This window comes from Lolium perenne, chromosome 2 (assembly GCF_019359855.2).
Source record: "Lolium perenne isolate Kyuss_39 chromosome 2, Kyuss_2.0, whole genome shotgun sequence".
NCBI classification, from domain to species: Eukaryota; Viridiplantae; Streptophyta; class Magnoliopsida; order Poales; family Poaceae; genus Lolium; species Lolium perenne.
In genome coordinates, this window is record NC_067245.2 from 309,470,117 (window position 1) to 309,614,295 (window position 144,179).

General features: G+C 44.1%; 3 protein-coding genes and 2 long non-coding RNA genes across 10 annotated transcripts; 2 read left to right on the forward strand and 3 right to left on the reverse strand.

The window, feature by feature from the left end:
• Positions 1–22,866: 22,866 nt before the first annotated feature.
• On the forward strand, positions 22,867–25,780 carry LOC127336881 (D-3-phosphoglycerate dehydrogenase 1, chloroplastic). The gene is made up of 5 exons (XM_051363743.2): positions 22,867–23,480; positions 24,011–24,387; positions 24,501–24,611; positions 24,703–24,798; positions 24,877–25,780. The coding sequence occupies exons 1-5, from the start codon at positions 22,898–22,900 to the stop codon at positions 25,546–25,548; spliced, it is 1,839 nt and encodes a 612-aa protein (XP_051219703.1). The 5' UTR covers positions 22,867–22,897; the 3' UTR covers positions 25,549–25,780.
• Positions 25,781–25,951: 171 nt separating this feature from the next.
• On the reverse strand, positions 25,952–35,560 carry LOC127336880 (alpha-N-acetylglucosaminidase). Its single transcript, XM_071826789.1, has 19 exons — positions 35,127–35,560; positions 34,426–34,502; positions 33,622–33,833; positions 32,874–32,995; positions 32,254–32,339; positions 31,603–31,697; positions 31,438–31,519; positions 30,688–30,794; positions 30,235–30,265; positions 30,030–30,147; positions 29,739–29,786; positions 28,956–29,066; positions 28,767–28,868; positions 28,575–28,673; positions 28,141–28,251; positions 27,608–27,837; positions 26,864–27,101; positions 26,535–26,613; positions 25,952–26,465 (listed from the first exon to the last, which is right to left on the reverse strand). The coding sequence occupies exons 1-19, from the start codon at positions 35,355–35,357 to the stop codon at positions 26,182–26,184; spliced, it is 2,463 nt and encodes an 820-aa protein (XP_071682890.1). The 5' UTR covers positions 35,358–35,560; the 3' UTR covers positions 25,952–26,181.
• Positions 35,561–57,531: 21,971 nt separating this feature from the next.
• Positions 57,532–58,921, reverse strand: LOC127330807 (peroxidase 2). Its single transcript, XM_051356893.1, has 3 exons — positions 58,621–58,921; positions 58,350–58,532; positions 57,532–58,258 (listed from the first exon to the last, which is right to left on the reverse strand). Exons 1-3 carry the CDS (start codon positions 58,837–58,839, stop codon positions 57,695–57,697), a joined length of 966 nt encoding a protein of 321 aa, XP_051212853.1. The 5' UTR covers positions 58,840–58,921; the 3' UTR covers positions 57,532–57,694.
• Positions 58,922–74,158: 15,237 nt separating this feature from the next.
• On the forward strand, positions 74,159–75,222 carry LOC127330806 (uncharacterized). Its single transcript, XR_011751155.1, has 2 exons — positions 74,159–74,657; positions 74,764–75,222. It is a non-coding gene; the product is annotated as an uncharacterized lncRNA (long non-coding RNA).
• Positions 75,223–82,280: 7,058 nt separating this feature from the next.
• Positions 82,281–85,716, reverse strand: LOC127336879 (uncharacterized). Of its 6 annotated transcripts, XR_007873565.2 has the most exons (5): positions 85,187–85,715; positions 84,838–85,033; positions 84,124–84,304; positions 83,897–83,971; positions 82,281–82,567 (listed from the first exon to the last, which is right to left on the reverse strand). It is a non-coding gene; the product is annotated as an uncharacterized lncRNA (long non-coding RNA). The 6 variants fall into 6 exon arrangements; XR_011752809.1 differs by having other exon boundaries at positions 82,281–83,971; positions 84,124–84,307; positions 85,187–85,716; XR_011752807.1 differs by having other exon boundaries at positions 82,281–83,971; positions 84,838–85,045; positions 85,187–85,716.
• Between the last annotated feature and the right edge of the window lie 58,463 nt (positions 85,717–144,179).

Genomic DNA, 144,179 nt, shown 5'->3' on the forward strand with positions numbered 1-144,179 from the left:
TAAGGGATTCTTTTGAAACAAGCATGTTTATAAGGCCATATTATGTTTATAAGTTCATAATCACATGTTATAATTTTTAACGAGTTTCATTTTGGGTGGTCGCGTTGGGTGCACCGCGCGATCCAAATGGACACGAGGACTCTGGACTATCCACGGCCGTCTAAAGGATGTACACGAAGGGGTGGCCATCCAAACGGACCAAATCAAACCTAAAAGGTGTCCACTACTCGTGCATGATTTGGATCCTCACCCAACCATGCCTAGCCGGGCAAGAACTTCTAGCTAGTTCAGTAGCTATAACCAGCTATAACCTGGAAAAGCTAGGCTATTTGTTTGGTTCCTTCAGCTTGGTACCCGTATAGGAATGTGAGGTAGGGCATCTCCAGCAATCTGACACATTTTAAACATGAAAAGTGTCCATTTTGATCTGTTTGGATCGAACCGTGGATAGCAAATTGGCCTCGTTACGTGCAATGTCCGTTTGGGTTTGGGATTTCCCCAGCGGCCCGACACGAATGTTGTGGTTTTCCATATATTTCAAATTGAGGCAAGCAGGCCAATATATTGAGAAGACAGCATAATTTACATAGATATAAAAATGAAAATGAAAATGAAAACACACGATACTCGATTACTTAAAACCCAAGCCCACTACTCTTCGTCGTAAGGAGGCTGGGATAGATCGACATGCACCGACAGCTCCCATGGCTAGTTGGGTGTCGGCACGTCCATGGTGATCACTGTCGCGGGAGGAGCGTTTGCGAACAGTGTGGGCATGGGTGGTGGGGTTGATGCCTCAATTGCCATCATGGTTGTCTCGTCCTCATAGACGTTTGCCGGCATGACCCCACTTGCATAGCTGGAATGTGGCCGTGGCGGCTCCGTTTGTTGTGACACGGGATTGCGAGACTCGTCGCCTCCTCATCGTTGATGTCTTCCGGCTAGACTGGGAGTTGGTCCACATTTCCCTCCTCCTTGGCCACCTCGGCAATGTAGCCCATGTAGCCGTCTGTGTCATCCTGGGTTTCCTCGCCCGGGATTTCCTTGCCAGAGAAGAGCTCCCTCTCGGGCTTTGGTGGCTCGTCTACGGCTACAGGAATGCGGCTCGACACATGGTTGTGTGGTTTCTTCGACTTCGATGAGCCCCGGCCTTGTCATTGTTCTTCGGCTTCCTCCATGGAAATGCCCTTTTTCCTATGGTGCCTTGTGGAAGTTGCCGGTGGACTGGGAGGGCTTGGTTGAATGTGGCAATGAGGCGTTGCCGATGATCCACGCTTAAAAAGTAAGGCCGAGGGGTGGCTGTCTAGTTTTTGATGCCTGTCTCCATTCGCCGGCAATTAATGGTGCGCCCTTAATGGCGACGTTGAAGTCATCCGGTAGTGAACTTGAAGCGCGCTCCAGTTGGCCATCGAGTGTAGAAGAGAACGGTTCAGTCCATGTTCCACTGCCAGGTGGACCGGGCGTGATAGTGAGTGGACAGGTGAAGGGCGTCCATGGAGTGTACGCGGCGACGCAATTGGGACCCAAATTACTGCGAACGAGTCAGTTACGTTGTGTCGGACCGCTGGCCTAGGCCAGATCTATTTTTTTTGTCCGCAGTGGCAAACGGTCACTTTTAATCCGTTTATATCGGGCCGCTGGAGATGTCCTTATCATCACAAAAGTAGTTATTTGCATTTTTTCAGTTCCTTGCCAATGGAAATGAGCCAAATCGGCTCGCCCAACTGAGCAAAGTTTCCTACCCCAATGAGGCTGGTTTGCAACTAGTACTCCCTCCATCAATAAAAAAGATGTTGAAGATTTATCTATGTTCGAATGTATCAATGCAATCTTTAGTGTATAGGTACTTCTATAAATTTAGACGAATTTGCAGCTTCCTTTCATGGACAGGGTAGTATTTTATCTCGGACGAAGCACATACCCTTGCTTGGCTAGGCTATAACTACCTTTGCTTAGAATCCAAACGAGTCCCAACTACATGGTTAAACAGGGTAGGGCGAGGGGCGAAAGCCGAGAAGCACCTCCGCACGTGATTTCCTTTGTACGTATCTCGTAGCTTTAGGCATAAGCGTGTTTGAATGTTTTATTTGATTGGGCTTACTCCTTATAAGTAGAGAAAATCACTGCAAAAGCCCAACTAAAGATAGCCTAAGCTTCGCGGATCTGGCTTCGCAGAGTTGAGCTTTTTGGCCCAGCTCTGTACATGGAATTAGAGAAGCTAGAAGCTGGTAAACTACCGAATATTACTCTGCTATTGTCTGTGTTGTGCATAACGACAGTTTAAATACAACCTAAAACTTCCGGGCACAAAATTTTAATATGAACTCAAATGTTACACCTTTTGCAGTTACTTGCGGCTGGTCTTGCCTCTACAGCTCGTGGTGAGCACCGCTCATCTAGCTAGTCTACGACGGCATGCTCATCTTCCAGGATGTGCCTCCACATCCTCTCACCGAGTGGTTGCCACCCTTAACGTGGTGGACTAGGTTCGTTTCGAAACTATTCAACACATTGTCATTATATTGATCAAGGATGTCTTGGAGCACGGCGTAGCATGGTGTGACCGCCTACCTCCACGTACATGTGGATGGTACAAGGTGGCCAGTGTTCTCACACTGTTTGGTTGGGTGGGCGGATCCGGTGCATTGGCAAGGGGGGGGGGGGGGGGGGCCGCCCCCCAACCCCCCACCCGCAAGTTTTGGCAATCAGTGGGAGCCGAAAAAAAGAGGAGCTACCGTCAACCTCTGTAATGTTGTGTACAAGCTCCTCTCGAAGGTCCTTGCTAACCAACACAGTCTGCGTTTGTCCCTGGCCGAATGATTACGGACAATGTCCTTTTGGCCTATGAGAGAGAGTTACACAAGTATTTTTGGCGTTGCATATCAACAAGCAACTTTTCTGCTTTCTTTCTTTTATTCAGTTATTACAGGGTAAACGGACACCAACAGCCTGAGTAAAACGCGATCCACGATCTAGAATAATCGTGCCATCCCACGATCAAACCGTGAAGTGCGTATACTACTTCTAGCTCGCTTATCAGCTGACTGTTTCTGCCATGCCATCCCATCGCTAGTCATGCCAAAACAAGCGCTAAGTCTAACACTGCTAACTGATGAAAAATGCTAACTGAAACTAAGCTAGCAACAGGAAACTGAATCCTAAACGAAACAGTGAATTGCACAAGGCTTTATTCAACATCCGCCGCTGCGGTATTTTCTCGCCAGTCCCCGGTCGCTAACGGGCCGCGAGCGATGCCTCTTCGTGCCTCTTCGTTACGACGTACCTCTTCGTGCTCTGATCCACAGGATGGGTGCGATGATGAGGACGACGATGGCTGCAGCAGCGACCGACACGAGCAGAGTGATGCGGCGCTGGCTCCTTTTTCCTGGGCCTCCACCTTAGTTCAAAGCCTCCTCTGACCACCGCCATCACACCGTCGACAGGCCCACTCCAGTTCTCCATCGATCTCCTCAACACCGGCATCCCGACCACGCCCTCGCAGAGCCTCCTGTAGGAGAAGGGCATGGAAAAATCCGACTCCGTGAAGATGTACGAATGGCGCCGGCCGTCCTTGGCCTCCAAGCATGGCACCAGCTGCGAAGGTATGCCTCAGAACGAACAGTTGTTGTACAGCGTCAGGTTCGCGTTCCGATGGGTCAGCGAGAGCGGCGCCGGCGACCCGGGCGGCAATGTCAAATTGCGCCCGGCGACGAGGGGGCTGGAGAAGTTGGCCGAAGCGCGGACGTCCACCAGTGAGACTGTGTGGTCTCCCGATGGGTTGTCGCCGTACCTTATTCTTGTCACCGCGCGCGTAATCCCCGACGAAAGTAGTAGGAGCGGTGTGCCGCCGCGACACTCTAGCCGCAGGGCAGGGTAGCCACATTGCGGCGTGCTGGAGCCAACTGTTCGTTCCGAGAGATTTCCAGATTTCCGTAACTAACCAATAATAGATTTTTTTTGAAAGCAAAACATATATTAGGTCCGTAAACCGCCTCATTAAAAACCTTCTAGCCCCCTTAGATACCTAGGGATCATCATAAGATTACATCGGAGAGGAGTTTATCTAGAATGAAACTAGGGGGTTCATCGACCCAATTACACAAATTATGACTAGTATAAGAATCCTGAGCTAAAACATGAGCAACTTGGTTGGCCTCACGGTGGATATGTCTAACCGAGACCCACCCAATAGTCGTCATCTTATCAATGCACTCAGTGAAAATTGCTGTTTGGGCACTCCACCATTGTTCGAACGCTTCCACCACCTCCGAGCAGTCAGACTCGATCATCAATCTATTACATCCCATTCTGATAGCCAAATCCAAGCCATTGCTCAGAGCCAAAGCCTCAGCCATCACCGTTATATCGATCCCCTGCAAGTAAGAGGTTGATGCCGCAATAAGATCACCCCTAGCATCGCGGAGCACAGCTCTCGTAGCTCCCGCCCTTCGATCATCATGGAAAGAGGCGTCAACATTTAGTTTCATGTGTGAAGCCTCTGATCTAGTCCATCTAGCCACCTCATTTTGACTTTGCTTGCCATAGACTTTTAGAGAATTTGCCACTATAGATAGAATAAAAAATCTACACTTAACCATGGGCGGGGTAGACTGACCATGTGTCCGTTGGCGCCGCAACCACCAAAGGTACCAGCACGTCGTGATGACGACCTCCTTGAGATTCACCGTGGTAAATCATTGAATATCATTATCAGGAGTGCACATTATATGTTCCAAAATGGCAGATCCGGACCTGTCCACAACCAACGCCTCCATTATCACATGCTGCAGGTCCATTGTTTCCCAAAGTTGTTTAACCGCCGTGCAAAGGAATAACAGGTGACGAACATCTTCAGCATCAAGTTGGCAGATAGGACATTCGCTGCTCACTCCAATATGTCTATTTGCAAGGACACACATTAGAGGAATAATGCCATGCATGGCTCTCCAGGCGAAAAATTTAATCTTGGCTGGAAGTTTTAATTTCCAAATAGAACTCCACATAGGGTTTTGGGCCGAAGAACCAGGCCGAGCCAACTATTGCGCCCAATGACCAAACTGATGTTTCCATTGTAAATAGTATGCAGACTTTGCCGTATATCTCCCATGAGAAGTGGCGCCTCATGCGATGAAGTCATCAAAACCAGAATTGAGAGGGATCCGAGAGATATGCTCTACATCAGCAGAATTAAACAGATTCGTTAGTAATTGTAAATCCCAATTCCCAGTCATCGGGCAGATCAACTCACTAACTCTTGTAAAAACCGCCCCTGCCCTTGGCGAGGTGACCTTCCTGTGAGGGCTCGATGGAATCCAGGGATCATTCCATATGCTGATAGAGTCTCCAGTTCCAAGCCGCCAGATGTACCCTCTTTTGAATGTGGGTATCGCAGCCATGATACTTCTCCAGGTGAATGGGGCACCTGCCTTTGGACCCGCCTTAAGGATATCACCACTAGGGTAATACTTTGCTCTCAACACCCGAGCACATAGGGAGTCCGGAGTCGAGATCAGCCTCCAAATTTGTTTGGCTAGCATTGCAAGGTTAAAAGACTGGAAGTCCCTAAACCCCATGCCACCCTCCTTCTTTGGATAACAAAGCTTCCACCAAGCGAACCAATGCATATGTTTTCCATTTTCATCATCACCCCACAAGAATTGGGCAATAGAATCCATCATCCGTTTACACACCCCTTTTGGTATTTGAAGCACAGACATAGCATAAACCGGAATAGCCTGTGCCACTGCCTTTAACAAAATCTCCTTTCCCCCAATTGAAAGCATCTTCTCTTTCCAGCCATTAATCCTTTGGATAATTCTTTCCACGAAATGCAGGAAGCACTCACTCTTCTCAGCCCCAACAAGCGCAAGGAGGCCAAGATATTTGTCAGAAATAGCTTATGTATTGATATGAAGGGTTTCACAGATTTCCGCCCGAACCAACTATTGGAGATATGCCCGAGAGGCAATAATAAAATAGATATTGTTATATCTTAGTGTTCATGATAAATGTTTACACTCCATGCTATAATTGTATTAATTGGAAACATTGATACATGTGTGTTGTGTAAACAACCAGAGTCTCTAGTAAGCCTCTCATTTAACTAGCTTGTTGATTAATAGATGATCATGAACATAGGATGTTATTAATAACAAGATCATATCATTAGATGAATGATATGCTGGACACACCCATACTAGCTTAACAAGATCATATCATTATGTGAATGATGAGCGCCAAGTAGAAAACGATTCTCTATCTTATCACTAACCAATACTAGCTTAACATGCCCTTGCTCAGTATTTCTTCTAATATCCCACATCTCGCTTATACACGATCGACACCAGCCCTAACTAATCTGTCTATCATTTCGATCGAAATCAAGGCCCAGCTGATTTGAGAACCTCTCAGTACCGTGTGCCCTTTATATGTCCCCAATAGCCCCCTGTTCACCCAACGCTTGAATCTACTTGCAAACGTTACTTCAATGAAGTCACACGGGACAAATGGCTATGGATGAGTAGGTTGGCCACTCGATCAACATGAAATTGGTCACACGGTTGGGCTTTCTTCTGCTCTCGAAATGCGTGTATGGTAATCCTCAATCTAGCATGGGACCCCTAACTTAAGCTGGTTACAGCAAGTAGTATTATATAATAGGATGACACGTATGAGTTAGTGTACGATACTATTCCTATAATGTATGATATCATATGCTCCCTTCGTTTTTTATTACCCTTGGTTTTTGGTTTTGATCAAAATCAATTTTTGTTAAGTTTCACCATATCCATTTGAGAAAATGTCAACTTTTATAAAATAAAATAGATATGATATTAAGGTATACTAAACCCAAACCGTAGGATAATTGTGAACGAAGGTGGAGTAGTATCATAGACTAACTATATTTATTTATTTGTATAATCTCAATACAAATTTATTTACAAGATCTATTTAGCACTATTTTTCTAATTTTTCATGCTACGATATGGTATCTACTAATGATAACACTATGATCTCTCTAATCATCATTAAATAAAGCAACAAATCAGCTATTTGCAAGCTTCAAATGCATGATACTAGCTATGATACCTTAGTATGGATAGTCTTAAACCGATTAATCTATGATCATGAAGAGGTCTTATACACACAAACATAGCGGGGCTCTATGGGAGCGCGGACTATTTGGCAAGGCCCATTTATTTTACTAGGATAGCGTGAATTAACTTGTTTGTTGGTTTTCTATCTGGTTTTTAGGTTTTCTGTTTGTATTTCGGTTTTGGAATATTTTTCTAAATCGAAGCAATTGAAAAATCTGAACATTTTCCAATTTGGAATTGTAAAAAATTAAAATATTTTCATCTAGCGTTTATTTTAAATCTAAAAACTCTGAAAATCTTGACAACTTTCAAATGTTTTTAAAGCTGAAATTATAGAAATCCGAACTGAAAAATTGAAAATCGACAGAAACTTCTTTGACCTATCTAAAGTCTCATGCGTGATCTGCGATGGCGCCGCCGCTTAACTGGAAGTGTGTCAGGCGGTTCCATTCCAACACAGTTGGTCAGATTGCTCTCCGCGAAAAACAACAGCAGTTGGGAAGGCTCGACTGCTTGACTAGGGTTGGGTTGTTGCCATGGACAACCTGCTTTCTGTTCGTGGCACGTGTGAGCTGATATGTTCTGAAGCATATGCTAGCTTTGGGCCGTGAGGGTGGCAGCGTACAGGCTCGATCTGTGCGTGTGTGCTTGACAAGGGTCGACATGCTGATTGTCGGGACCGCAAGATCTCGTCGTTGTGGCGCACTCGCCGTGCTGCGCTGTCCTTAGCGCATGCGTTGTTGTTTGTGCTTGTACACCTGGGTGCATTTGTTTACCTAAGCTCGTGTAGCCAGTTCCAAAACAACGCACGTTCTTGACCCAATAGAGTTTAGCCCGTTCGAGTATAGGATAAAGCAGAAGCATCTTAACTCTTTGTTAGTCTGGATAGACAGCTTGCAGTAAATCTATAAGGTTTTTTTGTTAGTTTATACAAGTAGGATTTTTCTTTTGTTTCTGTTTGTACATATGTGTTGAGGTTTGTAATAAATTGCTGTGGAGTTTTTTGCCTCACAGTCTGCATTTTCAAAAAAAAAAAAACGCTACATAAGGCGTAGTTGACACTTTGTTTGGTTGACTGGGCGGTAATTTCTGGGCTCTAAAGAGATTTTGGGCTGGTTACTTGGTTGTGGCTTCGTCCCTACATGTATGTGAAGCTACCGTATGAGGGTTAACAGCTCGAAACTGAAATCAAGGGCAATCTTCACACGCTTTCTTCTCCAATGAGCATGTCCCCGGAGAAACGCCCGATTCGAGCATAATTGTGGAGCCTGACTCCAGACCCTTTTTAAGTGCTTTGAGGTCTGTGTTGTGCAGATTGTTTTGGATCCATGTTGTTTGGTTGCCCACGAAAAAAAATATTTCTTAATCCATGCACTCTACCGGCAATCAATATATCGTCAGTGGATACAATTTACAGACAAGACCTTTAAATAAAAGTGAAATTAAACCACACTCCATCAAATTTGCACTAAGGACCCTAGAAGAAAGAAAGAGAAAACGAAATCAAGTTTAGGATCCTCTCTACTAAATGTAAGCCTCCTTTTTATTTATGAAGAAAAAGGCAGTCGCCCCCTTTTCTATTTAGCTCTGCTTGCTTCCTATTATCAAGTAAAGCCCACAGGCCGTTGTCGGATGCATTGAATCAAATTTAACCCAGTACTCTTTATCTAGGCCTTAAAGAGCGTCATATGTCTAGTAGGCCACTAGCCTTTACAAGCCCAAATTTGGACCAGTAAACACTCGAATCCTTGTTTGGGTCTCATTGTATGTTCGCATGATGTTGTAATGGGCCCAACAAAAAGAATAAGAATATGCCTTTCTTGGCGGCCCGTAAACGGCCCAATGGTGACCGACAACATGATGGGTCGCTCGTTATGGGCTGCCTTAACCTATCGCAGTTAAGGCCGTAATATGGGCCTTGGAAATCATAGCCAAATTGGGCCGATGGGCCATAAATGGCCCTTTTGAGATGTGCCGCGTGCCTACTACCCCATGGGCTATGTGTCACATTGCGGAACGTCCACGACGGTACACGTGTCAAAAGCCGGATGGACAGCACGTACGATAGCAGGTTGAAGCTTTGGATTTTTTATTGGTCCACGTGGAAACTCCTAGAAACAACACGTTCTTCTCTTTCATTGGGCCACGTATCTGCAGTTTACTAGTCCACGTGCAGAAAGCTTGGTCATGAGCTTCTCGCAAGACGGCAAAAACGGCAGTCACCCGACCGAACTGACATGTTAATCATTGGCCTGATAGCCTGACACAATGGTCACTGGCAGAGGGGACCGGTGCTATGACGGATATGATATGGTCGTCACGACGGACCGGGCCGGGTGGGCTTCGGGTTTGGGCACTGTTGTCATAGATCTGTGATGCACTTCCCTAACCGTCATCCGAGCCAGTATGAGGTCTACATGACGGTTTTTGGCCACTCGCCCATGAACTAAAATCGTTATGAACTTGCGAGTTGTTTGTAGTGCTATATGCGGCAACCACATGGGTACGAGGATTCTACTCGTTCAGGGTATATTTGCAAGTTTGACAAAGCTCAGGTCCCTCGTGCTTGGTATTCTCACTTGAGTTCTAAGCTTCAGGGTCTTTGTTTTTCGTCATCTAAGACTGACACCTCATTGTTTTTCTACAACAAAGGGGAGTATCTATCTTCATATTGATTTATGTTGATGATTTTTTTTTGTAGTCAGCTATTCTGGATCAAGCTGTTGATGCCTTGCTTCATGATCTTGGTTTGTCTTTTACCTTGAAAGATCTCGGTGAGTTGCACTATTTCTTGGGCATAGAAGTGAGAAAGGTTTCAGATGATATTATTTTCTCTCAAGAAAAATATGCACATGATTTTCTTGCTCAAGTTAATATGAAGATGTTGTAATCTGTTGGCACTTCTTAAATTTTCCATGAGCTGTGGTGATGCTCTGAGTAGCGATGACTCTACTCGTAGAAGTATTGTGGGTGCACTTCAGTATATTACTTTAGCAAGACCGGAGATAGTCTTCTGTCAGTTTTTACATGCTCCAACAACAGTTCATTGGACGGTAGTCAAGAGAATCTTAAGGTATTTGAGAGGAACTATTTCAGTTGGTTTGCGCTTAAGTAAGTCTAACTCTATTCTTGTCAGTGCTTTCTGATGTTGATTGGGCAGGATGTCCAGATGATAGAAAATCTACTAGCTTGATGTATTTTTGGGGTCAAATTTGAACTCATGGAGTGCGAAAAAGTATGCTACGGTATCTCGATCTAGTACAGAAGCTGAAATAAGGGTTTGGCAAATGATAATGCTAAGGTGATTTGGATATAATCTTTGTTAAAAGAATTAGGAGTGGCACAGGTGAGAGCTACGTGTTTATAGTGTGATAATATTGGAGTTACATATCTTTCTATCAATGTTGTGTCTCATGCAAGGATTAAACATATTAAAGTGTATTATCATTTTGTTTGAGAGAGAATTGCTCAGAAGTTTTTAGACAGATGGTTTATACTTTAGGATATCAATTCGCGGATGGATTTACTAAATCCCTTTCTACTAGACAACTAGAGATTTTTAGACGCAATCTTAACTTAGATAAGTTATGATTGAGGGGAAGTGTTAAATGAGTTGTAATCTAGCTGTAGTCTCGCTGTACTTCGTGTATGTATCATACACGTAATCTGTCCGTGTCCATGTAATCTTTTAATGTTTGCCTAATATAGATACAATGCACTCCGGCTCTAGAAGGGTACAAGCGTTTCCATAATTGCCGACTGATTGGGTGGCGATGTGGTGCCCCCACTGGGCGCACTATCCTTGCCGGCCGGACCGCGAGAAGCATTCTGTGCAGGGCGGACCAAAACGGATATAAACGGATCGTTTAGATCGCCGATTTGGATCGGGCTGCTGGACATACCCTAAGTGACGTAAAGTGGGTAGGATATGGCATGGTACGTGCACGTACGGACTTGCACTCGCTCGTGCAAGATGTGCGATCCCCATGCAACGGAGTTTTTATTTAGGCTCAACTGATCACAGGAGATACCACCACGCACCAGCCGATGATATCTCCTAGTCTGTCCGTCGCAACCCCTTTACAAACGTAGACATTCCCAGCTTTGGACCAGACTTTTGTCTTTTGTTTTATTTCACCCCACCGTCATTAGGGCTAACGTCATACTAAGCTAGCTGACTTTCCCATGCTCTCTCTCATCTCTCTCCTCGAAAGATTTCTTCAGCAAAAATGCAAAGTTTATGTGTGTGTGTGGGGGGGGGGGGGGGGGGGTGGCCAAGAGTCCACCTCCCGTCCTTGCATAGTTCTCCACATTAGATTTTGCTGCATGAATATAGCAATAATTTTATCTTGGTGATAATACAAGATCTTTAGGGAGTGATGGTAACATCAGATCTGAAAATTCTTCGCGTATTCAGACCTTGGAAGGAGATCTAACTAATCCTAGAACAGGCTTTGAACTGACTAGGGAAGACGAGACCTAGAACATGGCACAAATGCAAAAGCGTGTGGGTAATTTTTTGAAAATGTGTTGTGTATTAATCAGATAACAAAGTTTTGGTTACAAAGTGTGGCTAACTGGGTGCATGTGAAAGACAAGTGACGATGGGGAGGAAAAATACTACGTTAGCAGATCAGGATGTATTCCTTAGCTCAGATTCATATAGATTCATATGACATACTCCCTCAGTCCAACCAAAAGTGTCTCAACTTTACCAAGATTTAGATGTATCTACCTAATAAATAGTATCTAGGTACATCCAATTTTTAACAAAGTTGAGACATTTTTAGTGGAACGAAGGGAATATAAATTCTGCCTATGACACTTCGATCACTGTGAACTCGTGTTTTCCTTCTTTCACCGCATTTAGCTTCCTCGTTGGCCCTTTTTACATGATTTTCTCCATGGTTTTTTCTTTAATTTTGCACGCATGGGTACCGAAAGATAATATTTTTTATTTTCATATAGAAGTTTAACAAGGTTGACTAATACATATGTGAATAACTTTTCAGAACTCATTAACATGATTTTTTGTTGAGTTTACCAAAAGCGAGATCCCAATATACATATATCAAGATCACGATTTTATTTGTTTGTGTAGGCCATTGTTATGTCGCTCTCGACTATGTGCTAGGGTTGATTCTAACGACATCCACATCACTTCGGGACGGCTGGTCTGGATGTAATGTTTACCCTCCGACGATATTGGATTAACTCAACCATCCCTAGAACCGCTAATGAGGGACTTATTAACCGGAATTGCATTGTCTAGCGGTTTTACCATTGGTGCCCTTACTATCCTACTAATAAGCCCAAGGCCACCATATATTCTCATGCTTCAACTAGGGTCGCCAACCATAACATGGAGCCGAGGGCGGTGGCTTTTTTAGCGTGTGTCGTCTCTTCAACACCACTGAGCATCACATGTATCTTAGTCGCGCTAGTGCGACTGGTCACTCGATCGTTGTCATCTCTAGCTTGATGGGCGACTCACTCTCTTGTCTTTGGGTCGATCTCCATCTCTCTCTCCTATGTGGGCGCGGATGCGCAACAATGAGGGGAAAAGAGGAGAGGGTGCAAAGAGGCAAAATAAGTGAACATACAAGAGATGCGATGAGAGGAAGAGGGGCCCACATTGGTTTCCACCGCGATTCTTCAACCGAGCTAGACCCCTTTGTCTCCTCCCCAATGATTTTCCATTCGATATAGATCCGACAAAATTGATTGCCACTCATTTCATAAACCGTTTTCTCTCGAAACAAGAAAGTGCAAGTCGCTCATGAGGGAGTACAGACCAAAGATCTCAAAATTGGAGTGGAATATATTGAAGAAGCAGATATATTTCTGAAAACTTGAAAAACAGATTATACTACTATATCTTTTCAAATAAAACCAGTACATTGGCAACATAGGTCCAGTACTGAAATCATATCACTCAGGCCCTAGCAACAAGTATTAAACATAGTAAATGTGTATCAACACTCATACTTGTATATCCTCAAGACAGACACCTCAAATCTCGATACTTATGGATGATTACATGATCAATCTCATCCAAAACCCATCTACCTCTTATACCTACAGGGGACTACTCACTCATGGTGAAGGAGAGTGAGCCTATGGGTGTTGGCGATGATGTTGGCGGTGGTGATGATGAAGAAGCCCTCGAAATCCCTCTCTCCGGGGTGAAGAGCAGGATCAATCTAACCCCTGAAACAAAGATCGTGGTCCTGGCGGCGCTCTGTTTCACGAAATGTCCCCTCCCCCTGGGGGCGTAGGTTTTCGGGGTATATAAGGAGGTGTGCAAAAGGGGGAGGACAAATGACGCACGAGGGCCAAACGGGCATGTGTGATGCACCCTATATTGGTGGGCGTGCCACCTGGCTCCGTTTGAGCCTCGTGGCCCCACTTTCGTCATCCAAAACTCCAGGCCTCCAATTTTGGTGAAAAACTTCCGTAGTATTTTCTCCGAATTTAATTCCTGCGGAAAAAGACATAGAAAAGACTTTTGCTAAAAACAACGTCAGATTCAACAGCTTTTATGCAAGTATGGTGAGATTCCGAAGCAAATCAAAGAGCAAAGTGTTTGGAAAAGTAGATACATTTGAGTTGTATCAGCAGGCAGTTGGCCTCGAGGTTGTGGGCACGGCCGAACTTCTCCTACCTGGTGTGCAGGTACATCTTTCCCTTCCCGTTGAATAAGACCTCGATAGGCCACCGGAAAAATCCGCAACTATCCTCCCGTAGTTGCAACTCTGCCGGCTCGACTGTGTCGACGAACTTGGCGAACTTGCCTGAGATCCTCTTGATGACGAGGGGGCCTTGTCGAAACGGAGGAGGAACTCGAAGCACCTCGCCTCCTGCAAAGACAATGACGGCACAACCAACGGCGAGCGTGGGGGCGTTGCTTCTCCAGCACAACGGCGGAGGCGACCGCACCCTGACCTCGACCACCTTGCTGGCCACCTGGACCCGCCATGGATTCCCTCACGGGGGTTGTGAAGAGAGGAGGGGCGGCGCTATGGTGGAGGTTGTGCGGAGGCTATGATTGTGAGGAGGGGAGGAAGCAGCCCAGCGCACGCCCCTATTTATACGACGGAGGCAGCCGAGGGGGCGACACGCTTTGCAATGGTTTTAATTTCATTGATATAGGTAGGCAACAGACGCTTGGTATGCAAGACATCGCCATTAACGTGACGTAGACTACCGAAACGATGCCGTCTCGCCAGTACGCGCCGTTGCGAAAACGCATCGAGTACAGACACATATTTCAACCATCCGATCGCAAATAGTCGCAACACGTTCATTTACATCAGGCCGTTGAAGACGCGCTAAGTCCATCGTGAGCGACACAATATATATAGGGAGCAGCGTGCATGTGCACGGTGCACCTGCCCTACACCAAGACCTTCCGGAGGGCTGATTCCATTCAAACCTTGGCTTGAGGCGCAAGTAGTGCCTCCAAATCCAGTTGGCAGCTGGCTCTATCTCGTACTCCTAGTAGACTCTCGGAGGAAGATGTTTCATCGACGAGCCGCGTCACCCGGCCAAAGGCTCCTATTCTATTCTAATGAGGTGCCCAGTTCAGGGTTGAGCACTGCACGTTGGCTGCTTGGGAAGTGCCAACTTTACAAAAGCTGCTAGCTAGATACGAGTAGATGCAATTGAAGCTTCTCTTCGCAAGCCAACGAGATCCCCTCGAGGCGATGTTTCTGACGCTAATTCGTATACTAATGCAACTTGAGTAAGCTGTAAAATGGACCCTTCCTGATCGTTTGATTCCGTTCAAACGACGAACCTTTGAAGTGTGCGTGCGGTGCAAGACAGTGTGCTGGGCCGTCGGATCTCTGCACCTGCAACGACTGGCAAACAATCCGAGGGCCCCGAGCTAGTTCTGACGGCCTAAACAAATGCGGTTGACGCAACTTGACAATGCAATTTGGGCGAGTGTGAGTCATCACTGCCGTCAGTCACGCCACCAACCACACACTCGTGACCTGTTCAATCAATCACGGGTAATTTTGGTCACAAGTCCTGTCCACCGCCGCTCTCCCATGGACCTACGCACGCCCACGCGCTGACACATGGGACCACACTGCCTCGCATCTCCTTGTAACATATAGCAAGAAAACTCCTAAATTCATTGATTAAATATGGTCACCTAGATCACCGCACGATAAACGCATCTACCATAGCCGCATCGCAATATCACTGGTCGCCGCCCGCCGTTGCCGCTTAGCCGCGCAGCAATATCATCGGTCGCTGGCCACCCCTGCCGTGCCGCAACATCGCTGGTTACCAGCCATTATCGTGCAAGCAATGAGTCCCTCTGGACGGATGCATCTCCAAAAACTATGCCCTCGGGATGGAACGCACGACACCACACATAGTTGCAAGCACCGCCATCGCCCGTTCCGGAAGACCGGATCTAGGGTTTTCCCTGAAGCATGCCGAGAAGGAGGATGAGAGCTGCTTCATCACCGTCTCCAACAAGAGAACGCCAAGTTTGGCTATCAGTGGCGAACGTATGGGTGCGCCACTGCTATATGGTCGAGGTGTGCTACTGCGCAAAAAAGAGGTGCGTCACTCATAAAAATTTGAAGTTTGGATCTGGATCTAGATCTAGATTTTTTTCGTTTTTTTTGCGTTTATTTTATTTTATTTTCATTCTAGTATACATCTTGTTACGTTCTCTGTGATGTGGAGATCCAGTTGCAGCTAAAGAAGAGGAAGGAAGGAGAGGATGAGGAGGAGGAGGAGGAGAGGAGGAGGAGTGGATGAGGATGAGGAGGAGGAGGAGACCAGAGTTGGAGGAGTGGAGGAGGACGAGGTGGCCGGAGTTGAACAAGGAGTGGAGGAGGAGGAGGTAACCGGAGTTGGAGGAGTGGAGGTGGAGGAGGAAGAGGAGGAGGGGGCGGAGTTGGAGGAGGAGGGAGTGGAAGAGGAAGCACTGGTAAGTCTGGGGAGGGGTGGCTTTAGCAAATCCTTAGTGGTGGCACACTGTCACCAGATGTGCCACTGCTAACAAGCCTATCAGTAGATCACCACTTTTTGGTGCGCCATTTCTACGCACCAGTAAAGTGGTGCGCCACTGCTAGCATTCTACGGCTAGGCCTTTTTCTAGTAGTGACCAAGCAACCCCCGCCGTGGTGCGCCAGCACTCCCACCCCCACCCCACCCCCGCTCACCTTCGACGGGCCTGACATCGCCACCGCCGCCATCATCTACGGTGGCAGCGGTTAGAGGAGGATGAATCAACATGTGTTTTTGTGATAGGATTCACGAGGCCTTCGGAGCCGCTCGAGCATGGCTCGGGAGGCTATCCAACGTCAAGTGCCTGGAAGAGAAGGGTGTGACTATTTCTAAGTCGACTGAGAACTAATTTCGTTCTTAGTCACATGATGTTATTAAATGTTTGTTGCAAAATCATGAAGCAAATCTAACGGTATGTAATTTTTTTATTAATTGCATCTTCACTTGCAACTGAAAAATCTCAGTTAAAACTCCACTTACAACTGAAAAGGAAAAAATTCAATTGCAACCTAACTTACATTTCATATACGCGAATCGGAGTGCAATCAAAGGATGCAAAAGTTAACTAAGCACGAACAGCTAACTGAGAACTATAGATCCCATATATAAAGCCGTTTTTAAGCACACGGAGCCCAACACGGCACCACCTCCGCAAGTAGGCGCGGCTGCACCCATATTTTCTAGTCATTCTTTTCCTTTTTACTTTGCTACCCTACGTGCGGCGCTTCACGTACCACATAAACGTACCTGAGTGCGAGTGATAGTCACTGTCAGCCATACATACTCACTGCTCACGCGTAGGCATTGCACACGTCACACGATCAATCAACCTGGGACTTCTAATCCTTTTTGTGAGTGTGTTGCTGCTCCAACCTAATTAATGGCTTTCGTTTGGACTCAAGTGTGTGAGGCCAAGTTTTAGGACTTCGTGCATTCGAATCCATTTTTTAAAATTTAATAAAAATTGCATTTGTTTAAAAATATATACCGAGCAGAGACTTGTCCATGCAAAATTTTATAATTTATGACCAATTTGCAATGTGACCGAAAAACCGGTTTTCTCGGTTCAGCGGTATCCGCTGCGGTTCATCGACCGAGCTAGAAGGTCCCCCCTCGCGATCGTCGCCGCACCTTCTCTGTTAGCTCAGCGTACCGGGCCCTATTTAGAGGACCCATCCTACCTTGGTCAGCTCCGTTATAGAAATCCTCTTTACCCGTGTGAAGATCAAGATCTTCGTTCTGCAGCTTCTTCGAGATCGCCTACCTTCAGGGGTTGAGGTGGCTAAACAACATGTGTCGACGGACGGGTTATGTCCACTATGCGGGATCCCCGAGCCGGGAACCCATATAATGTTCACATGTCCCGCAACCAGGTTCCTATGGAACTTTGTAATAAGGTTAATTTTAGGCCCGGACTGGCAGGCCCAAGTCCTCGGTGCGACTGGCTCTATCTTCAAACTCCTGATCTTCTTGCAGCAGTGGTACCCGCTGTGTAGGCAACGGGACCGGGAACAAATGGATGCCATGATTCGACACCCGCTAGAGGCGGCACGCAATTTTTCTTCTCCGTACAGTCACTGACCGGTGCCCATCCTTCGTGGGGCCTTGCGCATGTGTTTTTTTTTTGGGTTTTACCTTGGGCATGTTTGTGATGTGTCCTCGTAGTCGCTTGCTTTTCCTCTTGTGCTTGAGACTTGGTCTTTTACATTGTATTGTTTTGGTTGGTTTATTTATGAAGCGGGGCGAAAGCATGTTTCTAGAAGCTCTCTCGAAACAACGTAAAGTGAGAGTTGCTAATTAGGGAGTACAAATCAAAGGTCTAAAAATAGGAGTGGAAGATTCGTATAGAGAAGAAGCAGACATGTTTGCAAATATAAAACCAGTACATTGGCAATTGCGGTTCAACCCCGGAGCCTAGAGGGAGGAGATGAAGTTGAAGCTATCGATTCTTTCCGAGTCACTGTCCAGATCGAAATTCGTGAATGACCCGTAAGACATCCCGCCGAGCAGATTGGCGGGATCTCCGCCGGCGGCGGTCTTGACGTAGCTTGCCGACGAAGATTCCTCGTTGCTTGACTTGATTGACGATGATGACCCCGAAAAATCGGAACCAACCGCTAACGGTCCCGAACAAATCGGTGCCGCTAGGCGATGTGATCCTTCTCTCCCGACGCAGAAGTGGAAACTTCCAAACATCATCTCCATTGACTCCTCCAGATCGGCATATGCATCCAAACGGGCGGGAGGGTGAGGAACAAAATCAACGAGACCAGTTTCGATCTGTTTACCTCCGTCCATCGCGTTGCTTGCCACCGATGATGTCGACGATGTTGAACGTGCCATCGGGATCAGCTCCTTGTCGCCTCTAATTCCCACAGACGGCGCCAATTGACAAGGTATCGACTTGTCAATGCCTACAGATGGTAGACTAGGGTTTAGCGGAAAGTAGAGGGCAAGTAGATCTCGAAGGTTTCAGCCGAAAAGGTGCTCGACTACTAAAAACTAGGGTTGTGTTGACAATGAAATCGATCCTTTCTTTCTCCCTCGACTCCCCCTTATATAGGAGGCGGAGCCGAGGATTTCGTGATATACAAGTTACAAAATAACGGGAGACTCTTTGAGTCCGTCCCGTATAATTACAAGTCTATTCCATATATATCTCCAGCTTCCATATCGACGCTTTATTGGGCTTCCGAGCTTCGCAATCTTCGGGTCGTGGGCCTTTAGTAAACCCCGGGTACCTTCTTCGGCAGGCTCATTGGGGATGTCTATGTCACCGATGGCGGCGGTTAGAGGAGGATGAATCAACATGTGTTTTTGTGATAGGATTCATGAGGTCTTCAAAGCCACTCGATCGGGAGGCTATCCAACGGCAAGTGCGTCGAAGAGAAGGAATATATGAGGGTGTGACTATTTTTGAGTCGACTGAGAACGATCGTTCTCAATCACATGATGTCATTAAATCTCAGTTGCAACTGATGACTAACATGAATCATGAAGGAAATCTAACGGTGTGGAAATTTTTTATTAGTTACATCTTCACTTGTAACTGAAAAATTGACTCCACTTGCAACTGAAAAAAACTCAATTACAACCTAACTTATATTTATATACACGAATCACGGTGCAATCAAACAGTGTAAAAGTTAACTAAGAAGGAACACCTAACTGAGAACTACATCCCATATATAAAGCCGTTTTTAAGCAGGAAAGCGCTGAGCGTCCCCCGGGGATCAAATCTCCCGATCCCCCGGGTTGAGAACCGTCCGATAAAAATGGATCCAACCGTCTGATTCGGGTTAGTGGGCTCACGAAAAAAAATGAATAACACGCTCATCGTCGTCCTCCTCCCGACCCCTAAGGTACAGAGGGGATTAGGCGCTGCCAACGACTTCTAATTGGAGCAACGCCGGCGACGACGAGACCGGTGACGTCGAGGCCGGCTTGCAGCACCCCCACTCTGTCCGCAGCACCGCCGCCCCCAGTCGCCTCCACTCACGCAGAGAAGCTCTCGTCGCCGCAACTTGTCACCGTTTGCAGCAACATCCTCGTCAGTCGTAGCACCGCCGTTACCGGTCCGGATCAACGAGCGACGGTGATGGACGGCTTGCAGCAGCGGCTGCAGCTGTATGTAGCAGAGACATCGATGGGTTGTAGCAGAGCCGGCGTCGAGATGTAGCAATGGTGGTGGCCGGCGGCAGCAGCGCCGGCGGCAGGTTGTAGCAGAGACGACGATTGGTTGTAGCAGAGCTGGCGGCAGGTTGTAGCAGCGGCGGCGGCCGGCTTGCAGCAGAGACGACGGCCGGTTGTAGCAGAACCGGCGGCGGCCGGCTTGCAGCAGAGACGGCGGCCGGTTGTAGCAGAACCGACGGCGGGTCGTAGCAGAACTGGCGGCGGCTTGCAGCGGGGGCGGCGGCCGGCTTGCAGCAGTGCCGGGATGTAGTAGACACGCCGGACGATTGTAGCAACTGGGACGCGCCGCTAGTAGCAGGGGTCGTGGAGGACTCCGAGGGGACAGGAGCAGCGGCCCTCTGGGATGGGCTTGCCGGCGTAGATCCAGACCTCGAGGAGGCGGATCTCGCCGTCGTCCTGACTACGGCCATGCTTGGCCACGAGGCGGCGCTGCGGGCAGCGCATGGCTCTGGCTGGGAGCATCGGCGATCTCTCGCATGGAGGAGGGCGCCGAGCAGCGGGGTGGCTAAGTAGCGACGCCGCCGGCGGAAGCTACGCGAGCAGAGAGGGAGGTTGGGCAAAAAGGACGAAGCCGGGGAGCAGTTTGATGGACACGAAGAGACTAATCTCTTTTTTTTTTTTAACATACGAAGAGACTAATCTCGATTCTGGACAGAACGATAAGGTGCGCCCCTTGTCTTTTCTCTCCACGTGGGTGGACACGCGGCGGGCAAAGAAAGCGGGGGATCGCACGGCCTCATCCCCCGGGTGATACTAAGCATTTTCCTTTTAAGCACCGCAAGTAGGCGCGGCTGCACCCATGTTTTCTAGTCATTCTTTTCTTATTTACTGTGCTACCCTAACTGCGGCGCTTCACATACCACATAAACGTACCTGACTGCGAGTGATAGGCATTGCACACGTCACACGATCAATCAACCTGGGACTTCTAATCCTTTTTGTGAGTGTGTTGCTGCCCCAACCTAGGCTAGTCATAGTGCTAGTATCATAGCTAGTATCATACACATTGGTCCCACAAAAATACTGATGTGGCAGCTAATTAAGGAGGAGAGAGGAGATTAGAGTGGAGTAACATAGGTGGATACTGTATCATAGCGCATGTCACGAGAAAAGTTAATGTCAAACAAATCTTGTGCACACATTTGCATTGAGATTCTAAAAAGTAATAAATATAACATAACTATGATACTACTCCCTCCGTCCTAGTTTGTAAGTCACAATTTTTGAATATCTTGGCCCAAGGTACTAGCTGATTGGGTCTCATTTTCTCTCTCTCATTGGTGCATGCATCCCCTTTCTCTCTCTCATTGGTGCATGCATTCTCTTTCTCTCCCTCATTGGTGCATGCAACCGCTTATTCTCCCTCATTAAATAAAATTATGCCTTAGAGGTGGGGGTTATGGGACAAATAGCTTTTAGGAATATGACTCACACTCTAGGACGGAGGGAGTACTTCATGATACTAATCACTATATAGATAGTACCATACATAAGTATCATATGCATGATACTACAACATGATACTTACCACTATTGCCAGCCTAAGAGCATGTACAATGGTGATATCTTAGTAGTGATACGTAGGATAAACGCTGAGGTGAAGGAAAGAGAGAGATAAAAAAAGACTTTGCTTTCTCTTAGTTAAGAGATCATCTCTTAGCACAATCTCTCTCACCACAAATTTAGGATGTCTCGTTACAAAAGATAAGACTAAAAAATAACCCATTGTACATCATGTTTTATTGTTATATCTAGATTACGTGGCAGGATTAAGATAAGACAGTCTTATCAACCATTGTACATGCCCTAATGGCTTTCGTTTGGACTCTAGTGTATGAGGCCAAGTTTTAGGACTTCGTGCATTCGAATCCAGTTTTTAAAATTTAATAAAAATTGCATTTGTTTAAAAATATATACCGAGCAGAGACTTGTCCATGCAAAATTTTATAATTTATGACCAATTTGCAATGTGACCGAAAAACCGGTTTTCTCGGTTCAGCGGTATCCGCTGCGGTTCATCGACCGAGCTAGAAGGTCCCCCCTCGCGATCGTCGCCGCACCTTCTCTGTTAGCTCAGCGTACCGGGCCCTACTCAGAGGACCCATCCTACCTTGGTTAGCTCCGTTATAGAAACCCTCTTTACCCGCGTGAAGATCAAGATATTCGTTCTGCAGCTTCTTCGAGATCGCCTACCTTCAGGGGTTGAGGCGGCTAAACAACATGTGTCGACGGACGGGTTATGTCCACTATGCGGGATCCCCGAGCCGGGAACCCATATAATGTTCACATGTCCCGCAACCAGGTTCCTATGAACGTTTTGTAATAAGGTTAATTTTAGGCCCGGGCTGGCAGGCCCAAGTCCTCGGTGCGACTGGCTCTATCTTCAAACTCCCGATCTTCTTGCAGCAGTGGTACCCGCTGTGTAGGCAACGGGAACGGGAACGGATGGATGCCATGATTCGACACCTGCTAGAGGCGGCACACGGTTTTTCTTCTCCGTACAGTCACTGACCGGTGTCCATCCTTCGTGGGGCCTTGCGCATGTGTTTTTTTTTTTTGGGTTTTACCTTGGGCATGTTTGTGATGTGTCCTCGTAGTCGCTTGCTTTTCCTCTTGTGCTTGAGACTTGGTCTTTTACATTGTATTGTTTTGGTTGGTTTATTTATGAAGCGGGGCCAAAGCCTGCTTCTATAAGTTCTCTCGAAACAATGCAAAGTGTGAGTTGCTAATTAGGGAGTACAAATCAAAGGTCTAAAAATTGGAGTGGAAGATTTGTACAGAGAAGAAGCAGGCATGTTTCTGAAAACTTGAAAAACAGATTCTATATCCTTTTGCAAATATAAAACCAGTACATTGGCAATTGCGGTTCAACCCCGGAGCCTAGAGGGAGGAGATGAAGTTTGCCACTTTGCCTCTCCAACCTAGGTAGGGTAGGTAGGTGGCTTCCCGTGCCAGCACCAATTCCCACCTCGCTATAAAGCAGCAGCAGAGCGCCGCACACCAACTCCACCAAACCACCAGCGTCACGACAGCCCCTCCTCCTCCCCTCTCCCCCAAAACCCCAAACCCCCACCATGGCGGCGCCCTCCCCAACCACCACCCACCACCGCCTCCTCCTCCCCGCCTCCACCCACCGCCGCGCCGCCGCCGCCCTCGCGCCCTCCGCGCTCCGCCTCCCCATCCGCGCCCGCACCACCACCCGCATCTGCGCCGCCGCCGCCGCCCCCGCCGCGGCCGCCACCGCGGCCCCGCCCGCCTCCGCCGCGGTCGCCGTCGAGGGCAAGCCCACGGTGCTCGTCGCCGAGAAGCTGGGCGCCGCGGGTCTCGCCCTTCTGCGGGAGTTCGCCAACGTCGACTGCTCCTACGGCCTCTCGCCCGAGGAGCTCCGCGCCAAGATCTCGCTCTGCGACGCCCTCATCGTGCGCTCCGGGACCAAGGTCGGCCGCGACGTCTTCGAGGCCTCGGGCGGCCGGCTCCGCGTCGTCGGCCGCGCGGGCGTCGGGATCGACAACGTCGATCTCGCCGCCGCCACCGAGCACGGATGCCTCGTCGTCAACGCGCCCACCGCCAACACCGTCGCCGCCGCCGAGCACGGGATCGCGCTGCTCTGCGGCATGGCCAGGAACGTCGCGCAGGCCGATGCGTCGCTCAAGGCTGGTGAGCGCACCCTGCCTACGATCTGAATCGTGACTTGCTCTGTTTCGTGCAGACGTGCGGTCATGTCTGTTAATAACTTTTTTCTTCTCGTAGATGCGCAAGCTTTCCATGAGACTTTCTTTCAACTTGCACAAGAAAATAAATCCATCATCTACTCTTTCTGCATCTGAAATTAAGACTATCTGCTTTGTGCGACTATAATTATTAGAAATAATAATGCCCAGGCTAGATCCTCATCTGAAATTGCGCATATAGGGAGCTAGCTGTTGACATTATATCTACATCTGTTTTTCAAACACTAGTTTGACCACTATTCGCAAATAGGAACAGTGCGTACTACATTCAGTCTGCTGAATGCCAACTTGGTGAACACGTTGTAGCAGTAATGATTCTCTTTTGGCCACTCTTAGTCTTCGTAATGCATTTTGTTTCGGGGCAAATAGTCCCATTTTGTTTGAAATTGCTCACTGGTGTTCATCTAGCAATACTATATTCCGTGCCTGGGATTTGCTGACTTGACTCTTGTACAGGTAAATGGGCACGCAACAAGTACGTTGGTGTATCCCTTGTTGGCAAAACTCTGGCCATCCTTGGGTTTGGAAAGGTCGGCTCAGAGGTTGCACGCCGTGCTAAAGGTCTAGGAATGCATGTGATCGCCCACGATCCATATGCTTCTGCTGACCGTGCTCGTGCAATTGGAGTTGAACTAGTGAGCATGGAGGAGGCCATGACAACTGCTGACTTCATCTCATTGCATATGCCCCTTACCCCTGCAACAGACAAGATGCTCAACGATGAAGCCTTTGCTAAGATGAAGAAGGGTGTTCGGATTATCAATGTTGCACGTGGTGGTGTTATCGATGAAGATGCTCTAGTCAGGGCTCTTGATGCAGGAATAGTCGCACAGGTCTGTTTGGTTCTCTTCCCTTCGCTATTCATGCTTTACTAAATTAAAAGTGATTTTGAACAGTTCTCTTTTTTCTAGAGTCCTACTTAATACTTTGTTTACCTATATGCTAGGCTGCTCTTGATGTGTTCACGAAAGAGCCCCCAGCAGCAGACAGCAAGCTGGTGCTCCATGAGAATGTTACCGTGACACCACATCTTGGTGCCAGCACAGTGGAAGCGCAGGTATGCTTAATTGGTTCAGAAATACTGTCATGATTGCATCTAGTTGCTATTATCCAAGCTCCCAAAACGCTAAACATCTTGGATTCCTTAGGAAGGAGTGGCCATTGAAATTGCTGAAGCTGTCACTGGAGCTTTGAAAGGCGAGCTTGCAGCTTCTGCTGTCAATGCACCAATGGTTCCTGCTGAGGTATTGTTGATCTCTTGTTGACTCCAAATTTCTCCTTGTGACACTTGAATCTATCTTATACCATTGTGTTTCATGCAGGTGCTGTCAGAGCTTGCACCCTTCGTTGTGCTTGCTGAGAAACTTGGGCGCCTCGCTGTCCAACTAGTTGCTGGTGGTGGCGGTATCAAGTCTGTGAAGGTTACCTATGCATCTGCAAGGGCGCCTGATGATCTTGACACAAGACTTCTCCGTGCAATGATCACCAAGGGTGTGATCGAACCAATCTCTGATGCCTTTGTCAACCTGGTCAATGCTGACTTCACCGCAAAGCAGAGGGGCATTCGCATTAGCGAGGAGAGAATCTTGATGGATGGCTCACCTGAGACACCTCTTGATTACATTCAGGTTCAGATAGCCCATGTAGAATCCAAGTTCCCCAGTGCGATATCTGAGTCTGGAGAGATCACAGTAGAGGGGAAGGTGAAGGATGGTGTGCCTCACCTAACAAAGGTGGGAGCATTCGAGGTGGATGTGAGCATGGAAGGCAGCCTGATCCTCTGCAGGCAGGTCGACCAGCCTGGTATGATCGGTTCAGTTGGAAGCGTCTTGGGTGAGGAGAATGTCAATGTTAGCTTCATGAGCGTTGGGAGGATCGCTCCTCGCAAGCGTGCTGTCATGGCGATTGGTGTTGATGAGGAGCCCAGCAAGGCCACGCTGACCAAGATTGGGGAAATCCCCGCAATCGAAGAGTTTGTCTTCCTCAAGCTCTAGGCGCGTATGTGTATGTTTGGAGTTGCAAACATGGTTGTGCAATTTTGATGTAGCTAGGCGTTTAATCAGGGTTCTAGAGGACAGGTCCGTGTTGTTGGAATAAGGTTTCTTTCGTGCATGTTTTGTTGGTGGTACTCTTCTGTTGGGTTTGGTTCAGCATTTCTGCCCATCCATCTTCTGGCTGAACATGATGCTATTAATAATAGTTTGGTGTCAATGCTTCTCTGCTTAATTCTTAATGTGAACGTGATGATAGTATATGCCTGTGCTGTTCTAGATCTGTTGTTTGCTGCCTGCTAGGTGCCATGTGGCACTGAGGATCGAGGGTTAGCAATGTCTGATGAATGTGCCCAAAGGGCAAAGGCCATGCCACCTGTACTGCTGCACATCAGGATTGTCGATCTGTTCCAATTTCTACAAGAACCAAATTCATTCAACAGAAATATAGGACTGAGCTCTCTTACAACAGGGATGGTAATTTATCCCTAGCTTCTATGATTACAGATCAGCCAAACCAAGCACAATCAGGAACTAGCGGTATGTTTTAGCCTGCAATTATATTACTAACCGAACAAGCTAGTCTTTAAAGGGTACTCCAACTAGTTTTTTTTGCATATTCTTCTCACACAGAGCTTAGCTTGCGGACATCCGGAAAGAGCCATCCGTCTGAAGTGAATCAGCATTGCTCAAGTACTTAATGACCAGCGACCTAGAGATGCTTAGGGCATCTCCAGTGGCTGTGGTCGGGAAGACCTTCCTATCGCTCTGCCAGTTGTTGGTGAGCCTAATCCACTCCCTCCTCCATTCTTCCAATGCAAAAGGTTTGTTCTTCTCCAGGCTCAATATCAGGTACTTGAAGTAGATGGCAGCTCTTGGTCCATAGTAGTCTTGCAGCAAGCCACTCCAGTACTTGTTTGCTGCAACAGAACTTGTTATAAATAAATACGGCGAAACTGTAAGAAGCGAATGGATGTTATGTGCCTCACCGTAATCACGTAGCAAACTTGCTTTTGTTTCGGTGTTGTCAAACCACATTGTAATTTGTGTTCTAGCATTCCATTCATACTGCACCCGTTTGAAAGCAGTAATGTGTCAGCAATGAGCAATAATACATGAGCTTTTGAAAAGTTAAGGTTTGTATATGCGAATAAGATAACACAGCATTACAAGATCAAAGCTTATACTTAGTGGCCTAGTGCTCATAATGATCTAGATCAGGACAGGTTTACCATTTTAACTCTTTGTTTCGGTTACCATCAAAGCAGGTAAGAATGAAACCATCCAGTACTAAAAATGTTGAAGAAAAAAGTATTACCTGTATCTCTTGTTCTTGGTCTCGTGCAAGGCCCTTGGCACTTTCCAACCAAGGCCCAAGCAGAAATCCCTCATGAGAGGCTAGCAGCATGTCAAGATCATTAACAAGATCTAGGAATAACTCGCACATGGTGGTCACTTGGCTTATGTTGTTTGATTTGTAGCCTTGGATGATCCTTAGAAATATTTGGTTGGCATATTTGGCCAGAGCCTGACGAGTTAAATCCACGAGGTCATACCTGTTAAATCCATGTAAGATTGAATTAACTTATCTAACATCACCATTTTCTGCTCCAAACATGTATATGCATGACTCGTCAATTACGAAAAAATAGCTTGGTGCAATAAATTGCATTTCAGAATCACAAGCAGATCATGTTTTAGTGCCAATTCAAATTAGTTAAGCTGAATAGAAAGCAATAAGTTGATATCAAGAGTTCAGGCAAAGTCAATTCTATAAAGGAGTACACCATCAAAGATTGTGAAACGCCAGATGAAAATAGAGTTGGAAAAAGTTCTTGAGGTTTTTAACTACAGCCATTCAGATTAGTTAGCATTAGCAGTTTGGCATAAAGCCCATGGAAGATGACAAAAGTTTTTCGAGCTTGGAAATGACATTACTTATCTTGCACTCTCATAATAATAATTAAATAAACTAGACTGTAATATCATAATACTCAAACACTAACCAAAATAATACTATCCTATGCCATAAATTCAGCAATATGAGCACTTGTGTCCTCACCTGAAGGTGCTGCTGTCAGATACCTCATCTCCATATTGAAGGAAAAGCTCTAGGGCATGTATAACGGCCTTGGTATCATACCATATATGTGGTTGTTCATATGCATCATTGGATGCATCCTTTACTACAAAATTCTTTGATGACAGTGCAAAAGAAATACTGGCAGTGCTTGTTTGAATAACAAAAGGTTCAACATCTGGAAATGCCACTATCACATCCCGGTTTTTGTCCTGTTACAATAACAAAATTTATGAGAAAAATAACAGTAGAAAATGCAGCCAAAGCTTTACAAAATCACAAAAGTAAAATGATGTTTACTAGTATTAGCAAAAGGTAGAAAAAATGCCAAGAACATCTGTACAACACGGAACAGTGTAAAAGGATGCAAAGGGTCGAGTTTGTTAACAGTAGTATAGCTATCAGAAATGTATATTTTTGTACTTCACACAATCTTCCATTCCTAGTATATACTTACACTGGATGAAAATGGATAGATGGTACAATGGCTACATATGGCACATATAATAACTTACATTTTTGCCGTCTGTACAGTTATATAGAGTTCGGTGCAAAATTCGCCAAGCATCTTGCAACCCCACAACGGATTTCCCATATCTTCTTGTTGGATATGTCTCAACCCACACCTGGAAACAGTGGAAATCTGATCAAGCTAGAAAGTGATTACACCCATTAGGTACCTCTGAAGGCAAAAATTAGATTACTGCACAACAAATAGCATGCCACATTGTTACAAAGTGAAGTAGTAAACACACCAAGGGCTAATCTGAAGAACTGGCTAATTTCGAAGCATACATCAAACAGAAAACGTATTGAAAAAACTGGACTCAAAATATGCAATCTATCTAAGAAACCAAATGATGTTTTGCATTGCAACCGCCATGTTAAAAAGAAGACAAATACATTTATTGCATATAAAGCTCTTCTTGAATGGTTTATGAAATTTCACCTGAAGATCCAGTTGTCTGTGATGAAAAGCCATTTCTGACATTAGGTCATAAACAATAGGATTTTGCTCGATACCTTCCATAGACATGCCAACTCCAACCTAAAACAAATGGTGTTTGAAGTAAAATATTCAGAAGATGGAATATTTGCTAGTTCAGTAGCAGTAACAATTGATTAAGCTAATGATGTATACCATTGTGGAGTTTTCACTTAGTCGAGCATCAATAGGCCCAGAAGCAACAGCATCCAAGACACCATACATTTCGAAATCCGCAGCAAAATTATGAAGCATGCACCTGAAGAAAGGATATCACCAATTCCCTTGTCACAAATAGAAAAAGGAAACAAGATGGTTCCTTGACGAGAATGGATAGATGACTTTCCAGATGTAGGGGACACCATAGAACTGATCAGAATTGATCCATACTGGTTTAACTTCAGCATACAGATCAAGAACGATCATTCGGCCAACTGGAACAGAATGCAGTAGTGCCTACCCACACAGAAAACGATATTATAAAAATAAAGAGAGATCTGATAACATAGAAACAGTGCACGCTGAAAAGAAAGAAAAAGACCCCAACTTGGTGATGAGTACCCAGTAGCCGTATTTTCTTTGCAAGATTTCAGAAAATAATGGATAGAGTTAATGAGTAGAAACACATGGTTTGTGCTCTCAGCAACTGTTGTTAAGTATCCCAGTTGTGGAATTAAGTATATATCAACTGTGCTTCCAGGTTCAAACTTCTATGTCTAACCTTAACACCCTTTTCTACCAACAACAGTAATATATCACTGCAGACACTGACTTCTTAATTATCATAAACTGAATAGTATCAAGCCGGAGACCTTACACATAAAATCACTTTTAATTTCCTTTCATTTGTGTTATAATATGTGTGTGGAAGACAAAAGGCATGTGCGGTATCAAATAAACGGGGTCACCCAACATCGTCGCAGTATACATTTGTAACATTTTAGCTATATCACATCCAAAGTCCTAAGTTTTAGAGGGGCTGTTCTACTTACAGAAATCATAATGTAAAATACTTATGTCATTAAATACAGATTTCATACTGTGTCAAAGTTGCCATATCAGTTACTGCAACGAGTAAAAGGTTAATAAAACTATTGAACATATTATCAAGCTTTCATGAGATTGCACCTTCATTTGTGGGGGTTCCCAGAAAGGATCATAAGTAAACAACCAACCCTGAAGAGAATAATACGCGTTAGCGAGAGTTTCATATTTGAATATTCAAGTGTGTTTTCATAGAGCAAGATAAAATTGCCAATTGGTAGAACTAAGCATCTGAAGAGGGAGTGAGGGACTATAAGAAAAAAAAGTAAGCGTATCAACAAAAGCATCCATAACCTACTACCCTGGCAACTGCATTTTACAAACCAATCCAGTGCAAGTGTTGAAAAAAAAAAAAACAATTCAACAGAAACTCACTTGCATTAACCAAATAGCCTCATCATCACCACTTTGCATTCCCCTGAATGTTGCAGCACCCAAGGAAGATATATAGTTTGGATCGCTCAGTGGAGGGGTATTCTCATCAAAAGTATCACTAGGTGAACAGAAGATAGCACCAAATTAGGCACTGAGTTCATCCAAACGGAACTTCTAATTATTTGAATGATAGATGGGAACATACCAGTTGTATACATGACTTGTCCTACCATATTCTGTGCAGAGAATATGAAAACTCATCAGATGTGTTAACTGTTAAGGATTGATTTTTTATTCTGATAAACGATGTAAATAGTACTTAGAAGGAGAAACTAGCAACTAAGTAAGAGTCTTTTGGAAATAACATACATATAAAGTATAAACTATGTAAAAGGTCCAACGATAGGTCCTCTTCTACTTTCATGATAAAATTGACAAATTTACACGTCCAATATACATGGATGATCTGCTGGTATTCTTAAGCAAATTACAAATACAACCACAGGGGAGGGAGTGAGATTAAGGAACTTAGATTTATCACTTTATCACTCAGTTTTTACAATCATGATACTAATTCTCAAAGACTATATAGGGTAGGTCAGTATCAAAATACCATGAATCATAATATTGGAGTTCAGTTTTGAGTAAGACATCCTACCTTTGATTTGTTCTTCTATAAATGACTTTCCAATTTCTACAAATAAGGGATCAGATGCATCAAGAAGATATGTGCAACACCACCGTGGGTTGCTGTCAACTGTAAACCTTAACATCACAGAAGAGAATAAAATAAGTGAAATAGCTTAAATATAAACTATAAAGAATTATATCAACAGAAAGATCTGCAGAATATCTGATAATTTACTTTGCATTAGTTGATTACTTGATTCGCAAAGAAAGTTCTTGACAATAGTTGAGCTGTGTTAACAAATAAAGTCGGTGCAATAGTTGGCAACGTTAAGAATTTAGTATCCAATTTTGACTGTGAATAACTTTTTTGACAGACGATTTTTAATAATATTAATGTGAAGAAACACCCAATGTGAGCAAGAGTGCAAGACATAAGACTATAGGAGCACAAGAGCAGAAGCTTGCTATGAATCTTAAGTGATCACTAGTGACATGAAAAACACAATGTGTCGACTGATTCAAGATTGGTTCAGTGGACAGCCTAAGGGCCAAAACGCTCAGAGTCTCAGATGTGCCGAGACATTCAGAAAACTGAATAGAAGATATAAGGTTCATTGTGACAACATCATCGAAAGACAATGGTCGTGAAGAACATGAATATATAAAGTTGCCAGAAATTAAGCAGTATCCAGAGCTGCAACATGGCTCAATATGTTATATTTAAGTATTTCATCAGGCAACAACATTCAGCAGGTTTTGTTTAGAATATTATTCTTACCAGTCTCCAAGGTGGGTGACTCTAGCTGAGGGAAATTTTGATTTCAGCGCAGCAGGGATGTTACCAGAAAAGGCTGGAAGGACTGCAAGAGAGGTGGATAGACTAAATAAGTGTAAATGTAAAATAAATAAACTCAGAAATAGTAAAACTGTGGTATAACGTCACCTGGGGACATGCCAAAAGCATACATCCTAGAAAGGATTTTCTTCTGAAGGGTTAATTGATCATCAAGCCAAGTCTGAGGAAGAGGCCCACCCCATCTGAAAAATCATGCTATCAGACACAATATCTTGTCTAGATCTCTAGTCTCACAAAAGAAGGTGTTAAAAGATGAACTGAGAGCAGACCACCAATGTATATCATGCTATCAGACACAATATCTTGTCTAGATCTCTAGTCTTACGAAAGAAGGGGTTACAATATGAGTCCTGTCACGATTAGTCTATGAGTCAGTACCCCAACGACCAATGAATATCGCTTCCATTGACTACAGCTAGTGGACTACCCACCCTGAATAAATAATGTATTCATGATATGTTCTTTGAATTACGAAAAAACTGCATAAATTATCTGTCATTTATCCATTTGTGGCAAGTACTAAAGAGAAAACAATCTCGGATTGAAAGTTAAGACAGCAAAAGTCATAATTTGCTTCAGAAGACTTGGGATCAGACTTAAGTTGAAGATTAAAATAATTAAAAAACTAACAGCATGGGTTGCTTATAAGAAAAAGAGTATGTGATCAACTAAGAGCATTGTAATGTAGAATGAATTAGATGGAAGGTCCAAGGGAAAATAAAGCACCACTTAACTTACCCATGCATATTGGCCATCCGAGACCACGAAAGAAAGGCAGGCCCACCAAAGAAATCATCCAGATCAGATTTACTAATGTTGTACCTCTGCAAATGTGTAGAGGAAGATGAAATTTAAATTACATGCAAACCATTTACCATAATAAAGTGTGAGTTAACAGAATTACTAATGGACACAGGACATTATTGCCACATCGGTATTTTACAAAATCAGTCAACTTTTGTTTTAAACAACAGAGTACCAACATAGAGCATCTATTCTATCAGTTCCAATAAAAAACATTTATTCTATCAGGGATCCCAGAAGCTCCTCCGCACTTCACAAAAAGACAATGTTAAAAATCATGAACCTGGCCTAAATCATCTATGCGAACATTGCAACATGGCTCTATACATGGAAATGCGTTGAGGCACTTCTATGCTCTCTTACCTTGTTTCAATAGTCTACCTCTTGATTAGTATTCATGCTAGCATTTGCTGTTCTACATCAACCATCAGCTTATATTTCTACTAAGATCATGAGCTGTTCTTTGATATGATTTAATATTTAAGAAAAAGCAAGATGCGTAGTTTAAATTGTTCAATAAACAGCATGTTTCAAAAAAATAAACGCACACAAACCTGAAAAACCTTCTGCCATATAGCCTCTTGCCCAGTGAAAGCTAGAGGCAAATTGACTCCTTGAAGAGCCATCCAGTCAATCTCCTTCTCCCAACGCTCCCAATCATACCAAGCAAAAGAATCTTCAAAGCAAGAAAACAATCTTTAAACAAATCATTACAAATACAAAATAAATAACTAAGATACATTGTTTTAAGTCAGCATGGAAAAGGTCTATAACATGACCAGATTCAACAACCAAAAGCTCAACATCACGGTCACCCAAAAATGATGCCAGCCAGTACCAACAAGAACTCAAAAGTAAAAAAAAAAACAAAAACGAAAAAGAGGTAATGAAATCTGGTAAGTACTTTTTTTGCAGGGAAAATCTGGTAGAACTTGAGCAAAACACAGGTATACAAGTATACAAAAAGACAAATGCCAGAATGAGCTCTTGGGAGAAAGAATGGCATCACTATCATTGCCAAAATATTCACAGAGCACCTGAAAACGTCCATAGTATATGACAGAGGGAAATAATACAACATATAATAGAAGCTGAGCATATGCATCGTATATCTCTGTTAACATAGCAGTAAGACATGCATTAGCAGGATACCACGTCATGGGGTTCAAAAAGCTCTATCAGTTACACAGCTTCAAAAATATAATTCCATAAGTGTTCTAATGCTTGTAACTAGAAAACTTGCTTAGTGGATGGCAGATGAGGAAGTATCGCAGTTGTACACGAAATAAGAAATCAGCTTACAGCTGGAAGTAACTGCATTCTGGTAGTAGTTCCAGTCAACAGGTCTTCGAATTAAAACCCCACCAGCAGGAACATGAGGTAGTGAGCCAGGATATGGCACAGATGATAATTGTGCACCACCAGTTTTAGCCCATGATATATGTGCCGCACAATAGTGCTTCAGATACCAGTGAAGACCAGCAGAAATTTCTACCCCACTTACTCCAAGTATCCTGATCAAAAGACAAGAACAAATGTAGATGACTTTCGTCTGATTTTACTACCAAGAAGACCAAATAGAAATGTTGCACCATGTCTAAGTAACCCTTAATATGGAGGACTGATATTTAAAATGTAAACTAGCACTCACATAAGCAAGTAGAACCAGTACATAATTCTAGCAGGACTTGTTGTGTCCAAAAATATATGTAAAAGTAACATCAGTACAGACATATATAATATAACATCCAAAAATCATGACAGTGCTGATAACTAAACACATTTAAATACTGGAAGGTTTTGTTCAATGAATTCCGTATCTATTAGCAACGCCCCATATATTCATGCGGAGTAAATGTAACTTTTAGGGAACTAAATAACAGGGTTTGTGAAATTCGTTGTTTGCAGAGTAGGAGGCATGCTTAGGTCAACCACAAGTGGATCAGCTAACATGTAACTTTGGCAAGATACAACATTTGGATAAAAGTATATGCACAATGCCGTTTACATGAAAAGACTAATTAGGCTAAAGGTAACGATCCTACAATTGCAGGAAAATTTTCACCTAGTTCACAATGAATAATAGAACAAAGGGAAGAAACGTACAATATTTCTGGAGTTCCTTCTCCATCAAACGATGGATGGTTGTCGATGATGAAGCATGCCTTTCCACCACATTGCTCCTGTCAGAGTATTCATGCAAAGAAAGAGACTGTGACTCCTTGTCGACCGATGCTAGAGAGTAACTAAAAAGACCTATTATGAAGTCAATGACCAATACATGGTCGGCATCACCCATGTCTGCAGCTTAAAATTTTAACAACTAGAGTACTTGAAATCTCTAAATACCAACTGCAAAATTTACTAGAAAAAAAAATTGTTTACTCCATGCGTCCACGAATAATTGTACTTCTAAGTTTTGTCCTAAGTCAAACTTTTTTTTTCTGAATTTGACCAACTTTATGAAAAGAGTCATAACATATATGACGTCAAATTGGTATATTATGGAGCTACTTTTCAAGACCGATCTACTGAAGGTGTTACCTTTCCACAAATGTTGTTACTTTTCCATATGAAGTTGGTCAAATTTAAGTTTGGCTTATCAGTATAAAAGATAGAAGAACACTTATTCGCAGAAAACGACCAAGTAGGTTTCTGGTAATTGAAGAGACACCTACACCAATCAGATAGTCCACTTGGAATTTGTTTCTGAACCAAGCGAATTGCTCACACGGTTAATCTCTCGGCTACCCCGATTCCAGCAATCGCTAGAACCCTAGAGTTCCGCTGGAACGAAGCACGCGTACCGTTGAGATGACCCTGAACTCGAAGCTGGCGGAGTGGGATGGGAGGAGGCGCGCGAGGAGCCCGGCCACCGCGTCCACCTGCTCGGCGGGAGGCCGGCGCTCGCTCTGCTGGAGCTCGCGGACGCGGTCGAGGTGCGCGAACCGCAGGCCCGAGCTGCTGACCCGCGACGCGGCGCAGGCCAGCACGAGGGCGAGCAGGAGGAAGCGGGGAGCGGGAGAGGACGGCAGCATCGCGCCGGCGGGGGCGGGGAGGGGAAGGAGGCGAAGTGGGGAGCAGAGGCAGGTGGGAGTGGCGACGACGGCATTAGGAAGGAGGTGGTTGGGGGATTAGGAAATGGGGGGCGAAAGCGAAAGGGGCGGCAGATTCCGGCGACCGGCCGAGTTCCGGGCGGCAACGGAGAGGTGGCGAGCGAAGACGACAGGAGCGGCAGGCCGCGCGCGGATGACGCGACGAACAAGCACCATGACGTCAGTCAAATTATTTTATTTATGTAAACAAATTGGACAAAGCTACGGAGCATAATTTGGGTCGTGTTTGGTTGCCGGCAACCTCTTCAAACAACCGCGAAAAGGCTTGTCTGGTTGCTCCGGCCTGGGACAGGATTTTTTTGCGTCGGACTTTGGTTGGCCCGGCCCTAGACCCGATCCGACCCGAGAAATGCACACGTATATGCGGAACCATCGGCGACACCCGATGCCTTTTGTGCTTTGCCGTGCAACAAATCTTTGCCGTGGGCTATGCTGGTCCATTGCCGTGCAACTTTCTTTGCCGTGCACTCTCTTCCATCGTTGTCGTGAATCGTAGCTTTGTCGTGCGCTCGTGTCTGTCGTTGCCGTGGCCAAGATCTTTGCCGTGCGTTTTCCTCCGTACGCACTGCAAAGAAATCTTGGCCACGGCAACGACAAAGATAGGTTGCATGCCAGCGCCTATTTTTCCGGTAGTGACCATCTCACTTTTTTTTCTTTACATTTCTGCGAGATGAGATGAGGAGGTGACTTTGAGTCAACATTTGTAAATGTTTTCTCATAATACTATGGTTTATAAAAGTATGACGGTTTAACATAGTTTTATGTGTGTTTGGATTTGAGAAATATTGTAGAATTGAAAACCATGGTATCCTCAAAATGTCTTCTTAAACAATGGAAAAAGTGGTCCCCCGTTTTTATTAAAACGAGAAAGCAAAAAAAAACTATAGTATTGCTTAGCCGGGCACCAAAAAATTGTGGTACCCAAATAGTTAAGTTTTCAAAAACTAGGGCTTCCAAACAAAGGTACTTACGTTTTATCATACACCTGATGTTCTTTTAGTAATAAATTGCCTACAAATGCCCTTTATTAAATTAACTTTAAATTATTTTGCGCTTCTCATAGCTGGATATGTAACTGAATTAGTGAATGAAAAATACTCAAGTTATTTATACATACATTTTATTTCTTCTAAACTTGTTTTTTGCTATTAGATATCGAAACGTGCAAAGCACGTGCAATTTACTAGTTTAAGCTAATGCACAAAATTCACATATAGGTGATAGCACTCACATTTCACGAGGCCCCAATGCTAGTTTACTAAATTACAAAAAATTCAATCAATACTGACAGGTATTCTCTTATGTCAGTGAGTAGCATGAAAAAGATTACCGGCCGGAGAGAGAGAGATATCGCTGGATGTAACTCAGATGGTTGGCCCGGTTCGTCACGGACACGCCGGCAGTGTCGAGGCTATCCGACGTTTTTATGCAGCAACAAACATGCAGGAACGAACATATGCTCTGACAACATTTGCACGCACACGCACTATATACGCAAAATCGGCCGCTCCAAGCAGCCACCTGTGGAAGGGAGTTACGTGTCCCCTCCGTTCCACCTCTCTAGTCTGTAGCTAGCTAATCTAGGACGACGACGAGCACCTGAGCTGATGCGCGGTGACGCCCTGAGCAGTGAGCACGGACGAGCCGATGAGAGCTGTGGCGTGCGACCTCTCTGATGCACCAGCTCGATTGATCTTCTGAACACAAGCAAAGCAATACTATCACTGGTTTCTTTTGCTCATTCTAAGCTTGCATCTGTCTTTAACTTGTAGCTTGAGATGTTGCTGTTTCTCCATTTTTCAGTAACCGGAACAAACAAACTGATAATGGGATTGCCTGAGCTGTGGGAAGCATGGGAGGTCAAGTGCCTGCTACTATCAAGCCTAGTGATGCAGCTGCTCATGCTCATCCTGACCGAGCTGCTTCGTCACGTATCCGGCTGGCCGCTGCTCTCCGCGGCGCTGAGCGCCATCCTGTGGCTGCTCTACCAGACGGCCGACGACGTCGCCATCTACGTTCTCGGCCACATGTCCCTGAGCAGCAGGCCGCGCGAGGAACAGCAGCTCATGGCGTTCTGGGCGTCGCTGCTGCTGGTGCACCTCGGCGGGCAGGACACCGTCACCGCCTACGCCATGGAGGACAACGACCAAGCTGGCTACAAGGAGCTGCGAGGTTTAAATGGTTCCATCCGACATGGGTGTATCTTCGCAGGGGTGCCAAGGTAGCACAAAGATGCAGGAAGTGGTCGAGCTCCATCGGGCAGCACGACTTGTCACGATCCCACCGGCACAACAAGGCAGGTGGATGCTACTGGATAGCGTCTCGCATCGGGCTCGGGCAGCAGTGGAACAGGCTGCGTTCCTGCGACTCCATCGTGATCTCACATGATGTGGAGGACCTGCTGCTGAATGAGGTACAACGCATGGTGGAAGCATGTGGGGGGAATGATGAGGAGCACATCATGCGAAGCCCCGACCAGCTCGCGCTCGGCGCATGGGGCACCGGTGGTTCAGGCGCAAGATTCTACGATGGTGTCGTCGGAGTGGAGGAGGCCGGTTTCAACGGCAGCATACTCGCCTGGCACTATGCCACCGACGCGTTCCTCGGACTGTTTGATCGTCGATGCATACTGCCTGCTGGCGGAGATAAGAAGGACGCCTTACAAGAGACTGAACGCCAGGAAAGGAAGGAGCCGCAACAGCGCCTGGCTGAGGCGATCCTGGTTTTGTCAAGATACATGATGTTCCTCCTCGTGGAGCGGCCTCGATTACTGCCCGGCCCTTTCCGCCACAGCCAGTACGACAACTTCTGCTCGGAGTTTCAAGAGTTCTCACGTTTTGAGGTTGAAGATGATGATTTCATTCCTGACGCCCTGCAGCCGGCAGTACGTCTTGCCAAAAACATGCTGGCCAGGTCCGAGGTTGAGGGGGTGGAGGAGGTGTTGCGAGCGATCTCCATGGTGTGGGTGGAGAAGCTGTGCTACGCGGCCAGCCACTGCATCAACAACTCCCATGCCAGGCAGCTCAGTAGCGGCACTGAGTTCATCACCGTCGCCTGGATCCTAACCACTGCCTTGTTTAATCGGTTCTACCGTGACCACCCTGTGTTCAAAGAACAAGCAGACCACTTCCTACGAAGACACTAGCCATATAGGCATGCAAACTAAGAATGTCATATATGGAATTTGAATTATGTTTATATTTTTAAGTGTTGACATGGAATGATTTTGGATTGGAATGAATATGACATGGTTTCAGATAGTCGTAGGAATATTTGAATTCAAGTTTGACTTGGTCAAACCTCAATTTTGAATTCAAAATTTAGAAACGTGCTCAAGTGGTTTCAAGTGATAATCACACATTGTTAACACTAGTTATATCCAACTTTCGGTTTTCAAGTTTTAAATTTACCCCACATTGTGAATTACTCAAAGTCATCTTGAAATTAAAATTTCAAATCCCAGTGTTTGACTTATGCCAAGTTTGATACTAGAGTTCAAATTCGATCAATTTGGTTTGCAAAGAGAAAAGATGAAATTTTTACCGTATTTTAGAGATGCATGCAATGCAAATGCACATATTTGTACATCTACCCTTACGAGGTCCTATTATTTGGGGTGTTACATCCCCCTCCGTAGTCTTTAGCTGTAATTATTTTCTTCTCAACTGAGTGACATATTTGTTGGAAATAGACCTAGGTGATTTTACTTGAGTTATTGTTACATGCCCGTACTAGCTTATACATCCATGTGTTGATTTAAGAAATTCACTTGCGTGCCCATCTCTAGAAAAGTATAGAACAAAGCACACACTTGTTTATTTATATGTATTTATACTCACTGTGAAAGTTTAGCAGATATGTTGTGATGAATTCAAATCTCCATGTTTTGATAGAGTAACATGTCTCAAATGTTAATTGACCTATTTGCTAATGTCATATAAGAATGCTAGTATCTAGCATGCTAGAATATTTCACTATGCCATCCCAACTAAAAAATGTTTGTCCTATGAATACTTTATTACATATCACATATGGTTTATACTTTGGATCTTCACGTGGTTGTGCAGCGACCATTGGATCCTAATATATAGTCCTTGTGCCGCAGGATCGAACGATGTTTCACATGAATTTCATGAGACTCAAGTCGAAGTTTAAACACAAAACTATATTCGATGTTCTCAGTGACGCCCTCTCTAAATTTGCACAAAGGGAGGAAATCTGCCAAGTCAAGATAAGCGTCATAAAATGGAAAAGTTCAAATACATCAATGATATTTCTTGCGTAGAGAAGTCTTCAGATCTCCCGGTAGGCTACATCCTGTGCTGCCACCTAGCCCATTTAGTATGAATTTAGAATAAATTGATCACAACTGAAGAACACGAAAGACCTGTTTACACATCAAGCAATCTAAATTTGACTCCACGGAGGAGCTTACACCCATCCATGGATTCTTTGCGAGAGTCATCAACCAGGAGGTCACACCGGAGGATAACAACTCTAGTAGGAGACAAGTGCAGGCGCAATCCGCACGATGCGATATCTTCAAGGACGGTACAACACAATTACGAAATGTTGCTCCCCTTTGGCTGCCTGCTTGGAACAAGTGAAGAATAATCCTCCAAGTGATGCAACAGTTGATGATTTTACGTGTTATTTATTTGCAGAGCATAGTTCTGTTTCCATCAAAATACTTGAATAAAATGTTAGCTCTTTGTTTCTATTTCAATTTTCTATGGAGGACCGTGGTGCAGAAAAATGTACAAAGATACGAAAGCAAGCAAGAATAGGTTCTTCACACTTCACCGTTGTTAGAAAATTCTAGAGAATAGTGGAAAGTGGAAGTTGTTGAGGGGCCAAGAGGCTCTCGTCCATGCCATGGGGCTCTAATCCCTTTGTATGATGAGATGCACCGAGAAGAGGGAGAAACAAAGGATGGCCCGATGATAGAAGACATGTGAAGCTAGATGTGAAGAGAAAGACCGAGCAAGAGAGGTTCACCTCCAAGACTGGGGAGATGATGAACGTGAAGCAAAGAATTGCACAAGAGCAATTACAAACTCGGAAGGAGTTAGCCGAGAAGAAACATAGTGAAAAGATTAGGAACTGCAAAGAAATAAGAGAAGACGAGAAGATGAAGGCCGTGTTTAAAGATAGAAGGATCCAACTTGAGGAGGAAAAAGAGGAGAAACATGTGATGATGATGAATCCAACTACTATAGATTCTCTCACCAAAGAATGGTGAAATATAAGGAGGGCCAAGATCTTGAAAGCAAAGAAGGCAAGAAGAGAGGCTGCAACTTCTGTTGCTACTGCTGTTGCTCCTGCCGCTAATGTTGCTGTCGATTGGTGTTGATGATTGTGCTGCAACGACAAACAATGGTGGTGTTGGTGAATACGATGGTGACGGTGGCAATGGCCCTCCTTATTTGGTTTGATCCACCATGGTTGAGTAAACTTTCGTGCATCGTATGCTGCCTTGCCGGGACTATGCTTTTATTTCAAATATTTTTGCCATTTCCAACTATGTGGGTTTTAATTTCTGATGAGTACAGAGCACACCGTTGAGGAATCCTAAGAGGAAGGTATGATGAGCCAGTAGCAAGTTTTTTCCTCAGTAAGAAACCAAGGTTTAATCGACCAGTAGGAGAAATGAGTGACTTCTGAAGGTGTTGCTAGCTGACTTGTGGCAGGGCGCACTACCGGTGTCAGCAACAATGTGGAACCTGCACACAACACAACCAAAATACTTTGCTCCAACTTCACCGGTTTTGCTGAAAACAAATGATTAACCGTATAGTGTGGAAAGATATGTTTGTTTGTAGTGAAATTAAAGAGAACAATGTTTACAGTAAGTGAACAGAACATGATGATTTTATCAGTGTAAAATAAAGGACCGGGGTCCACAGTTCACTAGAGATGTCTCTCCATAAAGATAAATAATATGCTGGGTGAATAAATTACAGCTGGGCAATTGACAAAATAAATGCCATACATGACAAGATGATTAGTATGAGATTCGTTTGGGTATTACAACATAATACATAATACATAAACCGTAATCCAACTGCGTCTATGACTAATAATCCACCTTCCGGTTATCATCCAAACCCCTTCTAGTATTAAGTTGCAAGCAACATATTATCACATTAAGCAATGTGTGTAAAGTAAACAATAAATTATCCTTAGACAAACCATTGTTGTTTTCTCCCTAGTAGCAACAACACATCTACAACCTTAGAAGTTATTGTCACTCTTTCAGATTACTAGAGGCATGAACCCACTGTAGAGCATAAATACTCCATCTTAGAGTTATAAGCATATACTTGGCCAAATCATCTACTAGCAACGGAGAACATGCAAGATCACAAATAAGACATGACAAGTATATAATCGATCTCAACCATAGTATTCAATATTCATTGGATCCCAGCAAACACAACATGTAGCATTACATAAAGATGATCTTGATCATGATAGACAGCTCATAAGATCTAAACATGAAGCATTAATTGGAGAAGACAACCATCTAGCTACTGCTATAGACCCGTAGTCCAGAGATGAACTACTCATGCATCACTTCGAAGGCAGGCATGGCGATGTAGAACCCTCAGGTGATGATCTCCCTCTCCGGCAGGGTGCCGGAAAGAGCATCAGAACCCTCCCGAGCTAGGGTCAGCGATGGCGGCCGCGACGGAATTTTTCGTGGATGGAGGCTCAGGTATTTAGGTTTTTCCCGAACATGTGAATAAATAGGCAGAAGGGTGAAGTCGGTGGGTGCCCGAGGGTCCTACACCACCTCACGGCGCGGCCAGGGCCTGTGCCGCACCAAGGGCAGGTGAGGACACCTCGTGGCGCTTCTTCGTCTCCCCTCCAGACTCCGTCTTTGTTATAGTAAAATAGAAACTTCGGCTTTTGTTTCATCAAATTCCGAGAATATTTCCTGTACAACTTTTTTGAAATACAAAACAGCAGAAAATAGGGAACTAGCACGGTGGCATCTTTTCAATAGGTTAGTTACGGAAAATGTATAAAAGTGCAACGAAATGTAAACAAAACATATAGAAACTGGTGTAAAACAAGCATGGAGCATCAAAAATTATAGATACGTTTGCAACGCATCAGCATCCCCAAGCTTAACTCCTGCTCATCCTCGAGTAGGTAAGTGATAACAAAAATAATTTTTGAGGTGACATGAGGCCAACACAATCTTGATCAAGTTATTGTAAAAGCATTGTGAGCTGAGATCAAAGTACTCTAAATATAGGCATGATAGATATAATTCTAACAATAGAACTTAGCAACTATATATGTTATAACATGAGAAGTAACTCAAACAAATGATCATGAATAATAGTGCAGTGAAAGAAACTGTTTGTTTTTTAGCATAGAGAAAACATAGCAAAGTGGTACTCAACTTGTCCTTTATGAAGTAGCAAAACATAAATGCAAGGACATCTTTAAAGTTCAAAGGGTGACTAGATACAAATAATTTGAGAACAAGCAATAGCATAATCATGAATAAATCAATAATAAATTTTGGAACTATGCATATTATAATCAGAATGACAACTATGCTCTCTTAATTGCTGCATAAAGGTAGAAGATGAAGACTCAACATAAAAGTAAAAGAAAGGCCCTGACCAGAGGGAAGCAAGATTACTCATGTGTGCTAGAGCTTTTTATTTTGAATGCAATAGAGACGTTGAAAATATATTTTGAGAGGTATGCATATATATGTCAACGAATGGCATCAAATGATCTATCATCTTTTCATGTTTAATGCTTCAAGAGCGGCTCCCATAGAGAGAATAATAAAGCCCCTCTTCTCCTTTGTTTAAACAAGCTAAGTTCTTGATTTCTCAAGTATATGGTGTTAAGAGATTTAGATTATTGGTTCAATTCTATTTAGTGGATGGGCACCCACGTCTGCTCTTTGAAAAATTAAGGACTTTGGAGAAGAGGAAGAGGAGGAGGGGATAATGTGGAGAAGGGGTAGATGAGGTGGACAAAATTTGAAACTAGAGAATTTTTTTTTGGAATTTTTCAGATTTGAATTTTTTTGCGCCACAATCTAAACCTCGAAAAATTCAGTTTTGCTTTTCGATTTTTGGGAATCTAAAAATTCTCTAAACTCCCGGAGGATTTTGAAATTGGATGTAAAATTTTGCGTTCATATAAAAGATATTTTTATAGGAGGTCGTATGCAACCAGAAAAGTCGTTAATTTTCCTTAAAACTAGATAACATAACATATGACTATCTCGAAGGGTTTTAATTTTTGAACTTTCTAGCATTTTCTATGATTTTTTCCAAAATTGGAAAGGAGATGTCGATGGGGGGGAGGGCACGGTACTGCTAAGAAGACTAGGATTAGTCTGCCCAAAATAGGGCACGCGACTAGTATTTTGCCCGATTCACGTCCATTAGCCCAATATATTGGAAGCGGGCGGGCAAAGGCACACGCGATTGGTATGCCGATAACAGTCGCGTGCCCCACTGGCGCGCTACGGGTATTTTCTGGACCCGAGTACAACCGGGCCCCACCTAGTAGTCACGTGTGTTTCTGTCCGCTCCGCTACCAGTACGAGCACACCAGTCGTATGTGCCTTTTTGGCCTGCGACTACTAATATCAGCCGGGTGCATTCAGATGGGCGCACTACCAATAAGTGTGCTCCTATAGCGTTTTTCCTACTAGTTACTCGGGCGTTAATTTCTGGCTGGAGCCTTGGCGGCGGCGCGATGAGCTGCGGGTGGCTGGCTGCTGAGAGTAGGTGGGTATAGGGTATGAGTTGCATGTCTGAGAGGTCGGAGCATCGCGAGCATGAGTTGGAGGTGGCGCGCCAGGAAGATCCTAGCCGGAGAAGGGAAGGCACGAGGTGCACACACGGCGGCGGAGAGAACGGAGCTGCGGGCAACGGCGGATGGAGATGTGCATGATGATTCTCTTCTGTTTTTCTAAATTGTTTTTTCTAATGCGACGTGGATATTTTCTCCAAGAAAAATTCTTTTAGTACTACTCGGTTGCAAAAGAAGAAATTTGAACCCATCTACCATAAGCCTCCCTCCCCGTCCTGACAGTTACCACAATACCACATCAGACTGATAGTGGGACCTACACGTCAGTTTGGTGATTAAATCAGTGTCAGGTACGCATCAGTGTTTTCTACTACATGTTAGGGCTGTAAGTGGTGGTTTTTTAAAACCCTAACATAAAGTGGTGGTACCATTGCCGCAAATTTGATGGTTTTTCTCATAATTTTCTCCTCCCATAAATATATGAAAAAGGACAAAGAACCTCCTTGGATAAATAATGGTGTACCTAATCCCCACAAGTTTCTAAAACCAGCAATCGACCCCTAGGATGGGTTGGAGAGCAGCTTTGGTTCAAGCTGTCGAGGTGAGGAAGGAGCTGGACAACCTACAACCATTGACGATAAAGTAGAAGAAGGAGAAGGAGAGAATCAAAGATATCCATAAGTTGAAGCAGGGTGCAAGGAGCTGCAGTTCATGTTGCAGGCGGTCGAGTGACACATGGACCTAGGTCGTGTCGCTGACCTCAAGTAAGGCGGTTTTAGAATTTTATAGTAAATATCCACACCGTTCTTTTTACCTTAGGAAAAGTTGCGAGCGAGCAAGTGCTCACTGCACACATATATTTGTTTTGACTTTTTTTTGGATATTGTGAAACTATATAATGTATTTATTTGAAACTTTGCAAGTTACTAAAACATAACAACTACAATGTGAGAAAAGTAGTTTCAATTTGGGTTTTCTATTTTCGTGCCCTCGGGTCCTTAGTTGTGCTCAGTTTTCCCCAGCTCCTTAGTTTTTCCTCAGTTTTCCCCAAGCCCTTGTCTGAAACCATCACACGTGCTGTAACGGCCGGTTGCCCGACGGAAGACCGTTATCTTCTGACTAGTGGGGCCACGTAGAGCCTGCAAAGACACGTCAGACCATCCATCTTTGTTGGACCGTAAGCATCGTTGTATCCCTGACCAAAACGCGAACGAGTGGGGTTTCGGTATATCGAATGACAAGTGGGGCATGACGCTGATACAAGGGGCAATACACGTGTAGGATTAGATTTTTAAACGGAACTCTACAGCGATGGCACGGAGGAGGTGGCCTATGGGGTGCCGAGATGAGATCGACGTTCACAAAGAACTGCATGAGGAGATACTAGACGCATTAGATAGATATGAACTAGACGCGTTTAACCATGCAAAGAAGAGAAGAAATGGTCGACGACATCGACGACTACCTCAAAACTTTGACTGACCGTGTCGGACACGAACGCGAGCAATGTAGAGAAAACTAGTGTCTCTCCTTTCTGGCGTGTATATATGGGTGCTAGGAGAGTGTGGTGGCGAAGGGAAAGACCTCGCGGTGGTCTGTGGCGTCTAGCATAGCAGGGCGGCGTGGTCGTGCCCACAGCGGCGTGCATGCATGCTCGGCATTGGCATCAGCATGTATGTTCGGCGTTGGCCTCGGCGGTATCTCTGGTGTGTCAGTGATCGAATGAGGGGACGGGATTGAGGGCGCATCCCGACGGTGACCTAGCAGTGGCGGCGAGCATAGCCGTTCTGACCATGCCGATATCGGCATCGGCATCGTTTGGAGGCTGTGGTGCTCGCATCAAGGTGGGATTTGTTTCTTGTACGCCAAAATGAATTGGAAACAAGTTTCATGTTGAAGGTTAGGTAACGAAAGTTTATAACTAAAAATTATACTAGCGCCATGGTGAGGTTCTTTTTGATAGAGCTATACGGTTCATCAAACTTTTTTGACACTTTTTAGATATTCCTTGTTGTTACACGTATGGCATCATGTATGGCAAATTTGGGGTCATTTGGAGATGTTTGAAAAAATCACTTTGCTTAAGCGCATGCCGTTTCGTCTCACTGAAACCAGCTTTTCTAACAAGGTGATTTTTCTACCTTCTCTTAATGACCTCAAATTTCATACAGCTGATCTTCTATACATAGATAGATAGATTGTTTTTTTACATTTTTCGAACTTTTTATTTTCCTTTATAATACCCAATTGATTTTCAGGTCAAAACCTCGAAAAACAGCATCATATATGGCATCATTTTCACCCTAAATTTAAAATTTTGTGAAACTTTCCCTTTTAAATATTCCTTGTTATTATAGGTATGGCATCATGTATGCCAAACTTGGTTAGGTCTCACTCAAACCAGCTTTTGTAACAAGGTAGGTTTTTTCGACCTTCTCTAAAGGGATTTTTTTCTACCTTCTCTAAATGACCTCAAAAATCATACAGACGATCTTCTATATAAAGATAGATAGATTGTTTCGTTTTTATAACCCTCCCAAACTTCAAATACAGAGATAGATAGATTGTTTCGTTTATCATTTTTACCGTGAATAGTAATGGCTACAAGAAATCAGTGATGGTTTATCATTTTTTGCGTGAAAAGTAATGACCACAACAAATCGGTGATGGTTTATCATTTTTTGCATGAAAATTAATGGCTACAACAAATCGGTGATGGTTTATCATTTTTTGCGTGAAAAGTAATGGCTACAACAAATCAGTGATGGTTTATCTTTTTTTGCGTGAAAAGTAATGCCTAAAAGAGTTTATAATTTTTGCGCGTGAAAAATAATACAGAAAACCGCCCTTTAGCATACTTAGAGGGTGGAAGCTAACCGCCGACAGAGAGAGAGAGGGTGGTGGCCCCGATTAGAGAGAGAGAGGGGTTATCCTGCCCGTTAGATCATACGATCAACGGTCGGCGGGTACGATCCGCGTGACATGGGCTAGACCAATCAGGACAATGTTGCACGTCTGCGAAAATTTGTGAAGGGAGAGGGCAAAACTGAGTAGTATCAAGAAACCAAGGGCACTTGAGTAGTAAACAGACTAATGGATTCAAATATGAGATTTAAAAAATGGAAAATGCGTGTTTTATACAATGAAACCCATCTTGGCCTACCTCAAACTATTTGCAATACAAATATACATGCGTGTGAGAATTGTGGCCTCATTTAGACAAAGTATGTTTTGGGGAAAGCTGTTTTGGGAAGGGCTTATTGTGGAAAACCACGCACCTTCATAGCTACTAGGTGATTTGAGAAGTGGTAATTTGTGGTAAAACTTGATTTATCTATGATTGTTATGGTTCCCAACGTGGCAGGTCTCGTAAGAAGACTCCATGAGTAAGTGCCACTCTTTTCCGGAATTTTTTGCACATTAAATGACTCATTTAACTAGTTAATCCCATTTGTTGACTCTCTGTTGACCAGCCACTTGAGGGTAAAACTGAGTATATTGCACTAGTCAGTATTAGCACTCAAGAAAAAAACTGAGCACATAAAAAATGCTAGTATAAGACTCGAGGGTATACCTGAGTATATCTAAATTTTCAGGGTTAGACTCGAGGACGCGTGTTGCGGTGCAGAAATGGAAGACGGGCAATTGTTGGTCGCGGTGCAGAAGTCGAAGACATGGACGCGTGTCGCGTTGCAGAAGTCCAAGACGTGCAACGGTGGACGGGTAGGACGCGGGTCGCATTAACCACCCCTCACCTTTATAGACGCCTCCTCGCACTATCTTTGTCACTCTCACTCGCTCACGCAACGCCGCCTCTCACGTCCCATCATCTTCTCCAAAGCAAAAAAAACCTCTCCCTCTCCGTCTCATCTGTCGGCGAGATGGACAAGGAGAATGCGAATCTCATCGTCCACGACGCCGTCGGCTCCAAGCACGACGCCTCCCTCTTCGACGCCGTCCCCTCAACGGCCGTCGCCACCATCGCCGGTGCATCGGAGGCTGCCGCCGGTGGCGGTCAGATCCTGCCGGGATGGGACCCCTATGAGGAGGTGCCGTACATCTCGCCCCCGAACCCCTACGACACCTGCATGGACGACCCATGGAACGAGGTAACTGCGGGTTGCTTCCTTTTTTGTTCCCCATTCCTTTTTGAACCCTATTTTTGCTGGTGTAGATGGATCTGTAGATGGATGAGTATTGGGTTAATATTTGCGCCGATTTTATTCCATTTTATTTTGATCCCTTCTTGATTTCGTTTAAGATTTGGGGTTTGGCCGTTCGGTTAATTTATGCAAGTAATAATGGGATCTCAATCAGTTAATTTATGCAAGTAATCATGGGATCTCAATCAGTTATTTTATGCACGAATCAAAAGATATCAACCGTTTAATTTGGCAAATAATCTGAAATGTGTTAAAGTTCAGATCTGGAATCTGTTTCTTTGCCTATGATGAATCGTTGGGCACAAATTTTTACAGGGAGGGTGATAACCCACAAGTATAGGGGATCGCGGCAGTCTTCGAGGGTAGTATAACCCAAATTTATTGATTCGACACAAGGGGAGGTAAAGAATACTTATAAGCCTTAACAACTGAGTTGTCAATTCAGCTGCACCTGGAAAAGCACTAGCAACAGGGGTGATGTGAAAGTAGCAGTAATATGAGAGCAGTAGTAACAGTAACACAGCAGCAGTAATAGCAATATGAGAGCGATGGCACCAGAAGATAGTTGATACTACTTCCAGTGACATGTAGAACAGGTATATGATGATGAGAGATGGACCGGGGTTCCCAGCGATCTACACTAGTGGTAACTCTCCAATAACAAGTGACAAGTGTTGGGTGAACAAATTACAGTTGGGGAATTGATAGGAATCAAAGGCATTAAGAAAGAACATCAGGCTTATTAATTATGTAGGCATGTTTTCCGTATATAGTCGTACGTGCTCGCAATGAGAAACTTGCACAACATCTTTTGTCCTACCAGCCGGTGGCAGCCGGGCCTCAAGGGAAACTACTGGATATTAAGGTACTCCTTTTAATAGAGTACCGGAGCAAAGCATTAACACACCGTGAAAACATGTGATCCTCACATCACTACCATCCCCTCCGGTTGTCCCGATTTCTGTCACTTCGGGGCCATTGGTTCCGGACAGTGACATGTGCATACAACTTGTAGATACAATCTAAGCAACAATATAGAGCTCAAATCTAAGATCATGCCACTCGGGCCCTAGTGACAAGCATTAAGCATAACAAGATTGCAGCAACAATAACTTCACAAACTTTATAGATAGACTAATCATAATGTATCATCCATCGGATCCCAACAAACACAACACCGATTACATCAGATGAATCTCAATCATGTAGGGCAGCTCATGAGACCATTGTATTGAAGTACATGGGGGAGAGTATACCGACATAGCTACTGCTAGAACCCGTAGTCCATGGGGGAACTACTCACGGAGCATGGCGGAGGCGGTGGCGTTAATGGAGATGGCTTCCGGGGGCACTTCCCCGTTCCGGCAGGGTGCCGGAACAGAGTTCTGTCCCCCGAATTGGAGTTTCGCGATGGCGGCGGCGCCCCTGGAGTCTTTTCGGATTTTCGTCAATTGGTATTGCGTTTTTAGGTCGAAAGGGCTTTTATAGGCGAAGAGGCGGCGCAGGGGGGCACCTGGGGGCGCCACACCCTAGGCCGGCGCGGCCAAGGCCTGGCCCGCGCCGCCATGTGGTGTGGTGGCCCCCTGGCCCCTCTCCGACTCTTCTTCGGTGTTCTGGAGCCTTCCGGGAAAAATAGGAGGTTTGGCGTTGATTTCGTCCAATTTCGAGAATATTGCCCGAACAGCCTTTCTGGAACCAAAAACAGCAGAAAACAGGAACTGGCACTGTGGCATCTCGTTAATAGGTTAGTTCCAGAAAACGCATAAAAACATCATAAAGTGCAAGCAAAACATGTAAGTATTGTCATAAAACAAGCATGGAACAACAGAAATTATGGATACGTCGGGGACGTATCAGCATCCCCAAGCTTAGTTCCTGCTCGTCCCGAGCAGGTAAACGATAAAAAGAATAATTTCTGTAGTGACATGCTACTTACATAACCTTGATCATACTATTACAAAGCATATGAAATGAATGAAGTGACTCAAGGCAATGATCTATAGTTGCTAACAAATAGATAACATATAGCAAAACTTTTCATGAGTAGTACTTTCAAGACAAGCATCAAAAGATTGCACAAGAGTTAACTCATAAAGCAATATATTCAAAGTAAAGGCATCGAAGCAACACAAAGGAAGATATAAGTTTCAGCGGTTGCTTTCAACTTTCAACATGTATATCTCATGGATATTGTCAACATAGAGTAATATGATGAATGCAAATATGCAAGTATGTAAGAATCAATGCACAGTTGACACAAGTGTTTGCTTCTAAGGTGGAAGGAAGTAGGTAAACTGACTCAACATAAAGTAAAAGAATGGTCCTTCAAAGAGGAAAGCATCGATTGCTATATTTGTGCTAGAGCTTTGGTTTTGAAAACATATAGAGAGCATAAAAAGTAAAATTTTGAGAGGTGTTTGTTGTTGTCAACGAATGGTAATGGGTACACTAACTACCTCGCCAACCGGACTTTCAAGAGCGGCTCCCATTTTATTTTATTTTTGGGTGGCACTCCTTCCAACCTTTCTTTCACAAACCATGGCTAACCGAATCCTCGGGTGCCTGCCAACAATCTCATACCATGAAGGAGTGCCTTTTTATCTTAGTTTTATTATGATGATGACACTCCTCCCAACCTTTGCTTACACAAGCCATGGCTAACCGAATCCTTCGGGTGCCTTCTAACAATCACATACCATGGAGGAGTGTCTATTTAAGTTAATTAATTCGGGACTGGGAATCCCATTGCCAGCTCTTTTTGCAAAATTATTGGATAAGCGGATGTGCCACTAGTCCATATGAGAGTCCGTCAAAAGTAAATGACAAGGTTGAAAGCTAAACACCACATACTTCCTCATGAGCTATAAAACATTGACACAAATCAGAGGTGATAAATTTTGAATTGTTTAAAGGTAGCACTCAAGCAATTTACTTTGGAATGGCAGGAAATACCACATAGTAGGTAGGTGTGGTGGACACAAATGGCATAGGTTTTGGCTCAAGGTTTTTGGATGCACGAGAAGTAATCCCTCTCAGTACAAGGCTTTGGCTAGCAAGGTTGTTTGAAGCAAACACAAGTATGAACCGATACAGCAAAACTTACATAAGAACATATTGCAAGCATTATAATACTCTACACTGTCTTCCTTGTTGCTCAAACACTTTTACCAGAAAATATCTAGACCTTAAGAGAGATCAATTATGCAAACCAATTTTAACAAGCTTTACGGTAGTTCTCCACTAATAGGTTTAAACTACATGCAAAAACTTATGATTTACTTGAGAGCTCAAAACAATTGCCAAGTATCAAATTATCCAAGACATATGAGGCATTTTCTTTTCCCAACCAAATAAAGATAAATATTGTAGCTTCCAACTTTTATTCATTGAACATTAAAAGTAAAACGAAGAACAAGTGTTCATATGAAAAAGCGGAGCGTGTATCTCTCCCAAACAAGGATTGCTAGGATCCAAATTTATTCAAACATAAACAAAATGAAAAATAAACACACAGACGCTCCAAGTAAAGCACATATGATGTGACCGAATAAAAATATAGTTTCAGGGGAGGAACCTGATAAGTTGATGAAGAAGGGGATGCCCAAGGAATCCCCAAGCTTAGACGCTTGAGTCTTCTTGAAATATACAGGGATGAACCACGGGGGCATCCCCAAGCTTAGACTTTTCACTCTTCTTGATCATATATCATCCTCCTCTCTTGACCCTTGAAAACTTCCTTCACAACAAACTTCTCATAAACTTCATTAGAGGGGTTAGTACTCAAAAAATTTGAATCCACCTTGGTCCTGTAGTGGCACATTGCAAGAACTCAATAAAACATTAGCTACAGCTCTCTACGTCTAGAAAAGCTCGCTTAAAGTCCACAAGAGACAATGCAAAAAACAGAGACAGAATCTGCCAAAACAGAACAGCCAGTAAAGACGAATTTTAATAAAATACTTCCGTTGCTCAAATCAGAAAACTCAAAACTAATGAAAGTTGCGTACATATCTGAGGAACACGCACGTAAATTGGCATAATTTTCTGAGTTTCCTACAGAGAATTAGACCAAGATTCGTGACAGATAGAAATCTGTTTCTGCGCAGAAATCCAAATCTAGTATCAACCTTCGATTAGAGGCTTCACTTGGCACAACAAAACACAAAACTAAGATAAGGAGAGGTTGCTACAGTAGTAAACAACTTCCAAGACACAAATATAAAACAAAGTACTGTAGCAAAATAACACATGGGTTATCTCCCAAGAAGTTGCTTTCTTTATAGCCATTAAGATGGGCTCAGCAGTTTTGATGATGCACTCGCAAGAAATAGTATTTGAAGCAAAAGAGAGCATCAAGAGGCAAATTCAAAACAAATTTAAGTCTAACATGCTTCCTATGCAAAGGAATCTTGTAAATAAACAAGTTCATGAAAAGCAAAGTAACAAGCATAGGAAGATAGAACAAGTGTAATTTCAAGATTTTAAGCATATAGAGAGGTGTTTTAGCACCATGAAAATTTCTACAACCGTATTTTCCTCTCTCATAATAATTTTCAGTAGCTTCACAAACAAACTCAACAATATAGCTATCACATGCAGCAAACTTTTCATGATCCATAGACATATAATTTTTATCAAGTTCAAAAATAGTGGGATTAAAACTCTCAAACACACTTTTATCAATAATATAACAAGATGATCGATCAATCTCAAGAGATATGGGACACATAGATAAAGTTAAATCCTCTTCAATCCCATTTTCATTAGTAGTACAATTAATAGTATCAAGTAACATAGGACCATCATCTAGAGCTTTATCATAAACATTTGCTAAGCAAAATTCTTTAGTACCATGCATTTCAACATCAGGCACAAACAAAGCATTATCATAAGATTTATCAAAGTAGCATGGATTATCATATATAACAGTAGCATAATTATTCTCACAAGTTTTACTCATAGGTACTATTTCAAGAGAATCCACAGGAACATAACATTCAACCTCTTTCGGTAAGCATGGAGGACAATCAAATAATGTAAGAGATAAAGAGTTACTCTCATTAGGAGGTTGGCATGGGTAGCTAATCCATTCTTCCTCCTTTTGTTCGTCGCTCTCCTCTTCTTTTTCATCCAATGAGCTTTCAGGTTCATCAATTTCCTCCTCTTTTTCATCCAATGAGCTTTCAGGTTCATCAGTTTCTTCTTCCACAGGTTCCTGCAAATTGTGAGTGCATTCTTTTGCATTAATGAGTCTCTCTTTATAATCAATGATATAAGGATTATCACCGAAGCATTCTATGCAACAATTAAGGATAGAAGAGACATAATCTTTAAGGTCCTTACAAACAACACAAGTTTCATAATTCTCAACCATGAAGGATTCGATCTCAGAGGCTCCCATAAACACGACAAATTGTTCTACCTCTTCGAACCCATAATGAATATAGCAATTCCGATTATAGTTTTTAATTAAAAATTCCTCACTAAAGCCACATTGAAATTTAAGATGTTTAGTATCCTGTTGAGAGCAACAGTTTATATCATGGCGTTTAAGCAAGATTTTAGCAATTGTATTCACTTTTTCTATCATAGCACTCATTACTTCACCAGCTCTTGATTTCCTATAATTATTATAACATTCTATGAGCTCCAAGTAGGTTGTTGGTTCTCCCATAACAGCAGTTTTTTAATTTTTTGGTTTTTCAAATTTTTATGGATTTTTGGGTATATGAGACAAATAAAACAAGACAAAAATAAACTAAGCAAAAGTAAACTAAGCAAAGTAACACAAGACAGAAATAAACTAAGCACAAATAAACTAGACAAAAGTAAAATAAGCAAAACAAAATAAAATAAAACAGAGAGAGAGGTAGAGTGTACTCCCCAGGTGAACTTATGAGTAGAGCTATGCCTCCCCGGCAACGGCGCCAGAAAATAGTCTTGATAACCCACAAGTATAGGGGATCGCGGCAGTCTTCGAGGGTAGTATAACCCAAATTTATTGATTCGACACAAGGGGAGGTAAAGAATACTTATAAGCCTTAACAACTGAGTTGTCAATTCAGCTGCACCTGGAAAAGCACTAGCAACAGGGGTGATGTGAAAGTAGCAGTAATATGAGAGCAGTAGTAACAGTAACACAGCAGCAGTAATAGCAATATGAGAGCGATGGCACCAGAAGATAGTTGATACTACTTCCAGTGACATGTAGAACAGGTATATGATGATGAGAGATGGACCGGGGTTCCCAGCGATCTACACTAGTGGTAACTCTCCAATAACAAGTGACAAGTGTTGGGTGAACAAATTACAGTTGGGGAATTGATAGGAATCAAAGGCATTAAGAAAGAACATCAGGCTTATTAATTATGTAGGCATGTTTTCCGTATATAGTCGTACGTGCTCGCAATGAGAAACTTGCACAACATCTTTTGTCCTACCAGCCGGTGGCAGCCGGGCCTCAAGGGAAACTACTGGATATTAAGGTACTCCTTTTAATAGAGTACCGGAGCAAAGCATTAACACACCATGAAAACATGTGATCCTCACATCACTACCATCCCCTCCGGTTGTCCCGATTTCTGTCACTTCGGGGCCATTGGTTCCGGACAGTGACATGTGCATACAACTTGTAGATACAATCTAAGCAACAATATAGAGCTCAAATCTAAGATCATGCCACTCGGGCACTAGTGACAAGCATTAAGCATAACAAGATTGCAGCAACAATAACTTCACAAACTTTATAGATAGACTAATCATAATGTATCATCCATCGGATCCCAACAAACACAACACCGATTACATCAGATGAATCTCAATCATGTAGGGCAGCTCATGAGACCATTGTATTGAAGTACATGGGGGAGAGTATACCGACATAGCTACTACTAGAACCCGTAGTCCATGGGGGAACTACTCACGGAGCATGGCGGAGGCGGTGGCGTTGATGGAGATGGCTTCCGGGGGCACTTCCCCGTTCCGGCAGGGTGCCGGAACAGAGTTCTGTCCCCCGAATTGGAGTTTCGCGATGGCGGCGGCGCCCCTGGAGTCTTTTCGGAGTTTCGTCAATTGGTACTGCGTTTTTAGGTCGAAAGGGCTTTTATAGGCGAAGAGGCGGCGCAGGGGGGCACCTGGGGGCGCCACACCCTAGGCCGGCGCGGCCAAGGCCTGGCCCGCGCCGCCATGTGGTGTGGTGGCCCCCTGGCCCCTCTCCGACTCTTCTTCGGTGTTCTGGAGCCTTCCGGGAAAAATAGGAGGTTTGGCGTTGATTTCGTCCAATTCCGAGAATATTGCCCGAACAGCCTTTCTGGAACCAAAAACAGCAGAAAACAGGAACTGGCACTGTGGCATCTCGTTAATAGGTTAGTTCCGGAAAACGCATAAAAACATCATAAAGTGCAAGCAAAACATGTAAGTATTGTCATAAAACAAGCATGGAACAACAGAAATTATGGATACGTCGGGGACGTATCAGAGGGTTCAGCGAACCATTGCTGTACACAAATCTGTTGTGCATGAGCTTTGGTTCGCTAACATCGTCCCTGTAGATATATAATCGTGTCCACTCTAACTGAGGATGCCTCTGTTTTTTCCTAACTTTGTTATCATGCACGTTAGTCATCGTTGCAACTCATTCATTCATAGTTTCCGTTTGATATGGATCAGATGTCTGGTAGCGACGTCGGCAGCGACGATGAGGACCAGCACACCAAGACTCGCCAGGTGCTGCGGAGGCTGCAGGTCAGCCAGTACATCTCCTACTTCGCCAAAGGTGTCTACAGGTGCCCCTTCTGCACTAGGAGACTCAGCGGCACCGACTTCAACTGCCTCCTCATGCATGCCGAGGACATCGGCAAGACCTTCCCCAAGGTCAGCGCGACGGTGAACGTCTACTCCTTCCGCGCCAAGCAAAAGGCGCTCGGCATGCACCTCCGCAACTTGCAGCGGGTGGAGATCGCCGCCGGGCGCATTCCTGCGCTCAAGCCCAAGGTGCCCAAGGGAAGCAACAAGTGGAGGCAGAGCCAGATGGGGTAGGCGGAGTCCTGGACGTGTGCTACTGCTGTCTCCTCTATTTTGTTGTTAGCTAGGGATCCCTTGTTGTTATGTTGTTAGTATGATGGTGATGTGAAGAACCTCGAACCTGTTACTATGTTGGCTGCTGTATGCAGCTTATTATCTAGGGAGGGATCCCTATTATCTATCCCTATTCTACTATATGTCTGTGTGAATTTATCGTACATTACCCTGGAGATTTGTTTCTAGATTTAACTGCATAGGGAGTACTAGATTTGCTGCCATATTGGGCAAACAACGAGGGTCAAAAGGCACAAATAATTGAAGAAAGACAGAAATGCAAATTTCTCTAGATTTGATACTAATTAGGTGAAAAAAGACAGAGAAAAAGAGGGGGAAAGGTACTCTTAAAAGGGAAAGTGCCAATTTGGACCGAGAGAGACAGAACCCAGCTCCTGCTCACGTGCAACCAAGCGCGGTCTCGTCCTGTCCCACGCGGTCCCTTTCTACCAGCCCCACGCGACGCGGCCCCACACGTCAGCACGGAACAGTCAACTAAACGGGAATCCTGCCGTCTGAGCTCCTTCTGCGGGTTTCAAACAAGGGCTTGGGGAAAACTGAGTACAACTAAGGACTCGAGGGCACGAGAATAGAAAACCCTTTAAATTTTTCTGTGCAATTCAAAATTTAAAATTATTTAAAAGTCAAAACAAATCCTTTAAATAGATATACCTATAATATCATAAAAAATCTAAACTATTTTTCCACATTCTAATTGTTATGTTTCAGTGATATGCAAAGAATCAAGTTCAAAGATTATACGGCTCCAGAGAAGCTAAAAGAGAAAAAATGTTTGAGAGAAAAAAATAAGCTAGTATCTTGATGCACTTATTATCAGCCCAAATACATGAGCGCACTGAGCACCAACTAAAAAATTCTCCTCTGGCTAGGATGTTCTCTCCGTTTTCCGTTAGTTGTGGGGCACGCATACTTCTTTCAAATTTAAATTTCGGAATCTTGTCAAACTTAATTCCCTCTAGCTCTAAATATATTAAACCTTCATAGATTTTATCCTCCATTTTGCCTAATTTGAGGTAGTGCACAAAATCGAAGCGCATGCATCATTCAAGAAGGTTCATCTGATCTTATTATTCCTTGAAGACATCTTCGTGTGACGTAGTACTACAACCGTTCGAAGCAGACTACATGAATCATCACACAGGTAGAAATTGTGGAGAACACACGCGACATAAACAACACACTGATCGATCAATGGCAAATACTTCAGTTTGCCTTCCTGCAGTTCACCCTGACCTGGCCGCTGGTTCCGGTGACAACGCCGATGCCGCCCATCTTCACCATGGCGACACGGAAGTCGTCGAAGAAGCCGGCGCCCATGCCGGACGCGTACCCGGTGGTCTGCGCGTCTGCGGAGCCACCGTTAAACAGCTGCTGGTCCGAGTGCAGCAGGCCCTTGTTGCGCAGCAGGTTCTTGTAGTAGAAGTTGTCGAAGACGTAGGACGTGGAGGGGTCGAGCGGCGAGGTGGTGTCGTCGCCGGTGCCGTCCGTCGACGGGCATTTCGCTTTCAGCGACGTGGCGAGCGTCGAGTCGAGGGTGGCGTTCTCGTTGTAGAGACGGCCGCGGAAGTTGACGCACCGTGCCTGGCCGATGGTGTGCGCGCCGGAGAGCGCGACCATGTCCTTGGCGGTGAGGCCCTTGTCCGAGAAGGCCTTGATCAGGGCGCCGAGGTCAGAGGTCGGCGCCGGGAGGTCGGTGTTCGCGGCGTCCTGGCTCGACGTCGAGCCATCCCTCCTGCCAAGCTGCACGTCCCACGTTGGCCCGCCCAGCTACAGTCGATCAGAAGTAGAGTTCAGAACATGATTAAGCAAGTTGTTTTGACTTTTGAGCGCCGCTCTGAAGCTTGTATGGCGTGCTTACGGCGACGACGGAGTCGCGGGCGGCGACGGCTAGGATGTCGGCGCAGGACACGACCTTGGCGCAGGAGTCCTCGAGCTGCGCCTTGATGTCGTCGACCACCTCGAAGCCGCGAAGGGAGCTCTTGTTGGGCACCGCGTTCTTCTCGCCGGTGGCGCCGTCGAGCAGCACTGACCCGTCACAGCCCTGTACAAGTTCACAGGGTATATATTTCCATGGTTAATCCTCGAAAAGAGAGAGCTTGATTAGGTAGGGACGAGCATACGACACTTACATTGACAAAACAGTCGTGGAAATGGAGTCGGAGCAACGACGCTCCCATGCGAGATTCTTTGGAGACGGCGGCTCGCACGGCGTCCTCGATGATGTCCAGAGCGTCCGGGCAGGTTTCGTCGTAGAAATCAGTGGAAAGCTGAGCTGAAACAAGCGCGGCAGATAAGAAGATCAAGGCCACGATGCCGCAGGAACCCAAGGTATTCTTGCAGTTTGCCATTGCTAATAGATAGAGCAAGGCAAGTAGCCAAGTACAGATAGGTTCCTGTTCTAATTAACTTCACACACTCTATGTAGCTCAAGCTTGTGGTAGTGTGCTTGGATAACTACAGGCAACGTGGTATATATAGGGGACATGATCGGGCATGCCACTAGCCACTAGGCACTAGCCCACTATGCGACGTCGTATATTCTTCTGCTCTTCTTGACTTATGGTTTCATCTATTTTTTTTAGGGAATAGGTGTTATCACCTCTTTATTCATCGTATAATAGCATTGGTTTGACGAAAAAAATACAAAATTCAAGTGGTATTGTAACAAAAAAAAAAAAAAACTAAACTCCCATCAATGTGGGACACTTAATTGAAAAAACCATAATTACAACCTTTAGCTAGCTAATATACTGAAATCTGACCATGTGCCCACCTAGTATCGACTGACCAAGATGGTTCGGCTTAAAATCGGCTTGAACCGAATAGGTAAGACAAATAGATGTGTTTGGTACAAAATGAATTTCAAACTGCACAACAGACAAAACTAGACAACGTGACATGATAAGTTACCAGAATACTCAAGGTAAGAGTAGTTATTTTCATTTACTACTCCATCCGTTCCATGGGAACACGTCGAAAGTTTCTCTAAATTTGGACATATTTAGACACTATTTAATGACTAGTTACATTCAAATTTAGACAACCTTTCGACATGTTTCATGGGGCGGAGGGACTACATTTTTTTCACAATTTTCTATGTACTCTGGAATTTTATTAACAATTTGTCAAAAATTTAGAAAAAAGTCAGATCTCTTAAATATGGCTATGCAACTTGAATACTTCCCAAAATACTCATGCAGATAGTTTGACTTACTAGAATAATGGTTTTAGTTTTTCTACAAGCTCAATTTTTTAGGCTCAAATATCTAAATTGCATGTTACACTTTGATGAGTCCATCTTGTACTCAACATTTCTTGAGTTTAGCCCCGATATTTTGTGATTTATCTCAGATTATGTTGTCAACAATTTCATTTGGGTTTACTCCTTTACTTTGTTTTTGTAGGATTTTTAGGTGAAATGCACCTCGCATGTACTTATCATGTTGACTGGAGCCAAGTTGAGATCATTTTATTGAGGTTATAAGCTTCCGATGGATTTTCTATATTGAGATCCAAAATATTCTCAAATAAGATAATCACATAGATTGTTGGTCTCATCGATATGAATATTGTGATTCTAAGATCACCTCAATCCTAATCCGGATGAAATTTTGGGCCAAAAGTAACAAGCATTACACCAACCAGACAAGAGCCGACCTAAGGAGAGACTGGGCAGCTCTACCAACTTCTGTACCATGTGGCATTGTGGCACAAAAATAGTTACAATTATCCTATTTAATTCCAATTTTAGTGGGAGTTATCCTTGTATCTGTAATAATACAAGGAATGTAAGGTGAAGTTACAATCCATCAATTATCCCTTGGATCAAATTGGAGGAGGATATAAGTAATATGAAAGGATGGACTAGGCCTTTCATTTATTATCAATCATTTGGCCAGACGGCACTAACTAAGGAAGAAATCATGGTATCATCAAGAAGGCATGTAGTCCCTCACCAACTCCTAGAGATTCACCCTCCGCACCTCCACCATACGATCCAAAACAAGATGGAAAATATGGAAGCTCCACACCACCTCCTTGCGTCGTCCGCCACCACCTTCTTCATTGTTGCCTCCATCTAGGCTAAAAGTTACTACTTTTGCAATATTAGACGTAGTGATAGCTTTAATGAAATATATGTATATGATTTGGTTGTCTTCATTCATTTATGTTGAGTAGTTGTTCAAGTTCTGGGTTGAGTATGATCTAGCTCGAAATGTTGGTCATGAGAATTAGGTGGCCTATGTTGGGAGATGACATCCATAGTATCTTGCGAGAACATTCCACATGAATGGAGTAGATAGACGTATTCTTATGAACCATCCACTTGTAATTAATATTTTCATCTCACAAGTTAAAACAACAAGGAGATTAGTGATTAGATAATGCCCGCAAGGAGTGATAGTCTATGGTTACCATATTGGAATGACTATTTGTCTAAGGAGTAATAGGAATCCATAGAGTATGATGATTGGTTTGGTTTTGTGTGACCATAATATCTTTCTTGACCGTGTGAAACATTAGTGTTCGGAAGTGGACAAAAAATGTCACACCTCTACAGTAACATGAGGCTCCATTAGAAGACTTCCTATATAATTACTAGGTGGATGCCTCCTAGTTGCTCTTCTAGTACTATTGAAATAGGAAGCATATAATGTAGGGATTCGTTGCATAGAAAACAAAAAATTTCCTACCGCGAGAACGCAATCCAAGCCAAGATGCAATCTAGAAGACGGGAGCAACGAGGGGATGATCAAGACTAACCCTTGAAGATTTCCAAAGCCTATAAGAGTAGGCTCTTATTGCTGCGGTAGACGATCACTTGCCGCTTGCAAAAGCGCGTAGAAGATCTTGATCACGGTGCCACAATCGGGCAGCACCTCCGTACTCGGTCACACGTTCGGTGTTGATGAAGACGACGTCCTTCTCCCCATTCCAGCGGGCAGCGGAAGTAGTAGCTCCTCCTTGAATCCGGCAGCACGACGGCGTGGTGGCGGTGGTGATGGAGAACTCCGGCAGGGCTTCGCCTATGCGCTGCGGGAGTATTATGTGGAGGAGGAGAGGCTAGGGTTTGGGGAGAGGGGGAGGCTAGGGCGCCGGCCAAGGGCAGCCCTAGGTGGTGCGGCCAAGAGTGGGCAGCCCCCTCCCTCTCCTCCTCATTATATAGGTGGAAATCCCCAAGTGTTGGTATCCAAGTCTTCGAATAAGACCCCAACAATGAAACCTCCCATAGGTGGGAAACCTACTCAAGGGGGGAAATCCCACTCAAGGTGGGACTCCCACCCCTTCCTTGGGGGGTTGGCCGGCCACCCTTTGGGGAGTCCACCTTGGACTCCTCCCCTTTAGGGTTGGCTGGTCATGCAAGGTGGAGTCCCTCCGGGACTCCACTTTCCATGGTGATTTCTTCCGGACTTTTCTAGAACCTTCTAGAACCTGCCATAAATGCACCAGATCATTTCCAAACTTGGAATATGACTTCCTATATATGAATCTTATTCTCCGGACCATTCCGGAACTCCTCGTGATGTCCGGGATCTCATCCGGGACTCCGAACAAATATTCGAACTCCATTCCATATTCAAGTTCTACCATTTCAACATCAAACCTTAAGTGTGTCACCCTACGGTTCGCGAACTATGCGGACATGGTTGAGTACTCACTCCGACCAATAACCAATAGCGGGATCTGGAGATCCATAATGGCTCCCACATATTCAACGATGACTTCAGTGATCGAATGAACCATTGACATACGATACCAATTCCCTTTGTCACGCGATATTTTACTTGTCCGAGGTTTGATCATCGGTATCACTCTATACCTTGTTCAACCTCGTCTCCTGACAAGTACTCTTTACTCGTACCGTGGTATGTGGTCTCTTATGAACTTATTCATATGCTTGCAAGACATTAGACGACATTCCACCGAGAGGGCCCAGAGTATATCTATCCGTCATCGGGATGGACAAATCCCACTGTTGATCCATATGCCTCAACTCATACTTTCCGGATACTTAATCCCACCTTTATAACCACCCATTTACGCAGTGGCGTTTGGTGTAATCAAAGTACCTTTCCGGTATAAGTGATTTACATGATCTCATGGTCATAAGGACTAGGTAACTATGTATCGAAAGCTTATAGCAAATAACTCAATGACGTGATCTTATGCTATGCTTAATTGGGTGTGTCCATTACATCATTCATATAATGATATAACCTTGTTATTAATAACATCCAATGTTCATGATTATGAAACTAATCATCCATTAATCAACAAGCTAGTTAAGAGGCATACTAGGGACTCTTTGTTGTCTACATATCACACATGTACTAATGTTTCGGTTAATACAATTATAGCATGATATATAAACATTTATCATAAACATAAAGATATATAATAACCACTTTTATTATTGCCTCTTGGGCATATCTCCTTCAGTTTCCCACTTGCACTAGAGTCAATAATCTAGTTTACATTTGTAAAGATATAACACCTTGGCCTTCTGGTGTTTTATCATGTTTTGCTCACGGGAGAGGTTTTAGTCAACGGATCTAACATGCTCAGAAACGTATGTATTTTGTAATTCATTTGCGTCTCAATCGCATCACTCATTTTCAAATGAGTCGGCATTAAATATGTTTAGTCTTCTGGTGGAACCTTAATTCCGCGGTCTGAAATATGTCACTAATATTGTCACACAATATAGCTTCAAAGTTCTGACTCTGTCGGAACTACACCAAGTTCTCAAAGAACCTCTTGACTTTAACATCCTTTGTCATTGTCAAAACAATGACATATTCTGCCTTCTTTTGTAGAATCCGTCATAATATTTAGAACTCTTCTAAATCTAGCATAGACAACTTCTAGCTCATCGTGCTACCTTTTAAACAACACTTAGTCTAATTTGAGATTGAAATTTTATTTTCATATGTGACAAAACAAATATCGGTGCAACATCTTACAGCGATTTGTTTGTCATTTCCCATACAAAGCTATATATATCCTTGGTTTCTTCTAAAGTACTCAAGGATACTCTTACTGTCGTCCAATGATCATCATATGAATCATTCTGGTATATGCTCATAACACTTTATAGCACATGACATCTGATTGTGTACATATTATTCGTGATCTATAATCACTCATGTGTTTTTACTCATTGAGTGTCAGATACACTCAAGTCTTGTTAAAACTTAACATGACAAGAATATTTTCTATATTGAACTATTTCAATATCTATTCTATGTACTTTGACTTAAACATATTATGTGTTTTAATCTATCTTTATAGATCTTGACACAAAATTTGTTTCTGTCTATATCCTTTCATTGAAGTTAATTTCTCAATGAAACCTTTTAATCAAGTATATAATTACATCATTTATAACCAACTATATGTCATCTACATAAGTATTATAAATATGTCTCAGCGCTCCCACTTAATTTCTTGCAAATGCAAGTCTCTTCATCGTCTCTGATGAAATCAAAAACTCTTTGACTATTTCATCTGGTGAAGATTCCAACTCCGTGATACTCACTTCATCCAATTGAAGTTCGTATACCTATCTAGTATTTTACGGACTAGCAAATCAATTGGTTGTATCTTGTATACACCTTTAATACGCACTTCTGTTAAGTAGTGTATTTTGCCATCCTACTAGCATATCTCATAAAAGAAATATGTAGTGATTACTAGAATAATCCACATAGACTATAAGCATTGCTACGGAAGATATAATCTTATCGTAGTCAACTCTTTGAACTTTGTTGTAAACAACTTTTCAACAAGTCGAGCTTCTTCAAGGATATTCCATCCAAGTCCATCAATTTTATAGATCCATTTACTTTCAAAAAGTATTCATCTATTTTGGATTTCATGGCGTATAGCCATTTTTAACGGAGTTAGGGCCCATCATAACTTCTTTGTTTGTAGTTGGTTTATCATTGTTTCAAAAACAATTCTTTGTCCACAAATCATTTATTTGATCACAAAGTAAACCATACCTACAAGGTTCAATATGTACTTCGATCTCCATGGCTAAAACACTTTGTAGTCATGGGAGCCATAATCGTTGTGGCCGCTTCCGAAACCAATTCCGATGCTGCGCTACTCTGATCATTATGCTCAGGTTCATAAACCTTATCTAATTATATTGTCCTCCCACTCAAATACTTCACTAGAAATAATTTTCTCGGAAATAAGAAACATTGACAAACATTTTTGTCTTTGTCTCGTGGGAAGAATTCCCAATTAAATCTCTGGGATAACCAACAAAGACATTCATCCGATTTTGGTTGTAAAGTCTTAGACCAAAATTTAAAGAAAAGACTATTAGGGTTTATACCCATACCATAACTCGTATGGTGTCATTTCAACGGATCATGATGCTCTATTCAGTGTAAAAGCGGTAGTCACTAAAGCATAATCCACAAAATATAATGGCATCAATATTTTATCTCATCATTGATCTAACAAGGTTTGGATACATCTCTCGGATACTATATCATCATTATGATACTTCAAGAAATGTGAGTTGTAGAACAATTTCATGACTCTCTTAGATGTTCGCTAAAACTCGTAATTCAAATATTTCCACCATGAACCAATCATAGATATTTGACTTTTCTATTACGATGATTTCCACTTCATGCTGAAATTTATTTGAACCCATTCAAATGTTTCAAACTTCTTCCTTATCGAATATATCCACATATATATACTCAATTCATTGTTGAAAGTTTTCATGAAGTAGAAGAATCTCCCGCACACAACTATGCCCAGTGAACCATATACATCATTATGTATTTTTTCACTAAGTTTGTTGCCCGTTCAACTCTTGGCCTATGAACGGTATTTTAATCATTCTCTTTAGAAAAGATTTGCAAGCGCCAAATGATTCAAAAATCAAATGACTCCAAAAATCCATTTGCATGGAGTTCCTTCATGCGTTCCTTTCTAACATGACCTAAATGGCGGTTCCACAAATAAGTGGAATTCAAATCATTTGCCTTATGGCATTTTAGCGTCAGTGTTATGTATGTGTGTTTCACCATTAAGATTTATAATAACTTATTGATACGTCTCCAACGTATCGATAATTTCTTATGTTCCATGCCACATTATTGATGTTATCTACATGTTTTATGCACACTTTATGTCATATTCGTGCATTTTCTGGAACTAACCTATTAACAAGATGCCGAAGTGCCGATTCTTGTTTTCTGCTGTTTTTGGTTTCAGAAATCCTAGTAAGGAAATATTCTCGGAATTGGACGAAATCAAAGCCCAGGGGCCTATTTTTCCACGAAGCTTCCAGAAGTCCGAAGACGAAACGAAGTGGGACCACAGGGTGGCCAAACCCTAGGGCGGCGCGGCCCCCCCTTGGCCGCGCCGGCCTGTGGTGTGGGGCCCCTGTGCCCCCTCCTGACTTGCCCTTCCGCCTACTTAAAGCCTCCGTGACGAAACCCCCAGTACCGAGAGCCACGATACGGAAAACCTTCCAGAGATGCCGCCAACGCCGATCCCATCTCAGGGGATCCAGGAGATCGCCTCCGGCACCCTGCCGGAGAGGGGAATCATCTCCCGGAGGACTCTACGCCGCCATGGTCGCCTCCGGTGTGATGTGTGAGTAGTCTACCCCTGGACTATGGGTCCATAGCAGTAGCTAGATGTTTGTCTTCTCCCCATTGTGCTATCATTGTCGGATCTTGTGAGCTGCCTAACATGATCAAGATCATCTATCTGTAATTCTATATGTTGCGTTTGTTGGGATCCGATGAATAGAGAATACTTGTTATGTTGATTATCAAAGCTATGTCTATGTGTTGTTTATGATCTTGCATGCTCTCCGTTATTAGTAGATGCTCTGGCCAAGTTGATGCTAGTAACTCCAAGAGGGAGTATTTATGCTCAATAGTGGGTTCATGTCTCCGTGAATCTGGAGGGGTGACAAGAACCTCTAAGGTTATGGATGTGCTGTTGCCACTAGGGATAAAACATTGGTGCTATGTTCAAAGATGTAGTCACTAGTTACATTACGCGCAATACTTAATGCAATTGTCTGTTGTTAGCAACTTAATACTGGAGGGGGTTCGGATGATAACCTGAAGGTGGACTTTTTAGGCATAGATGCAGTTGGATGGCGGTCTATGTACTTTGTCGTAATGCCCAATTAAATCTCACTATACTCATCATGATATGTATGTGCATGGTCATGCTCTCTTTATTTGTCAATTGCCCAACTGTAATTTGTTCACCCAACATGCTGTTTATCTTATGGGAGGGACACCTCTAGTGAACTGTGGACCCCGGTCCAATTCTCTTTACTAAAATACAATCTACTGCAATACTTGTTCTACTGTTTTCTGCAAACAATCATCTTCCACACAATACGGTTAATCCTTTGTTACAGCAAGCCGGTGAGATTGACAACCTCACTGTTTCGTTGGGGCAAAGTACTTTGGTTGTGTTGTGCAGGTTTCACGTTGGCGCCGGAATCCCTGGTGTTGCGCCGCACTACATCCCGCCGCCATCAACCTTCAACGTGCTTCTTGGCTCCTCCTGGTTCGATAAACCTTGGTTTCTTTCTGAGGGAAAACTTGCTGCTGTGCGCATCATACCTTCCTCTTGGGGTTCCCAACGAACGTGTGAGTTACACGCCATCAAGCTCTTTTTCTGGCGCCGTTGCCGGGGAGATCAAGACACGCTGCAAGGGGAGTCTCCACTTCTCAATCTCTTTACTTTGTTTTTGTCTTGCTTAGTTTTATTTACTACTTTGTTTGCTGCACTAAATCAAAATACAAAAAAATTAGTTGCTAGTTTTACTTTATTTGCTATCTTGTTTGCTATATCAAAAACAAAAAAAATTAGTTACTTGCATTTACTTTATCTAGTTTGCTTTATTTACTGTTGCTAAAATGGCCAACGCTGAAAATACTAAGTTGTGTGACTTCACAACCACAAATAATAATGATTTCTTATGCACACCTATTGCTCCACCTGCTACTACAGCAGAATTCTTTGAAATTAAACCTGCTTTACTGAATCTTGTTATGCGAGAGCAATTTTCTGGTGTTAGTTCTGATGATGCTGTTGCCCATCTTAATAATTTTGTTGAACTATGTGAAATGCAAAAATATAAAGATGTAGATGGTGATATTATTAAACTAAAATTGTTCCCTTTCTCATTAAGAGGAAGAGCTAAAGATTGGTTGCTATCTCTGCCTAAGAATAGTATTGATTCATGGACTAAATGCAAGGATGCTTTTATTGGTAGATATTATCCCCCTGCTAAAATCATATCTTTGAGGAGTAGCATAATGAATTTTAAACAATTAGATACTGAACATGTTGCTCAAGCTTGGGAAAGAATGAAATCTCTGGTTAAAAATTGCCCAACCCATGGACTGACTACTTGGATAATCATCCAAACCTTCTATGCAGGACTAAATTTTTCTTCACGGAATTTATTGGATTCAGCTGCTGGAGGTACCTTTATATCCATCACTCTTGGTGAGGCAACAAAGCTTCTTGATAATATGATGATCAACTACTCCGAATGGCACACGGAAAGAGCTCCACAAGGTAAGAAGGTAAATTCTGTCGAAGAAACCCCTTCCTTGAGTGATAAGATTGATGCTATTATGTCTATGCTTGTGAATGATAGGACTAATATTGATCCTAATAATGTTCCATTAGCTTCATTGGTTGCACAAGAAGAACATGTTGATGTAAACTTCATTAAAAATAATAATTTCAACAACAATGCTTACCGGAACAATTCTAGTAACAACTATAGGCCATATCCTTATAATAATGGCAACGGCTATGCTAATTCTTATGGAAATTCTTACAATAATAATAGGAGTTCACCCCCTGGACTTGAAGCCATGCTTAAAGAATTTATTAGTACACAAACTGCTTTTAACAAATCTGTTGAAGAAAAGCTTGGGAAAATTGATATACTTGCTTCTAAAGTCGATAGTCTTGCTGCTGATGTTGATCTTTTGAAATCGAAAGTTATGCCTAATGAAAATCATCATAATAAAATTGTTACTACAGCAAATGCCATCCAAGTTAGAATTAATGAGAATATAAGATTAATGGCTGAACTGCGTGCTAGGTGGGATAGAGAAGAAAATGAAAAACTAGCTAAAGAGAAGAATGTAGCTAAAGTTTGGACTATTACCACCACTAGTAATGCTAATGCTACACATGTTGCTGCACCTCCTACTAATACTAATAAAAGAATTGGTGTTAGCAATGTTTCCACTTCTAATGCAAAGCGCGAAAAACTGCAAAACTGCTAAAATCACTGAAATCGCTGTGATAAAGCTGCTGAAATTTTTTCCAACATTGGGGATGATGATCCCATTGCTTTAGATTATAATGGTTTGAATTTTGATGATTGCCACATCTCTGAAGTTATAAAGTTCTTGCAAAAACTTACTAAAAGTCCTAATGCTAGTGCTATAAATTTGGCTTTCACACATCATATTACAAATGCTCTCATAAAAGCTAGAGAAGAGAAACTGGAGCGTGAAGCCTCTATTCCTAAAAAACTAGAGGATGGTTGGGAGCCCATCATTAAGATGAAGGTTAAAGATTTTGATTGTAATGCTTTATGTGATCTTGGTGCAAGTATTTCTGTTATGCCTAAGAAAATTTATAATATGCTTGACTTGCCACCGCTGAAAAATTGTTATTTGGATGTTAATCTTGCTGATCATTCTACAAAGAAACCTTTGGGTAAAGTTGATAATGTTCGTATTACCGTTAACAATAACCTTGTTCCCGTTGATTTTGTTGTCTTGGATATTGAATGCAATGCATCTTGTCCCATTATATTGGGAAGACCTTTTCTTCGAACTGTTGGTGCTATTATTGATATGAAGGAAGGTAATATAAAATATCAATTTCCTCTCAAGAAAGGTATGGAACACTTCCCTAGAAAGAGAATGAAGGTACCTTTTGATTCTATTATGAGAACAAATTATGATGTTGACACTTCGTCTCTTGATAATACTTGATACACACTTTCTGCGCCTAGCTGAAAGGCGTTAAAGAAAAGCGCTTATGGGAGACAACCCATGTTTTTACCTACAGTACTTTGTTTTTATTTTGTGTCTTGGAAGTTGTTTACTACTGTAGCAACCTCTCCTTATCTTAGTTTTGTGTTTTGTTGTGCCAAGTTAAGCCGTTGATAGAAAAGTAAGTACTAGATTTGGATTACTGCGCAGTTCCAGATTTCTTTGCTGTCACGAATCTGGGTCCACCTCCCTGTAGGTAGCTCAGAAAATTAAGCCAATTTACGTGCATGATCCTCAGATATGTACGCAACTTTCATTCAATTTGAGAATTTTCATTTGAGCAAGTCTGGTGCCATTTTAAAATTCGTCAATACGAACTGTTCTGTTTTGACAGATTCTGCCTTTTATTTCGCATTGCCTCTTTTGCTATGTTGGATGAATTTCTTTGATCCACTAATGTCCAGTAGCATTATACAATGTCCAGAAGTGTTAAGAATGATTGTGTCACCTCTGAATATGTTAATTTTTATTGTGCACTAACCCTCTAATGAGTTGTTTCGAGTTTGGTGTGGAGGAAGTTTTCAAGGATCAAGAGAGGAGTATGATGCAACATGATCAAGGAGAGTGAAAGCTCTAAGCTTGGGGATGCCCCGGTGGTTCACCCCTGCATATATCAAGAAGACTCAAGCGTCTAAGCTTGGGGATGCCCAAGGCATCCCCTTCTTCATCGACAACATTATCAGGTTCCTCCTGAAACTATATTTTTATTCCATCACATCTTATGTGCTTTTTCTTGGAGCGTCGGTTTGTTTTTGTTTTTGTTTTGTTTGAATAAAATGGATCCTAGCATTCACTTTATGGGAGAGAGACACGCTCCGCTGTAGCATATGGACAAGTATGTCCTTGGTTTCTACTCATAGTATTCATGGCGAAGTTTCTCCTTCATTAAATTGTTATATGGTTGGAATTGGAAAATGATACATGTAGTAATTGCTATTAATGTCTTGGGTAATGTGATACTTGGCAATTGTTGTGCTCATGATTAAGCTCTTGCATCATATGCTTTGCACCCATTAATGAAGAAATACATAGAGCATGCTAAAATTTGGTTTGCATATTTGGTTTCTCTAAGGTCTAGATAATTTCTAGTATTGAGTTTGAACAACAAGGAAGACGGTGTAGAGTTTTATAATGTTTTCAATATGTCTTTTATGTGAGTTTTGCTGCACCGGTTCATCCTTGTGTTTGTTTCAAATAAGCCTTGCTAGCCTAAACCTTGTATCGAGAGGGAATACTTCTCATGCATCCAAAATACTTGAGCCAACCACTATGCCATTTGTGTCCACCATACCTACCTACTACATGGTATTTTCCGCCATTCCAAAGTAAATTGCTTGAGTGCTACCTTTAAAATTCCATCATTCACCTTTGCAATATATAGCTCATGGGACAAATAGCTTAAAAACTATTGTGGTATTGAATATGTAATTATGCACTTTATCTCTTATTAAGTTGCTTGTTGTGCGATAACCATGTTCACTGGGGACGCCATCAACTACTCTTTGTTGAATTTCATGTGAGTTGCTATGCATGTTCGTCTTGTCTGAAGTAAGAGCGATCTACCACCTTATGGTTAAGCATGCATATTGTTAGAGAAGAACATTGGGCCGCTAACTAAAGCCATGATCCATGGTGGAAGTTTCAGTTTTGGACATATATCCTCAATCTCAAATGAGAAAATTATTAATTGTTGTTACATGCTTATGCATAAAAGAGGAGTCCATTATCTGTTGTCTATGTTGTCCCGGTATGGATGTCTAAGTTGAAGAATAATCAATAGCGAGAAATCCAATGCGAGCTTTCTCCTTAGACCTTTGTACAGGCGGCATAGAGGTACCCCTTTGTGACACTTGGTAAAAACATGTGCATTGTGATGATCCGGTAGTCCAAGCTAATTAGGACAAGGTGCGGGCACTATTAGTACACTATGCATGAGGCTTGCAACTTATAAGATATAATTTACATGATGCATATGCTTTATTACTACCGTTGACAAAATTGTTTCATGTTTTCAAAATAAAAGCTCTAGCACAAATATAGCAATCGATGCTTTTCCTCTATGGAGGACCATTCTTTTACCTTCAATGTTGAGTCAGTTCACCTATTTCTCTCCACCTCAAGAAGCAAACACTTGTGTGAACTGTGCATTGATTCCTACATACTTGCTTATTGCACTTATTATATTACTCTATGTTGACAATATCCATGAGATATACATGTTACAAGTTGAAAGCAACCGCTGAAACTTAATCTTCTTTTGTGTTGCTTCAATGCCTTTACTTTAAATTATTGCTTTATGAGTTAACTCTTATGCAAGACTTATTGATGCTTGTCTTGAAGTGCTATTCATGAAAAGTCTTTGCTTTATGATTCACTTGTTTACTCATGTCATATACATTGTTTTGATCGCTGCATTCACTACATATGCTTTACAAATAGTATGATCAAGATTATGATGGCATGTCACTCCAGAAATTATCTGTGTTATCGTTTTACCTGCTCGGGACGAGCAGAACTAAGCTTGGGGATGCTGATACGTCTCCAACGTATCGATAATTTCTTATGTTCCATGCCACATTATTGATGTTATCTACATGTTTTATGCACACTTTATGTCATATTCGTGCATTTTCTGGAACTAACCTATTAACAAGATGCCGAAGTGCCGATTCTTGTTTCTGCTGTTTTTGGTTTCAGAAATCCTAGTAAGGAAATATTCTCGGAATTGGACGAAATCAAAGCCCAGGGGCCTATTTTTCCACGAAGCTTCCAGAAGTCCGAAGACGAAACGAAGTGGGACCACAGGGTGGCCAAACCCTAGGGCGGCGCGGCCCCCCCTTGGCCGTGCCGGCCTGTGGTGTGGGGCCCCTGTGCCCCCTCCTGACTTGCCCTTCCGCCTACTTAAAGCCTCTGTGACGAAACCCCCAGTACCGAGAGCCACGATACGGAAAACCTTCCAGAGACGCCGCCAACGCCGATCCCATCTCGGGGGATCCAGGAGATCGCCTCCGGCACCCTGCCGGAGAGGGGAATCATCTCCCGGAGGACTCTACGCCGCCATGGTCGCCTCCGGTGTGATGTGTGAGTAGTCTACCCCTGGACTATGGGTCCATAGCAGTAGCTAGATGGTTGTCTTCTCCCCATTGTGCTATCATTATCGGATCTTGTGAGCTGCCTAACATGATCAAGATCATCTATCTGTAATTCTATATGTTGCGTTTGTTGGGATCCGATGAATAGAGAATACTTGTTATGTTGATTATCAAAGCTATGTCTATGTGTTGTTTATGATCTTGCATGCTCTCCGTTATTAGTAGATGCTCTGGCCAAGTTGATGCTAGTAACTCCAAGAGGGAGTATTTATGCTCGATAGTGGGTTCATGTCTCCGTGAATCTGGAGGGGTGACAAGAACCTCTAAGGTTATGGATGTGCTGTTGCCACTAGGGATAAAACATTGGTGCTATGTTCAAGGATGTAGTCACTAGTTACATTACGCGCAATACTTAATGCAATTGTCTGTTGTTAGCAACTTAATACTGGAGGGGGTTCGGATGATAACCTGAAGGTGGACTTTTTAGGCATAGATGCAGTTGGATGGCGGTCTATGTACTTTGTCGTAATGCCCAATTAAATCTCACTATACTCATCATGATATGTATGTGCATGGTCATGCTCTCTTTATTTGTCAATTGCCCAACTGTAATTTGTTCACCCAACATGCTGTTTATCTTATGGGAGAGACACCTCTAGTGAACTGTGGACCCCGGTCCAATTCTCTTTACTGAAATACAATCTACTGCAATACTTGTTCTACTGTTTTCTGCAAACAATCATCTTCCACACAATACGGTTAATCCTTTGTTACAGCAAGCCGGTGAGATTGACAACCTCACTGTTTCGTTGGGGCAAAGTACTTTGGTTGTGTTGTGCAGGTTCCACGTTGGCGCCGGAATCCCTGGTGTTGCGCCGCACTACATCCCGCCGCCATCAACCTTCAACGTGCTTCTTGGCTCCTCCTGGTTCGATAAACCTTGGTTTCTTTCTGAGGGAAAACTTGCTGCTGTGCGCATCATACCTTCCTCTTGGGGTTCCCAACGAACGTGTGAGTTACACGCCATCACTTATCCATCATACATGGAGTAATGTCATAATTTGAACAACTCATTGTTTTCATTTGACCAGAGCAAAATAACAATTATTAAGTTCTTTATTATAAATTCTAAGGGCTAGATAGAATGCCAACGACGAACATAATATCACTTTATTTTGTTCTAGACGTGCATTCCTATCATATTCCTTGTCAGTCCGGCCGGGCATAACCGAACCGAAACCGAAAACCGAAGCCGAAAAAACCTAACTGAACCAAAAAAATCGGTTTTATCAGTTTACAGTTAAGATTACAGTTAGCAGAATCACTAACCATTTAACCTTCGGTTTTTTCGGTTTTAAACCGAAAAACCGTGGTTTTAACCGAACTTAACCACACAGCCCAGGCCCAGCCGCGGAGATGCCCAGGCCGGCAGGCCCAGCAAGTCGACCACCTCCCCGGAATCCCCTCCACCCCTCTCTCTAGGATCCCTTCGGTACAGAGGGGAAAGGTGCGGCTTTTGTCCTCCATGGCGGGCGGCTGCGGATGGTGGTGAGGCGGCGGGGAGACGGGGCGTCACCGGCGGAGGAGCAGGAGGTCCATGGCGACGACGGCGCCCCCACATCTGGTGGTACTGACTCGGCTCGGCGACCGGCTGCTCCGCGCGCGGCAGATTTGGCCGGCCAGCGAGTCCCGGCCTTCACCTGCGCGGACGACCTCAGGGCCTGCAGCACGCCGGCAGCCGCGGACTGGCGCCCGCCACCCCTCCTCCTCTTTGTTCCTCATCGAGACCGCCCTCCACCGCCTCCGATGGCAGCATCCACGGCGGGCTGCTCGTGGTGGGGTACAGAAAGGTGGTTGCCGGCGATGAGAAGCGCGTCCCCGCAGAAGAGAAGGCGGCAGACGACCTGGACATGGTCGACAAGGCGCTCGTCCACCCCAAGCTCGAGGGAGACGTCCTCTACCCTGACATTGTTGGCATTTAAGGTCAATTTTTTTCTCTGTTTGCCTAGGGTTTGGGTGTTGATTATCGCTATCGGTGATTAAGTGTTGTGCAAATCTGCTATTGTTGATTAACTGCCTCTCCTCGCAGAAACGTAGCGACCAGGATATCTGCTTGAGAAGGAGCTCGTCCCAGCTCCAGGAGATGTCCTCAACGCCCTGAACATGTTGACGCCCTGCAGAAGAAGGTCATTTATATCCCCCTATTCTGCCATGTACTGCAGCCTAGCTCTGATGCTGCTAGTGCTTACCATGTCGACGCCCTGCAGATCGAAGGTCTACTATATTTACTGCATGCACTGGATCGAATTTGTTTCATTGTTGATTCACTTGCCTATGTGTTGTGGCTTTTCTCTGGCTGACTCGGTCAGGCTACTGTATTCTCCTACTATGTAGCAGTTTGGTTTGCATGTTCAGGTTCTAAAATATTATTTACTCAGGAGTAGTTTCTCTTGTCTAGTTGAACTCGTCAGTTGTATCCTATATGTAGACAGCCACCAGACATAAAAGAAAAGAGTTGTTACTTGCTAGACTGTGAATCTGTGATGTATCTGTGAATTTATTTGGCACAATATCTGTGAATATCTCTCTCTTGTTATATTTTAGCATGAAGCAAAAAGGTCATGCCAAAATTTTCACTTGACCGAATGCACCATAGAAAAAGACATGCGAAAAGTTGTCTGCCGTTCAAAAATTCGCGTCAACTTTGGTTAATTTGGTTATTACCGAAACCGAACCGGATGTTATTGGTTATTACCGAAACCGAATCGTATTCTCGTACAAAACCATATTTACCGAAGTATTGAAATCGTATTTACCGAAAACCCGTATAAACCGAACCGATTTAACCGATTTAACCGAATGCGCAGCCGGACTTGTCAGTCACTTAGGCCATTGTATTCTTGTATTGCGTTGTTTTGTATGACACTTCATACCAACCAATATAGTACTAATACCCAAGAATTTCATAGTGTGACCTAACTAGGAATACAACCATAACATGTATATCATTTATATACACCTGAGCTAGACTTTCTAGTCTTTTCTTTCTTTCTGCCAAAATATCTTTTGCAGTTTCTCTTTTAGTTTTCCTCATTATTCAAAAAAACACTTCAACATCAATAACTTCTAGGTTTGTTGGTCTAATACCAATAACCTTGAGGTTCTTATTTTGAAGTTGATCATCATATGACAGGTGTTCTAGATTTCACTATTAGTAACTTTGTAATACGATGAACAATTTCACTCATAATTTTATCCATCAATTCATGACAACTTTCTAAGACCATGTCTGTACATGCTAGGCTCATAAAGTTTAACCTTAGTATTCGCATGTGCAAATCTGGCTTGCACCCGTTGTATGCACACGTAGAATCTATCACACCCGATCATCACGTGATGCTTCGATACGATGAGTCTTAGCAACGGTGCATACTAAGGACGATAACTTCATGGATATGCGAATATTGTTAGTGCCCCAATAGTTGGAGGATTGTGACGCCTGACGTCTTCAACCTTCATACATTCCCATAAAACTTATGAGTTTATGTAGTCTCACCAAATTATATTCTATCATCTTGCAATAAGGTCTTAGATATCACATATATCTCATACCTTGATTATTTCTGAAAACTAGATTTTCAGCTTCTTACTTTTCAAACAGATTTGAACTTCAAGTTTTACGGAGACAAGATAACTTTAGTTACTAATTGAAACCATAGCTCTTTGAATCAACAATGTGAGGTTTACTAAAAGTTTGCAGTAGGACTTAATTAATTCTTGATTCTTTAACAATACGGTACCAATCAGTAAAGTTTCTTGTCAGATTTTAACAGTATTTCTATCTCAATAACAAGACTAGCGCATAGTAGAAAACGGATGCCAATACTACAAAATTAATTCAAAATACTACTCAGACTATGTTTATGATAATTAGTTCATGTTCTAATCTAATTACTAATGAACTCCCACTTAATACAACATCCCTCATAGTTGTTAAGTGGTACACGATCCAAATCCACTACACCAAAACCGATCATCACGTGAGATGATGTAGTTTCAATGGTGAACATCAACATGTTGATCATATCATCCATATGACTCGTGTTCAACCTTTCGGTTTCTGTTGTCCCGAGGCCATGTCTGTACATGCTAGGCTCTTCAAGCAAACCCAAGTATTCCGCGTGTGCAACATGGCTTACACCCGTTGTATGTGAACGTTGAATCTATCACATCCGATCATCACGAGATGCTTCGAAACGACGAACTGTACAACGGTGCATACGAGGGGAGAACACTTTATTATCTTGATATTAATGTGAGGGATCATCTTATAATGCTACCGTCGCGATCTAAGCAAAATAAGATGCATAAAGGATTAACATCACATGCAGTTCATATGTGATATGATATGGCCCTTTTGTCTTTGCGCCTTTGATCTTCATCTCCAAAGCACGGACATGATCTCCATCATCTTCGGGCATGATCTCCATCATCGTCGGCGTAGCGTTAAGGTCCATGGCGCCGTCTTCATGGTTGTTCACCTCATGTAGCAACTATTACAACTACTTTAAAATACCTCTCAACATGAAATATAAAGACAACCATAAGGCTCCTGCCGGTTGCCACAATACAATAATGATCATCTCATACATATTCATCATCACATTATGGCCATATCACATCACCAAACCCTGCAAAAACAAGTTAGACGTCTCTAATTTGGTTTGCATATTTTACGTGGTTTAGGGTTTTTGAGAGAGATCTAATCTACCTACGAACATGAACCACAACGTTGATACTAATGTTTTCAATAGAAGAGTAAGTTGAATCTTCACTATAGTAGGAGAGACAGACACCCGCAAAGCCTCTTATGCAATACAAGTTGCATGTCGAACGAGGAACCAGTCTCATGAACGCGGTCATGTAAAGTTAGTCCGGGCCGCTTCATCCCACTATGCCACAAAGATGCAAAGTACTCAAACTAAAGATAACAAGAGCATCAACGCCCACAAAACCATTGTGTTCTACTCGTGCAACCATCTATGCATAGACACGGCTCTGATACCACTGTAGGGATTCGTTGCATAGAAAACAAAAATTTTCCTACCGCGAGAACGCAATCCAAGCCAAGATGCAATCTAGAAGACGGGAGCAACGAGGGGATGATCAAGACTAACCCTTGAAGATTTCCAAAGCCTATAAGAGTAGGCTCTTATTGCTGCGGTAGACGATCACTTGCCGCTTGCAAAAGCGCGTAGAAGATCTTGATCACGGTGCCACAATCGGGCAGCACCTCCGTACTCGGTCACACGTTCGGTGTTGATGAAGATGACGTCCTTCTCCCCGTTCCAGCGGGCAGCGGAAGTAGTAGCTCCTCCTTGAATCCGGCAGCATGACGGCGTGGTGGCGGTGGTGATGGAGAACTCCGGCAGGGCTTCGCCTATGCGCTGCGGGAGTATTATGTGGAGGAGGAGAGGCTAGGGTTTGGGGAGAGGGGGAGGCTAGGGCGCAGGCCAAGGGCAGCCCTAGGTGGTGCGGCCAAGAGTGGGCAGCCCCCTCCCTCTCCTCCTCATTATATAGGTGGAAATCCCCAAGTGTTGGTATCCAAGTCTTCGAATAAGACCCCAACAATGAAACCTCCCATAGGTGGGAAACCTACTCAAGGGGGGAAATCCCACTCAAGGTGGGACTCCCACCCCTTCCTTGGGGGGTTGGCCGGCCACCCTTTGGGGAGTCCACCTTGGACTCCTCCCCTTTAGGGTTGGCTGGTCATGCAAGGTGGAGTCCCTCCGGGACTCCACTTTCCATGGTGATTTCTTTCGGACTTTTCTAGAACCTTCTAGAACCTGCCATAAATGCACCGGATCATTTCCAAACTTGGAATATGACTTCCTATATATGAATCTTATTCTCCGGACCATTCCGGAACTCCTCGTGATGTCCGGGATCTCATCCGGGACTCCGAACAAATAATCGAACTCCATTCCATATTCAAGTTCTACCATTTCAACATCAAACCTTAAGTGTGTCACCCTACGGTTCGCGAACTATGCGGACATGGTTGAGTACTCACTCCGACCAATAACCAATAGCGGGATCTGGAGATCCATAATGGCTCCCACATATTCAACGATGACTTCAGTGATCGAATGAACCATTGACATACGATACCAATTCCCTTTGTCACGCGATATTTTACTTGTCCGAGGTTTGATCATCGGTATCACTCTATACCTTGTTCAACCTCGTCTCCTGACAAGTACTCTTTACTCGTACCGTGGTATGTGGTCTCTTATGAACTTATTCATATGCTTGCAAGACATTAGACGACATTCCATCGAGAGGGCCCAGAGTATATCTATCCGTCATCGGGATGGACAAATCCCACTGTTGATCCATATGCCTCAACTCATACTTTCCGGATACTTAATCCCACCTTTATAACCACCCATTTACGCAGTGGCGTTTGGTGTAATCAAAGTACCTTTCCGGTATAAGTGATTTACATGATCTCATGGTCATAAGGACTAGGTAACTATGTATCGAAAGCTTATAGCAAATAACTCAATGACGTGATCTTATGCTATGCTTAATTGGGTGTGTCCATTACATCATTCATATAATGATATAACCTTGTTATTAATAACATCCAATGTTCATGATTATGAAACTAATCATCCATTAATCAACAAGCTAGTTAAGAGGCATACTAGGGACTCTTTGTTGTCTACATATCACACATGTACTAATGTTTCGGTTAATACAATTATAGCATGATATATAAACATTTATCATAAACATAAAGATATATAATAACCACTTTTATTATTGCCTCTTGGGCATATCTCCTTCATATAAACCACCTCTCACTATCCTCAATCTTATATCTATGATTCTTTTTTTTATAATTTTAGCAACTTAGGTTTTTTTAGCTTAGACTTTGTCATTAGTTTTTGTGCCCTAGCAATATATAGAGTGGAACATTTTCAAACCATTGTTTGGTTTGCATTAGGTGACATGCGTAGCTATTCCATAATCTTTGGCTAATACTTATCTTAAAAGGTACTACACTAATTCATTCAATTCTGGTCAACACAATCTATTATATATGGTGGTGCTAGCGTGTGGTTTTGCTTAAATATGTGTAGCAATGTGATTTTTTTATATACATTGAGCTCGACATTTACTATCGAGTAATGGTCACACTCTTGATGGATTCAGATGGTACATTAGTACTTGTTGTTGACGAAACCTATTCTTATATACTCCTGTTGGGCCTTCAAGCATAGAGATTTGCAGATTTGCAAGACAACATGTATGATTGTCTACTTTATGCTATTTTTTTCCTTTGAATTTTATTATTAGTAACATAGAAAACAGTAAGACAATGTATACTTCATTGTGAATAGTTTTGCACATAACTTTTATATTTACCTATGACCTACATTTCTTGAGAGAAGGTTGTACAGTCGACAACACATGATTTGGTAGCTATATGTGCCTACCTTACACAAGATGTTTCACGAATTGAGTTGCATAATAGTCTGTTTCAGTCGGAACAAGAAAAATGTATTAATGGTGCCCTTATTTACATTCAAAAAATATGGAACTCTACTATGTGTGAAGGTAGTCCGGAAAACATGCATGTTCTACCACTATGGTTATTTGCTGAAAAAAGATCTGAACTTTCAGTATTTACTTGTCTCATAAATATCTTAAGAGAAGGTCCTATAGTGCACAAATTCTGGAGGATGTGCCCTTTAAGGGATGTTCTTCGAGTGGGTGTTTTTCAATTATTTTTCGGTACGTCTTATCTTCCGTTTATTCTGGAGTTTAAGTTCTCATAACAAATTATGTTGCGCTTGCAGTATGTTAGATAATGATATACCAGTTGGTACTCGAGCTTTTTTACTCGTCGTCATATGGTACGGAATTTGTACAATATAGGTACTAAAGGAGATGAAAACTGAGTCTCGGTTAACTGAAAAATGGAAGGGGTGTACGGTCAATGTAGTGTGTTTACCTTGGTGTTTAGGAATATGGTATACTGTGAGTCTATGATTTTGATTTGCCTAATGGTCGTCGATTATCGCACAATCGCTTCTAAATAAAATCTTATTAAATAAGCTTGGTACAACATTATATTGTTCGATGAACACACAAACTATTAAACGTCAAAGCAGTACATTTTTGGCACTGCACAAAATTCAAAATATATGTGGAATTCACATTACATGAAGCAATGCTGCCTCTAGTTGTGGCTCTAATCGGTATCACAGATCGGAAACAAGAGAAATCCGGCCACTTGGATTTTGGCAGTCCAATTGGGGACACTATTTCAAAAGCTACGATCAACATGTGGGGCCAGGTTCACACAATGAAGCTTAGCGCGCCACTTAAAAGACAACCTTACGAACCAATGAAGCAACAGCTCCACAATTTGTAAGACCTAAATATCCAAGCCCAGGTGTGAATAGCGGCGCGGCGCGGTTAGTCTGACCGGGGTCAACAAATTAGGCGTGCCGCATGTACACTCTTTAGACAGTACTCTTAAATCTCCGCATGAACTTTACGCTAAAGCAATGAAAAGCACGTACTTAATTTGAAACTCATGGATAGACGGATTGTTGCGGATCTCCCAAACTTCGTGGCTTTATCCGGCATGCTCGTGACCTCATCGATCGTCAATGCTGTTTCTTTGCCCTTCATTCTCACTCCTTGCCAATGTGGAAGAACTTGGATCTTGTTCCATTTTTTATCCTACCTTTTTGTGATTCTTTTCTTGATCATAGTCGACTGGGGAATCAAACCAAATAAAATACTTAAGCATTTGCAATTAAATATTGGATTAGGCAGTTTCAGACATGGATTAGGTGGTTGAAAAGTCTTGACAAAGAGCTGTCCTAGCGCTGATCGCGGCGGTGGCTGGCGTGGCACACATGCATTGCTTGCCAAACTTTTGGCCTTGCCCTTTAGACCTTATATTATTATAAAAAAAAACTTTTGGACTTCAGTATATTGCGAGAATGATCCAAGAGTTAAACAGCACGAAGGCTTGCTCCCCAGCTGCTACAAATGTCGTCGTGCGTGCCATTGCGAGTGGCGCGCGCATGATCACGACAAGCAGGCTCCGGCAATATATTGTCCAAATCACTTGCAAATTAGTCTGACTCCTTCCGTGCCCTTCTACACTACTTAAAAAGGAGGAACATGTTCCCTATTCTGCCTTCCCTTCACTACGACCAGTTTTGGTCGTCACCCCCTCTCCAGCGATCACCTACCTGGGCCGCACCAAATGGGCCTCACCAAACTGGCTGCACCAGAAATCTCGTCCAAATCTCGTCCCAGATTCTCGCACCAGAAATCTCGTCAAAAATCATTCTCTTCCAAAAATCAATCTCGCCCAAATATCAATCTCGTCCCAGAAAGAATCAATCCCAGAAGGAATGTAACCTTGTCCCATAAGGTAATATCAATCCAAGAAGGAATGTAACCTCATCCCAGAAGGAATGTAACCTCACCACAGAAGGTATGTAATCACGCCCCAATCAAACTCTCCCCAGAATCAATCTCACCCCATAATCAAGCTCGTCCCATAAGGTAATATGAAGAAACATGGAATCAAGGTTAATAAGGACGTGAATTGCGCCCAGGTAGAATATTTGATGTACAAAAGCAGGATAATGGCAGAATATTACGCCTAGAAAGAATATTTGATGTACAAAAGCTCGGGCCAGAATTGAGCAGAATATTGATGCAAGCAATCTCAACCTTACGGACTAACCATGGCAGTACAACTTAGCCTCGGATGCGCCTGCTCGAAGAGAATAATAGCACCAAGGCCGTACTCTCGCTTCGCCTGGAATCCCCACTTGTAACTTCTTCTTTCTACACTATACTCATCAAAGATTCCATTTGTTAGTTTGACTGATACATGTGTTCTTCTCATTTCTCAGGCATGTTAGTTTCACATTTGTTGAAGCCATGGTTGGGTGACGATCGCGAAAATTGTGACCGCGCGAATTAAAGTGACTCGGATGGGAGATCTTATTTACCACGCCATCCTAGCTGACAAAAATGTGAGTCCTCTAATGCATTCTTGGTACCTCTATAACATGAGTTCAGCTATGTAAACGCTTGAATCCAGTAGCTACAGCTTAGAAAAGTAGCATAATCGTCCTAACACTTCTCTTCCCTGACTAATTGGTTTAGTGTCCAGGGATAACAATGATAAATAAGATACTTTTCAGGTATAACGAAGTATTAAGGAAGTAGGTGATGTCTACTTTCGAAGCTGTAACAGGATAGTACCAGATCAACAATTTTGTGTGCATGGTCATGGTCCTTAACATTGCATGCAACAAAATAGGCTATGTAAATACTCCTTGCTGCATACATTACGTGCATGTGTTTCTTTAAATTCGTTAGGAGGTAGGAGAATTTCATAATATAAATAAAGCAGTCCAGTAGACATTTCAGAAAATAGGATGAAACTAAGGACCATGAGTTGTCAGGGAGGCAAGAGCAAAGCAGCATAGCAGCGCACAAGCTTCAGAATAAAATGAATTTAGTTCATGTTTCCATAATTGTGTGATGTCCAGGTTCCCATACAAGTTTATCATTGTAGTCCATGGATATTTTTGACTGACTATAGAAACCTTCTTTTTCCAAGTAGTACTTATAGCTTGATCAAATTTTGGTTCTCCTCACAGTATAACTTTTTGTGAGAGGCAGAACCTATTTATTCAAGAACTTCTAATATAATTTTGTAATTTCTGTTGCATGTGCAGATATTTAGCCTCTCCTCCCTGTATGTGTTAGCCAGCAATCAATGTGCTGTACTTTCACCAGACTATTTTTTGCATGATGAAAGGATGATCTTCATACTTATGCAAGGACCAGATGGAGAGCAGGATAAATAATATAAGAAAAATTCTTTACTATTGAGTTTGTTCTGATGTATTACATGCTGGTCTGGACGTAAAATAATTCTCCAAGTGTAATAAACGATTCTTAGTGTACATATTACATATTATTTATTTGAAGATCACTCCATTGATATTGAACTATAATGTATATAATCAGAAAATAATCAGAGATATGAAAACAAGAATAGCAGAACCCGAGTTGGAAAATAAAGTAACTACCATAGAAGTATAAAGTTGCACGTATGAATGGAAGAATGGAAAATGACAGTTAATCCATCATAAGTAAGAAAGTACCTGAAGATAAACACTGGTATTTTGGTTTTTCATTGCATACTCATGGTAGACAGAAGACACTGATGGAACAATTACCTACACAAATCAAAGCTTCATCTGAATATACAACAAATGTAAAACAAAACATTCATAGTACTGCTATCTTGTGGTGTCAAACTGGCATCAGATGTATTTGAATGCAAAGTACGTAAGAGCAACAATAGGAACAGGAATAGTGAGTCCAGTACCATTTTCTCTAGAGGGAGAACTCACATTACTTCAAGAAAAATACTTGCACCAGCTGCATGAGATTGCACGCTCGGTTGTCCATGATGAGAACCCAGAAGCTCATTTTGCAGTTGGACATTCCTGATGTTGCAGAGCTCAGGCTGCCAGCTCCATTGTGTGTGGCTGGGTGAGGACCCGTTCCTGCTGTGTTCGGCACAGATGACAAATCGATACTTAGAGGAAGAGATAAAAATGTAACACACCAACTTCAAAACTAAAGGTCACTAAGACATAAAAATATTCAGAACTGATATGACTCGACTCTGGATGACAGGTACATATATAACTGTTCATATCTTATTTTCAGCGAGATAATTTTGTGAAACTAGAATGTGAAAGGACTCATAGACATAGTGCATATGTGGCGCACGAATATTCTTGTCCTGTCCCAACTAACCTGGAATTTAATTTCATGTTTGAGCTAATGGTCGGATGAAGTGAAGTTTCTTTAGGTTGCAGCAATTTTTTAAGTCAACAACTAACTACAAGTTTAGTTAGTAATTTCTTGAAGTCAAGGAGCATAATAATCCATTTTATGACCTGGTTGACACCTTTGCTACATCTATATTTTCAGTTCATACAGGCTACCATCATAATTAGATGGCAACTACAGATTAACGGGATTGCCTAACATTCTGAATCTGTTCTGCACAACAAATGAAATACCACTATACCTTATAAAAAAGGTGGAGCTTAGCCAAGTTAGAATTAACCTGAAATTATCATTCCCTGAAGCCTTAGCAGACTCCGCAGCATACATCCACTATGAAACAAACCTCCATAGGTTTCTCACCGAGGTCATTTGGCCAGTCGGGATATATGCAAGTATGTCAGCATCGGCGAAAAAGTTTACAACTCCATCATCAGCACCTTCAGGGAGTTCTCCACAATCAAAAATCATGGTATCAGTTGTGGGATGTGCATGATACCAACTTATTGACAATTTGGAAAAGTCATATAAGCTACCCAGATTCGGATATTGGGGATTTCGCGAGTGTGGAGATGAGAGGGGAACTAACAAACCTTGTAGAGATGCAGACCTGTTGGAGAGGCGCGGAAGCAGTAGGATACGAGCGATTTGCCGGGCGGGATTCTCCGATAGGCCACGGCGAGCGAGGTGGGGAGGGACGTCGACCATCCATTGCTGGATGGTTGCAACACTGCCCGTCGGAGCACACCAGCGTCCGTCTGCACTTACTCCGGTTCATAGGTTTTTCGCGCAGGAGGAGGATTCCGGTGTTGTGGATCCATCAACCGGGTTGCGGGCGTGATGTTTGCTGAACAGAACTCGCTGCAGCGGTAGGGAGGCAGGGGAAGGTCTGGTTCTTGCTGTAGCGGTAAGGAGACATGAGAGAGGTAGAACTCGCTGCAGCGGCGGGACGCAGGGGCGGGGGATCTCCTTGCGCCGGTCGTGGGGAAGCCGGTGAGGGGGTGGCCCTGGGAGCCGGCGGCCAGGACTCGGGCAGGGAGTGGAGGCGATGGTCGATGCTACTGAAGACTTGCCAAAGGCTATCTCCACTGAGAGTGGAGTGTGAGTACCGAGCGATGTGTCCGATAATCCGATTTGCGCTGCCGTGTTTTATCTTTCTTTTCCTGCCTCTCCTTTAATTTCTTCTCAACTTGCTAAGAGCTTTTCCAATTCGGTCAAAAATAGTTGCATCAAAACAAATTCGGTCAGAAGTAATGCTAGAGATTTTCTTTGGTCTAGATAGCGCTAGGATTGCATATTTAAAATGATAAATGGCTTGTTATTTTCTTTTAAATTTTAAGATCTTCTACTCCATTAATCCACTTAAGGGCATCTCCAACGAGGCGGTCCAGCGGGGCAACGCAAAGTGACCGCACAGTTCGCGCTGACGCAAACCTGGTCCAAATATGCGGCAGGTTTCCGTCTCCACGGACGCTACACGGTCCCACAAAGTGACCGCGTTGGTTGCATCCAGGCCAGGTGGGCAGTAACTAGGTAAGCAAAATATTCCATCATTACTATTGATTGGCCAAAAAGACCATCTTTACAAAGATGGTTAGTCGAGTTAACCTAAAATTACAATGGCCGTACCTACTCACCGTCGCGCGGCCAACCACGACCGGGGTTAGTCGTAGTCGCGGTGCCTACTATTGGTCGTCAGAGGGGCCGGCGCCGTCGTCGAAGCGCAAGCGCTTCACGCACTCTTTGCATCGCGCACACCGCCGATCGGACATCTCGTCTTGCCTCCTGCGCCGTTCGGGGGTCTCGGCCAGAGAGTATTCCCACATGACTCTCTACACCGCCACCGCCGCTTGGGCTGCCTCCGCCTCCTCCACCGTCGCTGCCTGCGCCGCCGCCATCTGGGCGTGGTAGTGGGTCCTATCCCTAGCCGCCGCGATCGCATCCTCCCTAGCGATGATGGCGTCCGCAAGCTCCGGTTTTCTGCTCGACCCGCGCGGGAGAAGGGCCCCTCCGCGCGAGCGAATCCAGTCGGAGCACATGTACCCCGAGCCATGGCGACCACATAGCCGGGCTTCCTCCTCCGATGCCCAAGCTTGACGGCGCCGGCGTCCCCGGAAGGATCTCAAAGGACGCGAGCAGAACCCGTTGGTCGCTGGCGCACTCAAAGCGGTTGGGTACATCGTCGGCGGCGGCGATGTCGTGGATGATGGCGTCCGCGAGTGGGGCCGCCGGCAGCGGAGGGGGCCACGCCTCCGCGAGCGCCGCCCTGGCCTCGGCGATTTCCGCCCTGGCCGCCGCGAGACGCTGACGCCCTAGAGCGCCCTGCCGCCTCCGCCACCTCCAGGTCCAGCTGTTCGGCCTGAAATGCGTCGGCGGCTACCTGCTCGTCCTCCTCCGAGTGGACTTGGCGGCACATTCGAACAACCTTGATCCCAACTAAGGTTGTGCTCGGCTATGGATGGATGTTAGGGTTTAGCTTGAGGTGTGTCCGTCATCCCTGCCGGTGTCCACCATATATAGCCACGGTGGTGCGGGAAACGACGTTGTCGTGCATGTCGTTTCCCGTGCGCGAAACGCCGACAAAACGCGCCAATGTATTTGGCAAGTGCGGGAACAGGTAATCGTCAGCGGCAGGCCTCGACGGGACGCAAAACCGCCATTAATTCCTTGATGGTGGTTGTGGTAAAAAAATGCGTCCGCACCGCTGGGGATACCCACGACGCAAACGGTCGTCCGGGCCCGTATGGTGTCCGCGGACCGACGCAAACGGACGCTCGTGGACAATTTGAGCGTCCAAAATGCGTCGGCCCGCAGGAGATGCCCTAAATTGAATCGAATTTAGAACTGAATTCGAGATTCGAGTCAGTTATAAAGGATCGGAGGGAGTAATATCTCTCTGAAGGGCTAAGCGTCCCCGGGGATCAAATCCTTGATCCCGGATCATGACGTTCGATCTGACAGGTAAGGACCGTCAGATGGGTCAATGCTTCAGGGAAGGAAAAAAAAGAGAACACAACCATCGAATGAAAATTCTCCTGCTCCTCCTGACGCTCACACACGACCTTGTATGCCACTTGTAGCAATATGTGTCGTCGCTTGTACAAAATCACCGCCGCTGCCAGTGATTGTAGCAGCAGCCGCCGCCCATTGAAGCGGCATCGCCGTCCATTTTGTGAGACAATAAAACATCCAAAGGAGAGGTTGTTGAGTTGATGGTTATGACGACCCAGAACAAATGTGTGGGACTTACCACGGAAGAGTAACAAGATGACGTAGAACTTAAACCATGTAGAGCATAACAAAAATGGTGTCTTGTTATTACCTTCATGTATCTTGTGGCTATGTATTAAGAGCATCCCCACTCGTCTCCCCGACGAGGCCCCCGAGCGACGTTTTTCCCATCCGGACGGCGTAATTCGGCCCAATCGCGCCCCCGGTTCCTCGATTTCGTCCGGATTTGGGCCTAAATCCATCCGGCGAGCCCACGCCATCCCCGGTCCCCCGAGGCACGCTCGGGGACTCCGGACGGAAGAATTTGGCGCGAAAGAGTCGTGTGGACCCTCGTAGTCGGTGAATGGAGCGCCAAATCCTGTGGATTTCCCTCAATTTTGCTTGCATATCCCCATTCTCTCCCGCCGAATACGTGTAGCCATCTCCGTTCCCCTCCTCCTCTTCTTTCTCGTCCACCACCATGCCGCCGAAGCCGAGGAAGTCGCGGCCGAAGAAGGAGCGGCCGCCGGGTGTGTCCAACGCCGAGTGGGCGGCGGACGAGCTCCGGCGACAGGTCGAAACAAGCGCCAGGGCGAAGAGGGAGAAGAAACTCAACGCGAAGAGGGTGGCGTTGGCGGCGGAGGACGAACAAGCGAGGAAGGTCTCCATGGCCATGAGCATGAGCCATCCTCGCGGCGGCGGCGGCGCGGCCATGTTCCCCGGCCACTGGCCGATCCAAGGTATAAGCACTTCCCCATCGGCTTTCTCCCCTTCGAGCTTCTCCCCGTACTCGCCTGCCATGTTCCAAGAGGCGACCTACGGCCAACCGTCCAGGTTCACGCCGTCGCCGCCCGATCTCACTGGCGGCAACCTGAACGAGGGCTTCTCGCCGGCCCTGCGACGAGGGCCACTCCCGTTCGGTGCGACGACGGCGCCGAACGACGAGGTGATGAACGAGATGATCGACTCCGGCTCCGCGACCGCCGCTGCGAGCCCGGGGTTCTTCACGCAAGAGGAGGCGAGAGCGACGGCAGCTGTCACGGAGCGCAACCAGTGGGTGGAGGATGTGGCCGACGGAAGCCAAGCCGTAGAAGAAGAAGAAGAGGAAGAACTAACCCAAGTCGAGGTCGCCGACGACAACCCGCCGCCGAAGGGAAAGAAGAAGAGGAAGAAGGACGCGCCGCCGGCCGAACCGCGCATCAAATGGATGCAGAGGGAAGAGGAGTGCCTCGCCGAAGCTTGGATGACCGTGTCCATGGACGGCATAACTGGGGCGAATCAGTCCTCCGACACGTATTGGCTTCGAGTGAATGCGGTATTCGACGAGCGCAAGCTCGTCGATCCCTACTTCAACAAGACGATCATGAACCGGGGAGACAAGGCCATGGCCACCCATTGGGGGATCATACAGACGGCGTGCAGCAAATGGCACGGCATACAAGAGGAGATCAAAACTACGCCGGTGAGCGGCGAAGACTTTGAAGCCAAGGTATGCATACGCCATGCCTCCTCCGTCGACCCTTTGGTCCTCTTTTGTATTGTCTACTACTTTGCTACTCTATGTACCCACCTTAAAATCTACTATCAATCTTTTGAATTTTCATATGTGAGTTGTGAATTATATATGTATTGAGAAATAAAATTTATCACCCGTAGCAACGCACGGGCATTTGTACTAGTTATTTCTCATGTCACCACGTTGGCTGAGACTCCGAGTCTCTCTTCAGTATTGCCGGTCAGGATGTCAAATGGAATATTCTAAAGGCGGCAGAAAGTTGGAATCCAATTTGGGCTCCCGGATACACATAAACCTATTGTTTGTGCACAAGTTTTCGGGAAAAAATATATTTTTTATGTCATGTCTAAAAAGACAAAATTTGACGCTCAAACATAATTATTTGCTGGTTTTTTTTACGCATGCCATACAAAAAAAATCATGAAAATTGGTGTGCGAACATAGAATATCCGGATATACATGATTTTTTTTAATTATAATAGGTTCATATGATCGGACATGGTGCTTTTGCTCATGGGTGCATATGCTCCCTTTATTTAAAATACATTTTAAATATATTCAAAAATAACGTAAAAATTTCAATCAAAATGTTGCGCATATATCTCAACATCTTACGTGTTCATAAAGTTGTTTCAGGAAAAAAAGTGAATTGTTATGTGGCTTATGCAAAAAAGATAAAAAATCGATGCTAGAAAAAGGCTTTTTACTAGCCATTTGTTTGTCGTTTTTTTTTCACAGGTCACAAAAAGTATCATTTCACTACGAAACTGTCTGCGAAAACATAAAATGTGGAGATACACGAGCTTAAAAAATTCACATGTAGACTATTATGTCGGTTTTTGTCTTTTTTTCTTTCCAAAATTTGTTTTCTTTACACACGGCACCGAACATGTCAGTTTTTGCTGAAATAATTTTATGAGCATATAACATAATAAGATGTACATAAGGCATATATTTTTTTTTTTTTTCATTTTCAAATATATTTAAAATGCATTTTGAACACAGAATGCATATACATCCAGGTGCAGAAACACCATGTCCACAGACAATGAGCATTACAGTCTGTAGATTACAGTCTGTAGATATATCCCCTATCCTAGTCTGATAACTGTGGCATGGTTCAGAGAACTGAGCTTTCTGTTGCAACGATATTGGGTTGGTGTGGTGGGTTCATAATCACAGTGGGAAGGTCCACGCACTTTTGACATCCTGACCGGCGGCAAGTGCGTCACGGACTTGTGTGGAGATTTGGTTGTCACTGGCACCGTGCAGCACACAAGTCTTTTTGTTTTTTCTGAAACGAGCACACAAGTTCTCGACAAAATGCTCCCATGGTTTCTTCCATCTTCTAGAGTCCCGGAGCATTAGGGTATCTCCAGCTATCTGATTTATTGGGTTCTGGGATGTTCGAACGGGTTCGCGTGAACAGACGAATCGCCGTTACACGCTTCAACGATGCGATTCAAATAGACCGATCCGTCCAACGTGATCCAATTTGGTGAACGGATGCATCTCCGCGGAACACGCCAGTGTCCGTCCGTCGGTCGTTGGGTTCGGCTTGTAAGGGTGTGTTTGGTAGACTGACCTAACTCAGAAATTCTCATCTCAACTGAGATTTTGAGTGAAACATGTGTTTGTTATGTCGGGCCAACTCATCTCAGCTATGCCCACTTCATACAGAAAAGCCTCCTCAGCCAGGCCCGGTTGTGAAGCTCAAATCGAGCTTCACAACCCAGCCTCGTCCCTCTCAGCCCTGAGCACCGCGCCGCCAGGTTCCGAGCACCGCGCCCCCAGGCCCCGAAGATCGCGCCGCCACCAGGGACGAGGCGCGCCGCCACCAGGGATGACTCGCGTCGCCGCCAGGGTCAAGTAGAGCCGCCGCCAGGCCGTTTCCCGTCGCGCCTAGAGCGCCCCCGCTACGCTCCGACCACCGAGCCGCCAGGCCCCGAAGACCGCGCCGTCGCCAGGACGAACTCGCGCCGCCGCCAGAGCACCCCGGCCAGGCCCCGACCACCGTGCCTCCAGGCCACGAATGATCGCGCCACCGCCAGACCATCTCCCGCCGCCGCCAGGGCATCCTCCCGTCGCGGCCAGAACGCTGGCAAGGTCTCTGATACGTCTCCGACGTATCGATAATTTCTTATGTTCCATGCCACATTATTGATGTTATCTACATGTTTTATGCACACTTTATGTCATATTCGTGCATTTTCTGGAACTAACCTATTAACAAGATGCCGAAGTGCCAGTTCATGTTTTCTGCTGTTTTTGGTTTCAGAAATCCTAGTAACGAAATATTCTCGGAATCGGACGAAATCAACGCCCAGGTTCCTATTTTTCCCGGAAGCATCCAGAACACACGAGAACCGCCAGAGAAGGGGGACAGGGCCACCAGACCATACCTCGGCGCGGCCAGGGGGGGGCCGCGCCCCCCTATAGTGTGGGCCCCCCAGAAGCCCTCCTGCGCCGCCTCTTCGCCTATATAAAGCCCCTGGATCGAAAACCCTGATGCGTTCGACGAAAACCACAGAAACCTTCCAGAGCCGCCGCCATCGCGACGCCAAGATCTGGGGGACAGGAGTCTCTGTTCCGGCACGCCGCCGGAGCGGGGAAGTGCCCCCGGAAGGCTTCTCCATCGACACCGCTGCCATCTCCACCGCCATCTTCATCACCGCTGCTACTCCCATGAGGAGGGAGTAGTTCTCCATCGAGGCTCGGGGCTGTACCGGTAGCTATGTGGTTAATCTCTCTCCATGTACTTCAATACAATGATCTCATGAGCTGCTTTACATGATTGAGATTCATATGAGTTTTGTATCACAATTCATCTATGTGCTACTCTAGTGATGTTATTAAAGTAGTTCTATTCCTCCTGCACGTGTGTAAAGGTGACTAGTGTGTGCACCGTGTGGTTCTTGTCGTAGGCTATGATCATGATCTCTTGTAGATTGTGGAGTTAATTATCATTATGATGGTATTGATGTGATCTATCTGGTTATGTTGATCTATCTTACACTATAAGGTTACTTAAATATGAACAAATTGTGGAGCTTGTTAACTCCGGCATTGAGGGTTCGTGTAATCCTACGCAATGCGTTCATCATCCAACAAAAGTGTAGAGTATGCATTTATCTATTCTGTTATGTGATCAATGTTGAGAGTGTCCACTAGTGAAAGTGTAATCCCTAGGCCTTGTTCCTAAATACTGCTATCACCGCTGCTTGTTTCTTGTTTCTTTGCGTTACTACTGCTGCAATTCTACCACCATCAATTACACACCACCAAGCTATTTTACGCACCGTTTACTGCTCATATATATTCATACCACCTGTATTTCACTATCTCTTCGCCGAACTAGTGCACCTATTAGGTGTGTTGGGGACACAAGAGACTTCTTGCTTTGTGGTTGCGGGGTTGCATGAGAGGGATATCTTTGACCTCTTCCTCCCGAGTTCGATAAACCTTGGGTATCCACTTAAGGGAAAACTTGCTGCTGTTCTACAAACCTCTGCTCTTGGAGGCCCAACACTGTCTCTGTGAAAGGAGGGGGAAAGTAGGCATCAAGCACTTTTCTCGGCGCCGTTGCGGGAGGAAAGGTAAAAGGCACTCATACTTCGGTTCCTGTAAAGTACTTTTTCGGCGCCATTGTGTTTGTGCTCGAAGCTATTTCCTTTAGATCCTGCAATTGCATCTTTTTGTTTCTTGTTTACACTAGTTAGGCATAATGGAAAACATCTGTGAGCTCTTTGTACTATTTCCTGAGTCAAGACATGAATGGTTTAATGCGAAAATTAAAAAACCCATGGAACATGTTAGCATGAATACTTTGAACACCATTGTTGCTAATGATATGGAAAATTCTAAGCTTGGGGAAGCTGGTTTTGATGAGCATGATCTTTTTAGTCCCCCAAGCATTGAGGAGAAAATTTTCTTTGATGATACTTTGCCTCCTATTTATGATGATTATAATGATATTGGTCTTTTAGTGCCGCCTACTATGGAGAGTAATTTTTATGATGATAATACTATGCCTCCTACACTTGATGAGAATAATAATGATAGCTACTTTGTTGAATTTGCTCCTACTACAATTAATAAGAATAACTATGCTTATGTTGGGAGTAGTAATAATTTTATGCATGAGACTCATGATAAGAATGCTTTATGTGATAGTTATATTGTTGAGTTTGCTCATGACACTACTGAAAGCTATTATGAGAGAGGAAAATATGGTTGCAAAAATTTTCATGTTACTAAAACACCTCTCTATGTGCTGAAATTTTTGAAGCTACACTTGTTTTATCTTCCTATGCTTGTTACTTTGCTCTTCATGAACTTGTTTATTTACAAGATTCCTTTGCATAGGAAGCATGTTAGACTTAAATGTGTTTTGAATTTGCCTCATGATGCTCTCTTTTGCTTCAAATACTATTTCTTGCGAGTGCATCATTAAAACTGCTGAGCCCATCTTAATGGCTATAAAGAAAGAACTTCTTGGGAGATAACCCATGTGTTATTTTGCTACAGTACTTTGTTTTATATTTGTGTCTTGGAAGTTGTTTACTACTGTAGCAACCTCTCCTTATCTTAGTTTTGTGTTTTGTTGTGCCAAGTAAAGTCTTTGATAGTAAAGTAAGTACTAGATTTGGATTACTGCACAGTTCCAGATTTCTTTGCTGTCACGAATCTGGGTCCACCTCCCTGTAGGTAACTCAGAAAATTAAGCCAATTTACGTGTATGATCCTCAGATATGTACGCAACTTTCATTCAATTTGAGAATTTTCATTTGAGCAAGTCTGGTGCCATTTTAAAATTCGTCAATACGAACTGTTCTGTTTTGACAGATTCTGCCTTTTATTTCGCATTGCCTCTTTTGCTATGTTGGATGAATTTCTTTGATCCATTAATGTCCAGTAGCATTATGCAATGTCCAGAAGTGTTAAGAATGATTGTGTCACCTCTGAATATGTCAATTTTTATTGTGCACTAACCCTCTAATGAGTTGTTTCGAGTTTGGTGTGGAGGAAGTTTTCAAGGGTCAAGAGAGGAGGATGATATACTATGATCAAGAAGAGTGAAAGCTCTAAGCTTGGGGATGCCCCGGTGGTTCACCCCTGCATATATCAAGAAGACTCAAGCGTCTAAGCTTGGGGATGCCCAAGGCATCCCTTTCTTCATCGACAAATTATCAGGTTCCTTCTCTTGAAACTATATTTTTATTCGGTCACATCTTATGTGCTTTACTTGGAGCGTCTGTATGTTTCTTGTTTTTGTTTTTGTTTGAATAAATGCTTGTGTGGGAGAGAGACACGCTCCGCTGTTGCATATGAACACATGTGTTCTTAGCTTTTAGTATTCATGGCGAAGTTTCTTCTTCGTTAAATTGTTATATGGTTGGAATTGGAAAATGATACATGTAGTAATTGCTATTAATGTCTTGGGTAATGTGATACTTGGCAATTGTTGTGCTCATGTTTAAGCTCTTGCATCATATGCTTTGCACCCATTAATGAAGAAATACATAGAGCATGCTAAAATTTGGTTTGCATATTTGGTCTCTCTAAGGTCTAGATAATTTCTAGTATTGAGTTTGAACAACAAGGAAGACGGTGTAGAGTCTTATAATGTTTACAATATGTCTTTTATGTGAGTTTTGCTGCACCGGTTCATCCTTGTGTTTGTTTCAAATAAACCTTGCTAGCCTAAACCTTGTATCGAGAGGGAATACTTCTCATGCATCCAAAATACTTGAGCCAACCACTATGCCATTTGTGTCCACCATACCTACCTACTACATGGTATTTTCCGCCATTCCAAAGTATATTGCTTGAGTGCTACCTTTAACATTCCATCATTCACCTTTGCAATATATAGCTCATGGGACAAATAGCTTAAAAACTATTGTGGTATTGAATATGTAATTATGCACTTTATCTCTTATTAAGTTGCTTGTTGTGCGATAACCATGTTTACTGGGGACGCCATCAACTACTCTTTGTTGAATATCATGTGAGTTGCTATGCATGTTCGTCTTGTCTGAAGTAAGAGCGATCTACCACCTTATGGTTAAGCATGCATATGTTAGAGAAGAACATTGGGCCGCTAACTAAAGCCATGATCCATGGTGGAAGTTTCAGTTTTGGACATATATCCTCAATCTCAAATGAGAAAATTATTAATTGTTGCTACATGCTTATGCATAAAAGAGGAGTCCATTATCTGTTGTCTATGTTGTCCCGGTATGGATGTCTAAGTTGAAGAATAATCAATAGCGAGAAATCCAATGCGAGCTTTCTCCTTAGACCTTTGTACAGGCGGCATAGAGGTACCCCTTTGTGACACTTGGTAAAAACAGTGCATTGTGATGATCCGGTAGTCCAAGCTAATTAGGACAAGGTGCGGGCACTATTAGTACACTATGCATGAGGCTTGCAACTTATAAGATATAATTTACATGATGCATATGCTTTATTACTACCGTTGACAAAATTGTTTCATGTTTTCAAAATCAAAGCTCTAGCACAAATATAGCAATCGATGCTTTTCCTCTATGGAGGACCATTCTTCTACTTTTCAATGTTGAGTAAGTTCACCTATTTCTCTCCACCTCAAGAAGCAAACACTTGTGTGAACTGTGCATTGATTCCTACATACTTGCTTATTGCACTTATTATATTACTCTATGTTGACAATATCCATGAGATATACATGTTACAAGTTGAAAGCAACCGCTGAAACTTAATCTTCTTTTGTGTTGCTTCAATGCCTTTACTTTGAATTATTGCTTTATGAGTTAACTCTTATGCAAGACTTATTGATGCTTGTCTTGAAGTGCTATTCATGAAAAGTCTTTGTTTTATGATTCAGTTGTTTACTCATGTCATTACCATTGTTTTGATCGCTGCATTCACTACATATGCTTTACAAATAGTATGATCAAGTTTATGATGGCATGTCACTCCAGAAATTATCTGTGTTATCGTTTTACCTGCTCGGGACGAGCAGAACTAAGCTTGGGGATGCTGATACGTCTCCGACGTATCGATAATTTCTTATGTTCCATGCCACATTATTGATGTTATCTACATGTTTTATGCACACTTTATGTCATATTCGTGCATTTTCCGGAACTAACCTATTAACAAGATGCCGAAGTGCCGGTTCTGTTTCATTGCTGTTTTTGGTTTCAGAAATCCTAGTAACGAAATATTCTCGGAATCGGACGAAATCAACGCCCAGGTTCCTATTTTTCCCGGAAGCATCCAGAACACACGAGAACCGCCAGAGAAGGGGGACAGGGCCACCAGACCATACCTCGGCGCGGCCAGGGGGGGGCCGCGCCCCCCTATAGTGTGGGCCCCCCAGAAGCCCTCCTGCGCCGCCTCTTCGCCTATATAAAGCCCCTGGATCGAAAACCCTGATGCGTTCGACGAAAACCACAGAAACCTTCCAGAGCCGCCGCCATCGCGACGCCAAGATCTGGGGGACAGGAGTCTCTGTTCGCACGCCGCCGGAGCGGGAAGTGCCCCCGGAAGGCTTCTCCATCGACACCGCTGCCATCTCCACCGCCATCTTCATCACCGCTGCTACTCCCATGAGGAGGGAGTAGTTCTCCATCGAGGCTCGGGGCTGTACCGGTAGCTATGTGGTTAATCTCTCTCCATGTACTTCAATACAATGATCTCATGAGCTGCTTTACATGATTGAGATTCATATGAGTTTTGTATCACAATTCATCTATGTGCTACTCTAGTGATGTTATTAAAGTAGTTCTATTCCTCCTGCACGTGTGTAAAGGTGACTAGTGTGTGCACCGTGTGGTTCTTGTCGTAGGCTATGATCATGATCTCTTGTAGATTGTGGAGTTAATTATCATTATGATGGTATTGATGTGATCTATCTGGTTATGTTGATCTATCTTACACTATAAGGTTACTTAAATATGAACAAATTGTGGAGCTTGTTAACTCCGGCATTGAGGGTTCGTGTAATCCTACGCAATGCGTTCATCATCCAACAAAAGTGTAGAGTATGCATTTATCTATTCTGTTATGTGATCAATGTTGAGAGTGTCCACTAGTGAAAGTGTAATCCCTAGGCCTTGTTCCTAAATACTGCTATCACCGCTGCTTGTTTCTTGTTTCTTTATCGTTACTGCTGCAATTCTACCACCATCAATTACACACCACCAAGCTATTTTCTGGCACCGTTGCTACTGCTCATATATATTCATACCACCTGTATTTCACTATCTCTTCGCCGAACTAGTGCACCTATTAGGTGTGTTGGGGACACAAGAGACTTCTTGCTTTGTGGTTGCAGGGTTGCATGAGAGGGATATCTTTGACCTCTTCCTCCCTGAGTTCGATAAACCTTGGGTATCCACTTAAGGGAAAACTTGCTGCTGTTCTACAAACCTCTGCTCTTGGAGGCCCAACACTGTCTACAGGAAAGGAGGGGGAAAGTAGGCATCAGTCTCCACCGGCACTCCGGCAGGATCTCCTCACGAGCGGACCTGATTGCTTTTTTTATTCTTTTGAAGGTCCTTTCTGTAAAAAACTAGCCCTGTTTGTAAAACTTGCCCTAATTAAATTATTGTGTATTTTGTAAAGTGTGTATTTTATATTTAGATATAGTCTCAACTTTGTTCAAATATTAAATTAGTGCTAAAATCAATTGTGGTGGTATCCTAACCATCTCATCTCATACAAGTGCTACCAAACAACATCTCATCTCATCTCATCTCTTCTAATACATGTGCTACCAAACAACATCTCATCTCAATTTAGCTTGGTTAGGTTCATCATGTATGTGAGGAGATAATTATTCTGGGTTGGCCCGGGGTACCAAACACACCCTAAGTGTCACATTATAATAGTTAACTAGGCCAAGATAGCGCGTTTTGCCGCGCCCGTCCATCCTACTGATAGAATAAGATTGGAATTTTGTAAACATGTAGTAGCATGCAACATAGGAGTTGAAATATTAGCTAAATTTCTTTAAATCTAAGGACATACAAAATATGAGATTTCTAAATTAAGATAAGAAAACAAACATATATCAGCATAGAACTTCGTGGAGTGGTGGTCGCTGGTGGTGCGGACCTTCCCACGCCAGTTGCGCAAAGGAACTTCGTCACTCATCATGCTCATGGCGTGGTGGATTTGGAAGCACATGAACGCTACGGTCTTCGACAACGCGCGTCCCTCGGTGGCCTCCTTAGTCAGTGACATCAAGGCCGAGGAGCGACAATGGGCGGATGCGGGCGCCCGGGGGCTTCACCAACTCCTCCCCTAGATTAGGTCTTTTGGGTTGAGTTGTATGGCGTGGCGTTGGTCCCTCTTCTGGACAGTGTACACACAAACATTTTTTATCTATCAATGCATCACAAGGCTTTTGCGTTTTCGCGAAAAACAAACATATATCAGCATAAATTTGTCTGCAATTGTAAGACCAGCCATTGAAAACTGAGGTCACAGGTGTGTTCTAACTTGCTAGGAGTTTTACATTTTTCGATAAGAAGAATATATTAATATCAATAGATATCAACTACACCTAGTCTCTGCAACAACGCAATACTCTAATGATAATACAAATGCATACATCAAAAAAGGAAAAGGAAACTAAGAAAACATCCTGCTACGGTATTCCAGCCCTAGCAGCAAGAATACATCCACCACCAAAATAACACTTCAACTCCATGCTCTTCAAAAGCGACACATCCAAGAAGGGAACAGTGCACAAGTACCGTCGTCGCCCGATCAAATATTTTAGGTTTTCACCCTGAAAATAGTCACCGCTCTCAAAACAATGCCTCCAACAATAGATTAATGCCAGACCAAGGATTTTCACCCTGAAAGATAAGACTCTGAACTTCACCTATGTTGCCGCCCTCACTTTCATACTGCTGCGAAACTCGGAACACCAAGCAAATCTCTCAACAATACAGAGACTTAAAATTCCACTGCTAGTACTCCAATTCGGCACTCATGGTATTCGCCTCTAACTTCTCCATGGAGCAAAATATCTCCAGATGGCAAAAAAAAAGAAACAGGTCGCTCCCTCTAGAACCAAACGGCCGGAATAAATGCATGAGTGCGCACGACCGAATACCACCCGATCCAGCAAACTCCAGGCATAAGGTGCGCTGTTACGTTTATCGGTGGAGCCTTCCGAAACTCACCACTCCGGCTAGATAAAGAAGTGCCAGGCGGGAGGAAGGTCTCCTTCCTCGCACAAGAGGGACCCTAGGACCGGCACCTTATTAATCCGAACCAGCAGTCCCCTCACCACCAGCCAATTATCGGCGAGCAGAAGGATCAGGCTGACCTCTAGGCCGAGACGAGCGCAAAGGTGATCCCTAGATCGGCTCTCGCAGCGATGGCCGAACGGGATCGAACCCTAGGACAACGCCATGGGGGATCGAGCCGCCGTAGACACCACCGCGCGTGCCGCCTCATCCTCCGTTGCCCCTCACTGCCGTGCGCCGGCGGGCGCCGCATTGGAGGAGCGCCACCGCCCACCGACCTAGACTAAACCTGCGCAGCCTTGTCCACCCTCCCGCGCAGAGGAATATTGACGGCTGCGCCATCCCTGCCCTTCATCTTCGATAGCTAGGCGTGGCCGCCACCGCCGGCACCGGCGGCGGCAACGGCCGGTGAGGAGAAGGAGAAGTAGTGCCGGCCCTCGCATGGCAGGGGCCGGTGCAACACAACACTTTGGGGCCCTTTTACCGAGAATAAACAAGTGCAATCCTTCTAACAAATTGGAGTTTGGTCAAAAAAAAAAAAAGAATTCTAACAAATTGGAGTAGTATCAATTCAGTCTGGTTCAACTGATCTTCTCAATTGCACACGTTGGAATTGGATCAACAACAATCTTATTCGATAAAGAGCATATATTAATATCGCGAAGATACCAATTATACCTAACATCTTGTCCTAATGGCATAAAAGATGCACGCAACCAACAAAAGAGGGAAGAATTACAGAAAAACAGAAGTCCTGCTATAGAGATCGAAAAACTGAAACAACGACACTGACACCACAAGAAAACACCCGAAGATCAACTTCTCCAAATCAAACATCTCAACTGCACACGTTGGCTCAATATATAGCAATCAGTGTTTGCAGGCAATTCCATGGTTTACTTGAGTAGTATGCTAGCTAGCCAACGCTAGAACCCCCTCCGGCCCTTTTCTATCAGATCTCTCGAAGCGGTCAAGTCTATGGAGAATGCGATAATGGGGACGTACTTCGGGGAGCCCCAGAAGCAGGGCGATCGGATGAAAAAACGAACCAATGAACTTGCGGCTAATACAGAAGAGTTACACTAACCTTTGCAAATTACGGAGAGATTTGCAACTAATTGATGAGTCGGCGTCAAAACAGTCTATGTCCGCGGCATTACTGTTTTCATCAGGGGCAACCAGTCAAACGGAGATTTTTTATTTTTGAACAACAACGGCCTCGAAAGGCCAGGAAGCATCCATTAATAACGGTGGGTACAAGATTTACAACAATGCTCTTTTGCATCTCTAGTCCTGAAAAATCGGAAATTTGAAGAAAAGGCATTGAACATTGCAGCAAAGACCCTAGCAAGAAATAGAGAAAAGCAATCAGGTGCTTGGTCTTCTTCTCCACCAGTCGCCGGCGACCTCAAGGCGAAGGACGCCGAGGTCAGAGAGAAAGTAGCTCGCCGCGCTCTCCAGTCCGACGAAGAACTACCAGCGCCGGCCACGACTACACCATCGGGGACGAACCACTTGGTGGCGTAGCAATGGCGAGCTCCAGCGCTGTGTAGCAGATGGCCTCCAGAGGAGGTAGAGCTCCTGGTCGAGGGCCGCCCTTCGGCCATCGAAGAAGGGGGCGAGACAGTGAAGCCAGCAGAGGTCCCCCGTTGAATAACTCGCCAGGCAGCAAGGCAACGATCCAGCTTGCCAGAATCCACAAGAGCTTCCAGAAGATAGCACCCTTTAGGCATGAGCATGCACCTTCCAGAGATGACAACACCATCTCCTCCTCTGCCAACACCTCCACGACGAGATAGAGATGGAAAAAAGATGTAGTTCACCTCCATCCAATCGCACACCCGAACTAACCTTGATCTCGTCGGAGCGACGAGCCACCAGCTGCAGCCCAACTCCCCCTCGCCTCCAAGGCCGGCCAGGAGAAGGGAAACAGCCGGGCTCACCAAGAATCCTCTGATATCGTCCCCGCCACCACGGCCGGCCGGGAGAACAAACTTATCTTGGCCTCGATCCCGTCGCCATCTTATTTAAGGAGGTGGCTCCGCTTCTTCTCCCACTCTGCTCCACCCATCGGAGCCCAAGCAACAAAGAAGAAAGACCCCGCTGTGCCATGGATCTGACGGCGATCCAGGCCACCACCTCCACTACAGGGTAGACGCCCAAAACACGGCATAGAGCCGAAAACAGCAAAGAAACTACTAGATCTATCCCTAAACTACGCCGGCGCCTATCCGAGATCAACTCCGGCCGGCTATTCCGGCGGAGCGGCGCTCGGCGGCCCGGTCAACGACGAGAAAACCTCAAGGGTACTGTAGGAGGTTGAGAGCTGAGGAGGGGGAAAGTTTGGGTCGAACGACTTACATGGGCCCGTCAAACGGAGATTGGAAACGAAGAAACAAAGGCGAAAACGAGGGGCGGGCGTCGCTCGGGGGGAAACCTATCGCGATCCCTATTCTCCGCTCAAAGCGGGAGCGAGCGATCGCTCCGCTCAGAGCGAGAAGGAGTTGGGCCGGCCCATTTACCGACGGATTTGGATTTGCTTCGTTTTTTTCTTCAGTTTTTCTCATTTTCTACTGGTTTTTTCCTTCCAATTTTTTGTTTTCCCCAATTGGTTTTTTCTGCACTCTGCAAACTTTAAAATTTTTCAAATTTGAACGTTTTTTAAGTTTGAACATTTTTAGATTTGAACATTTTTAATTTTGAACAATTTTAAGTTTGAACAAATTTATTTTTGAACATTTTTTCAGTTTTGAACTTTTTTCAAGGTTGAACTTTTTTCAGATTTGAACAATTTATAATTTTGTACAATTTTATTCTATTTTTTATTTCGAATTTTTTTATGGAAATTTCTCAGATTTTGAAAAATATTTTTTCATTCAAAAATACGTAATTTTAAATTTGAACATTTTTGACATCCGAACAAATTTTAAATATGAACAGTTTGACAATATGAACAAATTTCAAATTCGAACATTTTTTGAATCCAAACAAATTTTACATATGAACTATTTCAAAATATAATTTTTTTATATAAATTTTTTTATATCCGAACAAATTTTAATAGAAACAATTTCAAAATCTGAATGAATTGCACTTTGAACATTTTTTAGATCTAAAGATTTTTCGAATTTGAACAGTTTTCGAATATAAACATTTATTCAAACCATATAAGAAAAAGAAAAGAAAATATAGTTAAAAATAAAAATTAGATAAACCTTACGTAGTTACCAGCAGGCAGCAGCGCACCTTCTTTTTTTTTTGAGGGGGGCAGCAGCGCACCAATTACAACGAAACTAGCTAAGCATTGCCGGCGTACGTACGTAACATGGGCCAAACCCATTATAGTTCGGCACCTCCGATTCCCTAAGCGGAACCGATCGGGATCGCCGCTTAAGGCGATCAATAGGTGCACCCGAAACCTATGCCGCACGTTAGCGTACGTTTGTATGCAACGCACGCGAGGCTGTTCCAGTTGGGCTTGGCCCATCTTGTTCGTGCGTTTGAGCGGAATGAAGCAGTTGATCGGTAATATCACAGGTGCTCCACGGGGATCTGCTTAGATTTAAAATCCAAATGCTGCTAAAAAAAAAAAGATTTAAAATCCAAATTTAAAAAATGTACAGATTTCAAAATGTTTAAAATAACAAAAATCAAACATTTCAAAATTATCAAATGTTTAAATTCAAAAATTGTTCAAATTTAAAATTTTCTTAGATTTAAAATTTGCACAGTTTTGAAATTTGCTTAGCTTTAAATTTCGCTCAAACTTAAAATTTTCTTAGATTTGAAATTTTCTCGAGTTTAAAACTTGCTTATTTTTTAAATTTGCTCGAATTTAAAATTTACTCAAAAACAGAAGAAATAAAAAACAGAAAAAACAAAAAGAAGCTGAAAGAAAACAGACAAAACCTAGAAAAACAAAAAACACCAGAAAAAAAACCCGGAGAAAGTGAAGGTCTATGCGTTAGCATGCCGCAACCCAAAATCGCTCCTTTAGCGGGCAGGGCGTATCCCAGCCTACTAGCCAAGGTCACTTCACGTAATCTTCGGTATGGATCCTACTAGCCAAATGTAGGTATGGATCCGACTACCAAATGTAGGCGTGGATCCGGCTACCAAAAATTGAGGTGCGGATCTAGCTACCAATTTTTAGGTACGGATCCGGCTACAAAAAATTGAGGTGCGGATCCGGCTACCAAAAATCGAGGTGCGGATCTGACTACCAAAAATATATGTGTGGATCCAGCTAGTTAGCCAGATTTTCGCCACCTTCTAAATTATCTTGACATAACCATATGTAGCCCCCGAGCGTTGAGTCGGCTTGCTCCAAGGAGACTCGAGGCTCAGAAACTTAGCCCCCAAGCGTGAAGGTGGAATTTTTTTCGGATTGCTGCTCCAAAGAGAACTTCATCAATGTAGCCCCCGAACGCCAAGGTGAATTTACTTGAAAAATCCGGCTTGGAGCTCTTAGAGTAGCTATATCTTTATATGTGACTTAGGAATAGCGTAAATCCTAATCATCTAGGCAGCAATTTCTAGCACTGATACTCGAAACGAAACACACTTTTCACATAAGATCAAATCGCAGCCCCCGAGGGTTGGTTCCGGCTAAGCATAGCGGAATCAAAGCTCAAGTTGCTTTTCCAGTTGTGCATGCCACGGATCCTCCTAACCTTCTCTCATACGGATCCAGCTAGCTTCTCCCGGACTTCGCGCAAGCGCTAGGCCTGCTTGAAAACACCTTAATTCGAGGGCTGTTGAACGTCCAAGCGTCATGTACCTGATATATAAACACAAAAACATATTTGTATTAAATTATTTATTTGACCATGTTCAACGAACAAATGCAAGACGGAACAAAAGCAGCCTTTGAATAAATGTTTTAAAGCTGAAACTATGCAGCAGTTGAACAACATAAAACCGTCAAGGCGGGAAAAACTCGTCTATCTTGAACAGTTAATGCAATTTATATGTTTTAAGCAAGTGCTGGTTTATCTGTTCTTTTGGTTTATATGCTTGACTTTTTGCGAGACAACAAACTTTAAGCACATAACATCTGCTGAGGCGATACCGCTTAATAGCGAAACAATTAAGAACTTGGAAAAAAAAAGGCCGGCTTTAAGTATCGAAATGTCACTACTAAGAAATCCACATATAAACAATAGAAAACGTGTACGCCAGAAAACTTAAGCTAACGCCCGAAGGCGTAATTTTTGTAGCGTACTAGAGTCTTAGGCGGCAAAAACAGTACAAAATTTTCACGAGGACGAGGCAAATCGTGTGAAAGATATGATCAACAACGAAAGCGATAAATGACGCAGGACATGAGTGAACCAATCCTTATCTCAGAGACTTAAAAAATAAAAATATTAACTATAAATAAAGACTTAGCTGTTTTAGCGGAGTCGAAGTTATTTATAGAGAAGACATATCCGGCCACGATAAAAATCGAGGCGGCTAAGTGTATTCCATGATAACAATGAAGCCGCGCTATTACGAAGTTGGAATAGTGCGCGATGAAGATGAAGCCATAGGTAGCAAAAACGTGAAGACTTAGTCGTCCACGAGTTCAGCCGTGACAGCTAATCGTGAGAGAAGCCCGAAAGAATCCGTGCAAAAAACTGACGCGGAGCCGTGCAACGAAGCCAATCTCAGCCGGAAATGGTCACACACATGCTTTCTGGATCCTTACCTGAAGGCTTGATTAACTTTCGCAAATTGACTGTTCGGAATTTTGGCAATGCACATGAGGCAGCAAAATCAATCACGTAGTGCTATAACATCTCGTGAGATCTCGTGAGATTACTTATTGCTTCCGGGGATGTGCTTCCTTGGTTCCATCTTGATCATCTCACCAAGGACGGAAAGTGGAGCCAATAAAGCTTTTTTTTTTGCATGGTAATACGATTCTCATTGATAAATAAAAGACGAGATACAAAGTACGTATACACCGATCTTACAGATCTGGAAAGATAGGATAAACCTATGTGACAAACCAACGCATATCCATCTTCTTTGGCACCACCGTAGCAGCCACCAAGGAAAAAATGGACAGATCACCTCTTCACCTGAGCTCGACGCGGCTCCATCGCTGATCATCAGCTTTTCGGACCTCCAATGTAGTTTGCCATAGGACAAATCATTGTCGTTGAAAGAATCAGACCAGGGCAGCATGTCCCTGGACACGCCATCGAACTTCAGCACTGGCACCCACGCACGACGATGTCGGAGTAGGGAACCAGAACCATCAGCCTTCAACCACGAACCCACCACAAGGTGCACCATCTTCCAGCTGTCACCAGTGCAGACCACCGTCTGCACGTACTCCTGGACGAATCCTCTCTGCTCCACCTTGGCGTCGGAGACAACGCCGCAGCAACGGGGACAAAGCAGGAGGAAAAAACCATCTGATGGAGTCGTCGCCGCCGCCTCGCCGACACCATCCATGAACCCTAAAGCCACCGATCTGAAAAATCGGCAAGCACACAGTGCCACCAACTCCGAGACGCCGCCATGAAGGACAGCGCCGGTGTGGGAGAAAAGTTGAGGCAGATTTATTTGCCCGGGCGCCGCTCCCACCACCCCAACGGCGCGCCATGCCAGAGAACTCCTAGCCCTAAGTACCATGCAAAAAACGGGGTCCCCCTCCCTCCTACCGCCGGAGCGGCAAGCGGAAGGAGAGGGGCCCAACGCAGATGCCGGAGATTGGAGCAGGAAATTTGTTTCCGCCGCCGCCGCCTGGGAGACGCAGACGCGGAAGACCTATTCTACTGGTTCCAGGTTCGGAGCCAATAAAGCTGACAAAGCATGTTTAGGCTAATACCGAGTTTCCGCCTTGGTTCCTGTACGCCATGCAACATCGGTGCGTATGTCTCCGCCTTGGTTTTTCCGCTCGGCCTTCCATGGAGCCAGTGCGAGATAGATTACCGCGACGGTCCTGTTGGTGCGGATTCGATCATCAAAATTAGGTGCGGATCCGGCTATTGGGCGGCCTGGCCGGGAAGGCATTTGGTTTTTGGTTGGTGTGAGTTGGTGAATTGTCACCCCCTTCATCCCTATGTAGGTTTAGCGAGGTGGCTTCAAGTTTGATCTTTTGTATTGCTCCTGTAAGGTGTTGTGAATAATCTAATAAAAAAAGTCGTGTGCATCCTTTGGATGCAGAAGCTGAGGCGATATTTCCCCCATTTCGAAAAAAAGGTGCGGATCCGGCTACCAAAAAATAGGTGCCAATCCGGCTACCAAAAATATAGGTGCGGATCCGGCTACCAGAAATATAGGTACGGATATGACAACCAAAAATAGGTATGGATCCAGATACCAACGATTAGGTGCGGATCCACATACCAAAATTTAGATAGGGATCCGTGTTGGAGATATGCCCAAGAGGCAATAATAAATTAGTTATTGTTATATCTTAGTGTTCATGATAAATGTTTACATCCCATGCTATAATTGTATCAACCGAAACATTGTACATGTGTGTTATGTAAACAACAAGGAGTCCCTAGTAAGCCTCTTGTATAACTAGCTTGTTGATTAATGGATGATCATGATTTCGTGATCATGAACATTGGATGTTATTAATAACAAGGTTATGTCATTAGGTGAATGATATAATGGACACACACCCAAATGAGCGTAGCATAAGATCAAGTCATTAAGTTTCATTTGCTATAAGCTTTCGATACATAGTTGCCTAAGTCCTTCGACCATGAGATCATCACTTACACCGGAAGGGTACTTTGATTACATCAAACGCCATTGCGTAAATGGGTGGTTATAAAGATGGGATTAAGTATTTGGAAAGTGTGAGTTGAGGCATATGGATCAATAGTGAGATTTGTCCATCCTGATGACGGATAGATATACTCTAGGCCCTCTCGGTGGAATGTCGTATGATTAGCTTGCAAGCATATGATTGGATCATAAGAGATGACATACCACGGTACGAGTAAAGAGTACTTGTCGGTAACGAGGTTGAACAAGGTATGGAGATACCGATGATCGAACCTCGGACGAGTAAAATATCGCGAGACAAAGGAAATCGGCATCATATGTAAATGGTTCAATCGATCACTAAGTCATCATTGAATATGTGGGAGCCATTATGGATCTCCAGATCCCGCTATTGGTTATTGCTCGGAGAGGAGTCTCGACCATGTCTGCATAGTTCGCGAACCGTAGGGTGACGCGCTTAAGGTTCGATGTCGCATAAGTAGATTCGGAATATGAGATGGAGACCGAAGTTTGTTCGGAGTCTCGGATGAGATCCAGGACATCACGAGGAGGTCCGGAATGGTCCGGAGAATAAGATTCATATATGGGAAGTCATTTTCAGGGTTACCGGAAAAGTTCAAGATTTTTCGGTATTGTACCGGAGGTTCTAGAAGGTTCCGGAGGGTACCATAGTGGGGCCCACCTATCCCGGACGACCAACATGGACCGGAGGGGTCGCATAGGCCCACATGGGCCATGCACACCAGCCCCCCCAAGGCCCATGTGGCTGTACCAAGTGGATAAGATCAAATCCCTTGAAAATAGGGACTTAACTTGGGGGGGAAGTTCCCCCCCTTGTTTTGGCCGACCCAAAGGCTTGGAGGAGGGGCCAAGGCAGCCCCCCCACGCCTATATAAGAGGGAGGGGAGGGCTGGGGCGCAGCACATCATCCCCCCAAGCCCTAGCCGCCCCTCTCTCCCTCCTCCTTCCTGCGCAGGCTTGGCGAAGCCCTGCAGGAATTTCTCCTCCACCTCCACCACCACGCCGTTGTGCTGCTGGGATTCCGAGGGGATCTACCACACCTCCGCTGCCCGCTGGAACGGGGAGAGGACGGGCTTCATCGACACCGTACGCACGACCGAGTACGGAAGTGCTGCCGGATTGCAGCACAGGATGATCGACTACATCAACAACGAGATCTAATCTCGTAGGCTTTGGAAATCTTCGAGGGTTAGTCTCACATGATCTTCTCGTTGCTTCGATCTTGGTAGATTAGATCTTGGGTGTTCCATAGATTAGATCTTGGATTTATTCGTCTTGCGGTAGGAAAATTTTTGTTTTCTATGCTACGAACCCCATCAGTGGTATAAGAGCCATGTCTATGCATAGATCTGTTGCACGAGTAGAACACAATGGTTTTGTGAGCGTTGATGCTTTTGTTGCTTTAGTTTGTGTACTTTGCATCTTGCGGGATGGTGGGATGAAGCGGCCCGGGCTAACTTTACATGACCGCGTCTCATGAGACTTGCTCCACGCTTGACATGCAACTTGTATTGCATAAGTGGCTTTGCGGGTGTCTGTCTCTCCCACCATAGTGAAGATTCCAATTTGCACTTTCTATTGTCAACACTAGTATCACCGTTGTGGTTCATGTTCGTAGGTAGATTGGATCTTACTCGAAAACCCTAAACCACGTAAAATATGCAAACCAAATTAGAGGCGTCTAACTTGTTTTTGCAGGGTTTGGTGATGTGATATGGCCATGATGTGATGATGATTATATTTGATGTATGAGATGTTCATTATTGTATTATGGCAACCGGCAGGAGCCTAATGGTTGTCTTTAAATTTGTTAAGACATGCATGTCTATTCTTCATGTAATAGCTTTATTTCAAGTAGTTGTTATAGTAGCTATAAGTGATGGACAACCATGAAGCGGTGCCATGGACCTTGGTGCAATGCTGGTGATGATGGAGATCATGCTCGTGTGCTTTGGAGATGGAGATCAAAAGCACAAGAAGAAAGGCCATATCATATCACATATTATGAATTGCATGTGATGTTAATCCTTTATGCATCTTATCTTGCTTAGATCGCGACGGTAGCATTATAAGATGATCCCTCACATTAATATCAAGATAATAAAGTGTTCTCCCCTCGTATGCACCATTGCTACAGTTCGTCATTTTGAAGCATCTCGTGATGATCGGATGTGATAGATTCTACGTTCACATACAATGGGTGTAAGCCATGTTTGCACACACGGAATACTTGGGTTTGCTTGGCGAGCCTAGCATGTACAGACATGGCCTCGGGACACAGGAAACTGAAAGGTTGAACACGAGTCATATGGATGATATGATCAACATGTTGATGTTCACCATTGAAGCTACATCATCTCACGTGATGATCGGTTTTGGTGTAGTGGATATGGATCGTGTGCCACTTAACAACCATGAGGGATGTTGTATTAAGTGGGAGTTCATTAGTAATTAGATTAAAACATGAACTAATTATCATGAACATAGTCTGAATAGTATTTTGAATTAAAGTTTGTAGAATTGGTATCCGTTTTCTACCATGCGCTAGTCTTGTAATTGAGATAGAAATACTGTTAAGTCTGACAAGTAACTTTACGGACTGGTACCGTATTGTTAAAGAATCAAGATATGATTAAGTCCTAATGCAAACTTTTAGTAAACCTCACATTGATGATTCAAAGAGCAATGGTTTCAATTAGTACAAAATCATCTTGTCTCCGTAAAACTTGAAGTTCAAATCCGTTTGAAAAGTAAGGAGCTGAAAATTTTGTTTTCAGAAATAAGCGAGGTATGAGATATATGTGATATCTAAGACCTTATTGCAAGATGATAGAATATAATCTAGTGAGACTACATAAACTCATAAGTTTTATGGGAATGTACGAAGGTTGAAGACGCCAGGCGTCCCAATCCTCCAACTAAGTTGGGCACTAACGATATTCGCATATCCATGAAGTGATCGTCCTCAGTATGCACCGTTGCTAAGACTCGTCGTTTCGAAGCATCACGTGATGATCGGGTGTGATAGATTCTACGTGTGCATACAACGGGTGCAAGCCAGATTTGCACATGCGAATACTGAGGTTAAACTTTACGAGCCTAGCATGTACAGACATGGTCTCGGAAAGTCGTCATGATATGATGGATAAAATGATGAGTGAAATTGTTTATCATATTACAAAGTTGCTAATAGTGAAGTCTGGAACACTTGTCATATGATGATCAACTTCAAGGTAAGAACCTCAAGGTTATTGGTATTTGACCAATGGACCTAGAAGTTATTGAAGGTGAAGTGTTTTCTGAGAATAGGGAAAGCTAAAAGAGAAACCACAAAGATATTTTGGCAGAAAGAAAGAAAAAGACTAGAAAGTCTAGCTCAGGTGTATATAGATGACATTCCTTGTTTGGAAAGACTAGAAAGCTACATGTTATGGATGTATTCCTTGTTTGGTCACATAATAAAATTCTTGGGTATTTGTACCAGATTGGTTGGTATGAGATGTCATACAATACAACGCAATACAAGAATACGATGGCCTAAGTGACTGATAAGGAATATGGTAATAATGCACGTCTGGAACATAATAAAGTGTTATTATGTCTGTCGTTGGCATTCTACCTAGCCCTTAGAGTTTATAATAAAGAACTTAATAAATTGTTATTTTGCTCTGGTTAAATGAAAACAATGAGTTGTTCAAATTATGACATTGCTCCATGTACGATGGATAATTTATTATAAATCTTAATGGTGAAACACACATACATAACACTGACGCTAAAATGCCATAAGGCAAATGATTTGAATTCCACTCATTAGTGGAACCGCCATTTAGGTCATGTTAGAAAGGAACGCATGAAGGAACTCCATTTGAATGGAATTTTGGAGTCATATGATTTTTGAATCATTTGGCGCTTGCAAATCTCTTCTAAAAGGAAATGACTTAAATACCGTTCATAGGCCAAGAGTTGAACGGGCAACTAACTTAGTGGAAACATACATGATGATATATGTGGTTCACTGGGCATAGTTGTGTGCGGGAGATTCTTCTACTTCATGAAAACTTCCAACAATGAATTGAGTATATATATGTGTTGCGGTCAAAACCCACCGGCGGGCAGCGACGGGCAACACAGTAGAGCCGGGAACAACTTAGGGTTGCGGCTGGCCCTGGTCCCTCTGAGCGACGGCCCGCAAAGCCTCTGGTACACACGTCCGATGCTGGTGCAAGGGCGTGCCACCTGACCTATACCTGGTCAGGAAGGTGATGAAGATGCCTCGCTTAGTTTCCTGCATGGCATACACGTAAACATTAAATACGAGCCTCGATCGGCTCTCAGGTTATCCTGTGAATCGGCTCAAGGAGCCGATCCACCCATGATTCGTACGAGGTGCACGAATATATGGTGGTCCTGCTTGATCAAGATAAAGCTAACACGATCTACGACGATTTAGGGTTTTCACCGCATAATCGGATCATCCTACTCATGATTGGGCCTCGCGGCCACGCACGGTGATCGTAAGCCGATCCTAGATAGGGCCTAAAAACCAACATGAGGTTGATCCCCGGAACATCCTGTCTAGGACTAGCAAACGATACCCTACGTGCCGCTGGATCCTCCAACCCTTTGTAAGGCCTAACTATTGCAGATATTAAACTAATCCTTGAAGAACAAGGAGCAACCGTAACGGATCGGATCTACTAAATAACGATCAAGCGGGGTGCCGCCCCTACACCTAAGATAGGTGTAAGGGCGGCTAGATATGCAAGGGTTGCACTACGACAGCATATGATACGAAGAACAATGCTAACCCTAACATATCTAAGATAACTACATTGCTCGCCATCAAAAAGGCTTCAGTACGAGCAACGCGTGAACAACATAAAGCTTGTGCTGCCTAGATCGCAAGATGCGATCTAGGCAGCATGATGCTTACCGGTAGAAACCCTCGAGACGAAGGAGTTGGCGATGCGCCGAGATTGATTTGTGGTTGAACGTTGGTTGTTGTTTTATTCCATAAACCCTAGATACATATTTATAGTCCAGGGGACTCTCTAACGTGGGAATAATCCCAACCGTGCACGAGACAAACTCTAACTAACCGACACGTATCCTAATATGTTACAGATACACGGGCCAACTAGCCCACACTTTGCATATAAAGGCCGATTCACGTTTTTCCTTCCATGTACATCTTCAAGTCCATCTTGATCGCGGCCCACCTCTGACTCGGTCAAATCCTGGTGATAACACATGCCCCCCTGGTTTTGGAATTGATAATTCCAAAACCACTCTGTTTTTCCTTCGAAGGGTCATGTCGTGGCAGAGCAGAACCGTTGCACTATCCTTCATCATAAGGCTTCTCTGCAAAATTCGATAGCTTTAGCATCACCTCCTCGGAAACTGCAATGGCATTAAATCTCCACCAGGCTCCTCATTATTTAACCGCGCCGATCGATTAGCCCCCTTCACTCCTTTCCTCTGTTCTAGCTATCGGCACCAAAAACCCTCTTCCCCTGTAGCAATGTCTTCCTCTTCCTCCGTCTCCTCCGGCCTCTCCCTCCAATCTTTTTCCTCGAGCGAGCCGGAGTGGAACTCCGATCACGGACCAGACGGCGACCTGCCTCTGACCGATGGGGAAGACGACCTCAAGTTCCTCACCGAAGGGGAGCTGATAAGCGAAAGCGAAGACGACCTTCATCCCTGGGTGAACCCCACCTCCCCCGACGGGAAGGGGGAAGAAGAAGAAGTAGAGGAAGAAGAGGAAAAGGAGGAGGGCGGCCCCTCCTCCCCCGCTAAGCTTCTGCCGGCAAAGCGATTCCGCGCTTGGGTGGACAACGAAGACGATGATGATGACGAGGAGGAGGAGGAGGAGGAGGATGAATCCTCCTCCTCCATCGGGTACCCGCCGACAAAGCGCTTCCGCTCTTGGGCGGACAGCGAGGATGATGATGATGACAAGGAAGACGAAGCTCCGGCCGAGGGCTGGGGCAGCAGCGACGAGAAGCTTCCTGGGAGCAGCGCCGACGACATCGACGACGGCGACGATGAGGACAGCGACAACTAGTAGAGTAGGACTAGTAGTAGCAGTGCACTAGGCACCAGATCCCCCTTTTGAGAGCCATCGGCTCTTTCCTGTAAAGCCGCTCCTTTGAATTAATGAAAATTGTTCTTCCAGTTCATCTTTCAATTAATCCAATTCCAATCCTTCCGCTTGCCACACCAAAACCGATAGCAACGTATCGGATTCCTTTTCTTTAGACGCCCATGAAGCCGGACTCACATATCGCTCAGACCGTCAGTCAAGCACTTCTCAAATTCAGACTGCGATTTGATACCTGACCATAAAATTTCGCAATCCCATAGCCGATGACTATTCATCGGCTATTTTGAGAATCCAGTCTCCTTCCTTTTCTCGCAGCAACAGGACGGTCCAAACCCCGTAAAAGCCGACGGTTTCCTTTTCCGGCTCCTCTCCGTAGCTTTAGCAGTCTTCTTTTGCAACACCTCACTGCTTTCGGAGAAGATTACGATGCAGGGTCAGCCGATGCAACTCAAATCGGCTCCAAAAAACAGAGCACCTGCCAAGTTAGTTGCCCCCCGAGCCTTAATCAAGGCGAGAATACCGGCGAGGATGCACAGGTCAAACAAAAAGGCTTTGACCTCAGGTAATCTGGTAATCCAAGACAGCCACCATGAAGAGTCAGCCAAACTTGCCTCCCTTGATTAGCTTTCTTCCACTGCACGCCGATGTTGTAGATGAAACACCAACAGCTTAACTGGCGCAAAGGGTTGTCGGCTCATTGCAGCCGAGGCTGCTCTCATTGTACATTCCCTTCAAGGAAACAGAAGCCCTTGAAGCTGAACTGAAAACCATCTTGGCGAAAATCTGGGCCTTGAGCACATAGCTGGTAGGTCCTGTGTAATTGTACTAGAGTCGATGGTTGCGCATCGGCTTCGCTTCTTAGTTCTAAAGTCGATGCCCTTGCATCGGCTGTATGTCATGAATTTTTTTTTTACTGGCCGATTTCTTCTATCGGCCCCCAATATTTTACTGCACACATGCTCACCTGCACATGTTCACATGTTCATCTGGTTTAGGTGCCCCCCGAGCCGAAGCTGACAGGTAACTGCAGATATCGGCTCTGTAGTCTAGCCAAAGCACCGTATGTGCATGTCGACTTTGGTAGGACCAATGTTGATTTTCCCTGACTCATCAGCCGACGTGAACCGCTGCCCAGTAGATCGACGTTGCATATAAGCAGAAACATGTGGTGAGGATAATTTTGGCCGATTGCTGGAATCGGCCTCCATATTGATTGAAGCGCTTAATGAAGGTTTTGTAATGTTCCTCCATAGATCTTTGGAGCTAATCTCAAGGATCGGCCTCGCCACGTTTGCTCATTGTTTTGCTCTTGCTACATGGTCAGGCCAGTGGATAAAACCAGCTTAACCCTTCTGAAAGGATCGTATGCCGCACCTAGAGGGGGGGGGTGAATAGGTGCTAACCAATTTTTAGTTCTTTTTCAATTTAGGCTTGACACAAATGGTAAATTCTCTAGATATGCAACTAAGTGAATTTACCTATATGACAAGGCTACCAACTAAGCAAGATAACTAAGCAATAGAGAGAGAATAGGATAGAGGTAACCGAGAGTGGAGCACGCGATGACACGGAGATGATTCCCGTAGTTCCCTTCCTTTGCAAGAAGGTACGTCTACGTTTGGAGGAGTGTGGTTGCTACGAAAGCCAAACCAACAGCCACGAAGGCTTCACTCAGATCTCCGGTGAGCAACGCCACGAAGGCCTAGCCCACTTCCACTAAGGGATTTCCTCGAGGCGGAAACCGGGCCTTTACAAGGTTCTTGGGGCACACATCCACAACCAAATTGGAGGCTCCCAAATCTGTTACAACACAACAATCAACAACAATACATCAACACGAATCAACTAGGGAACCAAATAGGAACACTAGCATGAGATCCCTCAAACAAGAGAGGGGGAAATGAAGAACGCTTCGGTGAGGATGTAGATCGGTGTCTTCTCCTTCGAATCTCCAAAGATCAAGAGATTTGGTTGGGGGAGGAAGGAGATCTTGCAAATCTTGACTTTCTTTGAGTTGGCTCTAATGGAGGTGGCTTGGCAGAATTCTTGTGCAATGATTGAGCAAAGAGGCAAGGAGGAAGAAGGGGGGTATTTATACCCCCACTCAAAATGGAGCCGTTGCAGTTTCCGGGGGGCCGGATAATCCGGCCTAAGTAAGGGCCGGATAATCGGCCCCCACAGGGATAATCCGTTCTTCGGGGCAAAAGAGTGACAATCTCCGTCCAAATGTCCGGCCTCCTTCCATAGTTGATTTTCTTCCGGTCCTTAGCGAAACGGGGGCCGGATATTTCCAAAATATCCGGCCCGGATAAGCCGGCCCCGGTCCCAGCCCGGGACATTATCCGGCCACATGTCCGGCCCCCGTCCAGAGCCAAAATTCCTGAAACACTTAGCCACAAACAGGGGGGCCGGATATTTCGACAATATCCGGCCCGGATTATCCGGCCTGGCCAAACTTTTTCTCGAAACCTTTTTGACACACGATCAAATCCAACACACATGAATAAATATCTATGTAATCCCTGTACCACTTAAACAAACATTAGTGTATCATATATATTGACATCAAACACACAAAACATAATGTGAGAGATGTTCTTTCAATCTCCCTTTTTGGTGTTTGATGACAATATACGGATTTGCAAAAGAATCATTATAGAGACAAGCATGATGGCAAAACATAGAGGCACTCCCCCTACATGTGTGCATATAAGTAATTTGCATTTGAATACAAATACACAACACATAGAAGTATGGTGCCTCAACACAAGAGATATCCAACATGAGCTCTAACAAAAGACATTGACACATATGAAGTTGAGATAGGATGAAGGAAGTCATACCCATGTGTAGATATATAATACGGAGATATAGCATCACACATAATGAAATATCCTTGATCTCAACAAATAGAAATCCGAAAACCATAACAATGTCTCACACCACATAGCACATAGTTTTGAACGGCACACAAATAAACCAAATAGTTCAAATAAGCGGGAACACAAGCAATATAAGAATGATAAACGCCTATGCTTGTGCCCAAACCATGCAAATCCCCGAGAATCCTAATAGAACACTTCTCCCCTTTGGCATCGAGACGCCAAAAAGGGGACAAGCGCGATGCTACACGTCCCATGGGAATCACTCGGAGGCATAATCATCATCGGACTCTTGCACCTCTTCTTCTTCTTCTTCCTCTTCATCAGTGTCAGGAGCATCCGGAGAGCGACGGGAGGTGTTGGACCTTTGAAGGCAATCATCAAGATCACTCCATGGAACCTGTGCAGAGTGCCATCTAGTGTAACCCGGTGAGCCGGAGGCTGAGGTGGGGGACCTTGATCACCACCGAGCTTGTGTAGAATAACCGCCCGAGTATGCTTAATCTCGTAACGCTCACGGCTAGCTGCATAGTTCTCCTTATGGATCTCAATGTTCATGCAAAGGATGTGACGCTGAAACCAACTAAGCCGGGTCACTTGCTTCCTCATAGCCGGGACATCGGGATGACGACCAGGAGCAACACCACTAGAACGAGCATCACCCATGAAAGAGTCAGGTGCAGGAACAGCAGAAGAGACTGGCTTGAGCTTGTAGGCCTTCTTGACATGGTGCTTCACCAACGGATACCCACCCAAATCTTCACTCACGCATACGTAGTTGTTGATGAGAAGCCGGATGTAGGGTGCATAAGGTATGGTGGTCCGGGAGACCATGGCATCACGGATCTCATGGAAGATAAAGTCCATGATATCAAGAGTGTAGTCCCTCACTTCATCACCATCACGAGCACACTTATAGCTGAGGTGCATAAGATCTACAAGAACTCCCTGATAGCATCATTGTTACCACCACTTGGGCAAATGGTTGCCCGAAAGAACCGAAGCAACCGATCGTATATGAGAAGCAGCCCCTTTGTAAAACCAATCCTTCCCTCTCGAGGTATAGAGATTTGCAAGAGCATTCTTATCTGCCTGTTGTGGTCCATGAAGACGACGACCCTCATCAATAGAGACTCCAAGAATACGGCAAAGCGGTGCAGAGTGGCACCGCAGCAGTGTGGAGCCAGACATCCATTCCATAGTGCGTTCCTCATCGGTCTTGATTGCCAAAGTGGCAAAGAATTGCTTCACCAACTCGGGCTATAGTCACATTGACTCTTCATGATATCTTTCAAGCCCATTCTTCCAACAACCCAGATAGCATCTTCAAAGTGATCGTTTTCAGCTAGAATGTCCACATCAATGGCTTGCATGGGTCTCGCATTCTTCATTGGCTCATAGATGTCCTTGTAGATGTACATTTGCTCCATGCACCAATATCTCCTGCCCTCTATCTCTTCATCTCTTGGCAAATCTTCATACCAGTTCTTCAAGCGGAGAGCGGAATAAGACACTCGGATCCATGGCCTTGTAGTTCTCCCTCACTTCCTTGTTCTTCCTTCTTGAAGTGACCGACTTGCGAGGAGCATTGGGTGCAAACTCGTCACTAGATCGATCATGCCTTCCGGCGTCTCCGACCACCCCGAGAAGCACCACTGTGAGAAGCAAAGGCGGGTAGCAAAGAGAAGGTAATGCTCATAAGTCATGTAAGATATAGTAAAATACTCGAGAAGCATGCTATAAGTTGGTACAAGTCTAAACATGATAGATTGAAGCAAAACCGCAGCGGCGATGAAGCTCCGTGCCGGATAATCCGGTGCCCCTGGGGGCGGATAATCCGGCCCGGCCGGATAATCCGGCCTGCTCGGGGGGCGGATAATCCGGCCCTGCGAGATGTGCAGATTTCCAATCAAAAACATGTCTAAGACTAGATCGGCCTCATAGCATGCAAGAGGAGTACACTACTCATGATTTGGAACAACTAGACACCAATTCCACCAAGAAAATAGCACATATAAAACACAACATCTAGGGTTAGAGATTGTGAATCATACCCACATCCATTGTGGAAACCGCTTGGTGGAGAAGGTAGCTAGGGAGGAGGTGCACCCGATCCACCCAAGAACTCCGAGAGGGGGCGGATGGAGCGTCTCCGGCGAGGAGGAGGAGATCCGGCGGCCTTGAGAGGAGAAAGAGGAGAGAGGCGCGTGGGGGGGAAGGTCTGAACCGTTTTGCCCTCGCGCCCTCGACTCAACCCTTTCAAGATCTGCCCAGGCCGGATAATCCGGCCCTAGCTTAGGGCGGATAATCCGGCCGGGCCGGATATTCCGGGGTGGCTCGGGGCCGGATTATCCGGGGTTCGGAAAATTCCGTAATCACCGGAAATCCAGCCCATCTTTCGTTGGTTATTTGCAAGTCCCATATATGATGTAATAAAGTATCACGTCACATATAAGGTACAAATTTACCAATAAGATGGAGCACCCTAGATCATCCGACCGAAAAACCTCAAACTCCAAGTTTTTTACCAAACATGACAAATGAGCAAGATGGAAATGGCTTATAGGGGAGAGTAGGCTTAGGTTTTAGAAGATACAAACTGTTAATGGTACATGGTCACTCAAGTTTGCAAGATATGAGCAAATAAGGCCAAACTAGAGTGATTTCCCATAAGAACATGGAGATGTCAATAAAATCCAATGAAAAACCAAACAACTCCAACTCTTCACAAAGAAGAGTGTGGTGGCCTAGGCCACCATATATGAGTGTTATGGTATGGCACCGCGAAGATATATCTTGGGTCCAAACCAATACTCATCATTTAAGCTCACATATCAAAATATGATATAACGAGAATGAAATCTTTAATGTTGGCATTATGGGGGGAGGAATAGCTCAATAATTTAAACCGCACTCCCCCTATTTCCATGCCCACATCTAAACCAAATAAAGTTTTGAGACGAAGGTGTGTTTGCAAGATGGTCAAGCTATACTCCTTGAATCAATGATATTTAGCTCATTCCTCAAATAAGTGAACCTTGCTTCATCAAGAGGCTTTGTGAATATATCGGCAAGTTGATCCTTGGTAGGAACATAGATAAGCTCAATATCACCCCGGGCAACATGATCCCTAATGAAATGATTCCGGATCTCAATATGCTTCGTTCTTGAATGTTGCACCGGATTATAGGCAATCTTGATAGCACTTTCATTGTCACATAATAGAGGCACTTTGTCACAAATGACACCGTATTCCTTTAAAGTTTGCCTCATCCATAACAATTGAGTGCATCCACTTGCGGCGGCAACATATTCGGCTTCGGCGGTGGAGAGAGATATGCAATTTTGCTTCTTAGAAGACCAACACACCAAGGACCTACCAAGGAATTGGCAAGCCCGGAAGTTGATTTCCTATCATCCTTGTCACCCGCCCAATCCGCATCGGTATATCCATTGAGAATAAAACTTGAGCCTTTGGGGTACCAAATACCATATCTTGGGGTATCAACTAAATATCGAAAGATTCTTTTGAGAGCCATCATGTGACTCTCCTTAGGAGAAGCTTGATACCTTGCACACACACCAACACTCAACACTATGTCCGGTCTAGATGCGCAAAGGTAAAGCAAGGATCCAATCATGGAGCGATATACCTTTTGATCCACTTCTTTACCATTGGGATCAAGAGCAAGATGACATTTGGTAACCATAGGAGTGGCCACACCCTTCAACTCGGTCATCTTGAACCTCTTGAGCATGTCTTGGAGATATTTTGCTTGGTTGATGAAGGTTCCTTCTCTCAATTGCTTGATCTCAAAACCAAGGAAAAACTTCATCTCTCCCATCATAGACATCTCGAACCTATCGGTCATAAGCTTTGAGAATTCATCATTGAAAGCTTTGTTAGTAGAGCCAAAAATAATATCATCAACATATAATTGGCAAACGAAAAGCTCCCCATTGACCCTCTTAGTAAAAAGAGTGGGGTCGATTAGCCCAACATCAAACCCACGGTCTACCAACAATTCCTTAAGGTGCTCATACCAAGCTCTAGGAGCTTGCTTGAGACCATAAAGTGCTTTATCAAGCTTGTAGACATGGTTAGGAAAGTTGAGATCCTCGAACCCCGGGGTTGCTTAACATACACCTCTTCATGCAAAGGACCATTAAGAAAAGCACTTTTCACATCCATTTGTTGAAGCTTAAAGTTATGATGCGATGCATAAGCAAGAAGGATACGGATGGACTCAAGACGAGCCACGGGAGCATAGGTCTCTCCAAAGTCAATTCCTTCAACTTGAGAGAAACCTTGAGCCACCAATCTTGCCTTGTTCCTCACAATATTTCCAAACTCATCTTGCTTGTTCTTGAATATCCATTTAGTGCCTATAACATTGCGGCACTCCTTTGGCTTCTCTACTAAGGTCCACACTTTGTTGCGCTTGAAGTTGTTGAGTTCCTCATGCATAGCTTCCACCCAATCCGAATCTTCAAGAGCTTCAAATACTTTCTTGGGTTCCACTACGGAGATATAGGCATGATGATTGCTAAAGTTAGCCAATTGCCTTCTTGTGGAGACTTTTGCTCGAACATCACCGAGGACCTTATCATGAGTGTGTCCACGAATTTCAAGGGTCCTATCTCTTCTTGCTAAACGACGGCCTCGATCTCCTCCTTGGTTCTTCTTGGCCTTGGAGGTGTCACTTGATCATCTTGACCATTTGGGTCCCCGTCTTGACCTTCAACTTGAGCTTCCTCAATTACTTGAGGTTGCTCATCCTCATGTGCTTGATCTTGAATGTTGAAAGGATACTCATCGGATCCATCATGAATCCGTGGTTGATCTTGTTCTTGGTCTTGTCCTTGATCTTGTCCTTGATCTTGCACACAAGGGGGAGGGTTTTGTTCTTGTTCTTGGGTTGGTGCATCATTTGCTTCACTTGATGGGGTTTGTTGAGGTTGAGAAGATGAGGGCTCCACCGTGGTAGAGCATAGTTCTTCCCGAGACGCCACACCGTGTCCCTCAATGGGGCGGAAAAATCCCACACCCATTCTTACTATGGCATCTTGAGGTATTTCATCACCTGCACAAACATCAACTTGCCCCACTTGGGAGCCATCATTTTCTTCGAACTTCACACTACAAGATTCAATGATAATCCCGGAGGATACATCAAAGATTCTATAAGTGTGAGATTCGGCACCGTAACCAACAAATATACCCTCCAAAGCTTTAGGAGCAAATTTAGACAAACGAACTCCTTTGATTTTGTAGAAACACTTACAACCGAACACCTTGAAGTATGAGATGTTGGGCTTGTTGCGGTGAGTATTTCATAAGGAGTCTTGTTCAAGCCCTTGCGGAGATAGAGCCGGTTGGAGGAGTGACATGCGGTGGAGATGGCTTCGGCCCAAAAGTTATAGCGGGATTTATACTCCGCCATCATAGACCTTGCCATATCCATAAGAGTCCGGTTCTTCCTCTCCGCAACACCATTTTGTTGAGGGGTGTAAGCAGCGGAATATTGATGACGAATCCCCTCATCACTAAGAAAATCATTGAGTGTGTAGTTCTTGAACTCGGAGCCGTTGTCACTTCTTATTGCCATAATGAGGAGGTTGTGTTGGCGTTGCACCTCGGTAGCAAAGTCAATGAATATTTGTTGAGTCTCATCTTTTGTCTTGAGAAAGTAGACCCAAGTGTATCTTGAGTAGTCATCGACAATCACCAAGCAATGTTTCTTCGCACCAAGACTTGCATGAGTAACGGGACCAAAGAGATCCACATGAAGGAGCTCCAAGATCCTCTTGGAAGAGATGATGGTCTTGCTTGGATGCGGAGAGTCATGCATTTTGCCTTCAACACAAGCCCTACAAACACGATCTTTGGCAAAAGACACATTTTCCATTAGTCCCACAATATGGTTCCCCTTGTGAAGACTTTGCAAAGTTCTCATGTTGACATGGGCTAGGCGGCGATGCCACAACCAACCCACGTCCGCCTTTCCGAATAGGCACATCGCACTTGACGTGGTGGTCCCCGAAAAGTCCACCACATACAAGTTGTGTTCGCGATACCCAACGAATGCGACTTTTAGAGTCTTGCTCCACAAGAGGACCACAATATCATTATCAATAAAGACGGCGAAACCCATCTTGCCAAGGGCGGAAACGGAAAGCAAATTGTAACCAAGGGTTTTGACAAGCATGACATCCACAAGAGTAATGTTGTGTGCAACCACAACCTTGCCAAAACCCAATACCTCGGATGTAGAATTATCGCCAAAGGAGACGGTGATATCATTTATGTTAGGCCTCAACTCCTTGACGAGGTTCTTGCCGCCGGTCATATGACTTGTACATCCACTATCAAGTACCCATTTTGAACCTCCCGGCATAGTCCTACATGAGATCAATTCTTGGATTTAGGTACCCATTTTTCAATGGGTCCTCTTTTGTTAGCAACAAGGGTCTTTGGGACCCAAATAGACCAAGCAACATAACCATCATATGGACCAACATACTTAGCATAAACATCACCATAATAATCTTTAAAGAGAACATAGTGAGGATTATCTATTCCCGCACCATCATCATTAATGGTGTTGCCCTTTCGGGGTTCACCATTAGCTTTCTCATGTGCGGGCTTGGTCTTTTTCTTGCTTGCCTTTTAGCCTTGGAATTAAAACCAAGTCCCTCCTTCCCATTGTTTGATCTTTGCTTACTCAAAAGATCATCCAACGAAAGTTTACTTTGGGGAGAGGAGGTCCTAGCAAGTTCATCTTTCAACCTAGCATTTTCCTCAATAACATTTGCATGATCACATGAAGGAGTAGAGGAGCTAGGCACATCATATGAGGCAAGCCTAATTTGAAGTTGCTCATAAGACTTGGATAAGAGAGTGTATTCACTCTTCAAAGCTTTGTGAGCTTTGTCTAGTTCATCTAGACCTTTCACAAGTTTCTCATGATCAACCTCAAATTGAGCCTTTTCCTTTTTAAGCACTTTAGACTTAGCCCTAGCAAGATCTCTAGCTTTTGTGAGCTTGTTAATTTTATCTTGAGGCTCTTCAAGAGTTTCTAGCCTCTCCTCAAGAGAGGCTATAGTTTCTTGACTTTCCTCAAGAGCATTTTTAAGAGCATGGATTTCAAGAGAGTCTTCTCTCTCTATTTGACCCTTTTTCTCAAGCAAATCACCTTGTTGAGCTATACGAACCATGAGGCTAGAAACATGCTTCTTAGTGTTACCTTGTAGGTTAAGAATGAAATCATCAAACTCTAGCATTTCTTGTTTCACTTTTAGACTATCATCATCAACCCCTAGATCACTAGATAAGTTAGGCATAGAGGGGTTAGGGGATGATACCGCTGAGGATTTAGCCATAAGGCAACTTTCGTCCTCCACATGAATGACCTCCTTGGGGGATTCACTTGGTGATGAAGAGATAGTGGAGAGGGAGGCAAGAGCGACCAATCCATGAGAGGTTGCATCTTCTTCATCATCAACATCATCATCTCAGGAGGTATACTCTTCTTGAGTTGATAGCACAATAGGTGTGTCCAAGGAGGACCTTGCCATGAAGCAATGTGCATTCTTGATATGAGGGTTCTCATTGGGAGATTCAAAGAGAGATGAAGAGGGGGTGTTGGTGGTGGCGATGGCGGCCAATTCCTTTGAGCTTTCTTCATCTTCATCACCACTAGAACTTTCAACTTCATCGGTAGAATATTCTTCCCTTGTTACTAGCACAACTCTTGAGGGCCTCTTGCCCTTCTTGGTCTTGTTGTTGTAGAACTTCTTGTTGAGGGGCTTTGAATATTTGCCCTTTGAATCTTTGCTCTTGTCCTTGGGAATGAGCCTCCCATTATGAAGCTCTCTATTTTCATAGGGGCATTCGGCAATGAAGTGGCGCTTGTCATCACAATTGTAGCATGATCTTGTCTTTGGGCCAAAGCTAGTGAACCCACTTTTGTTGTTCCTCTTGATGTTGTCTTCCTTGGCCTTGGAGGGATCAATCCAAAACGACTTTGCATGGAAGGCCATGTGGTCATGGTAGTGGCATTGCAAATCTTCCGGATAGGTCATACTCCAAGATGCTCTATAAGATTCTTGAGGAACCACTTCTTCAACGGAGTTGACCACCAAGGCAAGGTTGGAACCTTTTGCCATTCCAATAGCACGATTGCGAGAGTCATGAGAGGTTTCCTCAAGCACCTTGAGAGCTTGCAACTCGTGCACAACTTGTTGAGAGGTGAGAGAGGAATAGCATTCCCTTCCCACAAGGGTCTTGACATCAATGGGTACAAATGGCATCATGCATTCAATGTACTTCTCCTTGATCCAAGAATCATTGATGTGGGTGGCACCAACAAGCCGGAAGGCATCGGCAACGGTGAGAAGTCTTCCATACATATCTTCATGATCTTCATCCGGAGCCTCATGAACCCTTCGGCTTTATTCTTGAGAGCATTATACTTGTTCCTTCTTGTGCTCTCACTTCCAATGCAACTCGAGGTCAAACCATCCCAAGCTTCCTTGGCGGTGGTGTAGTTCCGACACGATGCAATTCCTTTGTCCCCACACTAGTTTGAATCATGTGCAAGGCGGTGACGTTGAGTTGACTATCAACCGCTTCTCTTCTAGTCAACTTGTCGGGGTTGTATGGCTTGAAGCCCTCCATGATGATTCTCCATAATTCATTGGAGGCACTACAAACATGAGAGCGGAACTCAAATCGCCAAGTATCGAAATTTTCAATAGAAAACTTAGGTGGGTCGCCCTAATATTCAAATGAGGCATGGGAACCGGTATGTCGGGTGATTGGAAAGGTGGAGGTACTCGATTGTAGCTCTCACTTCCATTGGTTCCCCTAGGAGATGCAATGGGAGACTTATTAGAGTTTAAGTTATCACCTTCCACGGGTTTGGTAGATGAGGGTAAGTCCGAAGCCTCTCCCTCATGTAACACACCCGTGTCTTTTACCTCTACACTAGGAGCCTTGGGAAGGGCCGGAGCCAAAAGCTCGGCAATCATCTTTTTCATGCTTTCCATTTGGGCTTCCACGGAGGACTTCAACGAATTGAAGTCTTCCACGGAGACCATCTTGGCGGCCCCTTCCGAGGACTCCTCGTCCGGCATACTCTTAGGCGGTTAAGCTCAAATAAGAGCCGAGGCTCTGATACCAAATGAAAGGATCGTATGCCGCACCTAGAGGGGGGGGGGGTGAATAGGTGCTAACCAATTTTTAGTTCTTTTTCAATTTAGGCTTGACACAAATGGTAAATTCTCTAGATATGCAACTAAGTGAATTTACCTATATGACAAGGCTACCAACTAAGCAAGATAACTAAGCAATAGAGAGAGAATAGGATAGAGGTAACCGAGAGTGGAGCACGCGATGACACGGAGATGATTCCCGTAGTTCCCTTCCTTTGCAAGAAGGTACGTCTACGTTTGGAGGAGTGTGTTTGCTACTTAAAGCCAAACCAACAGCCACGAAGGCTTCACTCAGATCTCCGGTGAGCAACGCCACGAAGGCCTAGCCCACTTCCACTAAGGGATTTCCTCGAGGCGGAAACCGGGCCTTTACAAGGTTCTTGGGGCACACATCCACAACCAAATTGGAGGCTCCCAAATCTGTTACAACACAACAATCAACAACAATACATCAACACGAATCAACTAGGGAACCAAATAGGAACACTAGCATGAGATCCCTCAAACAAGAGAGGGGGAAATGAAGAACGCTTCGGTGAGGATGTAGATCGGTGTCTTCTCCTTCGAATCTCCAAAGATCAAGAGATTTGGTTGGGGGAGGAAGGAGATCTTGCAAATCTTGACTTTCTTTGAGTTGGCTCTAATGGAGGTGGCTTGGCAGAATTCTTGTGCAATGATTGAGCAAAGAGGCAAGGAGGAAGAAGGGGGGTATTTATACCCCCACTCAAAATGGAGCCGTTGCAGTTTCCGGGGGGCCGGATAATCCGGCCTAAGTAAGGGCCGGATAATCCGCCCCCCCCGGATAATCCGGTCTTCGGGGCAAAAGAGTGACAATGTCCGGCCAAATGTCCGGCCTCCTTCCAGAGTTGATTTTCTTCCAGTCCTTAGCGAAAAACGGGGGGGCCGGATATTTCCAAAATATCCGGCCCGGATAATCCGGCCCTGGTACAATACCGGGACATTATCCGGCCAAATGTCCGGCCCCCTTCCAGAGCCAAAATTCCTGAAACACTTAGCCAAAAACAGGGGGGCCGGATATTTCGACAATATCCGGCCCGGATTATCCGGCCTGGCCAAACTTTTTCTGAAACCTTTTTGACACACGATCAAATCCAACACACATGAATAAATATCTATGTAATCCCTGTACCACTTAAACAAACATTAGTGTATCATATATATTGACATCAAACACACAAAACATAATGTGAGAGATGTTCTTTCACCTTCCCTTCGTCACGTCGATGCGCTCGCAGTCGTCCAAATTGATACCTGAGAGTGGCTCTTGGCCTGCTGCTTCCCAAGCGTTCATGCCAGCCGTTGAAATTTCGGCTGAGTCATCGATCTGGACGACCTCTACCTCATCTCCATCCCACTGTATTATGCATTGGTGCATCGTGGAGGGAATGCAACAGTTGGCGTGGATCCAATCTCTTCCTAGCAGAACAGCATAGGTGCTCTTGCTATCGACGATGAAGAACGTCGTAGGGATAGTTTTCCTTCCTACGGTCAGATCCACGTTCAGAACACCTTGTGCGTCAGACGCTTGGCCGTTGAAATCGCTCAATGTCACGTTGGTCTTGATTAGATCTGAGCTAGAGCGTCCCAACTGACGTAGCATAGAGTATGGCATAATGTTGACTGCCGCTCCGGTGTCCACCAGCATCTTATTGACAGGCCTCCCATCGATATAACCTCGCAAGTACAGGGCCTTCAGATGTCTGTAGCTTCTTTCTCGTGGCTTCTCAAAGATAACCGGCCGTGGGCCGCAGTCAAGTTGTGCCACGGGTGCCTCGTCTAATCCTGGAGCACTGAACTCCGAAGGAAGGATGAACACCATGTTTGTGCCAGCCGATGTTTCATCATCGGCTTTCCTTTGCTTGGGGCGCCACTCCATTTTCCGTGGACGACCCTCTTCATCCAGGGTTCGCTGAACTTTCGCAGCCAAATCAGGTCGCGCCTTCCTTAGCGTATGCAGGTATAACCTTTCGGCTTCTTCCAAGCCGCGCAATCGCTGAACCCTGTGCTTTTGGGAACGGCTGAGTCCATCCGGGCACCACCTTGGACGGTGGTACCTGTCTTCTTCTTCTCCCTCGTCTTCCGAATCCTCAAGATCCTCCATCCGAGGGGACTCAGCGCGTTTGCTTTGTGGTGGGAGAGGCCCTAGACGTTTGAACACGGACACGTTGGCTGCCTCCTTCTTCTTCTGGTTGCATTCTGGGCAATTGCCGATTGTAGGTAATCGGCTCATTCCTGAATCCCAGCAGTGTCTGAAGAAGGGACAGTCCCAGTGCCTATCCTCGTCGTCCCGCTCCCTTGACTTTTCCTTGGCACGGCGCTCGTGCTCCTCCTCATCGCGATCATGCCGACGATGTCTTCTGGCTTCTCTGGCCAGACGATCTCTTTCATCATCATCGCTGGATCGTCGGCGTTGGTCATACTGACTCACATACTTGTTGAGGAGGTGATCAGAGAGGGGTCGCTGATATCTTACGTTCTTTACTTCCCCCTCTGTGACGTAGCGCTTGCCATCATGACGGAGCCGATCGCGTGGAGCGGCCTCCTTTGTGTCCTTGCTACGAGAGCAGCTGCCCTCGTCTCCATCCTTGCCAGCGTGGTGTCCAAGTCCTACCATGTTGATGCTGAACGAGGATCCTGGCTGGCAACCTTCAGGGTAAGTGCACTCCACCATGTTAACGGCGGGGAAGGGGTGGGTGTCGACCTTCATGGCGTACTGGTTGAAAATCAGACGTCCTTGTTCTATCGCCATTTGGATCTGCTGACGCCACACCCTACAGTCGTTGGTGGCATGGGAGAGCGAGTTATGCCATTTGCAGTATGGCTTTCCGTTCAGCTCCTGTACCGTGGGGAATTTGAGACCTTCGGGTATCTTCAACTGCTTCTCCTTGAGCAGGAGGTCAAAGATTTGCTCAGTTTTGGTCACGTCAAAATCAAACCCCCTGGGCGGGCCTGGTGGCTTTACCCATTTGCAGGACACGGGGGTTGCCCCCCGAGTCCATTCAGCCACTGCTACCTCTTAATCTCCCGCAGAAACTTCGTCTTCCTCTGCCTCGACCAGGACTACTGCACGCTTGAATTTGTCCCGGTACAAGTCCGGGTGGCGCTGTTCGTATGCCGACGCTTCGAACCATGTGCGCCGATGAGGGGTAGTCCGTTTGGGAGGCCATGTCCTTGAGCGGCGCTCGCAAGGCCCGCCATCGCCAACTCGATCGCTTCCTTTTCGATCACACGAACTGAATAACATCGGTTCCTAAGATTCCCGAAGCGCTGGATGTATTCTCGTCACAGTTTCTCCACGCTTCGACGCATTTGTGCTAGATCGGCAAGGCCGACTCGAAGCCTCTGAGTGGTACTGCATATGGAACTGTTCTTCCAACTGCTTCCAAGTCCGGATCGAGTCTGGTGGCAACGAGGTGTACCACCCGAAAGCCGATCCCGTGAGGGACTGTGCGAAGAACCTCACGCGTAGTGGCTCCGACACTGAGGCCGTTCCTAGCTGTGCCAAATATCGGCTCACATGCTCGATGGAGCTGGAACCATCTAATCCACTGAATTTGGAGAAATCAGGAAGCCGATATTTAGGTGGTAGCGGGATCAACTCGTACTCGTCGGGGTACGGCTTGGAATAGCCGATTGCCCTCCTTTTCGGCACCATGCCGAACTGGTCTCTCAGTATGGTACTGATCTGATCATTGTCTTTGGCCGTCGGAGTTGAACTCGAAGATTTGCCGGGGTGGCGTACTTAGCCAGCCATGCTTGCTTTTCCAGCTCGAGCCAAGCTGCAGGAGCTGAGCTCACGGAGGTTCGTCGGGGTGGCATATTTAGTTAGCCACGTGCGCTTCTCAAGATCTCGTTGTCGACGTTCCTCCCGCTTTCCCGAAGTCCTCTTTGTCGCGGCCTGGTTTGTGAGCGCCCTGATTACAGCGATCCGGCACGTATGTGCACATGTACCCGTGAGGGATCTCCTTGGGCGCCTCATGCAAGAACTGGCAGTCACTAGGGTCACCACCGATCTTGTAGACGACGAATGCCGGTGAGTTCGGCACTTCTGGTGCTGCCAACGCAAATGGCAGCGATGGACGGGACTGGAGTGGCAACTCTCCTTGATGTGTCCCGAGAGCTGGTCCTGACGGCGAGTACTGGTGCCTCATGATCTCCTGGATCACCCGAAGAGCGACACGCTCCAAAGTGTTCACCAGGTTCTCGGAGTGGCGGTGTAGCGAGTGAGCCACCATGTAGTTGATCTCCTGCCGCAGGGACACAGTGCGTTCCTCGACGGGCAGAGGTCTATCCCATCGAGCGCACCGTCAGCGAGAACCCCTTCCACCCGATGCCATGTGAACGGGTTTCGTGAAAAGAGCCGATGTGCTCGGCCTCGCGGTTAGCTTTGACCTCAGCATACGTCGTCTTGAGCTGGTCGGGCCGAGCCTCGTACGTGCGTGGCGGGCCGTCCGCCCTCTCTGAGGTCGCTGGCGCTGTGGTTGATGTCGAAGCGTGTCCCACCGGGCATGCCGTAATGTGTTGCGGTCAAAACCCACCGGCGGGCAGCGACGGGCAACACAAAGAGAGCCGGGAACAACTTAGGGCTGCGGTGGCCCTGGTCCCTCCGAGCGACGGCCCGCAAAGCCTCTCGGTACACACGTCCGATGCCGGTGCAGGGCGTGCCACCTGACCTATACCTGGTCAGGAAGGTGATGAAGATGCCTCGCTTAGTTTCCTGCATGGCATACACGTAAACATTAAATACGAGCCTCGATCGGCTCTCAGGTTATCCTGTGAATCGGCTCAAGGAGCCGATCCACCCATGATTCGTACGAGGTGCACGAATATATGGTGGTCCTGCTTGGTCAAGATAAAGCTAACACGATCTACGACGATTTAGGGTTTTCACCGCATAATCGGATCATCCTACTCATGATTGGGCCTCGCGGCCACGCACGGTGATCGTAAGCCGATCCTAGATAGGGCCTAAAAACCAACACTAGGTTGATCCCCGGAACATCCTGTCTAGGACTAGCAAACGACACCCTACGTGCCGCTGGATCCTCCAACCCTTTGTAAGGCCTAACTATTGCAGATATTAAACTAATCCTTGAAGAACAAGGAGCAACCGTAACGGATCGGATCTACTAAATAACGATCAAGCGGGGTGCCGCCCCTACACCTAAGATAGGTGTAAGGGCGGCTAGATATGCAAGGGTTGCACTACGACAGCATATGATACGAATAACAATGCTAACCCTAACATATCTAAGATAACTACGTTGCTCGCCATCAAAAAGGCTTCAGTACGAGCAACGCGTGAACAACATAAAGCTTGTGCTGCCTAGATCGCAAGATGCGATCTAGGCAGCATGATGCTTACCGGTAGAAACCCTCGAGACGAAGGAGTTGGCGATGCGCCGAGATTCATTTGTGGTTGAACGTTGGTTGTTGTTTTATTCCATAAACCCTAGATACATATTTATAGTCCAGGGGACTCTCTAACGTGGGAATAATCCCAACCGTGCACGAGACAAACTCTAACTAACCGACACGTATCCTAATATGTTACAGATACACGGGCCAACTAGCCCACACTTTGCATATAAAGGCCGATTCACGTTTTTCCTTCCATGTACATCTTCAAGTCCATCTTGATCGCGGCCCACCTCTGACTCGGTCAAATCCTGGTGATAACAATATGTGGATATATTCGATAAGGAAGAGGTTTGAACATTTGAATATATTCAAATAAATTTCAGCATGAAGTGGAAATCATCGTAATAGAAAAGTCAAATATCTATGATTGGATCATAGTGGAAATATTTGAATTACGAGTTTTAGCGAACATATAAGAGAGTTATGAAGTTGTTCTACAACTCACGTTTCTTGGAGTATCATAGTGATGATGAAGTATCCGAGATACGTCTCCAAACCTTGTTGGATCAAAGATGAGATAAAATATTGATGCCATTATATTTTTATGGATTATGCTTTAGAGACTACCGCTTTTACACTAAATAGAGCATCATCATAATCCGTTGAAATGACACCATACGAGTTATGGCATGGGTATAAACCCTAATAGTCCTTTCTTAAATTTTGGTATGCATAGCATAAGTCAATAAGTTTACAACCAAAATCGGATGAATGTCTTTGTTGGTTATCCCAGAGAATTGATTGGGAATTCTTTCCACTATGGAGACAAAGATAAAAGTGTTTGTCGATGTTTCTTACTTATTTCAAAGAAATTGTTTCTAGCGAACTATTTGAGTGGGAGGACAATGGAACTTGATAAGGTTCATGAACCTGAGCATGATGATCAGAGTAGCACAGCATCGGAAATGGTTCCGGAAGTAGCTACGAAGATCATGGCTCCCATGTCTACAAAGTGTTATAGTCATGGAGATCAAAGTACTTATTGAACCTTGTAGGTATGGTTTACTTTATGATCAAATAAATGATTTGTGGACAAAGGATTGATTTTGAACAATAATAAACCAACTACATACAAAGAAGTTATGATGGGCCCTGACTCCGTTAAAATGGCTATGCGCCATGAAATCCAAGATAGGTGAATACTTTTGAAAGTAAATGGATCTATAACATAGATGGACTTGGATGGAATATTCTTAAAGAAGCTTGACTTATCGAAAAATTGTTTACGACAAAGTTCAAAGAGTTGACTACGATAAGATTAGATCTTCCGTGGCAATGCTTATAGTCTATGTGGATTATTCTAGTAATCGCTACATATTTCTTTTATGAGATATGATAGTAGGATGGCAGAAATACATTCCTTACCAGAAGTATCTATGAAGGATGTATACCAGATACAACCAAGAGTTTTGCTGGTCCGTGGAATACTAGATAGGTATACAAACTTCAATTGGATGAAGTGAGTATCACGGAGTTGGAATCTTCACCGGATGAAATAGTCAAAGAGTTTTTGATTTCATCAGAAACGATGAAGATGCTTGCATTTGCAAGAAATTAAGTGGGAGCGTTAAGACATATTTATAATACTTTATGTAGATGACATATCGTTGATTATAAATAATGTAATTATATAATTGATTAAAAAGGTTTCATTGAGAATTAACTTCAATGAAAGGATATGGAGTGAAATATATTTAGTGTCAAGATCTATGAAGATAGATTGAAACACATAATAAGTTTAAGTCAAAGTACATAGAATGGATATTGAAGTAGTTCAATATAGAAATATTAAGAAAAATGTTCTTGTCATGTGAAGGTTTAACAACACTTGAGTGTATCTGACACTCAATGAGTAAAAACACATGAGTGACTTTAGATCACGAATAATATGTACAAAGTCAGATGTCCTGTGCTCTAAAAGGGAGCATATACCAGAATGATTCATGTGATGATCATTGGACAACAGTAATAATATCCCTGAGTACTTTAGAAGAACCAAGGATATATATATATAGTTTTTGTATGGGGTAATGACAAACAAATCGCTGTAAGGTGTTGCACCGATATTAGTTTGGTCACATATAAAAATATTTTTCAATCTCAATTAGGATAAGTGTTGATTAAAAGGTAGCGCAATGAGCTAGAAGAAGTCTTTGCTAGATTTAGAAGAGTTCTAAATAGTATGACGGATTCTACAAACGAAGGCAGAATATGTCATTGTTTTGACAATGACTAAGAGTGTTAAGTCGAGGAGTTCTTTGAGAACTTGGTGTAGTTCTGATAGTGTCAGAACTTTGAAGCTATATTGTGTGTGACAATATTAGTGACTTATTTCAGACCGCGGAATTAAGGTTCCACCAGAAGACTGAACATATACGATTAATGCCGGCTCATTTGGAAAATGAGTGATGCGTTGAGACGCAAATGAATTGCAAAATACATACGGTTCTGAGCATGGGATTCGTTGACTAAAACCTCTCCCGTAAGCAAAACATGATAAGCACCAGAAGGCCAAGGTGTTATATCTTTTCAAATGTAAACTAGATTATTGACTCTAGTGCAAGTGGGAGACTGTTGGAGTTATGCCCAAGAGGCAATAATAAATTAGTTATTGTTATATCTTAGTGTTCATGATAAATGTTTACATCCCATGCTATAATTGTATCAACCGAAACATTGGTACATGTGTGTTATGTAAACAACAAGGAGTCCCTAGTAAGCCTCTTGTATAACTAGCTTGTTGATTAATGGATGATCATGGTTTCGTGATCATGAACATTGGATGTTATTAATAACAAGGTTATGTCATTAGGTGAATGATATAATGGACACACACCCAAATGAGCGTAGCATAAGATCAAGTCATTAAGTTTCATTTGCTATAAGCTTTCGATACATAGTTGCCTAAGTCCTTCGACCATGAGATCATGTAAATCACTTACACCGTAAGGGTACTTTGATTACATCAAACGCCATTGCGTAAATGGGTGGTTATAAAGATGGGATTAAGTATTTGGAAAGTGTGAGTTGAGGCATATGGATCAATAGTGGGATTTGTCCATCCTGATGACGGATAGATATACTCTAGGCCCTCTCGGTGGAATGTCGTATGATTAGCTTGCAAGCATATGATTGGATCATAAGAGATGACATACCACGGTACGAGTAAAGAGTACTTGTCGGTAACGAGGTTGAACAAGGTATGGAGATACCGATGATCGAACCTCGGACAAGTAAAATATCGCGAGACAAAGGGAATCGGCATCATATGTAAATGGTTCAATCGATCACTAAGTCATCGTTGAATATGTGGGAGCCATTATGGATCTCCAGATCCCGCTATTGGTTATTGCTCGGAGAGGAGTCTCGACCATGTCTGCATAGTTCGTGAACCGTAGGGTGACGCGCTTAAGGTTCGATGTCGCATAAGTAGATTCGGAATATGAGATGGAGACCGAAGTTTGTTCGGAGTCTCGGATGAGATCCAGGACATCACGAGGAGGTCCGGAATGGTCCGGAGAATAAGATTCATATATGGGAAGTCATTTTCAGGGTTACCGGAAAAGTTCAAGATTTTTCGGTATTGTACCGGAGGTTCTAGAAGGTTCCGGAGGGTACCATAGTGGGGCCCACCTATCCCGGACGACCAACATGGACCGGAGGGGTTGCATAGGCCCACATGGGCCATGCACACCAGCCCCCCCAAGGCCCATGTGGCTGTACCAAGTGGATAAGATCAAATCCCTTGAAAATAGGGACTTAACTTGGGGGGGAAGTTCCCCCCCTTGTTTTGGCCGACCCAAAGGCTTGGAGGAGGGGCCAAGGCAGCCCCCCCACGCCTATATAAGAGGGAGGGGAGGGCTGGGGCGCAGCACATCATCCCCCCAAGCCCTAGTCGCCCCTCTCTCCCTCCTCCTTCCTGCGTAGGCTTGGCGAAGCCCTGCAGGAATTTCTCCTCCACCTCCACCACCACGCCGTTGTGCTGCTGGGATTCCGAGGGGATCTACCACACCTCCGCTGCCCGCTGGAACGGGGAGAGGACGGGCTTCATCGACACCGTACGCACGACCGAGTACGGAAGTGCTGCCGGATTGCAGCACAGGATGATCGACTACATCAACAACGAGATCTAATCTCGTAGGCTTTGGAAATCTTCGAGGGTTAGTCTCACATGATCTTCTCGTTGCTTCGATCTTGGTAGATTAGATCTTGGGTGTTCCATAGATTAGATCTTGGATTTATTCGTCTTGAGGTAGGAAAATTTTTGTTTTCTATGCTACGAACCCCATCAATCCGGCTACCAAAAATATATGTGCGGATCCAACAACCAAAAAGATAGGTGCGGATCCAGCTACCAAAAATCCAGGTGCGGATCCGGCTACCAAAAATCTAGGTGTGGCATCGGCCTACACAAAATCTAGGTGTGGATCCAGCTACCAACGATTAGGTGCGGATCCACGCACCAAAATTTAGATAGAGATCCGGAACCAAAATATAGCTGCGGATCCGACAAACAAAAATAGGTGCGGATCCGGCTACCAAAAATCTAGGTGCGAAGCCGGCTACCAAAAATCTAGGTGCGGATCCGGCTACCAAAAATCCAGGATTTGAAATTTCCACATCTAAGACGGATTCTTCCTTGGGAATCTCCAGCGACTCAGATCGGATCTTTGCAGCTGCGTGATGACCCACAAGTATAGGGGGTGTATCGTAGTATCTTCGATAAGTAAGAATGTCGATCCCAACGAGGAGCAGAAGGTGTTGACAAGCAGTTTCGATGAAGGATTCACTGTAAATGCTCACAGACAAGTATTCAGGGGGGTTTGATGTAACAGTTGAATAAAGTACGAGTATGTAAAGTGCGAGAGTAATAATTGCAGCGAGTGGCCCAATCCTTTTTAGCACAAAGGACAAGCCGGTTTGTTTACTTATAATGACCAAACGTTCTCGAGGACACACGGGATTTTAGTCTAGTGCTTTCGCTACATACGGCTAAATAATCTTCATTGTTGTGATAAGTGTTGTGTGGGTGAACCTATGCTAATGTACCGCCCTTCCTAGGACTAATACATACTTGTGATTATACCCCTTGCAAGCATCCGCAACTACAAGAAAGTAATTAAGAATTAAATCTAACCACAGCCTTAAACTACGAGATCTGCGATCCCTCCTGCATCGATATACCAACGGGGGTTTAGGTTTCTGTCACTCCGGCAACCCCGCAATTGGCAAACGAGTACAAGATGCATTCCCCTAGGCCCATAAATGGTGAAGTGTCATGTAGTCGACGTTCACATGACACCACTAGAAGAATAACACCACAACTTAAATATCACACCATTGAATATTACTCAACCATAATTCACTACTAACATTTAGACTTCACCCATGTCCTCAAGAACTAAACGAACTACTCACGAGACATCATACGGAACATGATCAGAGGTGATATGATGATGAATAACAATCTGAACATAAACTTGGTTCAATGGTTTCACTCAATAGCATCAACAACAAGTAGGAATCGATACCGGGAGAGTTTCCCCTATCAAACAATCAAGATCAAACCCAAATTGCTACGGCGGTGACGGTGTCCAGCGGTGATGACGGCGGTGATGATGGTGGAGATGATGATGATGGTGATGGTGATGATGTCCAGCTCGATGACGGTGACGATGGCGTCGATTTCCCCCTCCCGGAGGGAATTTCCCCGGCGGATTCCTGCCCGCCGGAGAGCTCTTTCTCTCGGTGTTCTCCGCCCCGCAGGCGGCTGTAACTCTTCGCGAGGTACCCTACGTGGCTTAGGTCTTCGGGACGAAGGGTTTGGCGAAGAAAAGGAGGCGAAAAGGGTCGTGGGCCCCAGGACCATAGGCCGGCGCGGCCAGGGCACAGGCCGCACCGCCCTAGGGTGTGGGCCCACCCCGGCTCCTCCCCGGCTCCTCCTTCGGCTTCCTTCGTCATCTTGAAAAATAGGATTTTTGGTATAATTTCCTTCCAGAGTTGATCTTCCGAAATATTGCGTTCTGACGGTGCTTTTTCCAGCAGAATCCTGGCTCCGGTGTTCGATCCTCCAATAACGATGAAACATGCAAAATAGATGAAATAACATAAGTATTGTGTCCCAATATGAAATATATCAATGAATAACAGCAAATTATGATATAAAATAGTGATGCAAATTGGACGTATCAACTCCCCCCAAGCTTAGACTTCGCTTGTCCCCAAGCGAAATCGAGCTCGATAGACATGACCACATGTTTATGGAGTGAAGAGTCGATGAATAAAATACGGACAAGAAGCATCATATTCATTCACACAGGACATTATAGTAAACAATCTCTTATAACTCATATTGAAACAAGTATAAGGTAATCACAAGTAAAGGTGCATAAGAAATCATAATTGGTGATGGCAAACTTCTTTCTTGGTAAGAGAACAATTAACAGATTATATCTCATTGAGCAGCGCTCCCATGTTAAAGTTTATAAGGCACAACTTGCATACTCAATCATAATGGTTTTCTCATGATCATTGATAACTTGCAAAGCTATATTCATTCAGATAAAACTTGTACTAAACAAAGAAGAATAAAAGACATGATGTAGCAAATCACAATATAATGGTTTGATCACAACTACTCAAATGCTTGCTTGAGATGGAGGGAAATAGGTTTACTGACTCAACATAAAGTAAAAGACAGGCCCTTCGCAGAGGGAAGCAGGGATTAAATCATGTGCTAGAGCTTTTTAAATTTTTTCAATCATATAAAGAGAATAAAAGTAACATTTTGAGAGGTGTTTGTTGTTGTCAACGATTGGTAGCGGTACTCTAACCCCCTTGCCGAGACAACCTCCTAAGAGCGGCTCCCATATTATTTTCATTTTGTGTGGCACTCCTTCCAACCTTTCTTTCACAAACCATGGCTAACCGAATCCTCGGGTGCCTGCCAACAATCTCATACCATGAAGGAGTGCCTTTTTATTTTAGCTTTATTATGATGATGACACTCCCCCAACCTTTGCTTACACAAGCCATGGCTAACCGAATCCTTCGGGTGCCGTCCATCAATCACATACCATGGAGGAGTGTCTATTTAGTTTAATCAATTTGGGACTGGGAATCCCATTGCCAGCTCTTTTTGCAAAATTATTGGATAAGCGGGTGAAGCCACTAGTCCATTGGTGAAAGTTGCCCAACAAGATTGAAAGATAAAACACCACATACTTCCTCATGAGCTATGAAACATTGACACAAATAAGAGATACTAAGTTTTGAATTGTTTAAAGGTAGCACATGAAGTATTTACTTGGAATGGCAGAAAATACCATGTAGTAGGTAGGTATGGTGGACACAAATGGCATAGGTTTTGGTTAAGGTTTGGATGCACGAGAAGTATTCCCTCTCAAGATGTGTCTTTGGCTAGCAAGGTTAATTAGCAAGCATAAGAGTCGAGGGAAACAAACAAATATACATGTGATAGAAACAATCATGCATCTTCCTTGTAAGTACAAACAATTTTAACTTCGAATAATAAGCTATGAGCTAACAAGAAAGACAATGAAACATCTACATGTATTTCTCTTTTCTATTTAAACCTCAAAGTGTTGTTGCTATTGACCAATGCTAAGTTTGCCAAAACCAAATAGATTTATTCAATGCTCCCAAAGTGATACCAATACTAACAACAAGGTGAATCATATAGTAGAGATTGCAAACTAAAATAAGATGTGCAATATGTAAATGATAAGACTTCTCATTAATATTCCATAACGATAACTCACACCAAGGGATACATAGACAACCAACTAAAGGAGAGATACTTCCAAACGCAACCCATCTTATATGATAACTTCCCTACTCATGATATGATACTACTTGACAATAAAAGTAAAAGGTAATGATAATGTGATACCGCGGCACTCCCCCAAGCTTGGAACAAACCAAGGGGATGCCAATACCGATGATGAATTACTCCTTCGGTGATGGTGGTGATGAATTCCTGACAAGCTTCTCAATAAGCTCCTGAAGCTCGTCAATCCTGTATATGAGATTGCGAATCATCTCGAATTGTGCTCGACGCGGTTAAAGAGTCTGTACGATGGCGAGTCCCAGCTCTTGGAGTTATTTCCCACTCTTCAGCCTCGGGCTCCTTCTCTCTGCAGTGTTAGAGCGATCTATATCCCATTGGCTAGGCAATGCTGCCTTGGGAGTCCCTTCAATTTGATTATTGAAAATTAGATTGTGGAAGGGGTGATGAGTGCCTGATGGAGATGTTTTCGGAGCTAGGTAATGACGTGGGACTGCTCCTCCAGTCCGAATTCTTGCGCTCTTGTTTGCACAAAAAGGGTTGTCCACCACCTTGATGCTTGCGATGGTAGCACGCGGGCGTGCGCGCGAGTCTTCCTCCACCTCTTCTTCATCTTCTTCCTTGACGTCCTTGTCTTCCTCTTTCCACCCGAGATCTCGATCATCTTCATCCGGAAACTCCTTGCCCTTGTTCTTGGAGACCATGGTGCTTCTAAACCAAAAACAGATCTGGCGAAACAGCTCGAAACAAAACACGTCGAGAAAACGATATACGGACCTCCAGGGGTCCGGGGGATTATATAGCAAAATTTTTCACGACAAACGGAAAGTACCAGATCGAACCAGAGTCGGAAAGGGGCGACGAGGCGGCCAAACCATAGGCCGGCGCGGGCCCAGGTCAGGCCGCGCCGCCCTATGGTGGCACCCCCTCGTGCGTCCTTTCCACTCCGTTTCGAACTCGTAATTTCTCATATTTTCCAAAAACAGCAAAAATATAGTTCGGAAAGTAAATTGCGTACTTTTCATTACAAGGACTGTTACCTATTCGAAGTCGAGTTACGCGGACTGTCAATTTGCCCTTTGATGTAGGCCTCCGGTGTTTCCACTTGAATAATATCAACATCAACATTATAAGAATCACCCGAGATATAATGCTTGAGTCTTTGTCCATTCACCACTTGCGTAGCATTGCCTTGGAGAGAGCTAATTTTGATTGCTCCTGAACGATACACCTCCTCGACAACATATGGTCCTTCCCATTTCGAGAGTAATTTCCCTGCAAAGAATCTGAGACGAGACCGATACAATAGGACTTTATCCCCAATATTAAATTCTCTTTTGATAATCCTCCTATCATGCCATTTTTTAACTTTCTCTTTAAAGAGTTTAGCATTTTCATATGCTTCACTTCTCCATTCATCTAGAGAACTCAATTGCAACAACCTCTTATCACCGGCAAGTTTAGGATCTTTATTTAATTCTCTAACAGCCCAATAAGCTTTGTGCTCTAGTTCTAGAGGTAAATGACAAGCTTTCCCATAAACCATTTTATAAGGTGACATTCCCATGGGATTTTTATAAGCAGTTCTATAAGCCCAAAGTGCATCCTTCAATTTACTAGCCCAATTCTTTCTAGTTTTATTAACGGTCTTTCCCAAAATAGATTTAATCTCTCTATTTGATAATTCTACTTGACCACTAGTTTGAGGATGATAAGCAGAAGCAATTCTATGATTAATACCATACTTAGTGATGTCTACTTTCCCCCTCCTTTCCTGTAGACAGTGTTGGGCCTCCAAGAGCAGAGGTTTGTAGAACAGCAGCAAGTTTTCCCTTAAGTGGATCACCCAAGGTTTATCGAACTCAGGGAGGAAGAGGTCAAAGATATCCCTCTCATCCAACCCCGCAACCACAAAGCAAGAAGTCTCTTGTGTCCCCAACACACCTAATAGGTGCACTAGTTCGAGCGAAGAGATAGTGAAATACGGGTGGTATGAATATATATGAGCAAGAGTAACGGTGCGAGAAAATAGCTTGCGGGCGTGTAGTTGATGGTGGTAGTATTGCAGCGAGATAACGCAAAAAAACATTAAACAAGCAGTAGTAACTCAGCAGTATTTAGGAACAAGGCCTAGGGATTATACTTTCACTAGTGGACACTCTCAACATTGATCACATAACAGAATAGATAAATGCATACTCTACACTCTTGTTGGATGATGAACGCATTGCGTAGGATTACACGAACCCTCAATGCCGGAGTTAACAAGCTCCACAATTTGTTCATATTTAAGTAACCTTATAGTGTAAGATAGATCAACATAACCAGATAGATCACATCAATACCATCATAATGATAATTAACTCCACAATCTACAAGAGATCATGATCATAGCCTACGACAAGAACCACACGGTGCACACACTAGTCACCTTTACACACGTGCAGGAGGAATAGAACTACTTTAATAACATCACTAGAGTAGCACATAGATGAATTGTGATACAAAACTCATATGAATCTCAATCATGTAAATCAGCTCATGAGATCATTGTATTGAAGTACATGGAGAGAGATTAACCACATAGCTACCGGTACAGCCCCGAGCCTCGATGGAGAACTACTCCCTCCTCATGGGAGTAGCATCGGTGATGAAGATGGCGGTGGAGATGGCAGCGGTGTCGATGGAGAAGCCTTCCGGGCACTTCCCCGCTCCGGCAGCGTGCCGAACAGAGACTCTGTCCCCAGGATCTTGGCCTCGCGATGGCGGCGGCTCCGGAAGGTTTCTGTGGTTTTCGTCGAACGCCTCGGGGTTTACGATCCAGGGGGCTTTATATAGGCGAAGAGGCGGCGCGGGGAGGGCTTACGGGGGGCCCACACCATAGGGCGGCGCGGCCCCCTCCGGCCGCGCCGGGTGTGGTGTGGGGCCCCCTGTGGCTCCCCTCCGGCGCTCTCGGGTGTTCTGGATGGTTCCGGGAAAAATAGGAACACAGGGCGTTGATTTCGTCCGATTCCGAGAATATTTCGTTACTAGGATTTCTGAAACCAAAAACAGCGAGAAAACAGCAACTGGCACTTCGGCATCTTGTTAATAGGTTAGTTCCAGAAAATGCACGAATATGACATAAAGTGTGCATAAAACATGTAGATAACATCAATAATGTGGCATGGAACATAAGAAATTATCGATACGTCGGAGACGTATCAGCATCCCCAAGCTTAGTTCTGCTCGTCCCGAGCGGTAAAACGATAACACGAGATAATTTCGGAGTGACATGCCATCATAATCTTGATCATACTATTTGTAAAGCATATGTAGTGAATGCAGCGATCAAAACAATGGTAATGACATGAGTAAACAACTGAATCATAAAGCAAAGACTTTTCATGAATAGCACTTCAAGACAAGCATCAATAAGTCTTGCATAAGAGTTAACTCATAAAGCAATAATTCAAAGTAAAGGCATTGAAGCAACACAAAAGAAGATTAAGTTTCAGCGGTTGCTTTCAACTTGTAACATATATATCTCATGGATATTGTCAACATAGAGTAATATAATAAGTGCAATAAGCAAGTATATAGGAATCAATGCACAGTTCACACAAGTGTTTGCTTCTTGAGGTGGAGAGAAATAGGTGAACTGACTCAACATTGAAAAGTAGAAGAATGGTCCTCCATAGAGGAAAAGCATCGATTGCTATATTTGTGCTAGAGCTTTGATTTTGAAAACATGAAACAATTTTGTCAACGGTAGTAATAAAGCATATGTATCATGTAAATTATATCTTACAAGTTGCAAGCCTCATGCATAGTATACTAATAGTGCCCGCACCTTGTCCTAATTAGCTTGGACTACCGGATCATCACAATGCACATGTTTTAACCAAGTGTCACAAAGGGGTACCTCTATGCCGCCTGTACAAAGGTCTAAGGAGAAAGCTCGCATTGGATTTCTCGCTATTGATTATTCTCAACTTAGACATCCATACCGGGACAACATAGACAACAGATAATGGACTCCTCTTTTATGCATAAGCATGTAACAACAATTAATAATTTTCTCATATGAGATTGAGGATATATGTCCAAAACTGAAACTTCCACCATGGATCATGGCTTTAGTTAGCGGCCCAATGTTCTTCTCTAACATTATGCATGCTTAACCATAGGGTGGTAGATCTCTCTTACTTCAGACAAGACGGACATGCATAGCAACTCACATGAAATTCAACAAAGAGTAGTTGATGGCGTCCCCAGTGAACATGGTTATCGCACAACAAGCAACTTAATAAGAGATAAAGTGCATAAGTACATATTCAATACCACAATAGTTTTTAAGCTATTTGTCCCATGAGCTATATATTGCAAAGGTAGAGGATAGAAATTTAAAGGTAGCACTTCAAACAATTTACTTTGGAATGGTGGAGAAATACCATGTAGTAGGTAGGTATGGTGGACACAAATGGCATAGTGGTTGGCTCAAGGATTTTGGATGCATGAGAAGTATTCCCTCTCGATACAAGGTTTAGGCTAGCAAGGTTTATTTGAAACAAACACAAGGATGAACCGGTGCAGCAAAACTCACATAAAAGACATATTGAAAACATTATAAAACTCTACACCGTCTTCCTTGTTGTTCAAACTCAATACTAGAAATTATCTAGACCTTAGAGAGACCAATTATGCAAACCAAATTTTAGCAAGCTCTATGTATTTCTTCATTAATGGGTGCAAAGTATATGATGCAAGAGCTTAAACATGAGCACAACAATTGCCAAGTATCACATTACCCAAGACATTATAGCAAATTACTACATGTATCATTTTCCAATTCCAACCATATAACAATTTAACGAAGAAGAAACTTCGCCATGAATATTAAAAGCTAAGAACACATGTGTTCATACGAACCAGCGGAGCGTGTCTCTCTCCCACACAAGCATTTATTCAAACAAAAACAAAAATAGAAACAAACAAACAGACGCTCCAAGTAAAGTACATAAGATGTGATGGAATAAAAATATAGTTTCAGGAGAGGAACCTGATAATGTTGTCGATGAAGAAGGGGATGCCTTGGGCATCCCCAAGCTTAGACGCTTGAGTCTTCTTAGTATATGCAGGGGTGAACCACCGGGGCATCCCCAAGCTTAGAGCTTTCACTCTCCTTGATCATAGTATATCATCCTCCTCTCTTGACCCTTGAAAACTTCCTCCACACCAAACTCGAAACAACTCATTAGAGGGTTAGTGCACAATATAAATTGACATATTCAGAGGTGACACAATCATTCTTAACACTTCTGGACATTGCATAATGCTACTGGACATTAATGGATCAAAGAAATTCATCCAACATAGCGAAAGAGGCAATGCGAAATAAAAGGCAGAATCTGTCAAAA

What these genes read in the sequence shown, in the direction of transcription:
- LOC127330807 (XM_051356893.1), bottom strand. Translation starts at nt 58,839, where the DNA reads ATGGCAAACTGCAAGAATACCTTGGGTTCCTGCGGCATCGTGGCCTTG. An exon ending in TCCACGACTGTTTTGTCAAT is followed by an intron (nt 58,533 to 58,620) that starts GTAAGTGTCGTA and finishes GAACTTGTACAG; the next exon opens with GGCTGTGACGGGTCAGTGCT. An exon ending in CCCGCGACTCCGTCGTCGCC is followed by an intron (nt 58,259 to 58,349) that starts GTAAGCACGCCA and finishes GATCGACTGTAG; the next exon opens with CTGGGCGGGCCAACGTGGGA.
- LOC127336880 (XM_071826789.1), bottom strand. Translation starts at nt 35,357, where the DNA reads ATGCTGCCGTCCTCTCCCGCTCCCCGCTTCCTCCTGCTCGCCCTCGTG. An exon ending in GAATGCAGTTACTTCCAGCT is followed by an intron (nt 32,996 to 33,621) that starts GTAAGCTGATTT and finishes CTTGCTTTGAAG; the next exon opens with ATTCTTTTGCTTGGTATGAT. An exon ending in ATGGTGTCCCCTACATCTGG is followed by an intron (nt 28,869 to 28,955) that starts AAAGTCATCTAT and finishes CCTTTCTTCAGG; the next exon opens with TGCATGCTTCATAATTTTGC.
- LOC127336881 (XM_051363743.2), top strand. Translation starts at nt 22,898, where the DNA reads ATGGCGGCGCCCTCCCCAACCACCACCCACCACCGCCTCCTCCTCCCC. An exon ending in CGATGCGTCGCTCAAGGCTG is followed by an intron (nt 23,481 to 24,010) that starts GTGAGCGCACCC and finishes ACTCTTGTACAG; the next exon opens with GTAAATGGGCACGCAACAAG. An exon ending in CACCAATGGTTCCTGCTGAG is followed by an intron (nt 24,799 to 24,876) that starts GTATTGTTGATC and finishes TGTTTCATGCAG; the next exon opens with GTGCTGTCAGAGCTTGCACC.